We start from the raw sequence: 144,179 nt of genomic DNA, 5'->3' as shown, positions 1-144,179 counted from the left end.
CTTGTAAAACCCACAATGTCTATATAATCATTTTACAGTGATTATCAAAAAAATACTATGGAATTAAATAAGAGTGGATTGATATAGATTCTCCTCCCCAAACAATAAAATCCTAGCACCATACAATATATCATGATTTAAAACTGAGTGCTGGCTCTCCTTCTTTCTCTTTCTTTCATTTTAATAACCAAACAAATTCTTTTCCAGAGCATGACTGTTAATATGCAGATTGGTTTCCAGAGTAGTTTTCAATAATCTTTTATTTTTTCTCGCATTTTGCTTCAAGAAGCAAAGTATGAAGTAAAAAACAGAAAAAAGAAAAAGGTACAGGAAATAAAGTCCTCGGGTCCATTAACAGTGAGTCCCCACGGAGGCGAAAGTGGACATTTCGCGACGGATGGTACTGAAAGGGGAGAGCTCCAGTTCTGTGGTGTACTCGTTGTCATTGTCATCACTGGTCACCGTTGAAGACTTCTGGATGCATTCATCACAGCAGCAACAGCAACACTCCATAAAGGCCCGGCTGAAAGGTTTACAGAGACAGAAAAGGAGAACGGGGGTAACACAAGACTTAAAGAACAAAAGGAACTGGCTAATGAGATGGAGGAGGTCCATAGTCTGCCGAGAGACCCCTGTGGACATGTAGGCAGTCACAATGTTGCAAATGTTTTCAGGAATGATGCAAAACCCATATAAAATGGTCAAAGCCACCACTGTGCAGTTCATCTGACTTTCCAGCTGAATTTGTCGCTTGTTCCCCCTGGTGCAAGCCTTTTCGGCCCTTCGGATTTTCCTCGCTGTTACCAGGGAGCAGGTAATAGTGAAAAGGGTAGGCAAACAAAAATAGCAGCCAAAGTACCACCAGAGTCTTGCCCCGTCGTAAGTGAGAGCTAACACGTAGATGGTGTCAGGTAGGGCGGTGGATATCTTCACCACGCACCGCTCCCCTGGTGGGCTGCCGCTATATTCGGGGTCCTCCTTTGCCAGCTGGCGCAGCACAACCTCCGGCAGGGCCAGCAGCAGCGCGCCCACCCAGATGACGGCCAGCTTGGCGGTCGTCGAGGTGCAGTTTTCGATCATCTCGTAATACATCTGCACGTTGGTGGCGGCACGAAATCGGTCGATGCAGAGGGCACAGAGTGTGAATGTGGTGACTCCAAGAGAGGCTACCTGGGAAGGAGAAAAGGGAATGCCAGTTAACACAGGCACTGTCTGGGGGGAAAAAAAGAAAAGAGAGAAAAAAGAAAAAAAGAAAAAAAAAAAGACAGCTACACGTGTACAGTCCGTTATTCAGTGGAGAGCGAGAAAAATTCATCTCCTTCAAAAGTCCTCTGTCCCCTGTTGATGGCAATCTTCTTAGAGACGGAAGATGAAGGTAGGAACTCGCTCAGGCCAAAAAGGGAATTAAGTTTTTGTATATTGGATGAAGGCTTTTAGCATTGAGCTGTTCTCTGGAAGAGGTTTATACTCTTTCATAGTTGGACAGAGCTCAATTTGTACTCTGAAGCACCAGTCAAGACCAGCCTATTGACTGAGACAGGCAAAGGAACACCTAGTTTAGGGGTATCAGTGTAGGGGACAATTAAGCACCATGGTGCTGAGCACCATCAAAAGCATCATCACAGGCAGAACTTAGCTTCCAGTGTTTGCTGAACTACCACCCAGCACGCATCCCAAAAGAGTACTTCCTCCTGTTTTTCTGCCTACAAGTATTTGTTTCAGTTCGGTGTCACCCTCTTCTGGAGGCCCATGCAAGCACCTGTGCAACACTGAGTGGAAAAAAATTGGAGAACTAACCAACATGCAAAACTAAACCCCTTCCTTCCTCCCAGTTTTCTAAGGGGTGTTTTTCAGAAAGCTCAGTTCCGCCACAGGGGTTGGAATTTAAGTCAAAAGGGTGGAGATGAGATTCTTCCTTCAGCAGAAGTATGAATTTATGCCCACATCAGATGTTCATCAAACATGCAAGGGATCATAACATTGAAACTTTCCACATCTACAAAATTGATGATCTCTGTGGATTAGGCATCTGCTGAATGCAGTAGGGTCCGACAACTGTGTTTCTGGTCTTAGGCTTTTAAGTGAAATTTTGATGCAATGTAGACACAAAAAGTCATCCCGTACTGTGAGTTCAAAGAGACTGTGTCTGAAATCTTCAGACTTCCACAGCCAGTGCAAAACTGACCTTCACTGTAATAGTTAGGCTTTAATAATCTATCATCTTCAACATTTCACTTAGAAAAAATTCACAGGAAAAATCTAGGCTTAATTTCGTAGGAAACATCTTGTGGGAAAGTGTACTGCAGGCCAGGAGAAATGGCAGAAGTTTTGTTGTTTAATTGATTTAAAGATGGATTGGGCAGAGCTTTCAATTATATACTGTAAGGAGCAAGTACAGAGCAATGCATAAGTTCTCTAGCTATAATAACTATCATTGTATGCATGAATAGAAATCTTGTACTGTCATAAAACAGAATTTGCTATCATTTTATCCTGTTTATTATTAAATATCCTAAAAAGAAATTTGCAAGAAGACTATATACATTTTGGCCTAATCCTATTTCCAATAAATTTAAGTTCAGTTCAAATTTAAAGCAGAACTCCCATTAAACCTGTTGCATTCTAGTTTATTTATTTTCTTGGGTTTGCACGCTTGTGTTACGCTGAAAATGAGTTGATGCAAAAGAAAAGAAACTGTTAAATAATATTCCTAATAAATGTAAAGAATTCTTACTGTCATCATTAATAAACCACGTGTCTGTGCAACTAACTGAGAAATCTGCGGTAATATTAGGCAGTTCACTATAATTTTTCTTACCGAAATTGCATGTGCGATGATATATCTAAATTTCATATAGGCAGATTTAAAAAAATACCTTCTGATATTGACCATAATTTAGAAATATACCTGTTTACACATCTCTTACAGAACTTTTTACAAAAATAGATAGCACAATTATGCACAATTATATAAATGTATCATTAATTTTGGCCTTCAATATTTAATGGCCATATCAGATTGCTAAAATTGAATATCATTGAAAAATATTAGGCACTTGGGATTAGAACTGCCAGGCATTAGCTTAGTTGGGGAATTCCTTGAGGCAGCTTCCTAAAAGATGCGAGGAGTAAGAACTCTTACTAATTAACTTGCAGGAATATTTAATGATGACAATGCAGTACCGTAAACACTTTAAAAAGGCAAAGCTATTGATTTATGAAGTTAAACTGTCTGACAAGATTCAAAGAAAGCTTGTAAAATACAGTAAAAACAATTAAAGACAAATTACAGTTACAGGGAAATCTTAATGAACAATTATAAAACTAGCTAATGAAAGATAATTTCATGTATCACTGCTGAGAGTCAGATTTTTAAATTCAAGACTAGTGACTTTGTTTCCAAAACATTTAAATCTGTATGCAGTCTTCAAATTCCTTAGAGTGACAGCAAAACCTTTAGCCAGAACATCCAACATGAATAACAAAAGGATCAGGACTCAGCTCTCTATAATTATGGGAGACAGGGAAACAACTGAGACTTAAGAATGAATAGAGATTGAAATAAAAATCAGCAGAAGAGAAGAAAATCTGAGGTTTTGTACATTAACATTTTCCCTCTCAGTTCTTACGTGAGCTTCTCCCCCACCCCCACCACACAGGCTTTTTTTGCTTTAGCATTTCATTGCAAACAGGCTGTTATACAGTGGCTAAGACATTAAAACTCTGCAGCTGTTAAGGCTGGACTAATGGAAGACGACATGTCTACCATGAACAAACGTAACCTACGGGGTTCCTGTCACATTAATTGACCAACAACTTGGAGGTTTAAGACAGTGAAATAGAGCAAGAGGGAACAACTAAGAAGAGTGGAAGTCGGCTTTGAAAACTCTCCCACGGATTCGCTGATGAAACAAGCTAAACAAAGCTAGTGTTTCTTTGGAACAGGCGATGGTTTCCTATTTTCTGCAGGTCAATGGAGTTAGTGATGCCATGGAAAAGCTTGCAAAAAACAAACATTCCCAAGCAGATGAACAGGGATTCAGTCCAGCTGACTTGCTTAAAGGCACTATGGCAATTTAAGGGTCTGATTACTTACCCCACTTCATTTCCCCCACATTGCAGACTATGAGTAACAGCCAGCAAAATCAATGAGTGCTGCTCACAACCTACATGGGCAAGAACTGGGTCATGCATTGTGCATGTTCACAGTTTCACTTTAGGGGTGTTTCTTCATACCAGTCATACTAATAACTAGGGTTAAACTGAAAATGTGGAATAAACCAGAAAAGTTTCCTTTTTAATCTGTTATGTTGCTCTGAAATAACCACAGAACAAAGATAATTAATTTGACAGGGAGTAGGTAAAGGATGGTTAACAAATCCTAAAGCAGTGTGAAGCCACATGGAGCTTAATGGTGCTCTTCTTGTAACAGCTGAGTTTCTGATATACTGTTGCAGCCTTAATTTCAACAACCTGGCAGGAAATGAGGCAAAGCAAGGGCAAGTCAGGCTCAGTAGTTTTTGATCGTCACTTAGTTGTCTGATTTATTCCCATATGGTCCCTATCAAGATTATCCTCCAATCTCTAAACATTCGGGATCATACCAGTTTACATCTTTCTCTTACTAGATGATATCAGAAAAGTCCCCAAGTTTCTAGGACTTGGGGAGGTGGTGAAGTAACCCCGTCCCCACACTATCAGGGCAGAAAACTGCTGTTTAAGGGATTACCACCTACAGCATACACACACAAAAGTAGACATTGTTATAAGAGGGTCTTTTAATACTGTTGCTGCTTTAAATGTTAGTGGGCACCATGGTGCTCCTTCGAGACATTGCATAAACCTTTGGCCATTAGCTCACTAGCTGTTAGTCAACTGAGGCCACAGAGAACAACAGTAAACTCATGAAATGCTCAGCTTTAATTGCATCAGTTCTCCTCTCCATCCTTCCAACATACCCACTCCCCTTTCATGAACTCTAACAATTACCAAAATGTTCCCAGGCCTTCCCTGGCCTGTCCTACTTCTTCTCCTGGCTGCCGTTCCACAGCTCTTGGCCCTGGCCTCTAGGAGCAGAGTCTCCGTCCAACCAGGGAAGCAGTGCAGACGTAGTTGGGTATGCAATGCCAGTGGAAATAAGACTCGGAATTCTCTCTCATTAATACTTGTTTGACCAGATAAAAGTAATGAAAACAAAACCAGAAATGAGATCAGAAAAGGTGACTTGGGTGAAAAGGTCAATGAAGACCACGTTCTGTGGTTGGGTCACTCAGTCCAGTAAGATGAAGACCAAGAAGTGACATTGCTGCTATCTACAAATAAGCCTATCTTGAGACACAAAATTTACTTAAGTTGAAGGACGGTGAATGTAATAGAATGGGAATCAAGCAGCCATGAGCAACTCAAAGCTGGAAATGAGAAGGACCATTAATCATCTAAGGCATTGTGTTCTGGAGCATGCCTTCTGATGCAGAAGGGAGGGGAAACAACGTAGTCTGAGTTTATATGGAACAAGATAAAATAAAGAAGTTATAAGAAGTAACTGCTGGATTTTCTAAGACAGAATTTTATGTTGATAACACAATGTTTCTTAAACTACAAGGTACTCTTTCTTCCGTTGTTATAAGACAGGATGGGTATCCAAAACACTTGTAATTGTAATAGGAAAGCTGAACTATGGAAAAGGTTGATGACTACAAGCCAAGCCATCTCTGAGCTCTCAGTGGCACTCTGTAGACTCTTTATACCCTTTCCTGTTATACCATATAAACGATTGTTTTCCCCAGCCACTACAGTCTATCATTGTGGCTGTTCTACACCCACATCAAACTTTGCAGCTTTCAAGCATGTTAATGCAACATACTATAGTGGCTCTTGCAAACGTGTCAGTTTTGTCTAAGATAAATAAATAACGTTAGCATAGAATGCAGTATTTTTTTTTTGTGCTACTCCCCACTTACAGTACAGAGTCCAGTTAATAAGACTGGACCACTGCAAAATAAAAGGTCATCCTACTGCAAACAATTATTTAATTGTTTAAGATTATCTAGATTTATGGTTTCTGTTTTCAGTTAAAAAAAAAGAATGACAGCCATTACTACAAAAGAATAAAACCACATAAATATAATATCTCTATATTTCTTACATGAAGTTCTATTAAATATTAATGGTTTTATGCTTTAAAATAGTCTCAAACATTGACTCAAATAGTCAAAACATTATGGTGGTGTGGCAGAAGTAATTCAGTAGCTAAAGAGTATTAGGGCCAGGTTACCCCTCCAACATTAGCAATTAGCTTAAGCATACTGGATGAACATACATACCACCTTAATTATCTGAAAGACAAGATGGTAGTTCTGGAAACTACTATCATGGAGATGTCCTACACACGTGGAACAATAGGCACAATACAGTTGTTTCCTTTGTAGTACTATCAACATTCAGACCAGGGAGACATAAAAGCACATATGTTTTGTGTGTTTCTTATCCTTCTGTATATCTTAAGAGTAATAGTGTTCAGAATCACCACCACTTCCAAGAGCTGCTCTTGAATTCTGTTGTAAGCGAAAGCCAACCAGATCATCAGGGCACTGGAAATACTCATTTGTACACCACATGTTTATCCGAAGGGTTGGGAAAAAAAATAAAAATCACAAAACACAAAAGGATTTAGTTTTTGTTCATTTTCCTGTTTGCAATCTACCATGCTACCATATAAGTAAATTACATTTACTTTTTTTGTTTTACCTTTTTTTTTTTTTTTAAATAAAGAAATGAGTGCTGTTCTCCACTGAGGATCAAATTCTCATCATGCCACAAGGGACTCCTGCACTAATTCTTAATACTAAAAACATGGAACTGCTGCTAAAAATCTGCCCCTTCCTCCTTTGCAGGAAAAATCCTGTCATATGGAGAAATGACATCCCAGTGCTCAGAGTAGAGTCAATGGTTCCGGCGTAGCAGATGCTGCCTTTTTCTCTCCACACATATGTAACTTAAATATTAGTGACCCAGTTTTAAACCTAGTCTGACACGAATTCATTTCCATGCTGAAACGCCACATGCAAAGTTTAAGCCAAAAGCAAATTTTTATGGACAATTTATAAGCCCCTAAGGACAGGATTTGCAGAGGAAAGAAAGATTGACAGGACAGACAACATGGCAGTTACTATCATCATGCTGTTAATACCTAAAGAGCAGAGATATATTAACACTTCTGTTTTAAATAATTATTTATTGTGTGCTCAGTGCTGAAGATATTCTGCTCAGTAAAAGACACGTGTAGCCACTCTCAGTACTCTCAGTACGAGGCTCTGAAACTGCAAACAACTCTGAGGATCTTTGTCTACAACCCAGAGGACTTACAGGAGGTTCCAGAGCCTACCTCTGACTAGCCTCAAAGAAGAGACATGAAGAAGATGCCACACAACAAAAGACTCAGAAAAGACAAATAATACACAGCATTAACAAACTCCCATTAAAAAATTTATTTGCTTCCCTGACGTGAAACTTCAAATAAGGATCTCTTCTGACAGCCTTGGAACAGGCAGAGAACGGCCACTTTCTTTGTGCCTCTCACTTGCCTCTACCAAGCAAAAGAGAGGAAGGGGAAAAAGCCTCACCTCAAATTGCTCTGGAGGATCAGCTCCAGGGAAAGACAGTAATTTGTATTCCAGGCCAAATCAATCCTTACGCTTTCCACTAAGAACACTAATTGTGATAGCTTTCCTAAGCTGGAAGTTACCCACTAGAAACAGGAGTGATGCCACAAATCGATTGCCAAAGCACATGCAGAGACTGGGCGTCAGATTTCGGAGGCTTTCACTATCAGCCTGCTCCAGACTCAAGCCAGTCTCCTTTGCACGACGTGGTCCAAATGAGGACACCATGAACTTTGTCTTTCTCTTCTTTGTGGGAGGCCTGAGAAAGGCAGAGGGGCTCACGTTTACCAGCACTGAGTGCAGGGCTGAGTACCACCCCTGGCCTCAGCAACTTCTTGCTCGGCGCTGAACTGCACGAGACGGTAAATCAGCCTCTGCAAACCCTCGTTCTAGACCCCAGTTCTAAATCCTTACTCCACTATAAGCAGCTTGTCTCAGTCTGCCAGCATAGAAAGTGATGTTTACTTCCAGCAACCCGTCTCAAACTCATCAAGCTTCTAGGGTAACCTCCAAGAGCAGAATGCACACAACTCAAGCAAGCTTCCTTTTAGAGCCCAAAAGATAGTTTCTCGTCCTAGTTGACACAGTCCATTTGTCATCTTGAGCAAGCTGCTCTGGGCCTTAAGCAATTTACTTAACCTCTTCACTATTGGCTTCCAGCATTAAAATAAAAGCGAAAAATGCTGCTTCACAGGACTGTTATATTTAACAGCTATGAAACATTTAGAAGCACAGTAAAACTACTGATTTTGTCTACATCCACACTTCTTTCTATTAAGGCCTAGCATAAATCTGTAAGTAGCAGAACTGGAACTGTATTGTTCTGTATTCCTTTTTTTTTTTCTTAGTCTTCTTGCTGAAAAGACTGGGTGTGCTTGAACAAAAAAAAAAAAGGGTCCACATTGCCAGGGCTTGTGCAACAGGAATTAGCCAAAACCATTGTCTTTTATGTTGTCATTTTCCCCGTATCTTCTGATTCTGAGCACTACTGAGAAAAGTGTATGGAAGACACTTTAGGTAGGTAAACATTTTAGACATACATGTAAAGTGCAGGTAAACACTTTAGACACGCATGCCTAAAGGTAGACTTCTGAACCATCTGCAGAAAAGTGGCAAAATTTTAAAAACTGCTGAGCAGAGGATTAAAACTGCAAAGGAGAAGCACATCTCCACACAGAGTAGCTGCCCCAGTTGTTCTAATTCCCTCTCAGTGCATTCAAAACTGCTCCTCTGGGACAGTGCCATCATCAGGGTTAAGTGAAGTTCTTGGTGGAGATAATTTCATCCACTTCTGCTAACCATCTGTCTTTCTAGTTTTGTTCTCTAGCAGTTTTACTCTCACCACCTAAAGACCTTGTGAGAAGCACAGAAGAATTACTTTACTCGGTTTCTTCCTCAGTCATGTGCACAGCATTCCTTACACAAGCATAGCCATGACATAGTTTTAAAAGGTAGTTAGAAGTGACCAAACTGTGATACAATATATGGCTGAAATGATCGCTTTAATGTACTTGGTCAGAGCAGATCTTTATTAGGTATGAGAAAACTGCCCTTCAAATTAAATACTGTGGAGACTTTCTGCTGCTGGAAGCTCAACATTTACCTACACAAATGTGCTTCAAGACATCATAAAACATTTTCTCTAGACTGTGTACATGTGTGTTATCACTGGCAACAGATGCTTTGTTGAAATTCTGCACAATACCCATTAAACAGCACAAATAAAAATTTGCCACAAGAGGCTAAACTAAGAAAACTCAAGGTTCCTCACTGGGATCACTTGAAACCTTCAAACACAATACAAAGCATGCTTGCATTATGTTAAAATGCTGTGATCACTGTATCACTTGCTCTGGATAATCAGATATCCCCCGTTCCCTAGTTCTGAAAGTACCAGCTGGTATGACAGAGGCCTCAGCCCAATAAAGGTCATTGATGCTTGAAAGTGAGGTGTTTCTGGATCTACAACTCTGGGAGAGACACGTAGCGCTCTAAACAGCATATGAGGAGAACTGGCATGCAAAAAAGAGATGCAAAGCATGGAACAGAGAGACACTTAAAAGAACAAAATGCTGGGCTAACTTACAGAAAACACAGACAACAGTTTAAAATTCACGCATCTTCAGGAAGATGCTTCTATCTGCATTCCAAGAAGGTCTGGAACCTCTCCTGAAGATAGCCGTCTACAGTTTTCCTCTCAAGGAGCTAAGAAGAATTCATCCTTCTCCCATTGTGCGAGAAGGGGATAAGCCTGCCCAAATGAGTTACAACAAGGGAGAAGAGAGTGTTGTTCAGCTGTCAGATGAGTGCACTGTTGTGAGCAATCCTTGACAGAGCACGGAGCAGCACCTGCTCTCCGGGCAGATTTCATGACATGCTCCACATCTGCATTGCTCCTGGTGATATCAGTGTCCCTGTATAACGCCTGTGAGGTTACAACAACACTTGGAAAGTGGTGAACCATTGCTCTGACTGCCTTCTCCATCTCAGCAGGGTCAAATCCTGATTTGCAGGACAGTGTCCTTCTTGCCAAGCTTGAGGTGAGCTGCGGAGAGTCATAATCCACTAGTGGTGTTCAACATCTGCCACTCACGGCTACAGTGTACAGAGGAGGAAATCCAGCCTTTTAACTTACAGCTCCCAGGGTGATGAAGATACTTCACATACACGAGTATTATATTTAATGTCTACTGAATAAAAATATACAAATTTAGGAGCAACACAGAACCCCAATGCTATATTTTTTTAGATCTGTACCTTAGATATAAATTAATTAAATTTCCTCAGAGACAAGGAGAACATTTCACTTTTAGACCCCAGTAATAATCAAGCGTGAGACGGGCAGTATGCTGCTGGTCCATCACAACTGGATTGGTGCCAGTCCTTGAATAAAATCTTCAAATAGAAGTATCTATAGAACTTTAAAGTGAAAAAATAAGGTGTCATTAAAGTATAAAGAGGGGATAGCAGCAGATGAATGTTTTTCAGGGTTAAAATTTTGAATTTCAGCAACTGCATTTCAGCTAAACTACTTGCAGTTTGACAAACTCTTTAGTGCCCAAAGCTGCACAGTGTAAGCAACTAATTTTGAAGAACAGGGTGGCTGTGCAAATAATTTCAATTACTGATCTTTAATTGGAACCAGCATTACAAAGAATTATTCCTATTTCGTATGTGTATGCACAAAAAAAAGGTTAGGAAGCATGAAATGTCACTATAGGAAAGTCCTGAAAACACTTAAACTACACTAGCTACGTTCACTGAAATGGTTACACTTTAACTGAAACAGTACCTACTTACTTTTTTCGTTAACACAGTAGCCCCAGAAACTCAACTTGCAAATTTTAAAAGCTCCTAGTCCTGACAGTTTCTCAACGAATATGTATTTACTCCTCCATTTCTTCTTAAATGCAAATCGATTAAGTGTACTCTGAGTTTTTCAGATGTAGTGGTATACTACTGGCCTTGAATTCGTCTAGGCGTAGCACAGCTCCACCCCTTGTCCAATACCACCAGTAATAAAGTGTATCACATCCGAAAGAAGTAATGGCAATTTAGTGGCTGCACACATCAAACATCTTTCTAAACACTTTCTTAAAAAATATCGGTTGGCAGTTAATTATGTATTACTGTGTACCAACGTGCTGTTGAAACTGATATTCTGTGTACTAATAACAGGTTGGGTTTTGGTTGGGAGGAGGGGTGTTCCCCCCCCATACCTCATTCTTAGGACAAGAGAATCAACAGTTATTTCCTCAGCTTTCAGTTACAGAATAATTTTGGACATAAGGTTTTGGGAATACAGCAGAGCCTGCCAGAATTATGGCTACCACGCTACCAACAAGCCTCAGTATTCGGTTCCAGTAAATAAAGAAGGCGGACAACCTGAACGCTGCCGGCAGGACCGGCCAGCTGGCTGAGAGCTTCTTTGACAGAGCCTCTGAACAACTGCCAAGAAGCTGCGACTTAAATGGAACTGGGGTCATTGTCTTTTTTTAAGATAAGCTACATAAATGTGAGATTTGAACACTGAAGTGCAAATTAAGAGCACATACATCTCATCGATGGTCCTTTTTACAGTCACTTTCTTACAACCTGTCCCCAGTCACCCCCTCCAACCGCTTCCATCACTCCTCCAACCTCACTTCACTTTAGGAAAACAAAAACCAGAAAACACTCGAACTCTCGTTCTGAGAGGACCCTTCGCCTCTCAGGACCACAAGGAGCGAGGAAAGTTTGGCAGAACTCGCGCGAGTGGAAGGACAAGCCCTCAGCCTGAGGCTACCGAAATCCCCGATGCTGCTAGTCCCGATACGGCCACCAGCTCCTCCCGTCACTGCCGGGCCGGGGCCCCGCTCTGCCTCAGGGGCGCCCGGGTGCCTCACACAGCGCCGGCCCGCGCATCCCTACCCACAGCCATTACCTCGATGTACGGGACGATTTTGCAGGAGAAGTCTTCTAGGAGCCACTTCTTGGTGAGCTCCTGGAAAATGACCAGCGGCAGGCAGAAGAAGACAATGAGGAAGTCCCAGAAGGCCAGGTTGGCCAGCAGGGAGTTGGAGATGCTCCGCATGTAGTAGTTGTGGCAGACGATGCACATCACTGCCATGTTGCCCATGATGCCGATGCCGAAGATCACCACGGAGAGGCACATGACGGCGTAGGCGCCGTACGACTCCTCGGTCAGCGGGTAGAAGGGGTTGCGGAGGCGGGCGCGGCGCCCCGTGGCGTTGCCGCGGCCCCCGGCGCTGCCCTCCCCGCCGGCCGAGCCGTTCAGGGGCAGCCAGCGGGGGCCGCCCGCCGAGCCCCGTCCCGCCGCCGCGCCGGCTCCGCTCTCGCTGCTCCGCGGCCGCCGCCGCCCAGCCGCGGCCGCCCCGCGGGGCGCGCAGCTGCCGCCCAGCCCCGCCGCTCCGCCGGGCACGGCGTCAGCCCCGCCGGGGAGGGCTCCGCGCCCGGGGAGCACTGCGGCCGCTCGCCGGCCCAGGGCGAGGGGCGTCGATGCTGCCGGCGAGCGGGCGCGCTGCGGGGGCGCCGGCAGCCCGGCGGCCGCGGCGGGGGCCAGGGCGCAGGCAGCCCAGGCGCCCAGCACCTGGCAGAGCAGGGCGAGGGGGACGCGGAGGGGCTGCATGGCCGGGAGGCGGCGGGGCTCACCCGCTCCCCTTCAGAGACGGCGGCCGCCCCGCTCGACGGGGCTGGGAGCGAGAGACATGCCCGCCCGGATGCCGGGGACAGCCCACCTCGCCGGGCCAGGAGCAGCCGCGGCGCCGCTGCCGCCGGAGCGCGGCTCCCGCTGCCGCCGGTGTCCGCCGCGGGAAGCGGCCGGCGCGGCGAGCGGAGCAGAGGGGAAGGCTGTTCTTGCCGCCTCCCGGGGCCGACCCGGAAAGTTGTGTCGCTGTCTCCGACGCGCCGAGTTAATGTAGCAAGTGCAGCGCCGGGAGGACCCCCCTCCGGCGCTCCGCCCTTTCCCGGGACCGCTGCCTCCTCGCCAGCAGCCGCACCGGCCTCGTGCTGCCTGTTTACGTCCTCCCGCCGCTGCGGGCCGTCGGTAGCTTTATTGGGGAGGAAAGGTCCCTTGTGGAAAACACTTCCCCTCTCCAGATAACCGCAAGCACTAATTCCGCCTCCCCAGCAACCTCGGAGGAAACAGGTTGCTGCGCGCAGCTTAGGGTGTTTAAGAGCTTGCTTTGCAAAACTCTTCCCGGGAATTAATCACCGCGCCGCCTGAGCGCTCGCACCGCGGCGGAGGGGCGGCAGGGAACGGCGGGGACGGCAAAGTTGCCGGCGGCGCCGGACGGGCGCAGCCCCTAGGACCGACCCCGCGGGGCTGCTCCTGCCTCCCTGAGCCGCGCGGGCCGGCAGGGGCCGGGCGGGGAGCAGCGCGGCGGTCTGCGGCGGCCCCGCTCCTGCTCCGGCCCCGCTCCTGCGGCGGCCCCGGTCGGCGCGGCGCGGCTCGCTCCGCCGCGGCTCCCGGGGCCGCGCCGGGGAGGCGGGCGGGCAGCGCGGCGGCCCGCAGTGCGCAAGCGCCGCCCGGCGGCGCTGCGGGCCCGTCCGCCGCCCGTCCGGCCGAGGCGCCGCCCGCCGGGGAAGCCGGAGGGTGCGGAGCCGGGCCGGGCCGGCCCTGTGCCCTGCCCGCCGACCTCGGGCGTCCCCGCAGCTCCTCCGGGGTCGGCTGCCTTGCCCCGGGAGCCCGGGGGAGCCAGAGGGGAGCGAAGCGCCTTGCTGCGGTGCGGGGAATCTCGCACCCCGGCACGAATCCCGGGCGATGGGAACAGAGGGTGAGAGGTGGTGAGGGAAGCTGTCGGCGTCTGCGTGGGAGATGGAGAGAGGTTTTACGAGCCCGTGAGGGCACCTTGCTGGGGCGGGAGGAGAAGGAAAGGGGTTAGCGTATGAGAGCCCGACGTGCCGTGCGAGGGTGCGACTGAAGGAGATGGTCCTCAAAACATCACCCCCGCAACTGAACAGCATCACAAGCCTCTCCAGATATTTTCAGTGCCTGGAGAGGCAGGTCAACATTTCTTTCCCGTCTTGAACACTTGTGTGTAGTTTTGTATCTTAGCTTTGCACAGTCGGATAAACTTCACAGCTCATTCTCCTTGTTTCTCAGATTTTTAATAAATTCAGGTGACTTCTTAGCTTTACCAAAGATTGGTATGATAAATATTTCACTGTAAGTAACCTTAAGGATCCTCTGTCACCCTTGTTTCCATTTTAAGTGTTTTAGTGTAGCTTATTCCCAGCAGTTTTCAAAGTTTTAAACTTTTCCTATAAAGCAGTTTGAGAAGCATTCTTCCACGCTCCCCCCAACTTAACCCATTTGAAGTAAAGATCAGAAATTTAGTCAAAAGCTACCATAGCTACCCGTTTTAGGGACTGAAATCAGGACTGTGGATCTAAGAGACCTGTAAACTCTTTTCTTGTGGGCCAGTTTTTAAAGTCTTGAGATCCCAAGTATGTGGGATGTGCTTGCAGGCTGAGGCTCAGGGTTTTTTTGTATTAATGATCAACAAAGAAAAGCACATAAATCTACAGTAATAGAAAATATATACTGCGTCCATGCCAAAAAAAAAAAAAAAATCTATCAGGTGCAATAACAGAGACAAGATTACTAGCACTTTTTTTTGGTGTGGTTGAATCAAGCTGTAGTGTCGAAAGGATCCTTGTGTATGAATTGCTAATTATTGTTTATATGTAAAACCACAGCTGCACAAATTCACTAGCTGGTGGAAAGTTGGGCTTTACATGAAGGTACTCGCTAGGCTGACCTTGCCATCAACAGAGAGAGAAAAGTGCCTTCCTGAGGTCATTTATCTGATATTAACTTGTGTGGTATGAATTGCTGTCTGGAGGTGCCGCTCGCAAACACCTGCCCTAGAAATAATTTTGGCTGAAAAATGTGACCTTTAAATGGCTAAAACTAGTGAGTGTTGTCCCATTCAAATCTAGGTGTAGTGCTATTCGCCTGGCTGTGACGGTTATCCAGAAAACACACAAAGAGGACAGGAGGAAAGCTTTTCCTTTTCCTGAAACGGTCCTCTCGCACACATAGGTGAGGTGTGACTGTGGAAGTTTAAGGTGTTTCAAAGCTTACAACAACTGTAATAGGTTAGGCACTGCTGTGTTGAATGTCCCTTAATATGTCAAGCCACTTTATTCTTCTTCTTCCTTAGCAATCCAAGTGACATCTCATGGTGTTAAATGATCAAGATAATTTTAAGACTGCCTGATAAATAATAAGTTTTATCTAATAAAGGTATCTATGAATGAAAAAGACAACAAAACCTACTAGGAAAAGAAGAGAATGGTAAGTATATTTTAGCTTTTTTTCTCTTATATTTTTCACCCATTTGTTTCTTCTGAGCTCAGCTGGTGTATAAAAGGAGTTAATGATGATAATGAGCTTACATTTACTGCGCCTTTCTTGCTCAAGGGTCCCAAAGGGCATTACAAACAGATATGATAAATTCACTGCTGGTTCTTAAAGGATACTGAGGAATATTGCTTCTGGCTTTTATATGGAAGGAGCAGACAGCAGTTAGCAGACATATTGCCCTTCTGCATACTTCTGCAAGAAATATGGATCATGAAGAAGAAGGTTAAGCAGTGTTTGGTTTACGTCACTGATCCTTTCGTGGCGAGAGCTGTGCGTAGGTTTTCCAGTGTGAGCATTCCAGCTGCTCTATAATAGAGAAAATTGATTTCTAAACACAAAAATTCTCATAAATTATTATTCTCTGCTTATGTTTTGTCACATTTCTCTCTTACTTCATTATGTATTTGGCTTGTTACAAAGACCAGCACTTGAAAAAATTTTGGATTTTGTAGTTTGTAGCCATATAACCACCCTGTCTGGAATGGAGGAGCTTGTTGTATTTATATAGGCATGATGGAATTGTTCTTCTGGGCTTTTGTCTTGTTGAAACATTTACATCAAGGGGAATCAGAGGAATGATATTTCCTAGAGGTTTCTTGTCTCATTGAGACATAGTTTTGTGTAGAGTTAGGTCTATCTATACCTCACCATAATTACCTAATTCTGCCAGTCTAAAAAGGCCCTCTTTTGCTGGCTTTAAAAACAGTTAATCTGCCATTATGACAGTTCCCTGTTTACTATTGTTGCCCTGTCAGATGCTGAAAGTTAGTGTCTGAAGATTTGGTTTCCCCAGTTTCTTTGGTCTCAAATATTTAATTATTTTTTTTTTGCTGCATTCCATATAATTTCTGAGTTGTTTGGTTTTGTGTGGTGGTTTTTTGTTTGGTTGGTTTTTTTGGGGGGTTTTGTGTTTTTCTTAGGGTGTGGAGGGGGAGTGTTGCATATGTCCTGTGTCTTTCAAATTGGTTAGGTACTTCTTATGATAAGATCTTCCTTTAGGGTAAAGCTCCTACTCTGTCATATTCTGATACAGCCTCCAGTTCAGTCAGGCTTTCACAACTCATAGCGTGCTTCTCTTCTAAAGGAGCTGTACATGTTTTGACAGTCTTTCTACCAATTCATGCATCAGCCTAGAAATAGTCTCACCAACCACAAGCAGACATTTATAACACATTAAAAAAGCCCCAACAAACCAACACATTTTTTCTCTGTTAGATGAGGGAACTAAAATTCAGAGATGTTTTGGCAGCCAGAATCTATAAAAGGAAAACCAATAAACATGTTCCTACATGAGGAAAAAAAAAAAGAATTATGGAATTTGAAAGGTTTCCAAATACATTCATTCTTCTCTGTTGTTGTTCTATGACATTTCAACTACAATAAAAGAATCAATAGACTTTCAATGCCTGCACTGTTGTTTTTTTTGACATCTCAAATATTCATTATCTGATTAAGTGATACTCTTAGCCTGAACATGTTACTGTGTTGCAGCAAGAAGGGATTATTGCTGTCCTTTTTACCTCTCCTCAGGGTTCATTTTCAACAGTTCATCAATGAAGAAGAGAAAGAGTATATTTCCCAAAATAACTTTTCTTCTTTTTTGGTTTTAAATTATGGTATACTCAGTTACCTTATACTCCACTCCCTTCTTTAGGCAAAAAAAGGGCAACTTTTCTCCTACAGAAAAAAGATTGAGTTTTTTATGCTGTATTCTTACATCTCACTGGGTTTTGTTGTGTATTACCCTGTCATAAAAATCTGAACTCAGAGAGAACATAATTTCTGTGATCATTCTGGTATCATTGGGATTTTTATTTCAGACAGACCAAAATCTCCTAATGAACAGAAGGACTTTTGTTGTTGAATTCAGTTGCTTTTATGGGTGGGTCAGGCTCAGTAATAATATATAAATGTTGACAATTTTGAAATTGAAATTCAAAAAGGAATTCAAAGTTTAGTGGTAATATTAGGAATTTCTTGTAATTGCTATTTTGGTTCTGCTTTTATTGATGTCCATTATGAAAGCTTATGATGGCTCGTGAGTACAGATTGCTGTTCCTGTCTAGTTTCACATTTTAAATTACAAAACTTTCCCTTTTAACCTTTCTCTTTTTCTGAAGTCTTAAAGGGTAAACTTCAGTGCTCGTAGCACATAGTCCAAATAGATTGGTTGTTTAAGTTATCCTTGTTTTGAAAAATAAGTACCAGCAACCCTTCTATTACTATTAATAATAAAAAGACGTGTGATCTATATTACATGGAAAACTAAAATGTGATTGATACTTGCATTGCTGCTTTTCTGTCCTATTTTATCTAAAAGGCAGAATGATATATAGACTATCTAACAACACTGATCATTGGAGAGAAGAGTCATCAATACTTTTTTTAAGGTGAATTACTTGGGGAATAAGTTATATTTCTATGTGGGAAAGAGTAGTTGTTATTAGTGAGTATCCTTGATACACCATAGATTAAGACAACGAGGGTGAAGCCCTGTGAGTCATGTCCATCCACATCTAATAATTCTATTTCAGTCTCTCATGTTAGTGTAATCCCTTTTACCTGTGATCAGCTTAACAAGTGTTTGTGCAGAAAGTGCTCAGATAAAAGGTCTCAATAATCACAATCCTAGAGGTAAGATGCAAAGACTTTTTTTTTTCTCTTTGCCTGGCTATGAAATTCAGGTCGAGGAAAACACAGTAATAAAATCTTTCGTTTTTACAAGTTTATACAAGATTTTTGCTCTGTAATCAGTAAGAAATGTAGAAGGACAATAAAAGACACAGGTTAAACCTTTACAGACTTTCAAAATGGTAGCTGGTGTCAGCTTTCAACCTAACAGTGATTTTACTAAAGTGTTCACAATGATAGAATTCTTTTGATCATTGCATTTCAGAGAATTCTTAGATATTTTTGTTTGTTCTGTCATGTGGGGTTTTTTTTGCTAGCTGCATTATACAAAATATTTTTTCCTATATTTACCAGAGTTCTTTTACTTTCCCCATGCAGAAAAATGGCCATGGTCCTTCCCACCTTCTTGACGTCCAAGTTTGACTATTTCAACTCATTTGGATTGGAGCCATAAGCCCAAAAAAGCACAAACTAGTTTTAAGAGCTCAAGTCAGTCTGCCCTTGTGATACATATAATAACCAGGAACATTGCTCCAGTTAGTCACTACTTGCCCTAGTTTGGTATTTAATGCAAAACTGAAGTTTAAGGGAAATTAAGTCCTGAACTGTAGTGACTTCTAAGTTGTGTCCATGAACTAAGGAAGATTTGTGAGGCTGTAGCAAGGGTTTCACAGGGGTTGTAGAGAACCTGATGGAAGAATGAAAGCTCCACTATTGCCATTTGCAACTGTGCTGAGAAATTCCAAAGAGCTGGCAGTAGTTCATAGATCCAAAAAGTTTTGGAAGCACTGCTGTCCTCGGCATGGCCAAGATTGCCCACCGTAGCAGCACCTCCTCCAATGCCACCTGCAGTCCAGTCCAGGCTGGGCGATAACATAGATCTCAGAGTGGCAGAGGCAATCAAATGGCATCTCGGTTGCTGGTTTTAAGCAGCCAGTGCAGCTATAAAGGAAGAGAATGAGGCGAAGGGAGAGCTGAGAAAGACTCTGTGAAAGACAAAGAAGGAGAGGAGTCAAGAAGGCTGACAGAAAAAAAAAAAAGTCATGAGTGAGGAAGAAGGGATACTCTTGGGATTATATGAGGGAAAGATGAACAGCTTAAGGAATAAAATGGAAAGGCAGAGCCTATGGTGCAGAGGCTGCCTCATGTCTTGAAAGCATGGAGCAGACAACCTTAGGTTATTTGCCCCTAGCCCCTGTTGTTGTCTCCCAGTGTTGTGGTCTCCGTTTCTCCCTCCTGTGTGCATCTCAAGATTTTTCTCTAGTTTTGAATGCTAAAATGTATTTAACTGTAAACATTTAAAACCTTACTTTTCCTCCATGCACAGAGGGTTCTCTCCCTTCCCGTGCCACATTAAACTACTAAATATGCAGCTCAAACATGTGTTAGCTTTTGTGTCTGATGAAGCGGACTCCAAACCCTCATATATATGCTGCCCTTCATTCCGAAGGGTAAGTATAGGCCATTGCTTTGCCTATATAAGGTATTTGTTTTTCTGCTGTGGGCTGTCCCTTCTCCAATGCAGTAGCTTGCTGCTGTCATTTTACTTCTTTATTTTAAAGTTAGACCTTAGTTTGCTATTTTCTGCCACTTTAACGTCACTCCAACTGTAGTTTCATCTGCAGAGCACGCTGTTTACCTTTTCTTCCAGCTTATTAATGAAGTTATTAAAACAAGAAGCAACTTTATATCTTGCAGTAGACCCACTGCATACTTCCCCACAACTTAGTGCAACCCGCTGCCATTTCTCATCAGCCAGTGTTTGTGATCCTTCAACCTGTTTTCAATTTACATGACAGTGCTTACATCCAAAGCAATTTGAATTCATTTTGGGACATTTAGTGAGACACTGTATTAAATCCTTTATTAAAATCATGCCGTGTATCTTTCATCCAGGATTTCTGCAGTTCTATCAAAAAAGCAATCACGTTTCCTTGGCACGACATGTTCCTTATGAACCCATACTGCTTATTGCTTATCGTTCCATTATCCTTTGAATGTTTAGAGGAGTATTTTGGGGTTGTTTTTTTTCTGTTTATTTTATTCTTCCCCTCAGCAAATGTTCTGTTCTTTTGCATTACAGAATATGCTTGAAATTACACTCCTTGTTTAATAAACCACTCTTCTTCCCTTTATTGAAGTTTGAGGCTATACTTGCTATGCTATGTGACTTTTTAGAAATAATTTTTGAGGTTTTAGTATTTTCAGTGTGTACTCAGGGATGCCTTTAACCTGGATTATTTGGCTGCATACAACTGGTTTTTCTTATGTGCAAGTAAGCAATTTTTTATTTCTTGTTTTCTGTCAAACTTTCTGCTTTCAATAAGAACAAATAGTAAATACATGTATCTGGGAATCATGAGTTTTGCCCACCTCTCTCCTACTAAAGTAGCCCTACATTTGGACTATGTTTGCATTTATTTTATCTTTTACAATCACCTTCGGTACCATTAACTTGTTCTTGGCTTTATCCTGAAAGCCATTGACCACTTTGACCATGGTCTAATGAAATTGTAAGAATATATTTACTTTTCATCGCTAAAGTCATCATGCAGCTTTTTGGGGGGAATATTCATACATTCAGGTTGAGCACAAGATTTTATGCTTTGTTGTTGCTCATACAAATCGTCTTCTACGGTTCATCTTTTCCCTGAATACTAGCCCATTCTGTACATTTTGTTTGTTTTCTTCTTCATAAGTAAATACGTCATCCTGGGGAGAAGAGTTATTTAAAACTATATGATGTATTTCATACACCTTCTCCCTTTCATGTCATCTTTTTTCTCAGTTAAGCATCAATCCAGAGTGTGTTCAAGTTGGTGAGAATATTCCAATTCACTGCAATGAATTTGGATCTCACCCTTAGTTGTCAAATCTCGTATTTTGTTTTAGTTTGGGGACCTCTTTTCTGTTGTTCTGTTTTTTCTTTGTCTCTTATTTTTTTCCTCTCTCTCATTTTTGTATCCCATGATAAACTGATAGCTTCTGAAGGTTAACAATGAACAAGGAGATCTACTAACCTCATCTCAGCAGCTGGAGGGTTATTTTTTGTGCATTTTTATGTTACGCCCTTGTGAGGGATATATCTCCTACCTCTTTTAGATGTAGCTTGATTTTCCACATTAGCATAATTTTTTGTATTAAAGACTGAAATTCTTGCCTTCTATAACATTGTTCCAATTTGCCAGCATCTCGTGATGAGGACATAGTATAAAGTCACTGGTAATGTCAGCAGGTCATTGAGGAGAAGAGGCAGTCAGGGATGCCAGCTCTTCTGTCACTGGTCTTATGAGTCACCGGTGTCCCAGGCCACACAAGGCTTCTGAGGGAGTTGGTAAAAACTGCCCGTGGTCATGTTGTACTAGGCAGTGCTTTTTCTACCTAAATAGCATCAGCACTCATGTCTGTTTAGGTAGAAACCTCAGCTTGCTGCATGACCTAGTATATACTTCCCTTAAAATAATCAGTGAATACCCTAATTTAAGCAAACACCATTGTTAGCAGAATGTCTCTGTCAAATGAAATACCATGAGGAAGCACTTGTTATCCCATTAATAAATTCCAGAATGCTTTCTACAAGACTGAAGATATCTTGAGATTGCGAGTGTGGTCATTTCCTGTAGCAGAAATGTCTTCACTTGGGCGGTGGGTGAATGACTTGTACAGTGGGACAAATTTTTGGCTGTGGCTGTTCTTTGCTAATCAGGCCAGCAAAGATACAGGGACAGAGTTAAAGCAAATTGCCTTTTAGCTACTTTGATTCTAAAGCTCCCAAAAACTGCTCTGGGGTTCAGGGATGCTTGCAGGAATAGTGTTGTGTGAAAGAGGACTTTTACCTGCAGCCCTCTTTCCTCCTCAGGGGCGTCACAGAGTCATCCGAGATGGTGTCTGGCAATCACCAATTTTCTTAAATCAGGAAAATCTCACTTGCCTTGTTTTAGTTGCTTTTTGATATGTGTACTTCATAGCATAAAGGGACCAGAAAAAAAAGGTCAAGGATCCAGTTTGGTCTCTGTAAAGAGCTTTAGAAATGTGTTATTGACCTCTCAAAGAACTTAATTCCATGGGAGCCTGAACAACAGAGAAAACTATGTTTTCCAGAAGGAAAATACATTATTGGCTGAAAGAGGTGATTAAAATTGTTTTAAAAAATAATAATTCAAAATCCACCAAATAATCTAGAATCCCCTTTTAAATAACTATGGTTTGAAAGAAAGCTAATGGGATTTATTTTTCTCTCTAGTTTTACTTACAGGCTGTAAGTGAAGATTTATTATAGTCTAGTCATGAAATGAATGTTATCTGTTTTGATATGCTTATTTTTTTGCTCTTAGCAGCCACTGTCAAACTGTGTTTCATTTGGGTGCTGGCAAAATATTAGCTTACTGTAGAGTGAAACACATGCATTTCATGTGAAACACGCATGCAGCATGTAGCCTGCACCTGGCTGAACTGCACCTCACGGTGAGCTACGGCTTCTGTCACCTCCCCTCCAACATTACAAAGGTCAAGAGCAGCAGGAGTGATTGATGTGAAGAATTTTTAAAAGATATTTAATAAATATTTTGAATAGGAAAGGGCCGTGCTTTTGTGTTTGTGAAGATCCTCCCTTCTGCATTTGAGACCGAGCCTCTCTGAAAGGCACTCGTAGTTCAGCTCAAATCCCACTCGAGCACTGCTTAAAATGAGGGGCTGCTCCTTCTAACCTCTTGCAGGGATGGCTTTGGCTGGAGCCAGGAGACAGAGCACAACCCAAGCTGCCAGCTTGTTAGCGCGAGAATCCTGGCCTCATTGAAGCCTTTGGATTAATGACTTCAGACAGGCAGATGTGAGGCCATGTGTGGGGGAAGGGGTCCCTCGTCGGAGGGCTCCGGAGTGCTCTTGGTGGCGAGAGTAGCTTTATTCCCTGAAAAATACAGGGTGGTGGCTAAGCAACTGTGAAGGAAGGCTGGCAAAATGGAAGGAAAAATATAAATATTGCAGGTATGTTTATGCCGGGAAGTAATGCACAGCAGCTACTCCGAGTCCATCCAAGAAAACCCCGTGCTCTCTTTATGTTCGCTGTACAAATACAAAGCTAAAATGAGTTCCCAGCATCTGAATACAGTAACGCTACCAACGCATCGTTGCTAATGGAAGTGATCTGAGTTTCCCATGAGCCATCACTGCAGGAGAACTGATTTCTTTGGGGTGGAAGATTTTTTATAAAACACCAGATCTGTCATAGCAAATCCATCAAGATTATCCCCTGCACACTAGTTTTCCTGCTATTCTATCAAAAATAAATAATATCAAATAAAATCTCAACATCTTCAACAAACACTTATAAGTTAGGGGATACCCGCTGGGGCACAAGTATGTGCATTTTTACAATAAAATATTTACATATTCTGTGACATCTGTATAGTACAAGAAAGCATAATCTTGAATAGCATTTGGAGTGCAATTGTGCACATAGAAAAGCAAATAGAAATGTTACACAGTATTTCATAGGCTGCTTGTAAAAATACTATGTGAATATAAAAATGCATAACACTGATATCCTGAAATCCATGTAATAGATTTTTTTGTACAGATTTCATAGTCCAATTTAATATTAATTACATTTTTATAATGCCGTGTTTTAAATGTACATATGCACACGTACTGTTCCACACAAACACATGCTCTTTCATACACTTACTGAATTGTGTGTCACACTTTCTATTTTGTGTTGCATGTTAATGTTAAAACCAAGAAAGTAGAGGCATATTTTCAGTCTAAATTCATAACACTTGGAATGGATAAATGGCAACGGATGTGTTGCGGAAGGAATTTTATTCTGGAGGGGTGTCATAACAGAATTAAGCTATCCAGCTGACTTCATATTCAACAGCAGAAACTTTCAACAATGAGTGGTGTATGAGCACAGAGGCACACCAGTTTATTGCTCAGTGAGTAGTTCTTAAATATAGCCAAAGTAAATCCTGGTGAAAGATTTAGAAATAATAAGAAGCAGCAGCTGATGCAAAAAATTTGCTGGGTGGACATAATGTGTCACAATAGCCCATCACATTGAGATAATGTACAGCTGCAATGACGTCAACTGCCCTATCAAGAGTCCTGTGATGGGGTCTTGGAATAATGCAACTGAAGAAAAAATAATAAAAAAGACTCTGTTAGCATATGCAGTGTGGTGATAGGCTGGGGACTTTTGAGTACCCTCTTGAAACGTGTGATCTCTGCCAAGATGTTCTCAGGTTTGTGGATGGATAACTCCTGACGTATTCAGTTAACAGTATCTTTCAAAATTTCCCATGCAGCAGGTCTTGCAGCTACAAGGCCAGAAAAATACATCTTGCTTCATCAGCATAATGGTAATATTCTGTCCTGTGTTTAGTAATGATCTCACCAGAGGCTTTGTATTTACAGCATGGAAAATGGGAAAGGAAGAGGGCCTTGAAGGGTGCCACATTTCAAATTTCTTTATTCTGACACATAATTACCCAGCAGAGCCAGTTATCTCCCATTTTTTAGACCGCTGGAAAAGGAAGGATGCTCTTAGGGGTAAGACCTTGGGAGATACAAGCTCTGAGAAAGCTCTTTTAGTGTGCCCTTGATCAAGTGGTTCAACTGGCTGCTTTTTCGTACCCCTTATTTACAAGAGGATCACTACGTCTGGTCTTCTAATTGTTTGATATTTCTAAGCCCTTGGAGGTGTGACTGGGTTGTAGCAAAACCTATATAATAACAATAACCTATAAAATGTCAAACACATGGTGCTATCTGGACCTGTGTGCACTACCAAGCGGCAAATTATGAACAGTGAATAAAACTACAGCCAGTTTAGAAACACCAGCCATTTCTTCTGGTTGCTTAAATGAAATATTATTGGTTAGAAATAATATTTATTTAAAAATTCCAGGCAAATCAAAACAATACTAAACTTTTTTAGGGACGGCACAGGTAATGACACCTATAATTAATGCTGTCCTTAAATTTAATTCCAGACTTTTTCCACTTTCCTAGAAATTGGCAAAACTGAGTCAGATTATTAAGTTCAGGCTGAAGTTTTAGGCTATTTTCTTCTAAAGTTTCTGGGTAGAGTATTAAGGAAACAATCTATTCTTTTGATCAGCATGAAATCATAGAATCATAGAATAGTTTGGGCTGGAAGGGACCTTTAAAGGTCATCTAGTCCAATGCCCCATGCAGTGAGCAGAGGCTTCTGCAACTAGACCAGGTTGCTCAGAGCCCCATCCAACCTGACCTGGAATGTTTCCAGGGATGGGGCATCTACCACCTCTCCAGGCAACCTGTGTTTCACCACCCTCATTGTGAAAAATGTCTTCCTTACATCTAGTCTAAATCTAGACTCTTTTAGTTTGAAACCATTACCCCTTCATCCTGTTTCTTTTTGGATGCCTTCAAGCAGAAACTTGAAATGTATTACAGAAGGGCAGAGAAAGAGGAGATTCCCTTTCACTATTTCCCTGAAATGTTATTCCACTTGAGTGTTTTTTTCCCTCTGCAAGATGCCTGGTGTGCATCTTGTTTTCACTGCAGATGCTCCAGCACTCTGACCAACATGCCAGCACCAGTGTTTGGGCACTGAACGTTCACCATCCCAAGGGAATAGCACCAAATTGTAATTGCTCATCCCAATTGTGGGTGCTATGGAGATGCATCTGGCTGCAGAGAGAGCGAGCAAAAGGAAGAAAATTCCTTCTTCTACCATTCATGTTGTTACTGATCTCCCTGCTCTAACCAGAGATCAGAAAAGAATCAGGAAAGAAAAGAATCTCAGCATCAGAAAAGAAAGGAAGGAAAGCAGGAGTTTTGCAGGGGAGGCACCTAGGGGGTGGGGAACTGAGTGGAAAGGGACAGGGGTGAGGATGAGGTTGAGGTTGAGGGAGTGACAATTCATGAGTCTGGAGGAGGTGGAAATGGGGCGGGAGCCTGGGAGCTGACAGACAAAAGAGGAAATTGAGAAGGCTTGGGTGGGGTGGGAAGAGGACAAAAATCTCTAGAATCTGGAGCTGAGCTTAGGAATCTCAAATTTCAACAACCCTTTCCTCTCCAAAACATTGCTTTTTAACACCATCCCACCCCCTTCCCAATTGAAAATGGGAAAGCTTTACAGAGGATAATGGCCTTCTCTTACAGCCACCTACCCAAAGGCTGTAGAATAACCCAGAGAACTCTGCCAGGAGTGTAGTTATTTACCATCAAGGGTCTGTCAGGGGAATCCCTCATCCCTTCTCCAAGCATTTTAGCGTCTTAAAAATACTGTGGACAGTATTCAGGGAGTTTTAAATTGCATGCTCAGAAAATATTTGAATGAATGCTACTTCCCCACTCTTAACCACCTACTGCCTGTGCATTATTGGGCTGCTTAATATATTTACAGAACGGGGAGCAAAACTACCCTGGCTTATTTTGCCAGCAGCCTTACATGTTTCTCAAACTCTCTGACCTAGAGATTTGAAAAGATTCTTTCCAAATGGGATGTACATTTAAACATGCACTTCCAGAAAGAGCAAACTACCTAAATGATGACTCCCCACCCATGGGTCTACCTGGCCATATGTTCCAACAGTTCATTTCTTATGGTAGGTCACTTCTGGAGCTCAGAAGAACTTTTCTGGAAGACACCCACTTTGGATATGAGGCTAGTTTATATCACTTATGTAGTCTTGCTAAAACTTATAAGACCTTGCCTGGCAGCAGTCCCACATGTTCATATATTTCAAACTTTTTGAAGAAACATTGACATGAATTTGTTTTTTAAGGACGAGCAAGATGGAGCTGAGTTTAGCATACCAAGCTTCAGCCACATTTTGGTCAGGTGAGGGCAACATTTCTGATCACGAAGTAATGGGACAGGAAAGGCTTTCCAGACTGTCTCATGGAGTCAGACCATGCAGGTCTGAAATGCCCAGGGAGCTTGAGATAAAGCTCTGAGCAATGCAGGAGACAAGCTTGAACAAAAGCCACACCACAGTTAACAAGAAGAATTGTTACAACATACACACAGTACGGTGTAGCACAAATGCAAAGTGTAGCGGAGGGGCAAACACACCTATGCGGAATGGGAATATGTTCAGAAGGAAGGTATGGTGGTGGTGTTCATCATTTGCCCCTCACAGACAGGCAAATCACCAGAAGATGGCAAAGAAGTGGGGCCAGGACATCCCTTTCAGTCACCAAGACAGGAAAAGAGAGCTTGGACACCAGGCGTAGAGGAGAAGTAAGAAAAGAAAAGGAAAATCTGCTGCAGTCCCATGCAAAATTTATACCAAACCACAGGGGACAAATAGGAGCTCCTAAGCCTTAACTCATCCTGTGCCTCTGTGGTGACTCTGCACCTTCGATCTCTGAATTGCTCAAGAAAGGCACAAGTATTTATGTTAAAAATGTTCACACAGAAAATGCTCCACTTAGAAATGACTCAAGCCAAAAATACCGGTTGCAGCCCTCCAGAGATACAGAAGTATTCCAGAGACAAATCCCTTGTTTCAGCTTATTTCCCAGCAGTGGCAAGAGCCTGGTCTGGGGCTTCTACTGCACGAGAGGGAAGAGAGGAGCGAGAAGAGTTCTTGCCCCAAGAGCTTGTGGGCCGTGAGTAGCTGCTGGCAGGCAGGCAGCGACAGACCCCCAGGAGCCGCTGGCAGCCGTCTCAGAGCACCAGCCGTCCCTGGAGGGGACGGTGCTGCGGGCCTGCCGCCCGCGGGGCTGTGCACAGGCAGCCCGGGCTCTTCTCCCTCGCTGGTGTAGGGCAGGACCTTGCGGCACTGTCGGCTCATGGCAGGGCTGCTTTCGGAGTCCTCTCCTTGCGCGCACATGCAGACGCACCCAGGGACGCGTGCTGGTTTTGGGTACCCTGACGTAGCTTGGCAGGAAATTACTCTGTCTCTGCTGGTAACGACAGCGCAAGTGTCGGTCGCCCAAGACGGGGAGGAGGGCGCGCGGGTGAAATCAGAAGAGCCGGTGCCAGAGAGCACTGCAGCACAGGAAAGGTGCGGGCTGTTCCCTGCACCCCGCTGAAGCTGTGGAGGCTCGATGAGCGGCTTCCGCCAAAGGGCCGGCAGCCCCTCCAACCCCGCGTCCGCCGCACGCGGCGAATACGCTCTGAAACGGCTTGTGAGTCATGTGAAATACAAATTCCTGCCCCTTCTGAGCAAAGTGCCTCTCCGTCTCGGCCATATATGCTGCTAAAGATCTTTTTCTCAGCCTCTACGATCGGTATTCACAAAGTGAAAGAGAGGGGAGTGGTCTCGGCTGTCAGCGCCAAGGAGAAGCAGCAGGACCTTGGCTGCAGCAAGAGGTGTTAAAGGTCTGAATGCTGACACCTCCCGCAGCACTTCCCTGAAACAATACGCTGGATAAAATAATGCGACCCCTGCGAGTATTTTACAGACCGGCCTGTTAAATGAGTGACCACCCTATCAATCTAATATATCATTGTGTTTGAGTACCACTTTTTGATATATTGCTATCCACATGGTCTAGAGTGCCTTTTATATCAGAGTGACATGGGCTAATAGCTTGGTAGATTATCAGAGCAAGCAGACAACAATTGAGGAAATTATTGGTGCCTATTAGTATGAGAATACTAACTATTATGCTAATTGTGTATTCACAAAAGAGCCAGAAGGCAAATATTCGGTACTTTCACATAACAAAGTGTTTCATCTGATGTTATTACTGATTAAATTTGAATTCATACTTTTGAGAACACTTGTGCTTTTTTACTTTTGTGCTTGACAGCAAATTTCTAAAAATATATTTGTGACGCATTCTGGTACCAACTGTGCAGGGTCTGCAGTAATTTGTTATCCTAGAGAGTCGCTGTCAGGTTGGACAACCCAGCTCAGTGTGACAGGACTTTTAGGAATGGTAGTGTCATTTCATTAACATGTGCCCTAGTGCTTTATCTTTTAAGGACACTGCTGACCACCCATAAACACACACACAGAGTCATGAATACTGCATTGCCGCTCTGGAAATATGTCTATCATACTTCTTCAAACTGTGACATTTTGTGTCATTCATGGATGCTAGTACATGGCCAGAGGAGGGCCACAAAAATGATCAGAGGGATGGAGCACCTCTCCTGTGGCAACAGGCTGAGAGAGTTGGGGTTGTTCAGCCTGGAGAAGAGAAGGCTCTGGGGAGACCTTACTGCAGCATTCCAGTACTTAAAGGGGGCTTATAAGAAAGATGGGGACAGACTTTTTCGCAGGGCCTGTTGTGATAGGGCAAGGGTAATGGTTTTAAACAAGGGGGTAGATTTAGACTAGATCTAAGGAAGACATTTTTCACAATGATATTGGTGAAACACTGGCACAGGTTGCCCAGAGAGGTGGTGGATGCCCCATCCCTGGAAACATTCCAGGTCAGGTTGGATGGGGCTCTGAGCAACCTGATCTAGTTGCAGATGTCCCTGCTCATTGCAGGGGGGTTGGACTAGATGATCTTTAAAGGTCACTTCCAACCCAAAGATTCTATGATTCTATGGTTCTGTAAAATTGAGACACCAAGTTCCTATTTTTTCTTACTAGTTTCCCCTGCCACATATAATCACAAGAATTGTAGGAGCCGCTTTTTTTTCCTCCTGGTACCAGAATAGTGCTATTTCTGACATCTTAGCATCTAGATGCTGTAAGGGAAGGCTAGACAAAGCAGTCTTGTCCTAAGCTGCCACGGTGGGATACCAGTGTAGCATCCTCTTCTCCATAGCTAGGGATTGGAGAAAGACCTTCAAAAAAACTCATTCTCCAGCAATGAGGGAGTTAAATAATGACTGTCTCCAGCAGATATTTGTGTAGCACATTTCTAAAATTCTCCAGCAAAGATCTCCCAGCCTCTGTGGGAACAGCCTCAGAAAACACAAGATCTTTGCTTTACATTGAGATGTCAAAGAAACCTGTTCTGGATTGCTTAAAGGTGAGCACCAAGTAAGGAGACATAATACACCTGCAGAAAACTCTTTCCATCCTACATGTATTTTTTTCTGAGGCTATGGTAAGTTGAAAAGAGATGACCTCTCTCTTAACAAGCAATCAAGGATGTTCAAGGGCTACTGGAAGTTGCTCTTACTTGCTGATGATGCTGTTGAATTTTTTACCCGCCATGATTTGGCATGATTGAAAAAAGAAGTAAAGAAAAGAAGTCTGACATAAAATTGCTGTCAAAATGTGCAAGGGGGAGCATCACATTCTCCTCTTTCCCTGGGATCACAACAATTAATTCACAAGGGTTTTTTAAATCCCATAGCATCTTAGTCAGAATGAGAGTGAAAGTTTTTAGCCATTTCTGCTGAGAAGTGCTTTAAAAAGAGAAATCATGTTTCATGGGATACTTTGGCACTTCTAAAAAAATATACTCACCTCATTGCAAGACTGATGAAGTTTGAGTACCATTAGCAATAACCATCTTTGAATATCTGCTAAGGATGCTACCGTTATTACCACTGAAAACTCAGCAATCCTGCTGTAGCAGCATAAAAATTAAACTGATGAGCTGCAACTTAAGTATTTAACAATAAGATATCAAGCAAACTATTCAAATATGCTGCAGCTTAGCAATTCATAGCTGTAACTAAGGGAGAATGCAACAACAAGTATTAGAGAGATTAGTGAGAAGCATGCAGCCTGAGTGCTGGGGAGGGCATAATGGATGGCAGAAGAAATGAAGCAGCAAAGATAGATAATTACTGAAGGGACAAGAGATTTTAGTAGCTCTGAAGCTGACAGATAGTAAAGCATTAACTATCTGTTCCAAACTGATTGAAGTTGATGACACTGTAGTAGTAGCAGCCAATTTTTCTGTTATATTCTAATGGTTAAGGTGCTTGGGCAGAAAGATGACTGTTTTCAGACGAGTGCAGTTTTTTCTTCCTTTGTGTAGTCAGGAATGTAGGAGTCACAGGAACAAAAAGGAAGGAAGAAAGAGTGGCTCTAGAACTGAGGGTTAGATACCTTTGCATGACAGGTTAGTGACTAGTTCCTTCCATGGAGAAATAACAACCCACGTTCAGTTCCCTCCTTGGAGTCATTCAGACATTGATCTCCTGCCAGCCTTGCATCCTGGGGCTCAGACTTTCCTGGGAAGCAAGTGAACATGGCCCGTACCTCTGCTCCCCAGGGCATTTCTTCACATTACGTTACCTACTCACCGAGAAGTAACCCTGAGCAGCCAGGTGAAAACCTGTGTGTAGAAGCCTGCTGGTGACCGGGCAGTGGTTGAGCAGCTCGCTGCCTATCCATCCGCTATCAGGAGGAAGCGCCTCTTGAGCATTACCGGCAACAGAAATCTTAATGTGGATGGAAAAGAAAAATTATTTGAGATGGAGCGTATGAGATACTTTGTCAGCCGCACTCCAAAATGGGCAGCTGTACTCCTGGCAGTCCAGAAACCCTGGGAATGACAGAGCTCTGCGGAGCTCCTGGTGTTCTCCTGAGGACCTGAAGGCTCCATTCAAAGATTCAGGTATTTGTTTCTGGCTTGAACTCAGGCCAGTACGTCTCCACTCTAAATGGGCATTTCCCAAAGCCAGAAGAACACACAGAAACAAGAAAAGGATTTGACTGATCAGAAACGTGATCTGACACTTGTTTGTTGTTGATACTACTTTTCATGGCATTCAGGCTGTTTTTCCTGGTTTTACTCAGGCAAATAACGACGAGTGAAATCAGACTCAAGCTGATCAAGTTCAAATTTAGCCAAAAGGATGGGGTTTTGCAATCATATTTAGTTATTTATCCAGCTTGTGGAACCCCAAAACTGATGTATGCATATAATTAATTATCATATTACTGTTACTGCTTTGACTGACAGGAGAGAATAAATAGAACTTCATACCAAGACCAGATAAGAAAGGTCCAGACATATGTATTAGATGCTTTGAAGCTCCTGAAGCTCCTTTTTTTTTTGAGCCAGTAAAAGCTGCAACACAAACGTAAAATGCTGAGGAGTTTGTTACAGTAGATTTGTCATAAAACTGAGTGAATTACAGCAATACTTGCAGAAGAATACTGTACCAAGAATGGCACATAAATATCACTTTTAAAATGCAAATATTGATCATGAATCTGTCTTATAAGAATATAACACTTTTTCATTTTTTACTCAGTAAAGGCCTTAAAATGTAAGGCTATATCAAAATTATTTGTATATAAGTAATAAATAGTACTAGGTGGTGAACAACGTTAGGTTCCAAGGCAGAAGCAAGGGACGGCTATTTCTCTAGCCTGAAGAACCTCTCTGTGTAATAATGAGCACAATTCTCATGTTTTTGTTCAACATCAACGTGTTCAATATAGACACAAATTGAGCTTTAAAGAGTATTTTGCTGGGAATTTATACTGTTGTTTGTAACTGTTTGTGCAGGAGGAGAATTTGCACAGAAATAAAAAGTTTATTAACATCCGTAAGTACAATTGCCCAAGAAAGAAAAAGGATAGAGCAGGAGAGGACGTCATTCAAAATTCTGACAATCACTGTAAAAACTATTCTTTCTCTATGTTCTGTAACAACCATCAGTCAATATGAAAGTGAATCTGTTCTTTATTATAATTTTTTTCCTCCAATTTGTGTCCAAGTTGGCTTGCTGAGATAAACTGGTGGGCTTCTGGCACTCACACTTCCCCTTTGGAAGCTAAAGAGGAAAAAAAAAAGATTAATTTACAAAAAAAAAAAAATTTTAAAATTACTTAACATAACAGAGCAAAAATAAGAACAGAGAAAGTTACATTTCAGTCCTACCAGTTTCAACAGTGTCTCCCTAATCTGAAACTGCAGTTGTTCTATGAACTTGAGTCACGTTTAGCTTTTTGCTTGACCTTTTGTACAGAGGCAGGTGTGAGGGAAAATTCAGTCCCCTATGAAAATGTTGTACCAGTGAACACGATCTTAGGAAGGGAAGGCAGAGGTGGGGGGGATGCTATAAACCCTAAGAAGTTATTTTCCATTCCCTTGCCTCCTGTCTAGAGGGTGTTCAGTGCTTGTCAGAAAGTGTTTAGCTGATGATAAAATCTATCCTATAGTGATTTTCGGTTTGCAGTGCAAGTGATTGCCTGATGTTGCTAGTTAGTGCAGTGAGTATGCTTCTGTGTATGTTCCGTCTGTGTGGTTCAGGCTGTGTCGGCATCGCATCAACTTGCGGTGTTAACTGTTACACAGTGGAAACTTGAATTGGGAACTAAATGAGAGGAGGCAGAGATAATTCCACCTGCCACTATAGATATTTCCAGATTTATTTTTTTTTTATGCACACTTCTCCCAGTTTAAGTACCAGTCTGGGGTTACATATGGGTAAAACAGGAAACCATTTTTGACTCAGATTTTGCTCCCCCAGGTACCACGCAGGTGGACGCACTGATGTACACACACACACACAGCACAACGAGCATTGCCCACGTTCTGGCTTGCGCAGAAGGCACTTTGCTGTCTGGCTAGCAAGAAACACCTGTAATTGGCCCAAAGAGTTGTTTGCTACTGATACTACAGATAGAGACATTACCAATATACAGACTGCTTCTCCTTCGGCACTTCGACTTTCCAACTCATAGTTTAAGGGCCCTTTGTGCAGCCTCCCTGTTGGGACTGATCGACTGAGAGGGCACAAAGCTGAAATGGAAATCTTGTTTCGCCAGATGCCAACCAGGATTTGGTAGGAGTATTATATTAATTTTAACATTATATTTCATTTATACTGGCAAAAAAAGATTGTGGCATTAACACCATCAAATGTGTGCAGACACATTTACCTATAAACAGACCAGAAGGCTCAGCTAAATATTCTTCCCTCCCTCGATGAGCTGGGGATGTAGATGCAAAGCAAGCTGTTAGGCTGAAGAGCTGAGGGAACGAGCATTTCTCTGTTCTTATCACCTCTATTTATCTGTTTTAATCTTGGAGACAGAAAAAACCAGTATATGTTTCACAGGCATCCCTAGCCTATCCCGCATAGCTGCACTCGCTGCGTGTTTCTCTTTAGCACACTGAGTGATTTTACACATCCACATCCTCAAATACGCAGGGGATAGCTCCCTCCCCTGCAAAATAGAAGGCATTGCTGCAAGCCATTGAGGACCAGTCTTGTACCTATTCCTTAAGTGTTAAAGGGAATATCAGCCTGTTTAATTAGATTGCAGTGGCAAACTGCACTTGCTGATGCATTTGTACAGTATTCCCTATATTTAGAGCATGCAATTTGTGAATTATAGTCAGACGTCTAGGTTGTAAATTCGCTTACGAATATAATAAGACTTTTTAAGAAACACAATAGAAACAGCTCATTAAGGAAATAAAAAAACTTTGCATCTCTCAGACTTCTTTTCTCTGGCTGGAGGGCTTATATGTTCTTCCAATAAAAAGAAGATAAAAGAAGCATCTGTTTCATAATCAGCATGTAACCAGCATAATAGTGGAAGAATACAAATACTAGAACCGCATATGTTGGCTCAGTAAATCTATCATAATATCTCAAAAAGTATTTGATGTCCAATGCTTCAAGAACGGTATAAGACTAGCATATACAGAAAGCAATCTTTTCCTAAAAAAACCCCAAATCCCAAAACAACCCACTTTCCTGAAAGGCAGGGCTTGATGCTTTAGAGTTAATTTTTGTGAATTCTAACATATCATGTGTTTACAAGAAAATATTATGAAGTAGTTTAAAAGATTATTCACCCTCTGTAAGAGGTATGGCCTAAGAAGTAAATTAATGTGTTTACCAAAGATGAGAAATGTTTCAGATAATATTTTCTGCTTGCATTTGCTTAATTGGTGTTTGGAAATATCCATACTAATTGGGACCCCTGGGTGCAAAAGCAATACAAATAATAAATATAATGTGAGCATTGATCAAAGTCCCCCTCTTCCCCTAATGCTAAGATTAGAAATATGAAATTACAAGAAACACTAGAAAGCATTTCAGGAAAAAAAAAGAAAACCTACAATAATAAACTGCTATGTTGTTATCCAACAAATTTGTAAAGGTATTTTAACGCTCAGCAAAAGATGCCAAGGCAGATTCAGACCAGCAGCTGAGAGGAGGCTATTTTCAGGGTTTTGCCAGTCAGAATCTGGCAATTCTTCTTTCTGTCTGTACCTTAGGTCGCAACATATTTCCACATCTGTTTTTTAAGGTATATCTGACCTTGGACTTCTACTGATGTTGACAAACATAGCATTAAGAGTCCATTTCTCCTCCCACATGCACTGATTAGTAGGCCACAGCTAAATTCAGGTCCCTAACATATGGTCTGGGGTTGTCAAGAGTTTGTAAAGTACTAGCCAACCACTTTCCTAAAACTGTTCTAGTTTAGTTGTATCCTTGATCCAGGTTTAGTCCCTCATACCAGAGACCTTCTCAGAATTAGGAAATTAAATGAGAAGACTATAATCTTGAACGTACTCCACCGATAACTAGGGAAGTTTTGTTATTAGCTTCAGATAACACCAGGATTAAGATCCTAAACAGCCAGCGCCCTGGTGTAGATGGGCAGGTATGACTGTGTGCCATGAAGCCTGCTCACCCCAGAGGCAAAATGGTCCCCTTCTAGTGTAGAGTGGGTGGAAGGAGTGAGACCCTTGGATTCTGAAACTGAACAGAGAGGGTTTTATGTTGACTTTAGTTAGAAATTAATACGATATTATAAGTTTGCCAGATCCTATGTATTTTGCAGTAGTAGAACAGACTATTAAGCTTGCTATATAGCATCTACCGAAGAGTCCATTATTTTTACTCCCACTAACATGTTTCTTTTGATTCTGAAAGTATGATTGTAAAGAAGCATTTCTTTAACTTTAGAAATTTAAATGCTGGCTCTCAAAACACCCTCCTCAGAGTTCAACAAGTGGGAATTGAGTCTGCTTTATTGAAAACAGTTAATAAATGCCAATTTCAGACCCTTCTGCTTGATTTTCTAAAGAGAGTCTTCACAGTGTTTATACACATCATTCTCAACATATGCTTAATAACAAATAATGAGCAACCCACTAGTACTAAAAAAGTAGATCCAGACATATGCTATTTTAATAAGAAACCATTAAAACTGTCTGTCAAATAGGAATGTCAATCATTTTCCAACATCATTCCAACAGCAAAATGCCAAGGCATGTTTACAGCAAAAGCAAACCGCTTCTCGGTTTTGACCATGATATATGGCACAAGAGTCTTTGTGAAATCCTCACTCTTGCAATTGGTAAAACATACACATTTATGGAGAAGTTGGCAGAAGGAAATTGCCTATTTTAAGAACAATAAAAAGATGGTGATGAGCTAACAGGTTTCATCACTGTTCTCATTTCCATGAGAATTGGCCACTAGGCAGGGTTCAGGGTATAAAGCCCTTCAGGTCTCCACCTGTCACTGCTGAATATGTAACATTCTCTGACTTTTCTTTGCTTCCTGACGAATCTTCCCAGCGGACAAAGATGCAGTAGGAATTAAGCTCTGCTCAGAGTCATTACCAGATTATTACTGGGATAAGAGAAGTAAACCTGGCACCATTAGTAACATGGAGTTCTTGATGCACTTTTCTTTGTTGCCTTTTCTTTTTCATCCAGCAAATATTTTAAAACCCACAATTACTTTTTGGAGTTGTTGGTATTATTTTGGTGGGCTGCACATCGTATTTCTGGAGTCTAATTTTTCGGCTACAATAAAGGGCATAACCTTACTGAGATTGATTATGCCGTCCCAGTATCTTTCAAATGACACACTGGCCCATAGCTGAGGACAGTCTGTAAACATAAATATATATATATCGCTTCTAGTGCTGCATATCTCATCTTTCAAAGATATCCCTTTAACAAAGACAAAATGGTGAGAATAGTTACTGATGCAATAAGCCAATCCCATTTTATAATATCAAGGAAGGCTTTTTTAAGAAGACTGAATAGGTGGATGCCCATTTAGTTTATTAACTGCTGAATAAATACACTATAGTTCTGTAAAAAATAAAAGACAGTAATATCTCATTAATAATATTACCTTCTTTTGCATTATAAGACCCAATGGTAAACTATAATGGAACATGCTGAGACTTATGATGAGCGGCTGAGGTCACTTGGTTTGTTGAGCTTGGAGAAGACAAGGCTGAGGGGTGCCCTCATGGCAGTCTGCAGCTTCCTCAAGGGGGACAGCAGAGTGGGAGGTGCGGATCTCCTCTCTCTGGTGACCAGCGATAGGACACGAGGCAATGGAATAAAATGTGTCAGGGGAAGCTCAGATGGACATTAGGAAAAGGTTCTTCACTGAGGGGGTGGTCAGTCACTGCAACAGGCTCCCCAGGGAAGCGGTCACAGCACCAAGCCTGTCAGAGTTCAAGGAGCATCTGGATGATGCTCTTATTCACATGGTTTAGTTGAAGGCAGTCCTGTGAGGAGCAGGGAGTTGGACTCGATCCTTATGGGTCCCTTCCAACTAGAGGTATTCTACGATTCTATGGATTGTAAGAAATGTGAGCTACAGAAACAGTTGGTAAACTCATCACAAAGTTACAAGGGGGATTGTAAACTCTCAAACTCTTTCAGTTTTCCTCCAGATGTAATTGCAAGACAATTTCAAGTCAAATAACTGTAAAAATCTGATAAGATATAGCCCTGTCTCTCCCATCTGACAAAAGCTGAGGAAGAGTATAAGAAACAGCGCTGATGAATAACGTCCTTTGATATGCCTTCGTGGTTTAGGGATGTCCTGTGCCAGAGAGTTCATATTTCTAATTAGTCAGGAATAGCCTGGACGTAGGAACTGCTAAGCAATTACCTGTGGGCATAAATCCCATCAGGAGCTTGAACAGGCAAGCTTTTGGTGAAATCCAGCCCTTCTTGAAATTGAAAACAAAACACATCTATTGATTTCAGCAGCATCAGCAAAGTATTGACTGATAAATGACTGCATCATTTACCAGTTCATCTGCCATTTTGTCCTCGATCTGTTAGCTTTTCTCATTCTTAGTGTATCCAGTGTAAAAATCACTTCCCATTTCATGCTAGAAAGGTGGTGTGACCAGTGGCTTTTTCAATTCACAACAGAAAAATGTTGAGAGTTTCAACTGATGGCCTAAAACATTGGCTAAATTCATCTGGTGTCTCCTGCAGTGATGTGGCCTTGTTGCAGTGGGGCAACACACCAGCCTTAGCTGCGAAGCAATCTTTGTTGCTTGTGTCCTTTGGAACCAAAAAATGTTGAAACCAAAAGGAACAGGGGGAACTTAAGAACGACGTCGCCTCTGGTGTGTTGCCTGAGAAATCATTCCCTGTGACAGTGTGTATACTAAAGACCCTGTGCTGGGAATAAAAGGATTGGTGGGCTTGTGTCATGACTGCATTCAACTAAAAGTTGTTATCTTCTAATTGTTTTGTTGATGGCAATATCCAGAAAGTCCCTAAATGTTTAAATTAAAAGTGAAATGCGTTATATAGATTTTTCACACTCTTTACACTAGGAAGAGTTATGTGCAAAATTAAACTTAAAATGATTTTCAGTGTTTGAGCGCTAGACTGGACAGTGGGTCTAATTAGTATCTGCAGTTATTTAAATAACAGTATTGAATGCTTGGGTTGCAATGGTTTCCACCTTGGTTTAGAATTATGTTTTGTTATGGAAATTCTTTTTCTGCTTCTGAGAGATGAGCTTACTTGGGAACTTCAAACATTGAACAAAATTTGCTTTTGTTATTTAAGTTGTGGTAGTTTTGCCTGAGTACTCAGCTTAGAAACAAGCAAGGAAAACAGCAGCTGAGCCGCAGAGAAACCTGGCTACCAAAGAACACATCTCATGGGAAACATAAATCTATATTTATAAAGGGCTTAAATTTGCCATGATCCTTCGTTGATGAACTTGGTCTTTGGATGTCATTTCCACCACCTTTGTGCAAAGCAGGCAGAAAATCGACCTGAGTGGTACCTGTGGATCATCAGGAAATGCAAATCTACTATAGTCTAAATCACACCTTTCTCCAGCCTCTGTAAAGAACGTATTTTGGGACAGAAAAACTGCCAAGATGGGGCCTGGGAGGGCTGAGTGTCATTACCTTATGTTCACACAAGAAAACAGTCCCACAGGACCTGGCACGTGTTAAATGAACCAGTCGAATCAGAGAAGGAAGACACCCGTCTCACTCTCTGTTGCAGTCCTTAGCTGTGCTGAGTGCTAACTGGCCACTGTTTAAATTCAGAAGAAAATTGTACATGGCAATTACATGCTCATTTCCTTTCAGAGTGAGGAAACAAGACAGTTTTATAACTAAATATGTATGACAAGACTTCTCACCTAATCCTTCAGCTTCTGAGTACCCTCAGTTCCCATCGAGGGCACGTGAAGTACAGTACACCTTGCAAACGCAGGTAAGGAAGAGCACCCAGGGGTGGCAAGTTCAACAGAAGCAGTGACAGAGCTTCGGTACAGGGGTAACACCAGGGATGCCACACATTTTCCATACATTATGGTTACATTTACTTTCTGAATGAGTCATATTTAGGTTTTTTTTTGTCTTCTCTCCACAAATGATTATGGAATTATAATGATAAAAAAAGTGTAATTTCAACCCCTGTGCTTTGAGTGATCTTCCTCTAATTTGTAATCACTTAATTAAGGTCTGACATGGCTCAGCTATTCTTTAGACTCACAGTGGTTGGCCATCTGGACTTCACTAATAAATAAGTACTTTAATGGCTGAACTACTTAATAAACTTTCAGTGAGAGAAGAGGGAAATTAAGTCAATTCTTTCATTATGAAAATATGCTGTGCCATCTAATTGTTTAAAAGCAGATGTCACTCAAATTCAATTAAGCTGTTTAATGACCTGCATGCTTATTATTAACTTGACTGAGGGTTTGACACAATTAAAGTAGATACCAATGGATAGTAAGATTTTAGCTTCTCACATTTCTGCTTTTTGTTACTTCCCCAAAATATCCACTTCCATCTGTGTTATTTTGCTATGATACATGACAAACTTGCACTGTCTGGTCTGAAATCAGGGTTTTTGAAAATTGTAAACAAACATATTTTTCTTGTTTTCACTTACAAATGTGTAGTTTAGGTCTCAAAGAGTGTGTCAAATGATTCAAATGTGAGGCAATCATGAATATTGTTGGTTAGACAGACAGCAAAGCAAGCAAGATCTTTGTTTAGTGATTTAGCCTTTTTTTTGGTAGTGGCAGATTGGGAGAGATATTAAGGCTCCTTTTTCTCTGTAAACAATTTATTATAATATGCCAAGTTTTAGAACACGTTAATGGTTTTAGAACACGTTAATGAAATCTATATATAGGTTCCTCCTGGATTATTAACAAAAAGACATGCAATATTCATTGATTATTAAAATGTTATTCAGCACGTCAGTTTTTACAATGTGTTTTCCTCTTCCTTGTTTCCCTCATCCTCTTGACTTTTTAAATTAGCTAATTATTGCTTAGCACTTATTACTTACTCAAAATTCAGAATGGATTATCTACATTAAAAACTTAAATCCATGTTGGAGATGTCATGGCCACATATGCATTGTGAGGTGGCTCACCCAATCTTTCCTGACAGGAATATGAAGTTGTGTTGATTAGATGTTGGTCATCCAGGCTATGCAGGGGTATAGACTTAAAGAAGTTCTACAGATGTTGTGCTTCCCACAACAACGTGTACATGCTAACTGTTGCCGTGCTGCATAACCTAACCTCACCGTACTCACTAAGTCCTTTCCTTCACCTTGCCATGGGCAGCAAGGTCAGTTACAGCTGGTCAAAGCAAACATTTGCAGGAAAGTTCTAGGCATAGCTAGTCCTGCCTAGGGACTGGGAGTGGGAAAGTGGGAGAAGGACTAGAAGGTCTTCTAAAATCTGGTTTTACACTGGATCCTAAGTGAGTTCTGTTTATTATAGGCAAATTAAGATTTCAGATGTGCTGATAATTCCAAAAGAGTGACTTAAAAGAAAAAAGAAATGCTGACATAAAACCTAATGCAGATGCTGTGGATGGGTGGTTTCCCACTCAGGAGCAAGAAACCTATCCTTCTGACATTCATGTCAGGTCAAGGAGCTCTTGATTTCCAGACTCCGTGATGGGAAGCAGATAACCTGGGAGCGCTGGAGGCCCAGAGCCGTCCACATGGCGATCCAGCCCTTGAGCAATAGACCCTAAAAAACAAGGCTCTTCAGTATCTGTTGCTGCTGGGCAGCTGGCAAGTCTCCAGCTGAGCATTGTCTACGTTCCAGCAGAAGGGCTTGAATGGGATGCGTTTCTGCAAAATATTTGCATTTAGACTTAGTTGTCATTTTCCATTTTACAAAGCGATTTTTAGCCTGCTTTTGCCACATCACAGCCCACGTTTTTGCTGGGTAAACAACCCAGCGCAGCACTTCTGTCCATTTCTCTATCCTTGTGGCAACATGGGGCTACCTGGAAAGCACTGCTCCACCCTCTAACTCTTAAATGTGTCCATGTGTTTCAGAAAATAGCCAAAGGTACTCTTTGAGTAAGAGCTTTGCCACATGGATCTTGAGGCCACTGCAATTGTAGTTTTTTTAAACTGGCTGTAAACAGTTTGGACTGGAACTCACCTCATTCGTGCTTTCCTGTGTTCAGAAGTCATCCATCTGTGTTAGGAAGTAAGTACCTCTATCTCACTATCAATGTACTAAAAGCAAACTTGTAATTGTGAGGACTTTACAGTTCAGACACAGCTAAAACTTGTGTTGTGGAAAATATTTTAAGTTGCTCCAGAGGAAAATAGAGATTTTTTAATTCGGAAATATGAAAGAGCATAGCCAAACCGAACTCACTTGACAACCAAGTACCAGAGATTTGCTAGAAACCTTTCTGAACAACTAGAAAATGCAACAAAATCAAGAGCATCAAATCCAGTGTCTCCACCACTGTATAACATTTTCCTTCACCTTCTCACCTCTGTGGCTATGGTCATCGTCTGCAATTCACAAGCTTCTTTGGAAGGTGAATCACAAGCACGTAAAATACAATGTTATTCTCTTTCCCTCCATCTCTGTTTTTTCTGTTTTGTACTTCAGTGAGCTTCTCTGATGTTTAGCCAATCCTACTGGATTATTCTAGGACACAGATGTTCCTTAAGAAAGTTGTTTTTCATTCCTCAGTTACTTTCTCTGTATATGTACTCATCTGGGTGAGGTCTCACTCTGCCTACTTCAGGGTTCAATGTAACAAGGGTCTTTTCCTAGGCCAAGGCTACCTACATCTTAAAAAAGACGATGCCCTCTGCACCAAGTGCTGTAATTATTCAGCAGAGGAATCAGTCTTTTGCTTGGGGTATTTCATAGGAAAAGGTTAACATGTCCTTCCAGTGCTCAGAGCTGAATGAAATCCATGTTGGCATGGTTAGTACAGTTCTGAGCTTGGTCTGATCATTCACTGCACTAACATATTCCTGTGGCTTTTCACCAGCTCAGAGTAAGGCTGGTGTATAGCCTGTGAAGCACTGTAAAACACTTTTTTTTCAGTCTGAAGAGAAGGGCTGATATTATCTAAGAATATTATTTTTGAAAACCACTCTCAAATTAACAGAGAAAATTTTGAAACTTGAACAGGTCTCCAGACTTTCTCCAATACAACAGGAGTTAAAACAAAAAGTAAGTACAAATACTTTGCGGTACACTACCCAAGGACTGCCCTGTCTACTTGGTCTTTCTAGCCACGGTTACATGTCACCATATGCTCATCAGTAAATCCAGTTTAAGAAGTTACCTTCACCATTTCTGTTACTTATTCCCACTCCTTCTTAGCTCTGGTAACCCAACTTCTTGTGTGACTCTTTCCACAGCTGCACTTGTGGAATAACATAAAGTGATCACTTTCTAACATTTCTTTTTAAGGAAATTTTTTTTTAGGCCAAGACATTTAAAAATTGTTTGGAGAGCTGCCATGCTCAAATCCGGAGGAGTTGATATACTTTTGGAGAGGGGATGTAGGAGAACACAGCTGGGTACAAATATAAATCTGGAAGTGGATTTGCTGCCAATAAAATAGCTTGTGTGGAGAGAAAGCTGCTGCCCCTAAGTAGTAGTTCACTGTAATTTAAAAATTGAAAATTCTCAGTTAAACTCTTTTTATCAGGTTTTGATAGGGAAATTCTCAAAATTCAAAAAGGATTTGCAGAACAGTAGAGTAAGGAAGAGCTGCCAGGCTTTTAATGGCCTCTGGAAGCAAGAAATCCAGCAGGTTCTGCTGATGAATGAACCGCAAGATTCATTAAAAATGAAACCTCTTTCTCTGCATATTGTCAGGACAACCCTATCTAAGTAAGAGTAGGTAAGGAACGAAAAGTCACATTTTCTATTCAACAATGAAGGAAAGTGCACAGATCTTCTAAGTGCTATTTTGCCCTTCACTGCACAGAAAAGGAGAGAAGAGGAAGAGGTAGAAAGAAAGAAGATTCAATATGAAGAAAGTACAGGTCAGAGAATAAGGACTAGGCTCAATAAAGAAGTTCAGCCCCTCAAGATTAGCCCTGTATAAACACCTGCATTCCCAAAATCTCAACTCAAAATGACTCGTGGGGGGTGCAGCACTTGCAGCCAGCCAATGAGAACCAGGTTATATGTGACCTCCTGCTCTCCTAGTGCAGGACCAAGAGGGTCCTAATCTCTGCTCTCGGGACTGTTTCTGGTTTTTATGCAATAGTTGTTCAATATAGATGCATGCGTAATACTAAACTCCTTATTCAACTCAGCTGTACAATATTTGTGTTCCTGTCTGCAGGTCAACATCTGAATACAAACGTTTTCTCTGAGATTCTGTATCAAGATGTTGAGGGAGTCTCGAGCACAGCTTTGCTTTTGGCCTACAAGAGGACTCTCTTTTTGTATTGACCAAATTTTCTCTTTATATTGGTGATGATATTCAGAAGGCTGTTCTTAAGGTATATTGTCTGTATCTTAGACATCGTAGAAATTAATTCATCAATTTCAGTGCTGAATCTCTTGTGGATATCTGTCATCATCAGGAGAAACACCTTAGATGGTTACGATGTCATGAATGAGCAGCTGGGATGGCAGTAAAAGGTTTGCTGTAGGTTAAAACAATCTTTGATTTTGAAAAATGACCATAAAACTGGAATCTTGAAGCTGTGTGTGTGCTCGGAGAGGACTTTAAGAGCACAGATGGCTTTGCAGGTAGCTGCTAAAGCCAGAACATGGAGTTACTGTGAAACAGCAAAGACAGTGCAAACAGAGTATTTTCCTGCCCTTTATCCTCCAAAATTCACATTCTTCTCCCTAGCCTCAAAATTAGATAGGTAGATACATAGATAGACAGACAGACAGATTGATAATAAAGAAAATAAAATATCTAAACTTGGTAGTTGGGAAGCAAAACCAAAATGAATATAAAGCAGTACAGTAATTGCTCCCTCAGCCTCCAGGGAGAGAACCTGAAATAACAGTCCTGAGACATGTGAGCTGCACTCATCTTTGCTATGACAAGTTAATGACAGCAATTTATGGTCATCCCCTTAATGACTTTACTGTTGATGAAATTACACTAACAAGAGAAATCACGTTGCAAAGATTTGCACAGTCCACTGTGAATGGCAAATCTTTCTGGAAGCAAGAAGAGGCAAATCTGAGCTTTTGCAAGGAGCTCTGGAGAGCCAACTGTCTGTATTATTTCTCCTATAATGGCCCCTGGATGGACACAGTTTCATAGGTGTCTTAATTGCTTAAGACCTAAGACAGTCATGCCGCCAAAATGGATGATTGATCCCTGCACCTACATAGACAGTTTCTACATCTTTTCCCTCCTTTTCCCTCTCCCTGCAAAGATTAGTTTTGAGCTACATCAGGGAGCTGATGAGCCAGATCATGCAACCCTACTACTGCCAGCACGAAGGAGGGCTTAGGTACTTATGACCAGAGACAAATGCCGGACTCATCTTTTTGGTGGCATCAGGGATTTTTTGGGGTTAATGAATTTGCATCTTCAAAAAGAATTGTACCTATGCAAAGCCTGCTAACACACAGGGCCTTCCATGGAGATGTTAGAGAGGACAGTAATTGTTTTCAGGATCTAGACGTGATATTTCAGGCTATCAGTGGTGATGTCTGAGGGCAAAGCAGCAAGCTGAATTCACAGAACCCAGATCACATTCAGAGGACTTACCATCTAACATTAAGTATCAAATAAGCACTGTCAGTGTGGGATCCTTGAACCAACGTTGCCCTTCCCAGAATGGGAAGTGACTGCTACACTTCCATAAAATGAGTTTTCGGAGTAGGCCAGCATTTCAGAATGCAGTCAAGTAAACCAGACACAGAAGCAGCTCCACAGAGCTTGGTATCAAGCCAGGGCTGCCAGCTCCTCTTGCACTGAGGTACACCAGTTCCATCCAGGTTCTTTGTTACAGATGAAGCAGTTTTAAATTAATTCCTTCACAAGCGCTAAATCTATTACATATATACACACACAAGGTCCTTTTTCTCAAAAAGATAGAATGTAATGGATAGCTTATCTGTTAACAGGATAAATCTATTAGAGGAATTCTTTTCTGTGTACAAAATCAACACATAATAACCTAGAGGGTTTGATAGATAACAATTGCTTCCTATATTGGAAAGAACTGAGCTCTAGCCTTTGGCCAATGAAATAAGTTTTAAAGTTCTTTTGCCTGTACTGGTATAATAACTATACATACTTTCCCATGATGGTTTTTGTAACTGTGCCACTCTTACAAGACTAACAATCATAATCATGAAAGCTTTTCTGTGTGTTCACATAAAGTTTTGTTTTTAAGGCCAAATGTCTAATCAGCAATCAACTGGAGCAGTCTGAAGCCAACAGTAAATCTTTGCTATAAAGTGCAATATGTTTAGGTCTTCATTCCATTATCTAGAAAGAGCCATACATTGGGGAATGTGATGCACATAGTCCAACCTACCTGTAGTGTAAGTGCTTTGAAACTGCCATAATTACACAAGGGATGAATAAGGCTTATTGAGTTTAAAAAAACAACAAGAGGACTCATCTCCTCATTTCCAAAGATAAAATGTTATGATAGTGATGACTCAGCAGCATTCAAAGAAGGCCTATGTCAATCTCAACTCAAACTCTAGGAGTGCTGGCATAAAAAGGTGTTTAACTTGCTTGAAAATGAAAACCAGCGCTGGATACATTTGGCAAACTTTCAAAAATTGATCCCTGCCTCACTTGGATGTGCAAAAAGAACGATCATGAAGTTGTAAAGAACCAGTTCTTAGCTACTTTTCATACCCACACAGCATTATGCACAATATCAAGACTCTGGTGTATAATCACAGAAGGTAGGAGCTTTTTCTATTTCTTTTAGAAGTATTAAGTGATGAACTTTAATCAAACTTGGTTTACTCCATACAGAACAGTTTTCCTGCTATAGTTTTAACACAGAGGAAAGATCTATTTCATGCTTTGTGCATGATGCCCTATTGCGTTGAGTCTGTTTCCGCAGGAAAAGGAATAGTTCACTAGTGTTTCAGAGATCTGAGTGCAAGCCTCTAACAAAGTCATCACAAAAACCCTTGCCAGCTTATCAAAAAGCTGAACAGCTCTCAAAAAATGCTTTGGAAGACATAGTTACTTTCTCAAGTGGGAGATGAGCAGTATTTGAAACCTTGACCTGTAGCAAAGGAAGAAAAGGAAGTTTCCTAAGAAAGGAAATTAAATCTCTTGTATCCAGTGGACTTTAAATGGAATAGCACCCCTACCAGGATAATGGGCACGATGAGCTGGCCTGTTGCTGCTATGCAAGTTTGTAATTATCCTGTTACCCTGACATCCTTTCTTTCACATCCCCCCCATTCATCTGTTTCATTTATGTGTTGTATCTGATCATGAACGTGCACAATCTACAACAAGGATTGTCTCCATATGCCTGTCTGTGAGGGACATAACGCACATGATTCCCAACTCTGGCCGTGATCCCTGGCTTGACTGGCTTAAAAATGATGTGTATTACTCAGATGTTTTCTGTCCATGAAGATCAAATATCAAATACTTCAGATGCACGTCTAACAAGATAACATGATTGCTCAGGCTGAAGTCTTAATCTTTTAAGTTAAATTACAATGAAATACGGTTGCTATTGTGATTGTCTAAAGGCAATTTTTCTGACTCAGCCTTGTTCCCTTTCAGCTCGTTGTGTCAGAATTTATTTTTTCATTCCTGTTCTGTGTTTGAATCTCACTTGATAGTCTCAGCTATGTTTGAAGTATGACCACAGTGAATTAAAATGCTCCTCTATTACTATACTGATGCTGGTAAAAAAAAAGAGGCAAGTAAAAATCTTACTTCCCAAATAGTATTATATCTAACACATTTTTCATTCAGAGCTGTCATTGTTTTCTTCAGATATTAGCAATTACTTCAGATACTGGGGAATACTTTCACCTAACTGCTTGTTTCATTCATCTGTCATGAATATCTGAATTTACTGGTATACCTTGAAGATTATTCAGTTTCACAATGTTCTTTGTATCTCAAGTGTCTGCAAAAGATAATAGCTGAATAAATGGACTGAACTGTCCAGATGATAGCCAGTGCCTCAAGAAATACTGCAGAAGTTTTGACTTTGGATTTAGCCTAAGTGGGCACATGTCTAGTCCAATGAACGAGCCCATGGCAAAACTTATAAAAAAAAAAGTTATGGTCTTGTTGGACAGTACTGCAGAAGGACTCACAAAAGGTTTACTGGGATTGTACTCATGCTTGTCTCTTCTCTAGAGCCAACTTTCAGTCATCATCCTCAATTTGTGTATCTTTAAAGTGGGTTTCCCCTTGAAGCACCTTGATGCAACCAGAACAATAAGAGTAAACAAAGAAAGGCTTAAGCATCCTCCAGATATATGCCAAAGAGATTCCCATTACAGAATAAAGGGAAGAAAAAAAGCTTTTGTTTGTCATGAAGATCCTATTTACATGAAAAGCACTTATTATACAGTATCTGCAAAAGATAACCAATCCAGATTAAGAAAAATCTGTGGAGATTTTCCCAGTTCCTTCTTTTTCACATTTATAAATGAAGCAACATTTTCTTTCAGTGATTACATACACCTTTGGGGCCGCAGTAGTTCCAGTACCATTAAAAGAAGAGATATGATAATCGTTTGCTCAATTATTTGAAGCCCTTTCTGTCCACTTACATGTCGCTTAGTACTAGATGAGTTAATAGTGCCACTGCTTGAAGTACAGCTGGGAAGAAGTGGCAACAGATTGTCTCATTTCTAAGGGGCTGATTTAGCCTTAAAAACAGCACTCTGGTTCTGCACTGTACAAGACAGATGGGTTATTTGTACAATTAGGCCTTAAGTGTTAAGTTCTTCTCTTGATTAAAATGCCCAAGTCCTCTATTGCCAACTACAATTTAGCTTGTGTGCATCTAGTACAGGGAAGGATATATCCTTAAGTGTTTAATAATTTGCTTTTCAGATAGCTGGGGATAGAAGGGTAGAACACCACACATTTCTGTCCTGCATTATTTCTGCTCTTAATTTGGGAAACCGAGCCATTTATGGATCATAACAAAACGTATTTATGTTTAACCAAAACCTCACATCTCATCGAGAGCCTGGCTCTGCTCTGTCAGCGAACAGGCCAGACTTTTTGGATTAACAACTTTTCACATTATTTATTATGCTGTCAATTTTTATGCTGTTCTCTTTGACTAAAATCAGATCTCAGCCACCAACGGCAAGACATCAGTGTCTTAGTGTGCGTGAGCCTGCTCCTATTTTGTGTCCATGCCCAGGCACTGGCAGTGGTTCCCGCCAGCTCCAACGACACACCACAGGGCACGGCCGAGCCCCTCAGCCAAGATGGCGGCAACAACAATGAGGAGTGAGGAAGAAAGTGTGAGAAACAGCCCTGCAAGCACCAAGGTGAGAGGAGAGCAAGGGGAAGAAGGTGCTCCAGGTGCTGGAGCAGAGATTCCCCTGCAACCCATGGAGGAGACCACGGTGGAGCAGCGATCCACAGTGCAGCCTGCGGTGGACCCCATGCCGCAGCAGGTGGATACTTGCTGAAGGAAGTGTGGCCTGTGGAGAGCCCACGCTGGGGCAGGCTCCTGACAGGAACTGCAGCCCGGGAAGGACCCACACTGGAGCAGGTTTATCCCAAAGGACTGCAGCCACACTGGAGTGGGCGGAAAGTGAGAGGAGGAAGGAGCAGAAGAGATGAGCTATTACGGACAGACCACAACCCCCATTGTTGTGCCCCTTCGGAGAGGAGAAGGTTGAGAAGCCAGGAATGAAGAAGTGAAGTTGAGCCTGGGAAGCAGATGGTGGGGTGAAGCTGTTTTAGTTTTTCTCTTTGTTTCTCATCATCCAACTCTATTTTTAATTAGCAATAAATTCAATTAATTTTCCCCAGGTCATCTGTTTTGCCCATGATAAGTGATCTCCCTGTCTTTATCTTGACCCACAAGCTTTTCCATCTTTTTTTCTCTCCTGTCCTGCTGAGGAGAGGAGTGAGAGAGCAGCTGGGTGGGCCTCTTGCAGCCAGCCAAAGCCACCCACCACAGCCAGGCAGGGAAATGGGATCTCCCCTCCCGCCCCACTGTGACATCAGCACAGGTGTGAAGGCGTGGAAATTCATACAGCCGCAGATTTGGGTACTCTGTGTGCAACGGTGAGTAAGCCTCTTCCTTCCTAATGAGAAAAAGCCTCATGTCTTCAGCATCGGGAGGCTGGGCTCACTGTCTAAATCAAGTAAGTCTCTCTCTCATTTCCACCCACCTCTCCAGCCTCACTGAGCAATAGTCCCAGTCAGGCTGCTGCAGCTTTCAGGTGCCTTTGCTGTCAGTACTATGCCTCTATGCCTTACGCACATCCACCACTCCAACTACAAGAAGCTTGAGAAACTTTGATAATGTTTTTTGTTTGGTTATGGTTTGGGCTTGTTTGTTTGTTTGTTTTTTTAATTTTAACTGAAAAGTGTAACTATAATGTAGTGAGAGGCAGCAGGGAAGCATTTGTTCTTTCAGCCAGGACATTACTGTGGGACACAGGAAGCACTGGTCCATTCTTGGCTTGAAATACATTTGTTGAGAAAATAGGACTGAGAACATTGTCCACACGTGTTTTGCAACTGTGCAGACACTTATTGTAACCTGCGATTTAATCTGCTGCTGCTGTTTTGAACTTGGCAGTGTTCTCCTTTTGATCAAGACCAACTGTTGCATTTTTTAATATTCAACCTTTGTGAATGAATTTGAGGATAAACAGGGGAGTACTAGTATGTTCTATGAAAAGCGATGGTGTTTTGCATCGAGAAGATGCCTGTTCTTTTGGGATCTCAGTAAGAAAGGCACCGACACTCAAAGCTGGTTAGATGATCTATTAAGAATGGAAATTACAGAAAAGGTGACAGCAATCTTATGTCCCTCTTGAAGCTGGGAAGCGCAGCTGTTGCAGAATCAGAGTTGCTCTTCGTGGGTCATGGCATGCTGCACGGCATTCCGGTACATGGTGGGGTTTGCCAGCTCTGTCTTCACTCGCACTCTTAGGTACAGACTCATCAGTCACTGACAGCTGTCAAGTTTGGAATCTGGACTCAGCTTTGGCGAGTCCCTTGGACAGTGCAATCCAATAGTCCTGTCTCAATAAAGGTACCGTTCCTAAAGAGGCGCATATATTTTTTGAAGTGCACGAGATAAAGCACTATATAATTCAGACTGAGCAGATATTGAATACTTGCCAATAAAGTATTAATTAAAACCAATAAATCGGTTACTTATGCATTGGTTATGCATACTCTGATTAATTACGCTACTGTATAGAGCAGTTGCACAGTAGCCATGGTACAGAGGCATACACATGAGTAATCATGGATTACTCTGCTGGTAAGCACTCCCAGGCTATTCAGAGTGCACCTGTGTACACGAGAAGGCAGCAAGGATGCAGATCACTAACTCCTTGTGCAAGTCTTCAGCCACCTCACTACAGATAGGAAAGACTGCATGGAGGAGTTGTTAACTAATATTAGTGACATTTCTTATCACCTGATTTGTGCAGGATAGCCGCCTAGATCCCAAAGCAATGACAGTCTCCAAGCGTTGGTGTTTCTATGCTGACATAGATGGTTAGACTTCAGTTCCAGTAAAATAACCAGCTGACAGCCTTGCTGAATAGTCTAAGCTTGAAAACCCAAAGTTGGTCAGACTGGATTTGGAACCTAAGTATACAGACTATGAGGAGAAATGCCCAAAGAATGAAACACTCAACAAAGACAAGTTGATCTTCAGTAAGAAAAAAAAAGCACTTCTCAATACAGTGCCTCTTGTAAAGTCTTTGCTCTATTTGAGCAAGTGATTTCATTACACTTTTTCTCACATTAAGTATTTATTTATTATTTGGTTTAAGTTTCAGACCAGAATTCTTTACCAAAGCTGAATTACCAAAAGCAGAATATATCACTCTCACATTTTGACTTATGTCAGCTTCAGCTGGAATTTCCAATTCTGATCTGCTTTGCTGCACGTGCTCTCGACAGCAGTATTTGGGACAGCTCTATGCTTTCCTGACATGTATTAGCCAATGATCTCAATATTTAAAATGATGCTTGAGTACCTTTGTCACAGCCACTAAGAAATGAGTTAAGAATTCCCTGCCCCATCACGTAAGATCAGCCACCTCTTTACCCAGATTGAAAAGTAGGGCAAAGACATTCACATTTTTCCAGGCCTTGCAGAAGAGCTAAATGAGCTTCAAAAACTATTGCTATTGTTACAATGCCTTGGTAGGCTTGCTGTGATAAGGTATGCTTACAAGGTATCATTGTGTAATATTTTTCTTGTCAGAAAAAATAATCGGATGTGAGCAGGCCCTGGCAGTTGGTGAAGTGCAAGAATGCATCTAGCTAATGACAAATATTGAAGTTTTGCCAAGTTTTTTTTTTCCACACATTGTTTTTAAAGGAAAAACAAACTGACCTCTCTCAGTTTAGATAGAAACAACTTCCAGTAACTGGATCCAGAGGAATTAAACTTGTTTAAAAACATAATTGTGAATTAGTAGTCCAGTTAATCGCTTATGTGCAGGTTGGAATAATACTCAAATGGTTAATCATTATCAAATCATACAGATCACAGCAGTCAACAGATTTGCATCAAGACTTTCTAGTTACAATATTTGATTTTTAGAAGTGCACTGTTAGATATTTAAGAGGCAATCCCCATTCCTAACTGTCATTTCATGTGCAACTTCTGACCTTTCCCACTCTTCAAAGGAAGCTTTTCCAGCTTGCGTTTTCACTGTTTTTTTCCTGCAAGAAGGACCCAGGCAGCGGCACATTGCTAACAAATGCATTGACTGACCTGTAGGGGAAAAGCAACGCTTCACCTTTCTCCTTACTTTTAACGCTAGTTTGTTTACCCTCGACAAAACACAGTGGAATAGCGGAAGCGTAGTCATCTTTGTTTAAGACAACTGTAGTTGTATGAGCAGTGAGACCTTATGCGCATGACCGTATGTACCAGGGTACCTACACATGATGAGAAACCAGAGGGCAGCATGTCAAGATAACCTTTGACATCTCTTTTACTGTGGGTTTATGTAAAACTCACGGCAACCGCTTCATTTTTTAATGGGGTTTTGTACATTTAAATGGTGATAGGAAAAGAATATCCTTCAAGATGGAGTATTGTATTAATGCACGCCAGAATAACAGCATTAAACACTGCTGTCTGGTGCAAGCCCCTTACCCACCGCCCTGTTAAAAACAATAAAGCCCCTCTGGTAATACCTATCCCACCTGTGACTGATCATATTTGTTATTTGAAAAATTGCTTCAGAGGGGCTTGGAGTTGCTTAAGGGGTCATTTGTAGACAGAAGAAAAAAGAAATAAAGTCTGTACTTAAATCCGTCTGATCAGCAGATTTCATTGTTCAGTTTTGCTGGTTTTTAGTCAGAAAATTCAAGCAGCATTTCTAAACTGCCGCCATACAGAGAATTTCTTTCAGCAAATTAACACCTCCATAATTCAAAGCTACCTGAAGGCCAGTCTTCAAAATTACAGTTAAATACGGACTCAAATTATAAAGATGTAACTTGTACTTCAAAAACCTGTATTATTTTAACAGCAGTAGTCCACAGGCTGCACACACACAGGAGAAGGTACAAAACAAATTTATGCTCAAAGCTTTGCATGTAACACAACAGTTACGAGACAAAAAAAATCATTTATTCCTTTCTGGCACATATTTCTACATTGTTTATTTCATAGAATCACAGAATAGCTTGGGCTGGAAGGGACCTTTAGAGGTCATCTAGTCCCCTGCAGTGAGCAGGGACATCTTCAACTAGATCAGGTTGCTCAGAGCCCCGTCCAATCTGACCTGGAATGTTTCCAGGGATGGGGCATCTACCACCTCTCTGGGCAACCTGTGCCAGTGTTTCACCACCCTCAGTGTGAAAAATTTCTGCCTTAGATCTAGTCGAAATATACCCTCCTTCAGTTTAAAACCATTACCCCTTGTCCTATCGCAACAGGCCGTGCTAAAGTCTGTCCCCATTTCCTCCTAGTTTACGTGCAAAAATTCAAATTCAAACTAGTATCTGCTAAATGTATATTTATTCTTAGATTTTCAATTTGCTCAGTTTATGCAGACAAATGATAACATTGCAGCAGTTTTATGGAGGTACCTCTGTATGCATGTATTGGGAGTTGTAGCAGAAAACGAGAAGGAAAAACACATTGTAGCACTGTTCTGGCGTGAAGTACACCCACAGCTTTACCACAAATAGAAACTCTATTAGTTGTAGCAGAATTCTGCTCTACATTTTTCAAGCACTTTGGATCTGGTAATCCTTCATCAGCTGGATCTTTATACAAACCATAGCTCTTACTGGAAATTTCATCAAACTTTCTGATAAAGACTCTACTATCACTTCCTGCATTTGCTACTGTCCTCTGAAATGGTTCTCTCCTCCTCTCTCCATCTTCTGCTGAATTTTCTTGTTTCCAATTCTTAATATTCACTGTTCGGTACACTTGGAATAATGCTTTTTTGAAGTAAACTCTTAATTTGAATTTTTTTCTCTCCTCTACTGAAGAAATTTTTCTGCAGCGCTCCCATTCCATCTGAAGAACTTGAACATACATCTTTGTTTTATTTTTTTCCACAACTCCATTTCAGTATTTGGCCTTGTCCCTTACTGCAGTGCTCCAGTTCCTGCCAATTTCACATATTAATGCAATGGCTTTGGCCAGAAAGTGACCTAACGTGAATAAATTCTTGCGATGCAAAGAAGAGAGAAGCACTCATCCCTGTTAATGCAATAAACTCTCTTCCTCCTCTTGCAACGTCAGCTTGTTAGCCTTTGAGCTCCACTGTCATTTTTGCAGTCCTGCTTCCTGCTGCTCAGCAGCCAAAGGATTAGTATTAAGCAAAGCATTTCGAAGTCTCATCTGTAGATCTCTGGATCCTGTAACAGGAAAAGCTGATGAGAAAGCTCAATCACCACTGAACAGCAGGTCACCTACCAGGAACACCTCCTTGTTTCTGCAATGTGTTACTTATTTCATTCTGTCTGTCCAATTGGAGTTTCAAGAGGGTGTGAGGTATCCAAGAGCTTAAATTCAACTGACTTTGGAGAGACTTCCAATCTCAAGTTTTTAAACCCCCTAAAAACAAGGCCTTTGAGGAGCCCAATCATACAGGCACCCCTGAAAACACTATTCCACATTTATTTTGTTTTCTGTTCCCCCCCCCATATTTTTTTAATTACAATTTTACCACTTTTATGCACTTACTACTGTAATTGGTGTGTGTGGGTGTGTATGTGTGGATTCATGTTCCTTTATTGTTCTTTTCTAGTTTTATCATTTTCCCTCACAGCTCTTCCTTTACGATCAGATATTCTTTTCCCTTGCCTGTGGTGATCTTGCTGTGTGCTATACACTTCACATTCCATGCATATTTGCCATTTAGCCCACATTTCTAGTAAGAAGCTGATGTTTTGATGCAGTTACCTGTATGCTGGCATGTATGTGGGTGGAGGAAGATGATGAGACACCAGGAAGACATGCCTGGAGTTTTCTTTGGATCTGAGTGTACCAATGTTAACCTGCTCTACTATTGGTTCAACTTCTGAGTGTCTTTAAATACATTATGATCTATTTCAGTATTTTTTTTAAGTATTGAAGTATTAAAATAGACATTTCAAATGTCTATTTTAATATTATTTGATTTATAATAATAAACTTAAATCACACACCTGGTTAAGAAACTGACCAAGGGAAACATGACTTTTGTTTCTATTAAGGAGGTTGCTGGTAGTGGCTAAAAGTCATTGCTGCCTGAGACGCTCAGCTGTCCAAAACTGGAGTCTCTTGGTACTGTAAGTTCAGGTCACAGCAATCTCAAGATTTTCATCCACCAGTCAGCTATTCACAGGCCTCAGTATTGACCAGGATAAGTAACTAAAGGTCCGAGTCCCATCTCAGTGACTTCCGTTGCTCCATATAAAGGCTACCAATGAGACACAGACATTTTAAACTGTCTGTGCACTAAGTTGTTTCTATACAGTGATCTTTAGTATTGTCAAGTACATAATTTTTAATTACTAATTAAAATTATTTCTATGAATAATATTTAGAAAGACAATTAAAAGTGTACATTTCAATAAAACAAACTACGCAAACATTCATTTGGAGCATTTTGTTGGATGAAGGGTAGTGATGACAAAGTTTTTACAGTCTTATGAACTAGGAACTAAAAGTAAAGTGCAAGAAAAACTCAATATTTGGAAAAATCTTTATTAAACATTTTAATACAATATTCAACAGTAAAAAAAACCCAAAAACAAGTGATGCATATGCAGAGTTTTCTGGCTGGGTTCTTAGATAAGGGATGTGGTGAAATTGATTTAGTTTACACCAAAGTTCAGAACATATTCTTAATTAATTTACAAAGACTTATTTAGAAAAAATGTACAATATCAATATCAATTAGATTTGTTAACAAAAATCTAAAAGTAAAAACTTATAAAAACTCCTAACTTCTGAAATAATTTGGATATGGCCAGTGTCTAAAGTTTTATAATATCCATTTAATAACTTGTGATAACTACTTTTTGTTTATGCATTTGTTCACAGATTCAGGCAAGCCTTCATAAGCCAATACTGCTCTTTGGTATGCTGCTTGTTCAATTCCAAAGTTGGGGGTTTTTTTCATACTTTTTAAAGGAAATATCCACTAACCTCTGTTAATATTGGTTCTACCTGTACACCAATCAATAATAATGAATAATCTCCTGGCTTATGACACATAAACCCAGTATAATTTTTGAGAGTACCAGAAAATTATCAGAAGATATTTAGATGAAATTTTAAATGACAAATTTCATAATCTACTAAACAGCCATGAAAAATGAAAAACTAAAATGTCATCTACTATCAAAATAATAATCTACTTACAAATAATCCATCTTGCTTCCAAAAAACCCAGCTGTTTTAAATATTAAGTAATTTTGCTCCAATGGACAGCATTTGATTTGACAGGGATTTCTACATTAATTATCCTTGAAGAAACATGTCCTGAATTTGTCCTACAGACTTCTGAATGCAATGTAAAACCACCAAGTAATTTTTCTAGTCCAGCAGTATTTTCAAGCCATGGTATCACTAGATCAGTTCTGTATCCTTAAATTTAGTCATACAATCTGATTATGTAAGACAGAAAAGGCAGATCTGGGCAGTGTAATCTGACAGTAAATTTAGCCTGATACATGACAGCCTTTGAAAACACAGACCCAGCTAATAAGCCTGCCAGCAACTTTGGTACCCCATAGGGCCACCTTAAAAATCATTACAATCTAGCGAATATTAATTTCACAATTTTATACTACCTCACTTTCATGGTTTGACTTTAATTTTAGCGATTATCATCACATGGTCATATCCATAACTCCATCAAAATCTATAGTGACTGGTACACACAGCAGTTACTTTAGTATGATTAACAGGAAGAGTTTTGTCTAAATGTACGTATCAGTGCAAAATCAAAGAAGTCTTTAAAAACAGACAGACAACCTCCTTGCCAAACTTGCTGAGAACAGTAACATATGCTTGCACAAAGTAGTCTGAGAGAAAGTTTACTGAAGAGCTCCTTCTCCCTATCTCTGCTGACATCATTAATTTTAATACAGAAATTAACAAAGCAGCATCATTCTGACTATACTTTCTGAGTAAAACTCACCAGTTTAGAGTAACCTCATCACTGCCTTTTTGAAGGACAGATAGATACTAGATTGCTTCCATCAGGCTGAGCCAAGCAGCCTCCAGTGAAAAGCTTAGCACTTCCACTTGCACTCAGATCATAAGGCTGTATGCCAGGAGAGTAGTAAATACAGCAAAGAATAATTCCCATTCACATTAATATACAAACTAAAACTTTATACATACAGGTTGAATTCCTAAGAAAGGAACAAAGCTTTTTTTTTTAATACAGTTTCTGATCCCACTCCCCCCCAAAATCGGATTCTTACTGATTAGCAACATACTCACTACACAACATCTTCAGCAACTGTAGTGTCAAAAATTTGGTAATAAACTTGATGTTTCATTGCATCTCTGACATTATAGGACTTGATGAAGCATTCCAGCCATGGCAAGTCATCTACAAACAAAACCCAAATTATTGTTCAATATGCATTTCTAACTTTCATAGGAGAGAAGTGTAACTTAAGCAGAATCTTAATTAGGATATCTAAATGTATACTTATACAACAGCTAATAGGAAGAAAAACTAATTACTAATTTTGAAATTTCAATTTGTATCTTAAAATTTCCTGGACCATCTGAAATGGTGTTCAGAGGCAACCTTCCAAGCCTCACCCTCCTCACTCCAGCACCCCCCATAGCACATATAGGCTTTCCAATAATAAAAACTCATCTCCATGTGTCTCAATGAGACAATTTAATTGGTCTCAAAGGGGACATCCTTTACACCCTTTACAACAGGGCCACTTTTTATAAATATGGTAAAGACTCCAGCATGGTTGTGGTGGTCACTGACAGCCATGTACTTAAAAGGACCACACTCCTGAGGTCAGAGCTGCAGCAGACATTTGAACGTGTGTAGTTTAGGCAGAGCTACTTTCTGCCACAACAGAAATACTCCACAAAAACTTCTCTGACTGGATTTGCATTAAGTTTTTCCTCAATTTCCATGGATGTTTCCTGTAGCAAGGGTTGCTCTAAATCAGCATGTGCATTCAAAAGTAGAATCTCACCCAAAGCATGTGCCATACGCTGATTTCCCTTTCAGTTTTCCCTAACATGCTGTGACATTCAGTACAAGGGTGTTCTGGTTAACCTCCATATGAGTACAAATGACATGTCAGTGCCGGCATAGACACGACTGTATTCACACACCACTGCATGCTACATGAAAATTTACCACGAGTAATGAACCATTACTTTTCTTTCTCTAAAGGGAATTCTACTATTAAAGAAATGTATCAAAACAAATAAATTGGAACTCTCCCTACAGAGTCCTGCATTTCTCTGTTCTGAGTTTTGCCCATGCATAAGTTGAATTATGAGACTTTGCGTATGGAACAGCAGATCAGAAGACCCTTCCCCATCCCAACCCCCTTTTAAAATAATGGCAAGCTGACCTAATTTTCTTCCTGGAGGACAGAGCGTATTCATGGTCATCTGCATCTTTTGCTGAAGAAAATTATTAGTTAAGATTTCAGAGGCAGGAATTTGGAAAAACTTTTCCTGGAAGAGAACAGGAAAATGAGGTGTTGGAAGAGAGGTAAGAAATCATTAGCCAGAATGCTGACTGCATGTTATTTTTTCATTTAAGGAACTTAAAATTACCCAGATAGGTAGCACAACAGAAGAACAATATTATTTCTAAAAATGTTCAGATACAGAAAAAACCTAAACTGTCTGAAAAAACTAATAGTCTGTATTTCAGTACCCCCAAGTATTCAGGGACTACAGCCACCCAAAAAGCACACATGTAGGTCTGTATATATAACTTTCAAACATTCCTCATAAACCTCCATAACCAGACAATGTTATGGCTGGAGAGGATGGTCAGTCCTGGGGGCACTGCAAACTGGCTTCATGCAAGGGGAACTCCCTTAGTCTGAGTTTCATTTTCTGGTAGTTTTAGAAACTATGGAGAAAGGCTTATACTGTGGGATGCATTTCTGAACAGAGGAGTAAAACAAAAAATGGAACACTGAAACATTAAATAAACCTTTTCTGTGTATTTTTAAACCACATAGAGTAAGCATGACTAACAGAACTCCCATTTTTTCTTTCCAAGTTTGTTACCTGATTTTGTATCTCTAAAGGCTCATTATCTTATACCTTCTCAAAGTGAGCTAAGGTTTTTGATGGCAACTTCTCGTTTTTGTTAAAAGATACAAATACAGAATAATCTGCCCTTCTATAATTTTTGTATGATATGTTTAATGGAAGTGTTCAGAAGTTAGTGGATAATCCAGCAGCAAAACTGACACAGAGAACTACTTTTTCCTCTCACTCTTCCAATTCTTCTTCTGACTCTAAAACTTTTCAATTTTTTCCTTCAATGCCCTTTCCTGTAAAGAGGAGAGGAAAGAAAAGAACTGAGAGCATTCCTACAGAGGTGTGACTGGAAGCTAGTGTAAAGTTGCACTTTAAAGTAGTCCAGTTCCTTCCTAGGTGGTGCTGAAGGTCCTGAGTTTAGGCTTGGAAGGTATTGGCTTTTCTTTGAAGTACCACCAGCAGCAATGCTAGCAGCTGGCACTTGAGAAGAAATTGTGCTTTTTTTTCCTGCAGGTAACCTGTAGTACTGAGCAGTAGCTGATAAGAATCTGAGCTACCCTGAAGTAGAGATTTTTGGAATTCTGCATCAAGAGATGGTTTAAAATCTTTTCCCTACCTTCCTTTTGCAGTTTAGTTTCTCTATATAAAATGAAAAAAAGAGTAGAAGGAAAAGATGACTGGCTGAAACAGGGATTGCAGTCTTTGACCTCCTTTCCTGCTAATACTGTGTATTTTAAGAATAGCATTTTTACTTACTGTCTTAAACAAGGAAGAGTATTCCCTTCGAAGTTCCATTCAAAGTCATTTAGTACAATGGTGGAAAATACGCAGATATATACTCATTAAACAGCATTGCTGTGGGGAAAACCCCCCCACTAACTTGTTTCTCTGTCCCATTTTGGACAAAGTTATAACTCTGAAGGCCTCTTCTACCTCATGGTCACGTGAAACAAAACCGAAGAATTACTCAATGGATAGATTCTACTGAGAGTTAAAAAAAGAGGTAATGAGATTTTGAACTAACGCAGAAGTTACCTGCAAAAATCCTGAAACACTCCCATCATTCACACAGCGCTCAGGCTGCATAATTTAACATTGCCCATAAAAGAGAAATTCAGCCATAGAAATATGTAGGTCTATGGAAATACCAAATAATCTATCTACAAACTTCAGTTTTGTCTTTATGCTTTGATATTCTATACTCTCATATTTTATTGAAAAATTACTAAAAAGTACATTCTGTGCATCTTTATTGATGGACATTAATAACATTACAGCACTTGTAACTGTCCCCACAAAACATTGCAGGTAACATAGAATGAATATTTCTGTACATACATTTGTTATTTTAAAAACAAATAAAATCCAAACCCACATAATCTGTAGAGTTTATCTTTACCTAGAATTACGTACATAATCTAAAAGGTATGCATTTAGTGCTCCTGTTCCATCAACCAGTGTAAACTTCATTATAAACACATACTGGAGCGGCTCAATACCTAAAACTGAAGGAAGAAAAAAAAAAAAAAAAAGATCTGTTTCTTAAAGTGAATACGTGACAGAAACCATACCAACTCAACCTGACAATATCCCTCCTTTAATAGTAACTGACTTTGAATACTGTCATTAAAAGTATAAATTTTCAGGTCAAAAAATAGAGGCTCTGAATAGCAAAATGTGGTTTGTATTTTAAGAGTGCATTGCAATTTGTCTAGGAACACTTTAGTAGATGAGTCTATAAAAATGCATAAAGATTTTTAAGTATTTATTCCTATCCCAGTGAAAGAAATGCTAATATTTGCTTAGATCTTAGATCCTACCTTCCTCTCTTATCTATGGAAGATGGAGACTTGCTCTTAATTCAGGGATAATAAGATTGCAGTCCACCCAAAAACACAAACTTTCTGAGGAAAACAGTTTGTTTCATACGACGACTACGTCATAAAAGCTACCAGGAAAACTTTGCTGTCAGTTCTGAAAATATTCCAGCGTAAGTAAATGACTATAGTCATTCTCTTACTGGCAGCAGTAATTGTTAAGTGCCAACATAAAATATCTTAAACATACAAAGTTACTGCAACTCTGCATCAGTCTTTTCTGGGTACATCTACTTAAATTGGCTAGTCATTGTTAACTGATCTGATATACTTGCAGGTTATCATTTAGACTGAAAATACAGATGATGAAAGAATAATATACGTAAAATAGCTTAAATGCCAGAAAGCATTTAATGAATATTGTTTCAATTTTGAGAATGAAATGTCAATTCCAGGTGCTGTAACACTGCCAGTGATATATTAATTTACATTTATTTAATAGAATATAATTATGACAATTTATTTAAGAGAACCACTGTATTGCTCAAATAGTTTTTTTCTTTTATAAAGTCTTTATCAAGCTTAGGTACTCCTAGATATTCCAACTTAATATGTTAGAACATGAATTGATAAACATGAAAATATTCTTTTTCCTTCATGTGTTGTGAAGTTTTAAGCTCCATTTTACCTGCAGCATTTGAATGTGTTGACTACATAAAGTAACACAAGGAACACACACAGCATTGGACACACACACATTATGGTAGCGTTCCTTTGAATATTATTTCTTGCAGACTCTCTGGAATATGCTTAGCATTGATAAGGCTTACAGAAGATAAAAGTCTAACTTGTACTAGTCATTAAGGAAGACTGTCTTTAGTTCAGGTCAAAAAACCTGTATCTTCAAATGGAAATGCAATACTAACTTCTAGGATTGCAAGCATGTACACAGTTTAAAAGTGACATCTGCAACCAAAAATTCATCACATCTGTACTATGATAGGTGTTACTAGTGACACCTATGGTAGAAGAAACTATTCAACATATAAAATCCTTTAATTCATACTGTAATAGTTTCAAAAGTAAATATATTATTTCAACTGGTAAAAGGTGAATAAATTTTATAGCCTTGTATTCAAGCATAACCATAAATTACATGCTTTCTGTAAAAAACTGCAACCCAGAAATGAAACTATTTCATGTAACCACTTTCAGAATCAAGGCACAAAAGTATTTCAGGACAATATCACATCAGCTGACCTTGTGCAATTTCAGTTGGCTCCCATGATGGTTGTTGTTCTGCTGCAATGGAACTTAGACTCTTGATAGGCTTTGGAGTGGAACACTTCTTGCATCTATCATTTAAAATAAGATACTGAGATTAACCAAACACTAATTTATTTATACTAAAAGCCTTCTGCACAGAAAAAAAAAAAATTCTGATTTCCTTACTCAGTGCGAGTGCAAAAGAGTTTCTATTGCTGTTTAAAATAACTATTTTACTAGACACACAAGCTTTAGACCACATCAAAACCCTTAATGCTGCTTTGAATTATCCCCGAGAAGAAGTAATTTTGTTCTGGAAAACCAAATGAAAGACCATCTCAATGAATAGAAAGGATAAAAACTGTACATCAAGGCTAAGAGAGTTGGGGTTGTTCAGTCTGGAGAACAGAAGGATCCAGGGAGACCTTATTGCAGCCTTTCAGTACTTAAGGGGGCTTCTAAGAAAGACCGAGAGAGAGAGCTTTTACCAAAGCCCATAGTGACAGGACAAGGGGCAATGGTTTGAAACTGAAAGAGGGTTAGGTTTAGACTAGACATAAGTAAGAAATTCTTTATGATGAGGGTGGTGAAACATTGGAACACATTGCCCAGAGAAGTTATGGATGCCCAGTCACTGGAAGTCTTCAAGGTCAGGTAAGATGGGGCTTTGCTTTGAGAAACCTGATCTAGTGAAAGATGTTCCTGCCCACAGTAAGGAGGCTGGAATAGATGATCTTTAAAGGTCCCTTACGACCCAAACTATTCTATGATGATATAATACAGTAAAGATATTATTCATCAAGACCATCTAAACCATATACCAATACTCATATATTATCTTTGATTAAAAAAGCTGTGGACAGCCAGTTCCGGAAAGGTCAAAACAATATATGACAAAGAGAAATAATTATCTGTATTCATTTTATGAGGCTCCTATGAGAAACTTTAGGGTTCATGTGAAAAATGCAGTATTTCTGCAGAGTAATTTTTTTGTTGCCTATGGGATCTAAGTAGTACAACACAGTACTCTCCTTTAATTTATTAGGACTGCTGAGAGGGAGGGCTCAATAGCTTCCATGAAGCAGACTGGTATTTCTGAGCTCAATAACTGCATGCTGCTGCGCAGTACTGGGAGAACATACTGCTGCTAGTTCTCACTGAGCAGGAACATGGTATTGCATGACATATCACAGAATACCAGACCTAGATGTATGTGTGTACCATATTCCACAGCCTTGGAACTGTGGAATTCAGAAAGCTGTTGAAGTTGTCTCTACAGTGACTGACATCCACAAATAGGTAAGGCACTTTGCAGTGTTGTGGATCTCAATAAATGGCAAATGGTGAGGAAAGGCTGTCCAAAATCCCTTATTTCTTCCAAAACCCAAGCTTTTCCAACATTAGGAATGAGAGACATAATGAGACATGGATTGACAGCCTGAAATTATTTTCTGAGTCTCTATTTAAATATTATCTGTGTACAAACCAAACAGCATACAATTTTAAAGCAACCTATGTTTTGACTTTAGTCTAACGAGTAAGACCAGAAAACGGTATTTTTCTGGCCAGAAAATGGAATATCTAAAAGAGGAAGATTCAGGCATTTTGCAGCCTAAAGAGACTTATATGTGTATTTCTGTCTCTGTAATATACTTCCCTACCCACACACAACAGGCAGGACTGAACCTGGCGTGCTGTGTAATTAAGGGCATAAGATTTATAGTGCAAGATAAAGCCCAACTACAGTTGAGTCTTTTGAGGTAGTACTATGGCATTTCAGCCCAATCTCAGTGCTGCTGATCATGTTATGTATTTTGCATTGAAGAATCTTTGAGTAAGTTATCCCTTGAGCACTGCAGTTTGAATTACTGAAGAAAATGATAACTATCTATCTATTACGGCAACTACTAAAATGTCAACAAATACTTTTAACCTACCCATAATATTTTATGTTCCCTTGTAAAAGAAAAGGAGCTGAAAGATCTAATAATTCAAGATCATTTTCTGCAGATCTCACAGGAATAACACATTTAAATCTTTTTGTAAGCTTCCAGACTTCTTTTAGTGTTCCACCTATTAAAAACAGAAAAAAAGTTTTTTTTTTAAATTGTAACCAAGAATAAATTGAACAGCTTGCATTTCTTGGCTGATTAGATGATGATTTCAGGATCTTCAATAAAAATTGAGACCCACTATGGAAAATGGAAAAAATGGTCCATAACCGTATCACTTTTACTCAACAACAGACTCAAAGAATCAAAGATGGACATTTATTAGAGCAGATGCCTTAATATCTTCCATATAGTTGTATTTAGTCAGCATCACTTTCATATAATTTCTCCTATGATTTTACTAGCAATTTTACTGGGGGGAAAAAAATAAACTGACTTTTTGCAATTGCTCCTCCTAAGTAACTGTTTTTTCAGCTTTTAAGTGGCAAAAATCTATTAATTTTTAACCAGCAGTTTGTGCAAAAGTAGTTATTCAACCACGTCATAATTGACATGAGGTGAGAAATGCAAAACCACCAAACTTCAGACTAATTTGAGTGCTATTAAACTGGAGCCATGCTAGGAACACAGCAGAAATTTAATATATTACAGCTGGAACCCTGAGATTTTCTAATTCCAGTGACAGGAAAAAAATCTTTCAAATTTATTATAAACTACGGGATAACCTGCCTTCAGTGTCTGTAGTATGGACTGCAGAACTGATTATGGAATCTTTCTGACATTTCACCAATTCAGTGGAAATGTGGTAGATCTATTAATTTAACACACAGAGAACAGTTATTTGGAAATAGTTCAATAAAAATACATCATTCAATCAGCTGGTGAACAACGATTAAAAAAAGTGAGCAAACTGTTTAAAAATAAATATATTCTACAACTGTGTTGTTTACCACTAACTATAACTAAGACATTTCAAAGACTTTATGACATATAAGTATGAAACTGAATTGTAAAATATTTATTACATATATTCGTTACTGGTATTGCAGATGTAACTAGAGAAGAAAATAAAATAAATTGCATTATTACTGCTGATGAAAAAATGTACAACAACATGAAACCTCACCAATAAGCTTAACTTCTAGTAAAAAAAAGATAAAGAAAACAGAGGCACGGATATTTGAAATGGCTTCCCAAAAGGTTAGAAAACAAAGGTCGTCCAAGTACAGTAACACAGATACAGCCTCTCGTATACATTTGAACTCTCATTAAAGAGATTAACACACAAAATTCAGTGTAGTTTTAACAGACATTGCTAAAAGGTCTCCAGATTTTCAACTTTCAACTTGAGGGCTGTCTGTATCTGGAAAAGTGCTGGGAAGATTTCTAGGGAGACTTCAAAATCTCCACCTCCAAAAACTTAAAAATTAAAATAGCATGTAGCTTTGGCAAGGTTCATGATGAATGTTCTGGGAAAAAAGTGCTAGAACACTGATTATGCCTTTTCCTTGCACTCCAATATGAAGCGCATATATCCATATACACACATTCTTAGCTGCTGGGACTTTAATATCTGAAAAACCATTTACCAAGTTATATTGTTCAGTTGATCTAGGAAAAAAGAGTAGAAACAGATTCTTATTTCTTTTGTTTTCACAAAGATAAGGTTAGATTGTGTAAAAAAAAAAAAAAAAATCCAGTTTGGAACATGTCAGAAATAAAGCAGCTATCAGAACTAGTTGAATATAAAACAAAGAAGAAAACAGATGAGGTTTTGTCATTGACCCTTACACAAGGACCACCTGACTTATATTTGTTTATTCACAGCACTACTTGAGCACAACTGAAGACTTTGTTTTAAACTCAGAATGGTACTATATGAAATTATTTATTACTTTTATTCTATTCAAAACATTCCTTATTAGTATTCTTGCTAAATTGTTTTGTTTAAAGTTCAGTGGCTATTTCTCTTCCCTGAGGAAATGTGATAAAAAAAAAAAACAAAAAAACCTCACATTGTGAGAAGCTCTATTAATCTGAAACAACACTGACATCCAGAGGCTGACAGAGTTAATTGTAGGCTTGTATTATTAGAAGCCTTCCAAAACTTGTCCACATCAGGACTACAAACAGGTTTTTTTTAGAAGACTCAGTGAGTTTTCAAATCAGAACTGAAAAATCACTAAGCACAGGTAGAAAAAAGCATATTCAGATGTTAATTTTAGCAGAATCAACAATAAACTTATTGGTATAGTTTTAAAATAGACAGAAGCACCTTACAAGACCTTCACAGATGACTTTTTCCTGTTTGCATAACAGTAACAAAGTTCCAGCTGAGTTTTTCTTTTCTTTGAAGATGCCTGTATGATCATCACTACCTACACTGAATGCAACTTCAATATATTTTGACTTTGCAGATACTCAAAGTGGATACTGTGCCATAAGAAATGGCATATTTGCAATTTATCTTACCTTCTATCATAAGCAAAGTATCTTCAGGCTGTTGAAGCATTTCATCATGCTTTACAAAATGGATAGCTATTTTCCTTTGTTTCTGGTCTTGTGTAGTCCACATTACAGAATCATACCAGGATGTATTGTGTAATTCTGGGTTTGGGGCAGTAACAGCAGAGCCTTGTAAAATAAAGTCAAAGTCATCTCCATCTGGAACTTCTCGCCTAAAACCATTTCCAAAATGAGCAAGTAAATTCTAACAGCTTCACCTTCGGCAATCTAGCAACAAGGATGACAGTACTCCAAATAAATATTAAAATAATAGTGATAACAGTTAAAGTATACACATGAAAAATAACTTTGTTGTTTTATCAGTTTAACATCTAGAGCTGTATAGCAAATTATGACAAGATATTTCATTTCCATGTTAGTAAATATGCTAAGTAATCTATAATCTTACCTAGGAGCAGAGGCAGCCTAGTGGCTTCATCCACACATATGTAAATCCATGGAAAAACATATCAGCTTTATGTGATTTCAGTTGGGCCTTAGAAGGGCCACATAACTGCATACCACTTCAGTAGAGTAAAAGGACCATGTAAGCTCCTATAATTTTGAAGTTTTATGTTCTAGCTATTTTACCTCGCTATTTTGAGGCAGGGAAAAGAAAAATGGGCAGGAGCAGAATAGCTTCATATATGTACTGTACAGGGAAAATCTGCAACTCTGCACCACACAGTTTCTTTCCTATCCTGCTAGAGTGCACCACTGATGCATTTCCAGTTGTTATTCACAGAGAATTAATGCAGGCCATTCAAGTTTTACCAATATTACCAATTACAGGCAACGTGCCAGTGATTGGCACACAAATTAAACATGCATTAGAATGTTTTCTTCTAAGCAAGACAGACCTGATGGCTTCAGGTGCAATATGAACCATGGCAAAAAGGACAATGAATAAAAAGACAAAAGCTTGGGCTATTTTATAAAAAGCTGAAAAAAAGTAGGTGCCAAGCTTCAGAGTGGAGTTAAAGAAAAAATATCATCAACGCCTGCAGATTATTCTATTTCACTTTCAAACCCAAGACTGCCTGCAGATTACCCAGAGAGGCAGGAATGGAATGAATTGTTTTTGAACAATTCAACCCTACACACAAGGGTTGAAACTTCTGTAATGTGGATACATGAATAAAACTACAACCATATATCGATATCTTGCTATTCACAGAGAAGCTTCCAGCTGAAGTCTAAAAAACAAAAATACATCTCTCACAAGGATTTTATACCCCAAGCGTTATATGCATCTTACTGCATAAAGTGTTAAAGGATCAAACTTGCATTGAACTTTGTTCAGTCAGGCTCTTCACCATAGGATAAAACATGAAACAATTTCTGCCACAGCAGAACCTGTAGGAGAGAAGGGTGCCCCTAAGTCATCTTTCCTTCCTAGGCCTCTTAACTCATCCAATCCAGACTGAGGTACAGCACCACTATATTTCACTGATTCCTTCCACCTGATGCATACAGCTGAGAAAAGAGAAGCCAAATTTCTGGGAAAGCATTGCAAGTAGTCCCATCATTGCAGCATGATGGTAGTAGTAGCAGTAGGAAGTATGCTAACTAAAGCCTCACAATTCTATCTGGTTAAAAGTCTGCCCTAATTCTGTAGCAACGAGAAGGCAGCAACATGTGAAACAGGAGGAGGCTCAAATGAACAGAAATGAAGACATTAATTAAGTCAAGAATATATAAAAAGGCTAGACTAGCCATGGAAAATTGTGGGATAAAGTTCATAAGGAACAAACAAAATTCTATCAACTGTATCTGCTTATTACTACAGGGAGTTTGCAAATATGTCAAAAAAGTGTCAAAAGTGGAGAGATGGTTGCTGATTATCTCCTTTTTATATTTGGTAATAAAGACCACATATTTGTATGTTGTGAAGATGATGAAGCACTTCCTCTTACATTAGCAACCAAGAGAATGTTATAACAACATCTGATAAGGACCACTATTGTTAAAGCTGCAAGTGTGCTACTTTGCATCCAAAAGCTGTAAGAGAAGGATAGTAGAGGCATTTTCTTGTCTCAGTGATGTTTGTATCTAACAAGTCTTGACTGTGTGAAAAATTTCAAAAGGCTAGGAGAATGCTAACATGCCATCATTTAAAGAAAGCAATAGTTTACACTAGTAACAGTAAAGCTGTTTGCTTGGGACTGATGCTAGGCTAAGTCAGGCAAAAAAAGGTGATACAGGATTCAGATGAATAGCATTGTAATTCATGTCACTCAGTAGTTTAATCAAAAATAGGCCATTTCAAACAAACTCTGTTTCATTTTTAAATGAATGTACACCAGAAATGGTGTACGATTATTTGACTGAGCATTGTTTGATATAATGACAAATATCGTTAAAGGGGGAAATAAGGTAAAATGGTCAGTGAACATACTCAGGTCACAAAAAATGACAAAAATACCAAGGTTAATGGTGTTTCCTTGGTAGTTTTGGATCCAGAAAAGATGCCTTCTCTGGAAGACACACTTTAGTCAATGATATTTTATTCATTCACTTGGACACCAAACTGCAATACAGAAAAGGGTACTTAAATGCAACTTCAGTATGGGAAAACCCACACTGCTAAATTTGAAAATAAAAAAAGTTATTGTTCTGAAAGCACTCAAAGGATTCTGTAAATGGAAATCATCTGATGATTTAAAACTTTCCTACCTATTATCAGTGAGTTTCAAATCTTTGCTCAAAATGAAATACATTTAACTTCATCTCATTTTACACAGAAAAAGAGAATGAAAAGACACTCAAAATCTAGGCATCCCAACACATATAGAAAAAATCCTAATTACTTTTATTGTGTGAAACACTTACAAAGAGTTGCATTTGGAACAATGGAGTTTAATTGATTGATAGAGCTTCTGGGGTTTATAAGTTCTCAGCTTTGCTCTTATGCGATACTGTTGAGGAGCTGCACTGTTCAGAATGGTTTTCAGTTCCGTGTTATTCAAATCCTGATGATCTGTTAATACTGCAAAGTAACAACAGACATGCAAAAAAAGCCATGCATACCTATTAAATATTATAATATTTGGAATACGGGAAATGGCCATTGCAGGTATGCATTTACCCTTAATTCCCAGCTTCTCTTCCCTTCCCAGTTGCAGCCTCAGTTTTATCAATACAACATGTTACTACAGTCTTTAAGATAAATCACAACAGGCTGTGGGAGTACTGTGTACTTCAGGGTACAGAAATTCAACATGTAGAAACAACCAAATGGAAGTAGAATATATAAACATGCTCTAATCCTTTAAAAATGGAATAAAACCAACGTAACATTCATAAACTTATACTTCTAAAATAGCTCCTCCTATAATACGTAAAAGATATTATTTCAACTTTTGAGCTGATGTCTCAAAAATATTTTTGTTCTTTAGTAAAAATAAAATTCACCTTGAGGTGAAAATGTTTCCTACCTGTAACAGATAACTGCTGACATCTCTGTAAGTGTGATTCAAGATCTAAAATTAAGAAGAATTTCCTAATTATTTTCCTTCCTTCTTTTCTTGTTTGCAATTATGTGGACACACAAAACCAGACAGATATGCAGATAGATACACACACAAACAAAAACCTGAACAAAGGAAAAAGGAAATGCTAATAATGTCTGAAAACAATAAAGCAAAAGGAAAAAGCAAAGTAAGCAGGAGACAAACATTAGATATCAAGAGTTAATATACTTAAGGACAAATTAGTGTATACATTAAATAGCAACACTTATTAAAATGAGCATTTTTCAAATGTATACTGTGAATGATACTGCTGACATAAACTGTATTCACACCCCTGTAATCTTTCTGGACAAGAGCATAAACATATTTTTCTAAAAACAATAGGACTGCCTGGTCCCTCCTCTCAACAATCTCTATTAGAGATACACAGTGCAGTAAATATGTGCAAAATTATTTCTAGATTTCCAGTGTTACAGTCTAGACATGAAGTATTTATTCATTTTTGACTTTTGCACCCTTACAGAAATATCCTGTCACAGCACACATTAATAATGGTTAAGTAACACAGGATTTTAAAAGCTAGAAGCAAAGATACAGACTATGTCCAACCAGCTTTAGTTTAATTCACTTTTAGGTATTCTTATTCTGGGCTAAAAATACCATTCAAAGAATAATATGGGATCTGTAGAACTGTCTATAAGATACTACTTTTCTGTGGCGCTGCACTTTTCAACTCTGCCACTGACACAACTTTCCATCCAACAGCAAGCAGCTGTTTAGTAGGTTTTTCAGTGCCTGCCTCTGAGGAATCCCCCTTTAGAGGGAGGGAGTTATGCCACTCTGCTTTGTGATCTAATATAGTATGACTAAGAACACCATCTGTGTTTAGTAATTTATGCACTACCTCCTATGAAAGTATTTTTCCATGTATATGAAAGGCTTCTGCTGCCAGACAGAAGGATAGGGTAATGTCAATTTCCAGCCTAATAATCCAAAAGAATCCTCTAAGGCTTTGTATATGAAAGTAAGGTTATACAGTTAGAGAAGCAGTAACTGTGACCTTAGCTTGACTGTGTATGTTAGAAGAAAGAGCAAATCAGCTTTCAACCTCTCTTACCTGTAACATTGTTAAAAGTGCTGTCTAGTTCTGCTGAAGACATGCTTTCCATATTCTGACTGTCTGCGAGATCCACCGATTCCAAGAACCTAAAAATAAGTGATGAAGTATTTTATAACCCAGAGAAGTCCTTCATATATATACATATACACACACACATATATGGGACTATACATACACTTATATGAAACCTAATGTTTATCAATACACAGGTATAATGTTAAGACATAAATTTTCCAGCAGAGACATTAAAGTCAATTGAGCCAGAAGCCGCAGGAATGTATATTAATGACGCAGATGAGACACTCCTTTCAAATCACTTCTAGAACTTTAAACACAATATAGTATGAAAAGAAATCGGTACTACTGGAAACAAAATTCCTGAGAAAGGAACGTGGACTTCGGTTACTTAACCTTTCCTAAGGGAAAAGAAAGAGCGTGGCCTTTGGAAGAAGGAAGAGGACACTCAGGAAGACTACAAGGATGTTGTGAGGTTATGCAAGGAGAAAATTAAAAAGGCTAAAGCACAACTAGAACATAACCTGGCTACTATTGCAAAACACAAATAAAAAATGTTTCTATAAATACATTAACAACAAAAGGAGGGGTAAGGAGAATCTCCATCCTTTATTGGATGCAGGTGGAAACATAGTGACAAAGGATGAGGAAAAGGCTGAAGTACTTAATGCCACCTTTGCCTCAGTCTTTAATAGTTCTGACCAGTTGCTCTCCGGTTACCCAGCCCCCCTGAGCTGGAAGACAGGGACGGGGAGCGGAACAGAGCCACCATAATCCAAGGGGAAATGGTCAGTGACCTACTACACCACGTAGACACACACAAATCTATGGGGCTGGATGGGATCCACCCAAGGGTACTGGGGGAGCTGGTGGAAGTGCTCACCAAGCTACTTTCAATCATCTATCAGCAGTCCTGGCTAGCTGGGAAGGTCCCTGTTGACTGGAGGTGAGCAGATGTGACACCCATCTACAAGAAAGGTGGGAAGGAGGATTGGGGGAACTACAGGCCTATCAGCCTGACCTTGGAGACAGAGAAAGTTATAAAGCAGACCATCTTGAGTGCCATCACATGGTATGTACAGGACACCCGGGTGATCAGGCCCAGTGAGCATGGGTTTATGAAAGGCAGGTCCTGCTTGATCAACCTGATCTCGTTTTATGACCAGGTGACTTGCTTAGAGGGTGAGGGAAAGGTTGTGAAGGTTGTTCACCTGAACTTTAGTAGACACCGTTTCCCACAGCATACTTTTGGAGAAACTGGCTGCTCATGGCTTGGACGGGTGTACTCCTTGCTGGATAAAGAACTGGCTGGATGGCCAGGCCCAAAGAGTTGTGGTGAATGGAATTAAATCCAGTTGGTGGCCAGTCACAATCAGTGTTCCCCAGGGCTCAGTGTTCGGGCCAGTTCTGTTTAGTATCTTTATCAATGACCTGGAACGAGGGGATCGAGTGCTCCCTCAGTAAGTTTGCAGGTGACACCAAGATGGGTGTGAGCATGGATCTGCTGGAAGGCAGGAAGGCTCTGCAGAGGGATCTGGACAGGCTGGATCGATGGGCCGAGGTCAACTGTATGAGGTTTAATAAGACCAAGTGCCAGGTCCTGCACTTGAGTCCCAACAACCCCATGCAACGTTACAGGCTTGGGGAACAGTGGCTGGAAAGCTGCCTGGCAGAAAAGGACCTGGGGGTGTTGGTCGACAGCCGGCTGAACATGAGCCAACAGTGTGCCCAGGTGGCCAAGGCAGCCAACAGCATCCTGGCTTGTATCAGCAATAGTGTGGCCAGCAGGAGTAGGGAAGTGATTGTGCCCTTGTACTGGGCTCTGGTGAGGCCGCACCTCGAATCCTGTGTTCAGTTTTGGGCCCCTCACTGTAGGGGGGCCCCTCACAAGAAGGATCTTGAGGTGTTGGAGCTTGTCCAAAGGAGGGCAATGAAAGGAGGGTGTAGTGGGGTGGCTGTCGGTCTCTTCTCCCAGGTAACAAGAGATAGGACAATAGGAGACAGCATCCAGTTGCTCCAGGGGAGATTTAGACTGGATATTAGAAAACATTTCTTCAACCGAAAGGGTTGTCAGTCATTGGAACAGGCTGCCCGAAGAAGTGGTTGAGTTGCCATCCCTGGAAATATTTAAAAAACATGTAGGTGTGGTGCTTAGGGACATGGTTTAGTGGTAGACTTGGCAGTGCTAGGTTAGTGGCTAGACTTGATGATCGCAGAATTCTTTTCCAACCTAAATGATTCTATGATTCCTTAGGTATATAAGACAGTTCAGTAAAGCATTTATATTGTATGCTTCATTTTGAACATCTTTAAGTCTCACCATTTTCAAGTAACACATATGAACATGCTTAAAACATGCTCTTACTTGCTGAACCATAGCTTTTATCTTTATATGTCACTATAAAACAGAATAAGTATGTTAATGTGGTCAGGCCTTATTATTACAGCACTCTAAAACAGAAATCTTAATCCCTACTGTACTTTAAATTTCAAAAATTAGCCTTTATTTACCTATCCCTCCAAACACTTACTCTTCTTCTTAGTGGTGCTAAAGACATATTCTGTTCCACAGTTTCTGGTTCTTACATACGTTTACAATTCTAAACTGCACAGCCATCACATTAGCCTAGTATTTTCCAGTATCATCTAGAAACAAGAACTACATATAGAACTTACACTTTTAGTTCCTTAACATCCGGGTTACTTTCTGGTAAGACTCCGATTCCTCGACCATAACAGGTGCCACCGTGAAGATGAAATTCTATATGTGAGACAGCTTCATCATCAGCACTTGCTTGTTTTGCATGCATACTGTAAATTCTCAGAAAACTTCCAATCTTAAAGAAAAAAAAAAGAATTTGATAACACAAAGTTAGCTATTTACTTGGAAAATTCTAGGCCTCATAAAGCCCTGTTTTCACTGAATCACAGAATAGCTGAAGATGTCAGGCACCTGTGGAGATTGCCTAGTCCAACCCCTGTGCCCAAAGCAGAGTCAACCGGAGCAGGTTTCTTATGGCTGTCTCCAGCTGGGTTTTGACTACTTTCAAAGATGGAGACTCCAAAACCTCTCTGGGTGACCTGTTTGTTGTGGTTTATCAACAACAACATTGCTGGCAGCAAAGGCAGATTCAGCATTCTTACTAAATCTGATTCTCAAGCAGACTTCAGAAGACAGATCGAACAAGACAACATATTCCTTTTGTGAGGGCACAATTTGTCTTCTATATTCACAACACAGCCCTCCAGAGACTGACAAGCTGTGATTTGTCCATGTATGATCGCACTCCGCAATTGAACTCATGTCCATCATCATGCATGGCATATTATCTGTTTATGTATACCTGGAAACACGTCTGCTTACCCTGATTTCTTTATCATATCTTACTCTTACATTACAGATGCCTTTTTTTCAGCACCAGGACAAAAGACAACACATGTTAGAAATTCAAAGATTTTTGCAGTGTTCCTAACTCTGTTAGATTTTCTCCTCAGGTACAGGGAGAACATGCTTCTTGTTTTGCTTAGAAATATTTTGTGTTCTCTGAAACAGTTTTGTCAAGTTACACAAATGGACTTAGGCTAACTTAGACAAGCACCTATTAAGAAATACGTTATGGGGTGCTGAACATCAAACACATCTTTATAACTTTGCTTTTATTTCAAAATACCACATCCATTATCTCCCTCCCAGCCAAGCCCCCCAAAAACCCAAACAAAACCCAAGGTTCTAAAGGTAGATAATCTGGAGACTTAATTATGTACTTAACTTCCCTTTGATGTGTTTTAAAGGCCTTTGAACCAAATCAACTAGCATCCAAATATTTTTTTTTTTAAGTATAACCTAAGATCCATCTGATAGTTGGCAAGCTACACACATTCAATAACATGGATTTATGTTGACCCTAGGTATGTTTTAAATAGCCCTATATAAATGATAAATTATTTTAAATTTACTTCACTTAACGTTAATATTACAGCAACCAGTCTGTTAAGTCTTATTTCAGCTTCAGCTCCCGCTTTAACCAGTAGAAGCTGAAAAAGCATTCATATTAGACTGGATTGGCCAGGTCTTAGTACAACACTTATAAATGTATTTATATATGCATAAAAGCAGATAAAGCAGCATCGAGATTCTGGAATCCTCCTCTGCATCAAGGAAGAGACTGACTATATAATGCTGGTATCAAACTGCTCTTTTAAACAATAATCACACATGAAAAAGGCAGCATATTTTCAAATTCAGGCACCATGACATAAAAAGTGCACTTCATCCTGCACCTATTTTACTTATGCCATGGAACTTTTACCAGAGTTTTAATTGATCTGCACCATTAGAGGACTGCTCATTTTGTTCATTCAAAGCTTATCAACAGGACAGCTTGTGCATTTAGATGGCAGTTAAGAGACTTATCAGGAGGCTTTTTTTTTTCTTTCCAGATGCTAAATTTCACTTAATTATGCTGAATATCCAAAAATGCAAGGGACAGTTGTATTAAAACTAATCTAATGACTATGAAAAATGCTTTTGGAGAAAGTTTATCTAAAAGTTCCTGGCTTGTCAAATAACCTTATGTCTATATAATAATGCCATGCTACTTTTTCTTCCCCTAAGACTAATTTGTATATAAGCAGGAAAAAGTAGATTATAATTGAAGAATTTTTCTTTCAAAACCGATGTATGAAAAAGCTAAATATATACTATATGTACAAGCATAAGACATTAATCATGGGAGAAGAGAGCCCAGAAGCCAAGAATACAAAATGCTGGTTTTGCCTTCTAACCTTGTGTGCTGAAATTCATGAAAAAGTCAAACAACTTACATATTTTAGTGCCACACTCAACTTCCCGAGATTCACGATGACTATAAAAATATATTTTCCTATATATGCATGTTATCAGATACATTTTCCATCCTATGCCAAATACTGAAAAAGTCTGGAAGGTTATGAATGTCAGCACAGACCACTAGAAACGACTGTGCAAGATTGAGTGCAATTTCCGTGAATTCCTTTCGGAGGCAGCATTGCTTACCATTAAAACAGCAGTAAACAAATGTGGGTGTTATGGCTAAAAATGTTTCTGTATTTCTGTTGTTTACAGAATGCCTGCAGACTGAGCACACATTATATACTTGACTTAGAAGAACTTATAATCTACATTAAATTAAACACCATGATTTACAGAGACATCACTAAGACCTAGTAAAAAAACAACTCCTTACTTGACTTTACAGCACTTCTGTTTATGAACTACCTACCTCATTTAGAGCAAGTTCATTTAAAATTAAATTAAAGCAGTAAGAACACGTTTCTTGCAGTAATATAAAATATACTAATACCCTATTCGCAGTCTAGTTCAAATATGACTATTTAAAAAATACATATTAAGGCTAAAAGGAATTAAAATGGAGAAGTTACATATGCAGTTCCCTGTTTTCAGTGTAGCAAATTCTCATAATTATTTCAAAGCATATAGGGTTGTGTTCACACTTAAGACACTGACAAATTCAGAACGGTCATTTATCATGGCAGTTAAATGTTCGTGTTTGGCCAGAAAGACACTCATGACAAGAGGCTGTCTTTATTTACAGGAATCACTTAACAAAATCATCTGTACTAATTTTATACCTCTTTTATGCCTGATGATATTCAATGAGAACTCTTTGTCATCATTTTATCATATCAACAGTCTAATTTTACTGAGTAAATTGTGCAGAACTTTTTGCAAATGACAGGAAGCATATACACAGCATTTGGCTGTTGTCCTTTGCAATAAAAAAAATACCAACTTAAATGCATTAAAGGCTTTGGAGGACTTAGGGTGGGATGGGGGTGTGTTGTGGTTTGGTTTTTTTCCTCCTTTTAATGAGTACAAAGACAGAAGAGGGGAAGATACCATTGACAGGTCAAAGGAATGCTACCCAGGCCTGAAAAATATGAAGCTAGATATTATAGCCATGTAACTCATTTAAGTTGCAGGCTGGAAATGTGACTCAGACACTAGAAAAGCAAGCAAGACTTCTTAGTCCAAACTATTAACAAAAAAGTCATGACATTGTATACAGCAGAAGGAGCATCTGAAAATACTAAAATTCTGCATCTGAAGATACATAACATGAAGTAAATACTGTAAAACTATGGACTAGGTCTTCTATGCATGCTCAAGGCTGTTTTAATTGTACTATCCAGAAAATGCATTTCAAGACAAAAGTGATGGTATCAAGCCATAAGAGGAATGCACAATACCACATTTTCAATGAATGACAGTACATAAGGAAATCTCCACCCAGTTGTGGACAACTGGACTCCTACTGTGCACTTGACTGACCACTGATGTTCACTCACCTTGATGCTTACCATCTAGCAAGCTGTCCCAGATGGAGAAACCCATGTCACAGACCTATTCCCAAGCTGTATGGCAAGGTCTGAGTGAATTCTGAGAACCTCTGGAAAAACCTGAATAAGAAAGGCTGAAGAATAACAAACTACACTCTAAGGGGAGCAACTGTCCTGTGGACAGTTAGTTGCAGGCTGGGGTTCCTAGAATAATGAGAAAGCCTCATGCACTCCAGGTAGCCAGAAGAAGAGGGAAATTTGGGAAAATGCAGTGAACACCATTGTCTTTGCTTAGTTGTAGCTCTTCTTGTGTCTTTATACCCCAGGAAATAATATACTTCAGAGATGAGATTTCGGGAAAATTCTGTTTGTGTTTTGATAAGGCAGCAAATGCTGAAAAGCCACAGTCTTACCCAGCAGGAAAGGAAGGCCTGTAAATGTAGGGGACAAAAAGCCTACTTACGTTATCAGCTGTAGCATAGCTTCAATATCACTGAAGTTATCTCCATGGAAAGTTGTAAATATTATTTGATTGCTTCAGAAAATGGGATAAAATGCTCGTATGTTCAGTGTTCTTTGGACAGACAATCCAAACAAGGAGATTTTAACAAACTTCTTGGAGCAGGAATATCCCCAACACTGTGCTCCAATATTTGCTAGAATTCACTGTAATACATTACCTACTTTCTCTAGACTGTAGTGCTTACTCACAGCTTCCTTGTCTGAACATGTGCTTACAGACACAATTTTAAAATAAGAACAGATATTTCAGGGTTTTTTTTCAGCCTGCCCTTCTTGGTATCAAGGCTGCATAAAACAGATTGTTCCTACATAAAGCATCATTTCAGAGCTGCAACTGTCACTGCAAATGGTACATGACAACATGGGAGAGCGTAACCTAACAATTCCATAACAATTTACATTAAAAAAAGGCAATTCTAAGCTACTGTCAAATGCAGAAAATATGGTTGTAAAATGGTGCACTTCTATTGTTTCTGAAACCATAAACTGGCAAAACATATAGTACATTTTCTGTCCACACTGTTCTTGTGTTCACACTCCGGAAGGTGCACATGCATACACTAAACGCTCTCCAGTTTTACACTGCTACATAAACGATTTAAAAAAAAACCCAACTTTGAATAATAAGACCCTGAACTAAATAAAATATTAGAGAGACTAATATAGAGTATTTCAATGATACTTTCTTATGATATGACACGATTTCCACTAGTATTTAAAAACAAACCTTTTATTAAATCTTCCATTGTAAGAAGAGTCCCCCAAATGTTTATTATCTTTATATTACTCTGTGAAATAAAATTATTTGCATGTATTGCAATCTGAACTTAATAAATCTTCCTGAAGTTTAATTGTTATGATATCAGCACTTCTTCTTCAATAACTCCACTAAGAAAATCCACTAAAAAGCAGTGTTCAAAAATTATCTAATTTAAAACTTCTACAGCTTGCATGAGTGAAACTACTGCAACTTTGGACATAGCCAGAAGAAGAAAAAGAGCCTGTGTTGCTCAGTAAGTCACACTGTGTTTCCTAACAGTTGCCTTTAACATTAGAGCTTCTGCTACACAGTGCAGTATCCAGCAAAGGCACAAATGCTTTAGAAGTCAGAAAGGGCTTATAGGAAAGAAAAAAATTGAGGGAGCCGATGAAGACATCCCATATACCAGATATTCAATAGGAATTCCTCAATATAAATGAGAGAGAGTAATAAAGGGAATGTCATCAGCTACTCAAGAAAATATGTTTTATTAATATTAAAAGATTTTTCCCTTCATTTTCAAAACATATTGCTTCACTGGTACAGCAGCAGTTATTTATATCAATAGTTAGCAAGAAAAAAATTCTGGAAGAGAACCTGTAAGTAATGAAATACTTCTGCCAGTAGGTTTTGTTATGAGTTCTTACACAGAGGCAAGTTATTTTGCTATCTGTCATTTACTTACACACTGGCATTAAGATGTCAAATTGATTTCATGTCTGCTGATAGCCTCAGCCTAACAAATGGCTATCACTTATCTTTATTTTGTGGTAAACACTTTCTTAAAAATGAGGCAAGGCATAAAATGAAAGATTTGCTGATTTACTGTATTCAGAAGCAAGATGGCAGTATCGCTGAAGATCAAATGTTTAATTATGTTGTTGTTTTCTCTATCTAAGCATAATCAACATTACTGACCCACTAAATTAAGATTGCACTGCAAATTGCAGAAGTCTATAGAACAGAAAATCTTTTACTGACTTTAGAATTATGGGCCTTTAATAGGACTACAGGTTTAACCCCATTTTATATAATTTAAAAGATAATTCTAAAGCATAGAATACATTTTCTGAGTACATTATTTTCACAGGATTATGTATGATATTACAGTGTCTGGAAAAGAACTACTTAACTGGAAGAAGTTTTTGATGGCAATTTTAGGGTAATGTGGCTGTTTTAAACATGTTGAAGGAGTTCTGCATTCAAATAAAAGGTATGGAAAATACAGTGAAAAATAAAGAGGAACATTTGAAACTAATTAACAGCAGAACTGAACTGATAGATTCTCTGAAGCGAGTTCTAAGCAGAAAATAGGCCACAAAACAAGAGTTAGAAATACCAAACTGTGCATTACCTTAAGTGATTTTGCCAGCTGTACATGGTTATCATAGACTAGAATGTCCACTGTTAGCTTTCGCAGCTGATGAAGAAGAACTTTTTCTCCTTCCAGGTCTCTGGCTTCCACAGGCACCTTCCATGTTGGGTAGGGACATTTTGTGCCATCCCATACCTGCAATGCAAATGAACTGTTTCAATATGCTCAAAATACTTTAGATTGAGATTTTAAGTAACTTCTGTTTTCTTAAAAAAATTGTTGTTTGATTAAAAATTGGTTACAATAAGCAATCTTAATTGGAGTCTCAGTCTTAAAAGTCCTTAAATTACTTAAATTAGATTTTATGGGCTTTTTTTTAAATTATTATTCTTTACAGGGTATAAAATAACCTCTATAGAGAATACGATCAATTGTTAAGACCTGGGATTTGTCAATATATTTAAAAAAAGAAAATCAGCACTAGCAAAACCTCAACTGTTTATCCAGCAGTTAAAACTATTAGAACTCACCGTATGCAGAAGTGTCTGTACTTAATATTTTAATCCTGCTACAGGGTTTTTTTTAACCACTCCAGCTACAGTATGTGAAGAGCACACAGCATATACTCCTTTAATTACTGATCATCTCCTGCATCAGTATACACTGCTAGTTATCCAGTACGTATTAGAAAAACACCAGTATTTAACATGAGCTTAATAACAAGGATTCTAAAAATTGTTTGCCTAAAGCTAAGTTCTTGATACCCTTCAGTATTGAAATATCAATACAGTTATTTTTGAGCTATCAAAGGTATTGTGAAAAAAGTAAGATTACCACAGACTCAGCACTTTGGAACCAAAATCTTACTACTTAAATCAAACATTAACATTTCAGTAACAGCTGCTTACGATTATTCTGTAAGCTATGGTTTCTCGAGTTCCTGAAGATGTACTCAAACACAACAGGGATAATGGTCTGAAATACTGGCATATAGAAAGAAAAATCTAGAGGCATTTGGACTATAAGACTGAAATGCTGCATTTCATAGTATTTCATTGCATATAGGTTCAACAGAAGCTAATTTTCAGACATCTTGTGATATCAAGGTATTTTGTTCCATGAGTTAGGCACTGCAGAGGGGGAGAAAAAAAAGACACCTGAGCTTAATTTTTAAACAGTTTCCACCCCTTATGCTTAACTGCTGTGGATCAAAGGACCCACAGGAAAAGACCTAACAATCAGCAAAGCCATGTGTAAATACACTGAGAATAACTCATGGTTGAAATACTCATCTCAAATGAAGAGATAAAAGGGAAAACTGTTCACAGTGGAAATGACACATAACATCAAATTAATGTTCCCAAGTAAGAGTGTATTCTGAAGGACCCAGATAATGAGGTGGTACATGCTGCCACAGATTTAAAAAAAGCCTATTATCTTCTGATCCTGTACCATGAAATACCTAAAACCACCTTTGAAAGAGAGGCTGCCCATTGCTTGAATTATCCAACCTTTTCCAGAACTGAGCTTGAGAAACACAGATTTAGTGCATATATATGTTATGAATTTTGTCACTTTGACAAAATAAAGAAGTTTAAGTTTGTCAAGTTTCCCATTATTTTTCAACTGTGTTTATCTGGGACACTTTGGCAGTTCTACACTTAAGAGACAGAACTGTGAATGTGGCACTTCAGGACATGGTTTAGTGGGAATGGTGGTGTTGGGTTAATGGTTGGACTTGATCTTAAAGGTCTTTTCCAACCTTAACAATTCTGTGATTCTGTCAATCCACCCTGTCAGGTATAAGGATGACTACTTAGCTTTAAGATGTCCTTCGCCAGAGGAACTAAGGGGGCTAGCATCAGGGCACCTTTTGGGGGAGTCTGTAAGCCAGTAAGCTTTCTTTACAAGAAAAAGAAAATCCTTAAAAAAAGTAGTTGGGTTTGTTTTTCACTTGCACAAATATGAAAGCAGATCAAGAGCTCTACCTTGGGAGCTTGCCAGCTTCACTTTACTCAAATTATGGATGAAAACACAGAAGCCCTGGTTTCAAAAACCAACACTGGTATAAAAACCAACACTGATTAAACTAATTCTGGATAAGAAACAGCAAATAGTTCCATTACTAGCCATGAACAGACTGGAGCTCAGGAATGGTTAGTGACAACCTTTGATCACCACGGTTGGCAAAACACTGAAATGGGAGAGACACAATGAAACCTGTTTCTTCAGCAGAGTATGCTAATTGCATGACACAGCTTAACATAGACAATTTAACTGACAGAAGAGAAGAATAAGAGTAAAACTCTTATGAAAAGCATAAATGACAGAGTAATTTATAGTGTGAGTTTTTTAGTTTCCATCAGTCTGAATAAAAAAGCTATCAGGAAAAGGTAAGCATTAACCAGTTACAGATGCAGTCTTTATGCCATACCAGCCTCAGGTGATGTGTACATTCCTATTAATTTATCAAGTGGAATATTAAAAGTTATGCTATGGGTGATGCACAAAATCACTGAAATTCATTTTAGTTGTCTTTGAAGCAATTCTCACTAGTTACATGAGCTCAATTAAAATAATCATATTTTATAGTATTATCAGACATTAATATAACTGATATACTTGGACTGACATGAAAAATGAAATAATTATTATAAAACGTATAACCAAAACAAAATAACAACAACAACAACAATAATAAATGAATACTCCATTTGAGCTGGTATCGAATTTGTTGGGGTTTTTTTGGTTTAGTGAGTCATAGAATCATCCAGGTTGTAAAAGACTTTTAAGAGCATCAAGTCCAACTGTTGAACTAGCACTGCCAAGTCCACCATTAAACAGGTCCCTAAGCACCACATCTACATGTTTTTTAAATATGTCCAGGGATGGCAACTCAACCACTTCCCCAGGCAGCCTTTTCCAATGACTGACAACCGTTTCCATGAAAAAATGTTTCCTAATATCCAGTCCAAATCTCCCCTGGAGCAACTGGATGCTGTCTCCTACTGTCCTATCTCTTGTTACCTGGGAGAAGAGACCGACAGCCACCCCACTACACCCTCCTTTCAGGTAGTTGTAGAGAGCAATAAGGTTTCCCCTCAGCCTCCTCTTCTCCAGACTGAACGACCCCAGTTCCCACAGCTGATCCTGATAAGATTTGTGCTCTCAACCCTTCACCTGCTGCATTGCCCTCCTTTGGACAAGCTCCAACACCTCAACATCCTTCTTGTGAGGGGCCCCCTACAGTGAGGGGCCCAAAACTGAACACAGGATTCGAGGTGCGGCCTCACCAGAGCCCAGTACAAGGGCACAATCACTTCCCTACTCCTGCTGGCCACACTATTGCTGATACAAGCCAGGATGCTGTTGGCCGCCTTGGCCACCTGGGCACACTGTTGGCTCATGTTCAGCCGGCTGTCGACCAACACCCCCAGGTCCTTTTCTGCCAGGCAGCTTTCCAGCCACTGTTCCCCAAGCCTGTAACGTTGCATGGGGTTGTTGGGACTCAAGTGCAGGACCTGGCACTTGGTCTTATTAAACCTCATACAGTTGACCTTGGCCCATCGATCCAGCCTGTCCAGATCCCTCTGCAGAGCCTTCCTGCCTTCCAGCAGATCCACGCTCACACCCATCTTGGTGTCACCTGCAAACTTACTGAGGGAGCACTCGATCCCCTCGTTCCAGGTCATTGATAAAGATACTAAACAGAACTGGCCCGAACACTGAGCCCTGGGGAACACTGATTGTGACTGGCCACCAACTGGATTTAATTCCATTCACCACAACTCTTTGGGCCTGGCCATCCAGCCAGTTCTTTATCCAGCAAGGAGTACACCCGTCCAAGCCATGAGCAGCCAGTTTCTCCAAAAGTATGCTGTGGGAAACGGTGTCTACTAAAGTTCAGGTGAACAACCTTCACAACCTTTCCCTCACCCTCTAAGCAAGTCACCTGGTCATAAAACGAGATCAGGTTGATCAAGCAGGACCTGCCTTTCATAAACCCATGCTCACTGGGCCTGATCACCCGGGTGTCCTGTACATACCATGTGATGGCACTCAAGATGGTCTGCTTTATAACTTTCTCTGTCTCCAAGGTCAGGCTGATAGGCCTGTAGTTCCCCCAATCCTCCTTCCCACCTTTCTTGTAGATGGGTGTCACATCTGCTCACCTCCAGTCAACAGGGACCTTCCCAGCTAGCCAGGACTGCTGATAGATGATTGAAAGTAGCTTGGTGAGCACTTCCACCAGCTCCCCCAGTACCCTTGGGTGGATCCCATCCAGCCCCATAGATTTGTGTGTGTCTACGTGGTGTAGCAGGTCACTGACCATTTCCCCTTGGATTATGGCGGCTCTGTTCCGCTCCCCGTCCCTGTCTTCCAGCTCAGTGGGGCTGGGTACCATCCCTCAAACACTGGCATGCCACGCTCCGGATTATCTCTGTCAAGCCTGGTTTTATCCCCTTCCCCTTCAAATCTAGTTTAAAGCGCTTTCAATAAGCCCTGCTAACTCCTGTGCAAAGGTCCTTTCCCCCCTTTGAGACAGCTGTACCCCATCAGTTGCCAGCAGGCCTGCTGTCATAGAAACTGACCCATGATCAAAAAAACCCCCGAATTCTGCTCGTGACACCAGGCTCAGAGTCAGGTATTATCTGCTGGTTCTTCCTGTTTCTTCCCTCATCATTCCCTGTAACTGGAGGGTTAGAGGAGAACACTGCCTGTACTCCTGATTCCTTAACCAGTCATCGCACTGCCCTGAAGTCTTCTCTTGATTGTCCTCAGACTTCTTGTTGCAACCTCATTGCTGCCTACTTGAAAAATCAACACAATAATCATAGATCTGTCTACAGTTTTCTGAAAGGGCTTCTATTGTATGACAACCAACATTTGATACAAGAAAGGGATTGTGCCCTGCTTGAAAAATGGAGGAAATTAGCAACAGCATACTAATGTTAATCTACCATTTTTAAGCTTGTCTGATGTATTTTAATAAGGATTTAAGTATTTCATATTTTATACTACTAAAAAAAAATTGTCAAAGTAATTATTTATCAGAAAAATTGATCTACTGTTATTTGATTTCAAACTTTAACCTTCCTAAGTCTATCTGAAGTTTTCCCCCCCAAGTCATTACCTTTACTACGCAAAACTGACAAAATCAACTTCAGATCTTACAACACAGAAAAAAGTGTAAAGAAATTTTAATAATTTAAGAAAGCACTTGCCTCTGTCCTTGCAAAGGGTCCTTCTATGCTGAACATACACTCGTTAATAAACAATTTAATTACAGTCTACAAAGTTCTGAAATTTTACTGGGTCTCATCTGACATCTATTTCACAAGGGATAATTAAATAGAAATACTTGTAACTGCTGCAAAGCATATTATAGGACGACACTTAAGGTTTGTTTCTGTGTAGTGCATTCATTGTTCTGCACGAGAAAAATCTTTGCTGTTTTAATGAAGGACTAATGCAGTGTGCTGTTTATAAAAATGTTGCAACAATACAGCTTAATACAGTAGAACCAATAAATAATTTTATGAAGTCATAAAATGGAAAATAGGCTGTTCATCACTCACATTTTAACACTCCACTTACAAAAGAAAGAAAAAGAAATACAGAGGAGTTTCAGAATAACACCTGACACATCTGGAGCTAAAACCAGGAAAATTATGCAGACCTGCTTTTTATTTAGGTGATGTTAAGGATCATCCTTGCAAAGTACTCTCCTGTTGTGCGGCACTTTGCATTTTGCACTTTCAATGAACACTGATCCCCAAAGAACTTACGTATAACTAAAGGAAGCTACCTAAAATCCATCAAGATGGATAACATAGTCCATTCATTCATTTTCTAGATAGTGCGACTTACTGCATTAATTATATCCAGCAGAGCTAGAAAAATGAGCAGAAATTACTAACTAAAAAACAAGGTTAAAATTTAAAACTAACACTGTTTTTCAACTTTAAGAAATATTGCAATATTTATCTACAAATATTTGTGAAACAATGATCCATGCCAGTGCCATCTTATAAAACCTCTCTAAGGAAATTAATCAGATGAACAACTTCAAAGAGAACTGGGATTTCTGGTTTGTTTTTTTATTTTAGAAATAAAATGGCCAAGGATCATAAATATGTTTAACCTATAGATAAATAGAAATATTTATCTACATAACACTACCTAAAATCAATGAATATGTCTGCTTTATCGAAACCTGAATCACGATGTCTTAATAAATCTAACAAATTATTTTCAATTATTTAAATTATTTAAAAATCTACCTTTAGAAGAAATGAAGATCCATCCACTTTTGCTTTTCCTACCAGCTGGCAAGTGAGATCAAAGAACAGCATTGGCTGAACACCAGACAATTTTGCTGCTGGTCCAGAGATGGAAAGATTGCTGGCTGCCCAAACACGTAATTCTTCTATTGTTTTCTGTTCTTCATTCATGAAAGTGTACACTTTGCTAGAGGTTCGAGGAACTACTGGTGCTCCTACAGTTCCATCAAATGTCAGGGATGCAAATCCCACACTGGTAATTCCCTGCATCTGTCCATTGTATTCCCTGATCTGCAATAAAATATGAAGAGGAAAAAAAAATGGTTGCATTGCATCAAAACGTACATACATTTCTGTTTTACCATGTGCACAAAGACCATTGATAGCTTTTGCCCCTGGTTCTATTAGGAGAACGGAGTCAAAATACAAACAAAACAAAAAGAAGGAAATTAACATTATCAAGTGTCATGGTTTAGCCCCAGCCAGCAACTCGGTCCCACGCAGTTGCTTGCTCACTCCCCCACGGTGGGACGGGGGAGAGAATTGGAAGAGTAACAGTGAGGAAACTCATGGTTTAAGATAAAGACAGTTTAATAGGTAAAGCAAAAGCCGCGCACACAAGCAAAGCAGAACAAGGAATTCATTCACCGCTCCCCATGGGCAGGCAGGTGTTCAGCCATCTCCAGGGAAGCAGGGCTCCATCACACATAATGGTTTCTTGGGAAGACAGACGCCATAACTCTAAAGATCCCCCCTCCCCTTCCTTCTTTGTCATCCCAGCTTTATATACTGAGCATGACATCATATGGTATGGAATACCATTTTGGCCAGCCTGGGTCAGCTGTCCCAGCTGTGTCCCCTCCCAGCTCCCCGTGCACCCCCAGCCTTCTTGCTCGCAGCCCAGCACGAGAAGCTGGACTGTCCTTGACTGTTTAGCAACAACTCAGAACATCAGCACATTATCAACAGTTTCTCATCCCAAATACAAAACACAGCCTCACACTAGCTTCTATGAAGAAAATTAACTCTACCCTGGCTGAAACCAGGACATCAAGAAAGTAAAGTGAAAAAGCAGAAAATATAAGCTAACAATTTTTTTTTTGAAGACACAAATACCTACCTGTAAATATACAGCATCAGTGCAGAGTACTTTATTCACAAATCTCAAAATGTTTGTGTGGGGAATAGATCAGGACTGCTTTTACAGAGGGGGAAACTGAGGCACAAATAAATTAATTTTTAGGGGTACACAATGGTAGAGAAAAGTTATTATGGATTCCTGTTTTCTGCCTCTCACAATAGCCTTGTTTCCTGATATTATGGAACTGAAAAAGAAAGTATCAGTTCTAGGAGCTTTTTTTTCTTTTTTTTTTTTCTATAAAGCAAACAGTCACCAGCTTTCATCCCTTGAATTATGAATACAGCTTTCACAATTACTCTTATGTCTACTGCCCTGCACATGGCAGGTCCCATGTATCCTGCTGATTTAGCTGTCTATCTGCTACCATATAGAAAATAGTGTTCAAAGTCTGAAGCATTCCTTCAAGGATCTAGTTGAGCCTTATTTGTTCCTTGTACTTTTTTTTATATATATTAAAAAATATATATACATTTTTTTATATATAATGACTCATTAACCAGAAATCTCAAACCAGCTGTTTCGATCCATCCCTTTTTAATTAAAATTTGCTTACAAAAAAAGCAGTAAAAGTTCTGAATATAGCATTTGTGAGAATCTAGTTTAGGATTCCTAGAGCTTAATTTTCAAATGATTGAAAATCCTACTGATTTAAAAGTGCAGAATCTGAAAGATGTGACACAAGTTCTAAACAAGCAACATCTTTTACCAAAACACTGCCAGTGATTTAGACCTATATTTTATAAACACACTGAAATTTAAAAAGCACACAAATCAAGTATTCCTTGGAAATTCATAAACAAGGCAGTTCAATCTTGGTGACAGGAACGCCTTTAATCCCTGCTACTTTGACATAATGCATAAATGCATTAAGCATCATCTCTAGGATAAACTTTCATTTACTTAAGCATTCTCCAGACCTGACCAATGGAGCACATCAATTCATGACATAGTTTTTCTTCACTGTGACACTGAAGAACTTTAGTCTTTTAACCTTCAGGTGTAAATATTGAAAATACAAGAAAAAACAATGGACAAATCAGGAAAATACATAGTTACATAATCAATTTGTACCCATTACCCCTGATCTGGAAAAAAAAGTTCAACTATAACACAAAGATGTTATCTAATATAAATATGCAGATTTATTTTAATTGTTGCCACTGGCATTGTATTCCACATCTTCTCAAAACAGGTAACATCTAGAGAGGAGGAAAACTCTCTTTCATGATTTTTACTCATTCATCTGCTATCAAAAGATACTTCAAGCATATTTTTAAGTATCTCGTCAGACATGTCAAACGTTTCTCAAAGCGTTTTAATTTCCAATTTACCTACTTATTGGTAAACACCGGCACAGGTTGCCCAGAGAGTTGGTAGGGGCCTCATCCCTGGAAACATTCTAGGTCAGGTTGGACGGGGCTCTATGATCAAAATATCTTGACTTCTTTCTTACTAAAAACTCTGTCCTAGACCTCTAGCCTATTTATGAGGGCTCTAAACCTTTCAGGAAACCAGGTCAAGAAAGTAGTTTGTCTCCCTGGGCTTCCACTGATGTTTCACCATAGACTATTTTCTCAGTTTCACAAATCTTTTATGCCATGTTTCAAGCATTCATGGCTTGAACATACTATATTTCTGACACCACCTAGTAACCTCATCTAGTGGACTTGACATCAGCCTTAATGTAGGGAAAGGCAGTTATAAAATAACAAAAGAAATAAAATATGTCAGAAAGTAAGCCTAAAGTGTCATGATGAGAAAATTACCAATGATCTTGAAGCAAAAGCAAGTGTCCTTAGGCATAGGTATGTGGAGAAGCCACTGAGTGGTCTCAAAGGTAAACTGCATTCAACAACATTATTTAGTGAACAACAGAAGAAACAGGAAAAGTAAATGTAGAATGGATTACATAACAAAATATTTCATAGCTGGAAAAATACTTATGTCAGACCCATAGAACAGATGATAGTCAACAGAACTTCTCCGGGCTTGTGTCATTACATCACTCTATGTAGATCTCAAATCAAGTTAAGCAGTGATACTGTAAACCAGTTATATTTTCCACACATAAACAGTTTTGAAATATAATTAAATTTAGGGAAAAGAACTAATCTAAGACTTTTGTATAGGATGACAATTTCCCTTCAGTAGATTTTGTGTCCTTTCTAGAGGCCTTGGGGATTTTTAAAAAAAATTGGGGGCGGGGGAGAACAGGGAAGGGAGATAGATGGCTATCACTTTAAAAAGTCCCTGAGAATTTTAAATAAATTCAGTAAAAAACAGTTGCTAAACAAAAATGTCTTCTGGGACAAAACCAAAGCAGATAGCATGTATTTGGCTTGTTCTAAGCAGGCAAGTAAATTCCAATACATATTGCAGGACTCCTTGGCACAGTTTTAATAAACTAAAGAACAAAAGGTGAAATGTCACCCCAACAAACTGCGTGGACAATAAACTCTAGAGATTTCTATGGGGTACAACTCTATCCTGAATATGTTCATTGAAAAGAAGCTAACCTTGAAATATTTACAAATAGATTTACAGCAACCAAAACCACCTGAATTTTTTTTTTACTGCAGCTGGTGTTATTCATCTCACTCAATGGAAAAGTGTGAAATGAAGCAGTGTATAAAGCTGGAATAATAGCATCTCCAAGGTAGTTTTCCATCAAAACTGATTGTTAAATTGCAGAAGCAAAGGAATATTATTAAACCACTGCTGTCAAAGATCATCTTAGAATATAAAAAAAAAAAGCTTTGTAAAACAACTTATACTAAGTTAATGTACACATTATTAGACTAAGAAGGCAGATTTCCTATAATAAATTTAACTATTGATTTGTGGAAGGATCAGTAATTCAAGATAATATTTTGAAACACAACTACATTAAGCTTAAAACTTGATTATTATTTATACATATAAAATTATTTCAAGACATCAAGTTGTGGTTTTTTTTTTCACTTGAATTATTACATCGTCTGAAATGCACTGTCCAAACTTCTATTCCAATTTGAGTATGCATTTAGCTGAAGACCTTATTGTAAGGTATCTTCTACCCAAGCAGAAGTCAAAAACTCATGATCCCTGTGATTCATGGTTGACAATAAAATAATAGAAGATTAATGTTCACATGCTGCTACCCAGTCTTTCATTAACTGCAAAAATGTAGTATATGTGAGATGCTAGCGAAAAGGAAAGAAAGAGTGCAAAATTGTCTACAGGCAATGTATCTGCAAGAATTATAGTTGCTGTGGCAATCAATGTATTCCCCTCAGTTAAACACATGTATATAATAAGCACATGCCATTCTGTGTGACACAAACAGGGTTCAGTTGACACAGAAGCAAGATACCTTACGCAAGTAAGTAGTGACAAAAAAAAAAATCCTCCTTCTCAAACACAGAATCTGATCCAATTTTTATTTACCAGCTCACCTGAACATATGAAAACAATTCTGTGGAAAAAAATTTGTATGCAAAAAGTATAAATACTTAAAACCAGCTGAAAAAAATTCTCGTTTTGATAATAATTTAAACAAACAGCAGGCATTGTGATACTGCTTTAGAAATATACCTCAGAGAAAGTGGCATAGTATATTTGAGAAAATTCTAGTAAAGTAAAAAATTGCTATTTTTGGAATATTTCCTACTTACTTAAGACATTATCAGGTAACTTGACCAAAAGTACTCAGATGAAAATTTCAGAAAACATATGTGCAAAATTGTAAGACTTTGAATTAGGGAGAAACTCTATCATCGCCTACAGTCAATGTTTCCTGACATTATTTACTATAGGACAAATACTTGTTTTTAATTTAAATTCCATCAAAACTTCAAAGTGAGTTGCATGCCTGACATAATTTTTGAAGGGAAGCCAAAAGCAATAGTAATACTGACACTTCTGAGAAAAACGTTGGTTTCTCTGTGTTAAAAAGAATCTCATAATTGTTTACTAAGAAAAAAATTTAGTTGCTTCCATTCTTCAGAGCAAGAATTTGAAAATAGAGTTGAAGTGCTGCAGATAGCACGTTGTTTGACATCCTTTTTAACAAAATGTCTCAAACTTAACTTTGTCCAAGTTTATATATTTGGACCACATTTACTGAGAGGACACTAAGAATCTGGCAGCTGAATTCTACCATAGTTTAATGTTAGTATCTTCTGTATCTAAGTGCCAGACGTTCCGCTCTCATCAACCTGACAGCTATGGCCAGAGCTCCCTAGGAATAAGAAGTGAGCAGATATTTCTCCAGTGTCTCTCTCTCAGTGCCTTCCTTATTGCATCAACTTTCATGGGATAAATTGGATTAAACAAAAGGAGGGAATACACAGAGACAAGGTAACCACTAACAAAGTACAGAAGTAAGACTGTTCCTAGAAATAACAGCAGACTGATTCAAAGATCCGAGTAGATAACTTAGTGGAACAAATGCTATGTTAAGGAGCATTAGTAGATTATTACTAGGTTAAGGAGAGTGATGCACAAGAAGAGAGACAGGACAGAACTAGTAATAAATAAAAATAAATAAATAAAAAAAGAGAGTGATTGATCCTTCTATGTTTTTCATGCTCCAGATGCTTGATACTCAGATTCCCACTCCTCAGGGGACAAACAAACAGCTTAGAAACTCACCAGCAAAACGTACATCTTATACATGACAACTGACTGACCTATGGAGGGAATAACTGTCTATATCATGGCTATAAAGTACTTTTGCTCAAAGCAGCAATGCGTTTATATTGTAAATCTAAATAATTTGAACCAGATGAATATGCAATTAATAGCATGTAAGGAATTTAGTTTTTTTGCTGTTTTTCTCCTTTTTGTTATTCTAAAGATCTAGGATGCCACATTTAACCACAAAGCTAAAACACTACAATTATAAACCATAATTATTCCAAAGTTCCGTGAAACTGTGTTCCAATGACGACACAGTTACAGTTGTCTGTGCAAACACAGTTCAGCTCATGGTGTATTTATAGTACAATACTCCATTTCATTACCCTGCTTTTCTACAGGACATTTTCCTATGCAGTGCATGACTTGAGAAGGGCAGTGGTGACGAATTAGTGCTGTGTAACAAGGAAGCTGTCATCTTTAAGACTCCTACTTCATTTGTTACAGCAACTGGAGCCTATGTATGGAAGAAGTTAAGGCACGAAAGTAAGAGAGGAGAGTAGCATCAAGATTACTATGACAAAAAGCTAGAGAATTAAGACTTTGTAATTGTTACAGGGATTGCATTATGCTGAGGAAGTCATATAAGTAAAGTTTTTAATGAGAGGTCACTCCTTTGGTCTTCATTCTCCACGTACTCCACATGAGTCACACAGCTCTATAATGCTGTGTATTCTGGAAAAAGACCCACCAAAGCACATTGTAGACAGTGATTGTATCAGACAACTATAATACGCTGAACAAGATGAACAACTAAGTAAGAACATGCTTCACTTTTCTTCAATTCTCAAACATTAAAATGGAAATCAAATACCAATTCACTTCACTGGGAGTGAGGAAATAAATTCTTGTTTGTGAATCACTCAGAGGTAATAAGGAATGCTAGAGAAAAGCCAATGAGGAAATTAACAATTCTATCATCATGACAGGGTTTGAGTAATACAAGAAAGGCAGAACACATGCCAAAACTCCAAAGTCAAGTAAGGATAAAATATTGCAGATTTAGTCAGTACCAGCAGGTTGCCTCTTCCCTCTCTTTAACAGCTTAAACATTAGGCATTAAGTCTAAGGTATTAAGAGCATCAGTAAACCAGAAAAAAAACTTCCCAAAAAACTCCACTTCAGGTAACTCCTTCTTCACCATGAAGACAGAGGGAGGCTAGACAATTAGATCACAGACTTAGCTTTTATACTGGGATCGCCCCCACTGTCATCTCCGCAGAGCACTGACTGTGGTGGAAGGCCCAAATACGGTGCTGCAAATCACTAAGTACTATAATTCATGAGAAACCATCGTAAGAACTCATAAAAATGCACTTCAAGAAATATTAACCCAAATGTAATTAAAACTGGATAATCTTTCAGTTGTTACTAAGACACTTACAATTTTCATTCTCTGCAACAAATGTTCTTACATGTGCTGTATCAATAAGTTTCCCTAATAAGTTTATAAAATATGTATTTTGATTTCAGAAGCAATACACATGTTTCTACCTCCACTGATTTTCAGAAACAAGTAGATCTGTGTAACACTCATCCTGCTGGATTCAGAGAGAATTTAAAATTCAGCATAAGACTTTCCCATCTTCATCCCACAAATCAATGAACTTCCAAGACTAACAACACATTTCAGGTACTGATTAGCAACACAAGCTTCAAAACCTAAATATAGTTTCATTCCACTCTTACACATAAAGATGACCTTAAGGAAGCTTTATACTAACCCAGAAGAGGTTAGCTAATTCCTCTCTCAACTGTAAATATTTATAATGTACATGAATAAATGAAGACTGTTTCTGAATCTTAACAAGTTCCTTCTTAATAATCTTAAGGGTTCAAATCTCAATTACTGGATAAATCTTACCACTTTTTACGTTTATTGTCATGGGCTTTTTCTTTGTTCTCCTGCTACAGCATATCAAAATGTACACACTTAGTGCTACTGATCTTTATCCCTTTCATCATCCTTTTGTACAATCCCAAGCTTCCTAGACCTCTCAAGAGTGTTCAAATATGCAAATTAGTTTAAATGGCCTCTTTCAAGACATTTATGCTCTTTTCTACTATAATTATTTTAAGCAAAAATAAAATATATAATTAGGTATGGTTCTCTTGCATCTTAATATGCAACATGGTAAAATCATTTATTTAGTACTATTCTGCACCTCTTTAAGTATTGTCCAGCATTACAAAATTTCCATTCAGCCTCTGTAGTGTGGCTCCTATTCCCTATACAGTTGCAGCAAGCGTAAGAAAAACATCCAACAGAAGCAGTACCAAAGCTATAAACACCGTTTCCTTCATGGCCTTTGATAAAGATAAATATGGGATAAGGCAGGAAAACATCAAAGAGGCAGCTAAAGCATACTGCACACTAACAACCCCAGATAGATTACATTTACTTGAATAACTCTCCAGCTGATCTAAACTGCTCCACAACAGAAGCTCTAAAGTAATCCTTCAATTTTATTAGTTTGAAGAAGAATAAATTGTGCAAATTTATGTCCGTTAATTTTGTTCAAAATTTTTTCACTTCACCAAATTTTGTTCATCTAGTATTACCATGCGATTTTTGCCAACTAGTTTAACAAATATTCAACAAAAATAACGCTGTTCTAAAGTTGTTATAACCACATCTAACACTTTTTTAGGAAGAGATATCAGCTGAGTGCTCTGTTGTTTTAAAAATGTGATAGCTTACTTCCAGTTTCAGTCCATACCATAACCATAGCTGTTTTACAATCAACTGCTTTATCCAATGCCTCCATATGTTAATTTCAGTACATGAAGAATTAAATTGGTCCTACAGTCCTCTCACTGCAAAGAAACAAGCACATAAACTCCCCACACCCTAGTACATACCTTTATTCTATGAAATCGAACAATATCTCCAACTTTGTAGATTTTTGGTAGAGAATCTAGATTTCCATTAAAAAGGGTGCACGTTAACTTCACATTTGATGGGTCCACAAGTGTTACAACTGAGCAATAATCTGTAAAATATAAAAGTGCTTGAATGAATAATAGGCATTATGGAGTTACTAATACACAAATATTAAACTTGGGATGAACAACCATACGGCCAATTTTTTTCTGCTATGATCTGTGTAACTCTTCCAAAATCAATTTAGTTACAGTAGCATAACAACTGAAGTGTGGCCCATCTTGCCAATAATTAGCCCAAAAAACTGAAAATGAAATGGGTGATTAAGCACAGCTCTGTGAGCCAGGAACACACACCACTTTTCCTGCTGTCTGCAACAGGCATGCTATTTTTTCATGTTTCAGTTATCCTACCCATTTTATAGAGGAAGTATGTACAGTCTTGTACAATCCTTTTCTAAGATTTGTTGTGGCACTGTCTTCTGAAGAGGTAATGAATTCTACAAGTTCTAAAAGCAAATTAAATCATAAATTACTTGTCCTTCACAAAAATATGGAAGATATATACTGCAACGATACAGTCACACAGTGGTAGTTAGAAAGTATAGTAAGAATCTGAAGTGTGCCCTTGTGAAGTTAAACTTCAGTAATAGAATTTCACTTCTATTAATGACCTAAAAAGTAAACTCAAAACAAGACACAATGATGAGAGCAAAACAGCCCAGAAAAGAGCAGTATTTGCAGATGACATAAATGAAACATGTATTTTCCATTTTAGCTTACAAAAGAATGTGTGCTCAGGTATCTTACAAACATCAAACGGAGTGAGAGTACACTTGCTCTTTCACAGCATGGTAGCTCATTAACCTGGCTGAGAACTTTTCAAATACCCAATATCAACTTGTTGTACGTTTAGAACCTCAAGCATTCGCATATCTTGTCCTAGTTGCTTTTAATCAAGAAGGCAGAGCGCTTTTATTTTGGATACTTATTATGCCAGCATTTACTGAAACTTAAGAGTTTAGCACTGAATTACAACTTTTAGTGCTGAATTACAACTTTTTCAGCAGATCAGTAGAGCAATGACATCATAACCTATTATTTTTCTTTGATGACAACCTTGATACATTTATGTACACAAAATTTTGGCTTTTATAAAGAGAACATTTTTTAGGCATTAACAGTACTCAATGATTTACAATTTAAAATTTCTGAAGTTTGAACACTTGCAATGGTGAACTGAAGTTGGTTTTCCATTTGAGCATACCATTCTTAAAAGTCAGAATGAGAAAGCAGAAAACCAGTATTAGTAAGGGTGGCGAAAAATTTTAAATCTAATAATTTTGTATTTTTCCACAGTGGAATAACACTATTTGCTATTTGTCTTAGCATTTTCTGTACTCTGAAAAGAGTAGATGTATCTAAATTGTTTGCAGTGCACACAGTGCTTTCAGACTGCAATCATGAATGAAATGATTCTTCTGTTATTCATTCTGACTAAAAAAGCATAAATTGCTATAACTGAATTACCCAAAATGCCTGGACAACTCTCCAATTTTCTAACACCATCTACTTTGACTCACATTTTTACTTGAACAATCCTATTTTAAGAATGCAAGTTTTCATTGTAAATGTTAGTTTATTCATATTGATGACCCGCATATAAAATGCAGACATACAGTCCAGAAGCAGGAACAGTTCCTCTATGTATAGAATCCATTTACTCCTGCTATAATCTTGCTATTGTGGACTCTCATTTAAACTAAAAGTTCTTTGCCAGTTTTTATGTTGCATTTCGGTAACAGACAACAGAATCTCAGCCACCGTAAAAAGAAAGTAGTTGTAACTCTTAGAAACAGACTTGCATGAAGACTTGCACCCACTGTCTTGAGGTATTAAGAATGGGAACACTGTTCAAGACATAAAACTCTCTAAACGAAGTAACACACAAAGACATGATCATTAATTCAGCAGGCATCAAGTCAATAGTAAAGAAGCAAATTTAAGAAACAACAGATAAACCTGTTCATGAATTCTATCGCTGATATCTGAACAAACTATAGAAACTGATCACATAAAACTGAAATTTGGAACAACAGCTCCTTGTTTGACAGTGTGAGCTTCCTCAGCTTCTATAATGGTGAAATTAAACACTGGAAGAATATAAATGAAGTTCAAGGCTGAAGGGACTGTGGACTGTGGGTAAGGAGACCCACACCAGAGCAGGTATGCCCACAAAAGGACTGAGGCCCATGGAGGAACCCACATTGGAGCAGAGGATGCCACTAAGGAGGAAGGTACGGAGCCAGGGGAAGAGTCAGGAACAAGTAGCAGCAGAAAGAAACTGCCAATGTCCTGCACCACTGTTGGCTCTCGTGAGACACTGTGTAACCTGCAGCAATAACACAGGGAGTGGAGACTATGAAGGGGGAAGGAGAGGTGTCTGGACTGAAGCTGAGCCTGGGAAAGGTGGAGGACAGGTGTTTTCCCTAAGCGTTTAAATGTTTCTCTTCTTTGTTTCTCAATATCTGAATCAGTTATTAAACGCTTATGTTAACTGGCAATGAATTAAATTCCCCAAGTCAAATCTGTTTTGGCTGTGACAGACACCAAATAAATTGTTGCTAGACAGCTTTGAAAGAGAATACTATCAGTCTACAAAAACTGACAGATTTGTCTTAAATAAAAACTATAGGAAGGTAGGCAAAAGAAGACAATTCTGATATGTAAGCTCAATGAACAGATTCCCCAAATATGAAGACATAAGACTGGATTGAAATACATGCTTGTATGTGCACTGCCCATGCCTTCAAAAGGCATTCCAAATTTGCTATTTCCAGCAAATATACCCTTGAATTTTACTATCAAACTTAAAAGTTTAAATTAACAATTTGTGTGCCTGAAGTGTTGAAAGCACAAATTCAGTGAAGGCTTGCTAAGAAAAATAAAACTACTTTTCCTAAAGATAGAAAAACCTATAGTATTTCCATAAAATTAGTACTCTTCCTCTCAAAAGATTTTTACGCAGACTCAGTAGTGATAAATTCTAATCTACTGCACTCAGAAGTTGCTAAGCATCATCATTTTGCACACTCCCACCAAAGGCACAAGGTCAAGTGTCATTATAGCACCTATTCTGACATGCTATGCTAGGATAAACAGACTTGAATAAAGTCCAGTCAGTGGCTGACTGCAAGTATTTACTACCGTAATCCAAAGTGGGATTGTTGCATTTCTTTGGGCATGAATTCTAGAGGTTAACTTAACAGGTCAGCTGCAAAGCAATATGAGCAAAATAAGCAATTAAGAAGAGACAAGCATAAGGTTCATAGATTTACAATCCTTTGAGGATATAGAGTAACATGTTACAGTGCATTGATATAATCCAACATAGGAATCGAGCATGAAATAACAAAAGCATTTCATATTAAAACTATGGTTAACTGTTTGACCTGGTGATAATATAACTTAGTCAGCTTTATACATGTGCAGCTGCCTATTTAAGGGGGAAAAAGTTAACATACTCCCTCCATTTTCTGTGCGATTAGCATACTCAAAAGACTAATAATCATCCTACTTGAAGTAGTGTAAAATATTGTACTTGCCTTATGTAGTCAGGGAACACCTATATAATACAGGTTCTCTGTCTCTGTGATTTTAGACTTCCATTTTTAACTATGACCTTGAAACATCACTTTACAATAAACCTAATTAAAACAGAGCTCTTAAAGAACAAAGCATAAAGACTCATTTTCTTTTAAAGAAATCCTCATCCTGCAAACCTTTTTTGAAGGTTAAAAAGTCACCTGTCTTTCCTTCTCCATCTGGAATGTGAAAATTGCTTTCTGCTTTCCACAGCAGCATTACAGTTCACTGATTGAATTCACTTTTCTGCACAAATAATGAAGTCAAACTCTAAACAGAGTTGTTGAATTTAAATAATGTCCCAGTGTTATAGGAAATTACATAATAAATGTCATTGCTCAAATTTTTGATTTTTCACAATATACTTTCCAATGAAGCAGAATCCCTCAGTTACCAAGCTAAAAAAACATAATAATAATAATAATAATAATAATAATAATAATAATAAAAGTTTACATATGGGGGTCAATTTTCCTTTACTAGATAAATTTACTCCACTGATTAACTTCTCTTAAAGAAGGGAAATTTTACACCTGGTAATTTTTACATGTAATAATCTGGCTTAAAAATATCATACAATTGATGCACATTTCAACAAATTTATACACTATAAAAGAAAGTTTCTACTTTCATACTAGACTGACTCAGTAAAAGCCTTGGTTTTCGGCTGATACTACACAGAACTCCAAACTGCACCAACTTTTTTTTAATATACTTAATTATTATGAAGAGTTACTCCCACTCAGGATTAACATCACTTGAGGGACCACCAGCAATAAACAGCTATCTGTAAGGATGCTTGTAACACCTCAGAACTGGTGTTTATGAAAATGACAAGGACAGAGAAGAGATGTTTGGTTTAAATGGAAGTAGAGAGTGATGCATCTGCCTTACATGCTCCTTATATCATTTCAGACTAGTCCTTACTGTTCTTTAACAATACCATTACTTTAACTTGTTACTTAGGTTTTTTATTTCATCTCATAAAAAATCCACAACTATTTGGTGAAGCAGCTTTTTACAAAATAAATTCATGCAACAAAAGGAATTAATTATTATTGCAAGGACTACCTTAAAACCAGTAAAATTCCAAGTCAGGATCAGTAGAAGGTTACATTAACTACATAGAGAACGGTGATCTCCAAGCTTCTAGGTCCTGACTTCAAATAATTTATTATATGAATATTTGTAGCCCTGTAAGAGCCATTAAAAAACTAAACTTTCTTGCACTGTGATGATGGTTTAGGTTCATTCTTCAGATTATAGCTTTCTTTTGATAAATGCCATAGCATTCCGTTCTTTTATGGATTGTAACATCAGTCATTAGCATGCTCAGAAACTCAGGATCTCTCCACAGTGTACAGATATATAAAAGAACCCCAACAAAAACCTCAAAACCCACAGCTTCACTTACAAATGTATTTTTCAGTCATTGTAAGAAAACCAGAATTGCTACAAAAGCTTTCCAGATTAGTAGTTACTGATGTTGTAAGAAGGCATTTAGTACTTACTGATTAAACATTTATTTCAGTTTTATCGAGGAATTCAGCAGTTCCTAACAAATATGCTTGTATAAATTTTTAAGGTAGAAAGCACCTATCTAATTATGAATCCCCTTTTGGACAATCACGTATGTATTCCTGACTAACATTTAAATGGAAAATCCACTATCCTGCACCAATAACTTCCCCCTGCAAAAAGATAAAAAGGTTTTTGGTAATATTGTTGGCAATGAGGGACTCTAATTAGAGACTGCCTTCTGTTTCTCATATTTCAATACGCAAAGAGATTATTGTAGCAAATTATTTTCTCTTCACAACTACACCAAACATTTATACTGTTTTCAAGAATTACTGAGGCCATTGAATACACAAGTGTCTTTGTACTAAACCCAAGCAGTTGAACCAGCTAACTTACCAAATATGCTCAACAAAACACAGAAAGAAAAATAATGTGAATGTACACACACTACTCTGTGTGTGTGTATATACACATACATACACACACACAGACAGTTATTGCAGAAGCCCAAAACAAAAGCTCTAAAGAATCAAACTGAAGATGTTTTACTACAACTTCTTATTTCTAACATGGTGATACACTTAAGAGATACATTCAGTAACTACCAGAAGCATCTGGCTAAACAGATGCTTTAATGCCATCATTTGTAAACTGCAAATCAAAGTAACTGTCTCGAGATTTCCTTCTATTAACTATTTATTCAACTGTTTAATTTTTCATTTCCTTTTTATTTTTTTAAACTTTTATTTATCGTCATTATTAGATGATAGGAAACAGTGATTATTTAAAAAAGAAACACATACAAACAACTGAACAGCAGGGAAAAGGCCATTACTCTCACCTTTAGGATCCAGAAATGAAATCACTATCTTTACCTCTGCACAGTTTTTATTCTGTTCTGCAAAACTTAAATACATCCTCAATAAGTTGGAAAAAACAAAATGGAGCACAATACTTTAAAGAATAAAACTACTGCAGATTTACCTCTGGGTCTGCTTCCTAACAAACAGACCATCAGCTACCACCACAGTCTTGCGATTGGTTTGTTTTGCACTCTGAAGTTGGTTTCCTATTACTTACCAAAAATTGGCTATTTTAATTGAAGTTGCCCACATGCTATAGTGTAAAGTAATGTTTTTTCAGCTAATAGTTTTAAACAAATTCTGGGCTGAGAATGTTGATGAACTTGTGTCCTGGTTTCAGCCTGGATAGAGCTGGTTTTCTTCACAGAAGCTAGTGTGAGACTGTGTTTTGGATTTGGGATGAGAAACTGTTGATAATGTGCTGATGTTTTGGGTTGTTGCTGAGCAGTCAAGGACAGTCCAGCTTCTTGTGCTGGGCTGCCAGCGAGCAGGCTGGGGGTGCCCGGGGAGCTGGGAGGGGACACAGACAGGACAGCTGATCCAGACTGGCCAAAGAGATATTCCCTACCATATGACGTCATGCCCAGTACATAAACTGGAGTTAGCCGGGGGGCAGAAATCGCTGCTCGGGGACGGGCTGTCGATCACTGGGTGGTGAGCAATTGCTGTATTGGGCATCATTTGTTCTTGTACATTCCTTTGTTGGTATTATCATTGTTGTTTCCTTGTTTCTTTCCGTCCTGTTAAACCGTGTTTACCTCAACCCACGAGGTTTTTTCCTAATTCTCTCCCCCATCCCACTGTGGGAGGGGGAGTGAGCGAGCGGCTGTGTGGTGCTTAGTTGCCGGCCGGGGCTAAACCACGACAATTTGTCTCAAGATCAAATAAAAAATGAAAATAAAAATAAAATTTCGTGCTTCAAAATACCTTTAAGAATGTGATTTATGGTTCTTAAGCTGTATTTTGGGCCTGTGGAACTGTTGACCTGGAACTGTTTAAGGTTTTTAGAAGGGTACTTTCTGAAAATGCTACCCTTTATTAACTTTGATACTAAGAAATACTCTGTAAAAATAAAACAGGTACTGTCCACATAGGCTAAAATGAGATTTGAATTTAACATATGACATATGAATATACTGCATATATCTAAGAGAACAAGCTAGGTGCACGCTTCCCCAGGAAAATAGGGCATTACTCTTATGATTTATTGTTAATCAGTAGCAAGAATTCTTCTTGCCATAATTCTTCCCTGCATTATGGAAAACACTGACTAATGCCTGCAGGGAAAAAAGAGAAGGACTTGGAAAAGCAGTGGTGTCACATTGTAATGTCCCAGCAGTCTCCTGGTCAAGCACATAATCTCTGTAATCAGACACTACAAAGACAGAGGTTCTTTTTCTTTTATATTCACTGTTTTTACTCAGGCTAAATACTTGAAATGTCCTTGTGCTTAAGGGAGAGGAAAGAGCAGAAAATCACCTTTGTTAAAAAATTTAAAATATCTAAGACTCTTAAACTGTTCGGGAAGGAAAGCCAGAATATAATTTTGAACAGTTCCAACAGACCTTCCATCAGACAGAAACCCATCTGTCTGTGGTACCAAGGAGGTACAACAGTACTTCCTTGGCCAGTTTTCAGAACACATAGAATTCTCATGTATAGACATTCCAAAATACAGGCCCTGAGCTGAAGCATGGTCAGTTAAAACAACTTTCTCTGGAATAAATAATAATTTATGATCATATTGAAAATGCATTTCATTCATCAGTGTTGCAACATTTGTCTATTGCCATAAGGGTAACCAAAATGATGAACATTTAATTATAGATTATATAAACTCACAAGGCTAGATTAGGTACCACTTGCTTTCAGCAGGAACACAGTGCAAAGCTTCAGCCTTAGCTTTAATATATGTAAGAAGGAGCAATATCTCATACCTAGGGGCATATTTATGGTGAATAAAGACCCACATGGATTAAGTACAATGGCTCCACTGCCCATGCTTCCAGCAGGTACCAGCCTAAAGCTATGTGCCTCTAGTAACACAATATCAGAAAGAGAACGTGTTAGTGCAGGACTGTCTCAGATCTAATGCGACTACAAAATTTTCTGACAATAGGCATTTCATGCCCTGGCAATTGAGAGCAACCATTGAGCATTTTGCACCTTCTCAAGCAGATATAACTCTGGATTTTGTAAAAAAACCCCAAAACCAACATTGAAATATTTAACTGAGTAGTGAAAATTTTTACACTAAAACCCAAATAAATTAAAACTGTTTTAGAGATTTTCATGATAAAGTAGCAAGTGAATCACAACTATCTTCATACATAAGAAGCTTTTCAAATTGTGTCCCTGATTTCTACCGACATTGTTGTGTTGTTTTTTGTTTTTTTTTTTTTTAATATTACCCGCTGAAAATATACAGGGAACATCTGTCATTAATATGTCATTAAAATGGTCATTAATAACTTCATCTAGGCAAGGACTAGGTGTTAAGTAAATCATTATTTTCCCTATTAAGGTTCTACTAATTATGAAACTGAAGTGATTAACTTGTCAAATAACTCAGTTGCAAAAATCTGTACTAGTTGTTTCAGAGACCTATTACCCTGAATATCAGTGCATTTAACTTTTACTGTTTTTACATATCTGGAAAGAATGTCTGTCAATAATTTCCAGCAATCAAGGCTTGTTTGTTTTAAGCCTGAGTTATTTTTAAGAGGAAGGTACCTCCATTCACCACTGGCAATACCCTGAATTATTACAGATAAAGCTAATCTTTTCAGTTCCTTAAAAACACAGCTAAGAAACCTATATCAGTGAGAGCCCAACTTTTCAAATAAATACATATATGTATTCTATAGATATATATTCTATGCAGGCATTGTAAGACTGATAGCATTTGAACAGGTCTAGCATAAGCAAGCAATCACCAGACACCACCACAAAATGAAGATTTTGAGAAGCTCACTACAGTGACAGACAAATGTTGTTCGGAGGCCTGTGCAGAAAAGACCAAATAGAGTAAATCGATATTTAAATTATTTATCAATCTTTTACATTAAAAACAAAATACTGTTCTCTGCTCTGTACAGGTCTAGATTATACTTGCACCTTTAGAGTGAAGTCTTTTACAGATTTTAATGGCATGTCAAGCAGGAAAGAATATCAGTGATAATATTCTGTGATTCTATGATAATTAGATGCCAGAACACTCTTCTGTTTCCAGTCTAAATGTACTGAGTTCCTGCAGATACTTTCGCTTACCATTATTCCTCATTTACATCTAGGAATATCTGTTGTAACATTCATAATGTAAAACAATTGGAATTTGTACTTCTCCACTTTTACTGGGCTACAGTATTATCAAAAAACAAGTGTTTTCTGAAAAAACAGTGACATTCAACTTTTCCACAGCTTTCTCTAACAACTACCATGTCTTCTCTTATATAAAACAATCAAAGCAATATTTCATCTTAACAGTTTACAATTTATTGTTTAGCAAAATAACTTTAGTGTATCGATGACTATGCAGAGTATGATAATTTTCACTTTGTTTCAAAAGGGAAAAAAACCAAACATGCACTATATTTGCTATAAAAACAGATGGCCCGTTACTGGCTCAGTTCCCAACTTAATGACTACATGTATTTTTAAATGTTAACGTTTAAATTAGATTATCCCATATTCTTCAGACTTGTTTTTTGTTTATGTTTCAAAGTTATTTTAGGGAACAGTACTGCTTTCTCAACAATGAGTAAGAATGTAGAGCAGAAAGTTTTTCTAGGAGCAAGTCTTGACACCTGGTATAATAAACACCAATGGGAATATATTTCAATAACTAACTGTATGGGAAGCACAGAACTGCTCTCCTGCAGACACCAGGGCACTGAGCCCTAGTGCTGTGGATACGTTGCTTCTTCTGTTGACATGGACAACAGCATGTAAAAATCATGTTGAATTCCCAAAAGCTATTAGTTAGCTTGTGGACCCAGGTAATCTAATATATTCTTGAAAAATCCTATGTTGCTCTGCATAACTTGACTACTGCCTGAGACAGTGGTTGCCTTGAGTGCAGCTGACACTTAGTGTACAATAGCCCAGAGAGCAGCACACGCATGTCTTGTCTTTTCTGTGGGCAAGTGTTAGACCACACTTTAGCTACAAGTACAGTGAAGTCACTCTACAAATGAGAGCAAAAATTTTCTGTCAATAGGGTCTTTTATACCAGTATATCTGTTTATCTAGAATATTACATGCACCAAATGGAAGTAATCAAGCATGCTCACAATATAGATCATGTCAGTATAGTTTAGTTGAACATACTGAAAGTAGCATACAAACATTTGCACAGACCTCCCAGGTGTTTCTCCCACTCATACACTCTAAACTGGTTCAAAGGCCGAAGATTGCTTAGTCTTCAAAAAGTGAAGCCATTAGTTGAACCTTAGTTGGACTTGGAACGTTTTTTGGGTGTGTTGCCATATCTGCACAGCTTTCAGCTATTTCACTTGCGTTTCAAACTACCTAACTGTAAAAGCAACCTCATTCTGGAAGCCATGGTACTGCACATATAGCACTGTGCTCTCACAAAGGCATTTACTACCTTATCTTGAGTGTATCACCTGCTGCTGGCAGTTTCTGAGCAAGTAAGATCACACAGACCTGTTTGCAAAAGGGTTTGCAGACAAGCCACTAACTCTTTGTTCCAATTTAATGCTCACTTCTTAAATTTCTGTATTTAGAAGGAAATTCATGGCCATTGACATTATAGAAAAAACTTGCATGCATAATTAAGACCATAAAAATCAACAGTCACCATCATAATCTATACTTTTTTGTTCTATTAAGAACACATTTAGAAGGGAATAAAATCCCCAACTTTAAAACGCACATTAAATTTATAATAAGCAGAAAATACTTTGATTAATTCTGTTATCAAATAAGAAATTCTACTGCTTAATCAAATTCAGCAGGCATATCACCTAGCTGTGTGCTTACTGAGCACCTAGTGAAATGGTACAACCTTCTAGCAAAACTAGCACAATCAGTAAGCGTTCACCTTAGAGAGAGAAAAAATTATTCAGTTGTTGCACAGCTTCTACAAGTAATGAATACACTGGCACTGCATCTATAGCTTATCATAATACTTATTGTCAAAATCTCAAGGAAGAATTGCAAATAGTTACACAACAATCCTTTCCCACAAGGACAAGTGCAGGGCATTTGTACTTTTTTTGTACAGGGCACTTGTACTTTTCCCTGTTTTGTCCTGATAGTATTAGCTTGATAAATACTTCCCTTCAATTTGCTATCTCTACCAGTCTGCCTAAACTGACTCTGATATCCCTTACCTATTTGTTGTTCTCTTTCCTCGATGTTAGCCAAGAACCATGGTGAAAGGATCACCTGAATTTGTTCTGGTTGATTTTTAACAAACATAGTAAGAACAATTCTGTTTGGAGGAGGTTTAAATCTCTGAATACAGTACATACCAGTTCCTTTGCTTACATATGGAGGTTTGAAGAATTTCACAACGCCATACAAATTCACTATGGTTCCATCTTTAAGATGATTCAGAGAAGTATACACATATTTTGGTGCAACAGACTGGAAAGGCATAATAGAATTAGAAAACAGAAGAAAAAATTATTCAAACATTGACCCAGAATTCTGTCTTTTAACACCATCCACCCTCAGATATGCTTTATTTCATTAAAAAAATTGCATCTTCCTTACAATAAACTAACCAGTCAGTTCAAGTAAGTTTCAATACATGAAACAGGTACATAAAAGTCATTATATTTAATGATGGAAATTAATTTATTACTGATTGATTTTAACATATCCATCCAAAGGGCTTTTTAAAGCACATACATAAATAATTTTCTAATTCTTATTGGCAGTGTCATTGCATTGAATCACTCTCTTGGGGGTGGGTTTACCTCTCACAGCCTTTGTGTAAGTCTTCCTATTAAAATAGCACACTTGTTGGAAAGGTTACATTATATGCCGATTAGTCTCTTTTGAAGAATGAAAGTTCTGACAAACTGACTGAAAACTGTGGTTTTCAACTGCTATATCGGGGGAAAAAAATTAAACTTCATAAAATTAACATGAAGACAAGCTGTATCATCTTTGGTACTGAATCTTTAACCTTACGATTAAGAGCAATAAAATTTCATACACAGCTTTCTATGACTTTAATGTACTATTTCCTGTAGAACTTTTAGACACATAAAGTTTTGTTCCAAACAGTAATCATAAGAAATGTTAAGAACAGTACATGAAGTCTCGTTTTAAATCAAAGGAAGATTTATATTTCCATTTTTTTAAAGCAGAAGCATACAATCTTCTATAGAATGATAGTTACCTTTCTAGTTCGTATTTCCTAAACTGACATGCAGCCTATTTTAAGATCGAGATGGGAACTATACTGCAAGTATTGGAAAAGTACCATTTTTTCGTATTTTATTCTGTTTTCCAGGCATATTATTTGCAAAACTAAAAGCTAAAGAAATGACTGCTCAGATAAGAGCATGGAAGCAAAATAAACAGGAAAGAAAAAGAATTCCACATATTCTTATTTACATGCAGTTAGTCTCACATTGTTTAGAAACATCCTAAATATAACTCACCACAGATGCAGTTTCTGAAGTAGCAGTTGTTCTTGGTTTAGTATAAATCTGAGGGGAAAAAAAAAAGCAAGCTGATTACAAAATTGAAGGCATTGCAAATACAACAACATTTGATAACTCTAAAGCAAATGTAATGCTATAAGCAAATACAAAACAGCACTACATACACTTTTACGTGAATCACCTCTGAAACTAGTAAAATTTTATCCTACAGAAAAAAAAATAATATTTACTCCAATAACACTCAGACAAAAGCTACATTAAATAACACATACATTTTCTAACACAGAAATGCACTTAGCTGAATATAAATCAGGTCACATTAGCAGAGTCAGCATTTGAAAGTCAGAGGCAGCAAATTTAAAAATTTAATTGCTTAATAGAGAACTTAAACGGGTTTAGGTTTTTTTACATATCAATGTTTATAGCAGATCTACTTTCAGTGACTTGTTACTCTCCTTTGGGGGAAAAAAAAAATTACAGTAAAAGGTCAAGGCAAATTCACCACAATGGGCTACATTCTATTTAAACGTAGTTCCTAAGCTTTTAGAGCCAGACTTACCTTCAGGACAAGGTCTTTTAAAGAACTAATCGTGGTGATTTGACCTAATGACAACACATACCCACCTCATAATGAGAAACACACGGCTCAGCTTCCACTCTGACGCAACACCACAGCCTGCTGGCCACAGGGTCCCATGTCACAGCTGCGCATTGCCTCACCAGTGCAGAGTCCCGCTAGGGATCTGGTTTTGCTCTACACCCTCCACTGCATTCCTGAAGCTACTTTTACTTCCATTTGTTTATTTTAAATAGTCGAGTGAACAATTATAATTAGGAAAGTGAAGCACACAAAAAATTCAGATCATTTGTATTAATTCTAAGCATTCAATGAGCATGTCAGTAAAGTGCCACAAGCTCCATTCTGTGGTCAGTGATGAGACAGACCTCATCAGCACAACCTAGATGCTCAGTCAGCTGCACGTCTTCCTTGGGATTAAGTTGTATGTCGTGAGGTCCTACCAATATTCAAACACGTGCCCCATGTAGTGCCTAAAATTTATGTCTGTTTAGTTTAGATGCATTTTCTCAGACTCAGGGCACAGTTTTGCTGACTATTATCTTCAGTGAAACATACTTTTTCTACCTATATATCATCATTATCAACAGATAATGTCATGCAACAGTCTGCACTGTAATTTTCATTAATTTTGCTTCTCATTGAGCTGCAAGCCAAGTTCTAATTATCTACAGAGGACAAGTCTGGGGGAAAAAAAAGTCTTTTTGAAATAAAAAATATATTTTCTTAAATTTAAAATTGTCAGACAACAATTATGAAGACAAAAGTTCAAACCTTGACATTGGCACAGAGTTCATTTTAGTAAGTCTCTTTTATATGTGATTTTGCATTTAAGTTTTCATAATTATTTCTAAGCTTGTTTCAAAATCAGATGGATAGGCTCAAAGGAATCACCATATAGTATAACGCTATATTGCTCTCCAATGAAGGCGCCTACTACATTTCACTAACTACAGAACTACTTGCAGCATTGCCACTGAGAGTTTAGTTCAGTGCTATCATCCTTCTTTTTACCAGTAGCAGACAATTACAGTGATAAAAATGTGCAACCCTTTCTGACCAGATGCCCATAACTGTTGAGGTAACTTCCATAAGAAATATTCCACCAAAGTGTCCAACAAAGTTTCTGAAACTTTAGTTTCATTGCACATGGGTGTGCCGCCATGAGCACATGTGAGTCCCTCTTCCCCCAGAATTACAGGTTTCCCAATGTAGCATAATATCCTAAATCCTTTGGTATTTAAACTTCTGTAAGTTTTTTAAGTCCCGTACTTAGAAAAAATTAGTATTTTAAAATATTAATGCCTAGACTTAAAAAGGGTAGCAAATGTTTCTTGAAGCAAAGACACAGTGGCCACAACAAACATGCACTGCTGATGTATTACCACAGACAAATCGAAGCAGCAAGAGAACAGGGTATCTCCACTCCTGTATCTCAATGGATAGAAGCATTTAAGATGAACAATATTGATGTGCAAATAATACAAAAGAACAAATACTTCACTCAGAAAAAAGGGGTGTAATTCTCTTTTAAGAATTAAGAATCTAGGAATCCATGCACTTCAAAGCCAAAGTGGAATGATGTGAGTTAAAGCAGTACAAACTCATTGGCCAGAGAAAACTGAAAATGATAAAGCTAAGATCACTCGTGCACCCTCTACCTTGCCTGCATTATTGCATTTTGTTATGGTTTAAACAGCTCTAGGGATCTATTTAAAGCCAACTAAGATCAGATTTCTGCACTCAATAAGGAGAAACTGGGAGGCCCGAGTTAATTTAGGTCTTGCGCGGGTAGGGTTATTATGAAATTGTATGCGCGCACACACACACAGAGATGTGTCCTGATTGTTTCCTGATGAACATGCTAAAATAATCTGTAGCACTTCAGATTCTAACAGATTTCATTGTTTTCTACTGTAAAGCAAAATTCTAATGCTGGTATTTGGAGGAAAAAAAATAAAGATAAAAAAGTTGGGTACCCACGTACATAAATGGCTGATCCAGCTTCTTCAGACACCTCCAGGTGGCAATCGTGTCTACCATCCTCTCTTGCTGTAGGAGATTTTGCCAACTTAAATCCTGCAACTACAATGGTGTCCTATGGGGACAGGGTGATAAACATGATTACACAGACTGTATCACGTACTCTATTTTAAGAGTATGTGATGTGAAATTTCATCCTAAAGTCTCAAGACATTCAAGAAACAAAAATCCTGAACAAATTCTAAACACTGCCTTTAAGTTTCTCTATTTAGTTCTTGTATCCATGGAATTCATATTTCCAAACAATGCCAGCAAGCATTTTTGTTTTCAAATTCCGCTAAAATTGTCACACTCTTGATGCTACTGTGGCTGAGTTTTAATTTTGACAAGGGCTAGAAGGGAAGAGTCACACAGAATAAAGCAAAAGAATCATTACCCTTCAAATATACTGAACACCAACTCCTTTCTGGGTAAGCTTAACTAAGCTAGAGAAGGAATCGCACATCAGATCAGCAGTGACAAAACACTCTTTTCTCAGAGCTTATTTCTTATTGAGTTACAGTTGCACTTTGAAGAGACTCTCCTTGCATATATGTGTTCTGTTTTGGTTGGATCAACATCTTCCAGTTTCTTCCTTAAGGGTCAAATAGGTAAGTCAATCAAGAGGTAGGTGTCTGGTAGCAAGAGAGACATTACAAACTTCTCTGGCATCACTCCTGAGAGTGCTTCTGGCACAGGAAGAAATTGCATTTGCAACTGCACTTTCACTTCAGTAGAAAGTTCCTCAGACACCACAAAGTGAACAAGAAAAGGATGATTTAAGGGGTAAATGGTTGCTGCAGCAGCTCACCTTTTTAGTAGCAATGTTACCAAAAAAAAGGAGAAGACAGAAAATTTAAGAGATAGAGATGATAAGAAAGGTATCTAACCAAACAAAGATAATGCTGGGAACTCTGACACGATGTAAAGCTCCTTTACAGTCAGCTCCTTTGGTATCAAAACTGTATAGCAGGGCGGTACCAGTGTGATCCATTCCAATAAACATTTTAGACTTGGAACCAACCCTATTTCTATTCGACCTTCTACCAAAAGCACTTCCATAAGCTTTTACTGAATGACTTTTGTTCATGTGTTTATTTGATTACAATACATAAAAGAATTTTCTGATTAAAGTTGACTGTTTTAGCCAAATATTACATTATGATGGCTCTTTTTTCCTATTTCAGCAATCCGACAATGCTACTCTAAATGATTTAAGATCCAAAACCTTAATGTTTCGTGAAAGAAAAAGAAAGGCTGCTAGCTTAAGTGTCAGTGATATATTTAGTTATTAAAGAATTTGCAAAAAAAAATTACTGCAGAAAACATAGGTTTGATCAGACAGTTTAATACACAACAAAACTACTGAGGGCATGGTGATTTTCAGGTAGTGTCATGAGTGGGAATACAATGTATATTTTGACTAAAAGGTAATATGTAAGTCACCTACGTGTGAGGCATACTCAGAGCTAAGTAAGTTAAAATGAGTCAAAACAACTAGACAATTTGATATTCCTTGCTCCTGGAACACACTGCCTTGCTAACATACATTAAAGTTCTTTCATTCTTTCCAGATACAAACACACACAAACACAAGCTTCAGTAAACCCAGATATTTTGCAGAAACCAGGTGTTAGCATGTGCTTTCCTTTCACTATGGTTGATGCTACTTATGGTTTTCCTTCAACAGTGGAATCAACCTTCAGCTAAAAATCTATGCCCTGCTATATGTTACTCCCATTTCAGCATTTTATTAGATTGCAGGCTGCAGAAGATGCTGGGACTCAGTTGCTGAGTCAGGATTAGAGCTCTGTACAATTGACTTGACTTGTTCTCCTGTGTCAGAATGAACTTTAGAATCACACAGATTCAAGTCCTTACACAGGCTGATAATAATTGGAAATATTTTTTGTGAATAATACTAGATCACTGGTGATCACTCTCATGTAATATGTAACGTGTAACACGACATTCAAAAAACACCCGTGAAAGGACTGTGCAATTCCAATGAGGAAAAAAGACAGCACTAACCTCAAAATGCAGTTTTACAGGTAGAAAGAACGGGTATATTCTCCGATTTATTACAAATTCAGAGTCAGTTCTGACAGGTTGTGAATTGCAGTTTCTAAATATGCAAAAAATTTACATAAAGTTTGCACAGTGCTTTGAAATTTAATGTTATATTAGTTATCAAAATAAATTAGTTTCCATCTCACCTTTAGCTAAGAGTAATTATTAGAGTTTCTATTATAATTGGTTTTGAAATCAAAGCCATTTACATAAACTGGTGGATTTTCTTGTCAACAGAAGAGTATTATATTGCATTTATATAAAAATTGTAAGATTCGACCAACATTTTTAAATAGCAAAAAGAAATCCTACTCCCCTAATTCAAAAGAAGTGAGAAATAAAGAAAATATAGTATTTCCCCTGATGGTTACTCTATTACAGAACCAGAAGATTCTCAGGAGACAAGAACAACATGTGAGTTTGCAGATGACACCAAACTGGGCAGGACTGTTGATCTGCTGGAGGGTAGGGGGGCTCTGCAGAGGGATCTGGACAGGCTGGATCGATGGGCTGAGGTCAACTGTATGAGGTTTAATAAGGCCAAGTGCCGGGTCCTGCACTTGAGTCCCAACAACCCCATGCAACGTTACAGGCTTGGGGAACAGTGGCTGGAAAGCTGCCTGGCAGAAAAGGACCTGGGGGTGCTGGTTGACAGCTGGCTGAACACGAGCCAACAGTGTGCCCAGGTGGCCAAGAAGGCCAACAGCATCCTGGCCTGTATCAGAAATAGTGTGGCCAGCAGGAGTAGGGAAGTGATTGTGCCCCTGTACTTGGCACTGGTGAGGCCGCACCTTGAATCCTGTGTTCAGTTTTGGGCCCCTCACTACAAGGAGGACATTGAGGTGCTGGAGCGTGTCCAGAGAAGAGCAATGAAGCTGGTGAGGGGTCTGGAGAACAAGTCTTATGAGGAGTGGCTGAGGGATCTCGGACTGTTCAGTCTGGAGAAGAGGAGGCTGAGGGGAGACCTTATCGCTCTCTACAACTACTTGAAAAGGGGTTGTGGCAACGTGGGTGTTGGTCTCCTCTCCCAAGTAACTAGCAATAGGATGAGAGGAAACAGCCTTAAGTTGTGCCAGGGGAGGTTTAGATTGGGTATTAGGAAAAATTTTCTTTACTGAGAGAGGTGTCAGGCATTGGAACAGGCTGCCCAGGGAAGTGGTGGAGTCACCATTGCTGGAGATGTTTAAAAACCATGTAGATGTGGCACTTTGGGACATGGTTTAGTGGGCATGGTGGTGTTGGGTTGATGGTTGGACTTGATCTCAGAGGTCCTTTCCAACCTTAATGATTCCATGATTTCTATGGTTATGCACTTTTTTGGGAATAGCCTGCTTCTCCCCTCCCAGTTAAGCTAATTAGCTAAAGCTGTTACAATATGGGAATTACAGTATGGAAATCTACAAAACTGTGAAGTTTGAAATTCTAAGCAGCAAACAAAAAGTACTGGACTTTACTGGAGTAATTCTTTAATGGCTAAAACTTTGTCCTTAAAAAAATTAAGTCTACTTCATAACTGCTGAATTGCAACTCTGCTAGTTTCAGAAATCAGTCTGTTCCCTCAAATTCATATTCTTCCAAAATGAAAATCTCATTTGAGACAGGTAGAAAGTACCATGAAGGTTCAGTTCACTGGGGAAGACTGAACGCTGGTTTTAGTGCACTCTGGCTGCCTAAGGGTAGTTGCCTGTGGGTTGTGGTTTCCTACTCAGCAGTTTAGTACTGATCTTTCTATCTTGTAATTGCTGCTCAGGACCTTGTTCAAGGTTTGTATTTTTATCGGGACAGTAAAACTGATTTGTTATTTAAATTTAAAATGATTCTGCATCTTGTATATTTAGCAAATTAGTTCAGGAGCTGCCCATCCCACACTCACTGACAAAAATCTGGGGAATCGGGAAATTTGTATAAAGACTGTCATTTCTTATTTTATACATATCTGATGGTTTTAAAAGATTTTTGTGCCCTAAACAAACTTAAATGATTTTACTGATCTTCAAGGAATGTTTCTCTCTCTAGCAGAGCATATGACAAACATTAAAAGAAGGCTTTGATTCACAGCAGAATGCAATGTAAAACTGAAATCCTCTTTGACCTGCACACCTTACCACCCAGCCCAAAACCCCTCTGGGTTGTTCCCTCAAGCTCACACATATCAAAGGGCTGAAAAGGGCCATGCACCAATTTAAAGGTCAAATTAATAGCACAATCTCTAAACGGGTTCTACTAGAAGGATCTAGGTATTTTTGATTCCTTATGTCTAAATTCACGTGAAAGAATTTTATCTGTGAAATCCTTCATTCACAATCACTAGGTGTTATTGACTTTTCCTTCACAGAACCTATGCTGGTTGGAGGAGAGATACTAGATGGAATAGAGGAAGATGTCCTATACAATTTTTTTTTGCTCTCATCCAGAATTTTATTTAATAGACTACACACTACAGATAAAGTATACTTCCCAAGACCTATCACCATGCTATCTGTAAGAGCCATGTTTCTTAGACTCAGTGATTTCTTAAAAACAAAGTTTTAACCCATGCAGTTCATGACACCAGCTCAACTATCTGCTGATGGAAGCCACATGGTAAATGATGCCAGAAAAATTCCTCAAAGTACAAGGAATTGTATTGCTAAGCAAGACTTCTGAAGTATTTTACAAATTCATTAAAAATACAATAAGCATTTAAAATATTATTTAAATGTTAATGTTATTAGTATTAGTTATCATTGTTAATGATAATTAATACTTATTAAAATAAATTATGTGACTGGAAGTAAGGCAAGGCAAGAGTGAGAAAGAGAGAGAAAGGTCTACAAAGATACATGCCAGCATCTTTTATTTCCATGGGAAGTTTTCACCTCTACATGATCCTGCAATTTTATTCTTTTTTAAATGCTGCACTAGGTCACAACTGTAACTTCAAATAATTTTCTTCAACTATTCAAAAAACATTTCTAAAACTGTTTTTTTTAAGCCTTTCTTTTTACACAGATAAATTTCACTGTCAGTCTGTCCTACGTATTCTGTAACTTCTAAACCTCTTTACTGACTTCAATTAAATTTGAGAAGTGATAAAAATCTCAACACACCTACAACTCTGTTGAAAAAAGAGAAATACTAAACTTTTTCTTGGGCAAGATACTTCTTTTTACGCGTCTGAAGAAGCAACCAGCATATGACACCTGCTGTTTGAAGACTGTCTACATGACAAAAGCAATAATTAAACATTCAATTCCTTCTCTCTAATCCATACATAGTCATCAAATCTGTATTAATTTAGTCAGATTAACAACGTTGAAAACAGGGATTCAAAAGTTTTCAGTGTCTGAATATTTAAAAGCACATAATTACATAAAACCTATAATGTAGGTCACTATACATTATATAAATGCCTCAGCTCTAATTATAGGTGTAATTCTTGAAATTAGCAGCTTCAGTCCCATGTGTCTCATGACTGATGCATGCACCTTTGAAGCTGATACAATTCAGAGTGTAAGCGACTTCCCAGAAACAGCAAGATCATGCTCAAGAAATATAAATAGGTATTTCCCTCTCAAAGGAAAAAAGGAAAAAAAAAAAAAAGGAGCTGGGAACTAAGCAAAAGTCATTATTTAACCTTAGGCAGAATTACAAAAAAAGAATACACATGTCTCTGAACTGAAATTAAAATGTTCCGTAAATTCAAAGCAACTTGGACCTTAAGTGATATTTTGATGTCATGCCCTGAAGTCTGCTATAGTTTTTACCCTGTTTCAACATACAAATCAACAGAGTTCAGGTGTACTAGTCCATTTGAGCTGAAAAACCCTGACAGAATTCTAACTCAGCCATTGCTACTTCCATATTTGAGAAAACCCTAACTTCTGTGTGTAACAAATATTTCTAAGAATGTGAAAGCAAAGCCCTATTTTCTTCACTAAATAACTTTCCATCTTTTTAATGGAGAAACACTTTCTACCAAGGCTTGTGGTGACTAGACAAAGAGCAATGGTTTTAAACTGAAAGAGGGTAGGTTTAGACTGGACACAAGGAAGAAATGCTTTGTGTTGAGGGTGGTGAGACACTGGAACAAGTTGCCCAGAGAAGTTGTGGATGCCCCATCATTGGAAGTGTTCAAAGTCAGGTTGGACCTGGCTTTGGAGCAACCTTATGTAGTGAAAGATGTCCCTGCCCATGGCAAGGGGGTTGGAATTGGATGATCTTTAAAAGGTCCCTTCCAGCCCAAACCATTCTATGATTTAGTTACGATTTAGTGTGAATTTATATCACAAATGAAAAAGCACTAACATGAGCTCATAATGTATTACACACTAATTTTAATTTGATATCTGGCTAGTATTGAAATGTCAGCAACTGACAGGCAATCTAATAAAAAATATTAAGTTGAGGTAATCGTTTTCAGCTTGTTTTCCTACTTCAGTTGCAACACTGTCTCACAAACTTACAGGCTGACTTGCCAATGTCCTTTACCCTGGAGCTAATCAAATCAAGCTTGTATCTCTGACAAAACAAGATGCCACCTCCCAGACAATAAAGAAAACTATGTATGTAGTTTTGAATTTTTTTTTTTTTAAAAGCTCTTAGTGTAACCGTCTTTTAAATCAATTTAATTCTAAAGTCTATCTTAGCAAATGGCAATTCAAATTATGAACATAAATGGACAAGATCTCTATCATCCATATTCATGATCCTTTACTTGCTAGGTAAACAGCACTGACAAAAAGAATTGCTTTATTTCAGTATTATTGTTAGAAAGAATTTACATAAGCAAATACTTTTTTTTTTCCTAGTTCATATTTACATATATGAACTAGAACTATATATTCTTATATATATGAACTGAATAGACTATTTCTCATTTTGCTGATAGCTATACAAAGACAAGATAAGAAGTCAACATACAACTGCAGAAAACAATTGCTAAAATAAGAAAATACATATATATATTTTACCCCATGGCGTATAACTTTTGCGCAATCCTCTGCCATTTTTCCATATATTAAAATATTGATGCTGTTGACCCGTGAACATAAGTTATCCAAATCTAGAGAAAAGAAAAAAAAGCAGAAGTGATTCAAATCATCCTTTCTCCAAACAAAACAGCAACAGGAAGAGATTTCCAAAATAAGTTAATTTACTGAGCCTAACACTTTTCATTCCAATTAATCTACAAACAGAAAATCCCTTCAAATACACAACTGCTTTTGTGTGCTAACTATAGGTATATCAAGTAGAATATTCTTCATAAAAGGACCATATAAAATGTGCACGTTGTACATCAATGTACATTAAACAGAAATTTCCACTTGGACAATTCAGTGTATAGTGTTAGAGAGTGTCCTGGTTTCAGCCAGGATAGAGCTGGTTTTCTTCACAGAAGCTAGTGTGAGACTGTGTTTTGGATTTGGGATGAGAAACTGTTGATAATGTGCTGATGTTTTGGGTTGTTGCTGAGCAGTCAAGGACAGTCCAGCTTCTTGTGCTGGGCTGCCAGCGAGCAGGCTGGGGGTGCCCGGGGAGCTGGGAGGGGACACAGCCAGGACAGCTGACCCAGACTGGCCAAAGAGATATTCCCTATCATACGACGTCATGCCCAGTACATAAACTGGAGTTAGCCGGGGGGCAGAAATCGCTGCTCGGGGACGGGCTGTCGATCACTGGGTGGTGAGCAATTGCTGTATTGGGCATCACTTGATCTTGTACATTCCTTTGTTGGTATTATCATTGTTGCTTCTTTCTTTCTTTCTGTCCTGTTAAACCGTGTTTACCTCAACCCACGAGGTTTTTTTCCTAATTCTCTCCCCCGTCCCACTGTGGGAGGGGGAGTGAGTGAGCGGCTGCATGGTGCTTAGTTGCCAGCTGGGGCTAAACCACGACAGAGAGGAAATACTATCCAGTAACATTTGAATTTTTACATTAACACACATCATATAAACTAGAGATATTCCAGGATGTACACATATCAGTAAATAGTCTTCCAGAAGGACTGAGGCAGAAATTACATCGTTAGGTTAGAAGAGCTTTCTACTTGCTGCTGTTTCAGAAACAATGCTAATGATTTATATACACAAACTCATTTTTTGAGTCTGTGGAGAATGTGCAGAAACTCTCAGCCCTCCTGAACAGCCATGTGAAATTAGAAAGACTCAAGGAAGTTTTGTGTCCTTCTTTGGGAACCCTGAAGCCAGCAAGGAAACTGATTCACATCCCATCAACTTCATTCACCTCTGCTAACACCAGTCACAAGCAGTATCACCAGGTAGGATCTGCACACCCCAGCCTGCTCTTTGGTCACTGTCACAGAATTTGTAGAATCAGGAAGGCTCAGAGGGAGGAAGTGATGATTCTCTAACCAGTGTAAAGAAGGAGCTGAGAAGGAAATGGGAAGAAATTGAAAGTTCCTCGAATAGAAAGTTCCTTCCAACACAGACTCCTGGCTCATGACATCCTCCTCCTTCCTGGCTGGAGAGTGTGATGAGCTTTGAACTTAAAAGGGACATATTATTTCTTAGTATCATTTATTACATGTGTTAATGTGTCTACTAATATGCAAATACCCAAGTAATCAGGTGAAATTCCGTTTTTTAACTGCTTAGATTAAAACAGAATGAAATACAAATATTTTGCTGCTAATCAACGTACTGAAATATAAAGACTATATTGTTTCCATTAGCTTACCTGACATGTTTAAAATTATTTATATTTGTAGAGATTGAAGATGTTCAGAAAGTATTTTAAATATAACTTTTTACTGAACACTAAAAACGCAGGTACTAGAAATGTAATAGTATGATGTTAAAAAGAGTGTCAAGAAGTTCAACAAAATAAATTTAAAATGTATACTTAAATGTAGTACCTTGAAGAACAACCTTGAAAAAGTCTGTCCCATCTCCGAGTTTTGTTAGTGGGTAGGAAAGAATAACTATTCCCTAAAAGGTGAAAAAAAAAAAAATAACGTGAACTAAGACAATACACCTAAGTTACTCAAACAATGATAATGGGTGAAACATCTGTAAGCTAAAAAAAATGGTAGAATCAAAGCGATAAGTACAGATTACCATCTGAATTCTTAAAAAAAATTAATACAAACTGATAAAGACAGCATTGAAGAGCAACATTCTTGGGATATAAGGAAAATGTAAAGGAAATATTACATGTCAATACTACTTAGGTGCTACTGACTAGATGATAAGCTTAGACTAAACAATGAAATGGTAGCTATGGAAGTACCTCTTACTAGTTACAATAATAGCAGAAAGGCTACAGTTTTAGCACAAAACCTGAAAGGTGGTTAAAAAGGTAGGGCGATGAAAATCTTAAAAGATACAGCAATTTCTCCAAAAATATTGCCAAAGGATTACAACGTAAATATCATAACAAAATCATGGTCAACAGATAAAAGACATATATGAAGATAAATAATCTAAGAAATACAAAAATAATGTACAGCTGGGAGAACAGTATTACAAAGTTTTGAAACTGTAGTGACCTATTTGTCAATAATACAAAGGCTCTAAAAGATGCAAAAGTTCTATTAATTATGTAAAAATACTCTCCTCATCGTGCTACAATGAAGCAAAAATCACAGGCCAGCTACTTCAGTTATGTTAACATCCCTTTGGAACAAATGTATTTTGTTAGGAATATATCTCAAAGAAGGTTCTCCTTTAACAGTAGCAAAAATGTCAAAGTAATTCTTCCACAGCATGGCAGGTAAAGCATTATTTCCTTCTCAAGGATAAAAACACAGAAATTGTTTCAATAAAGAAAAATACAAAAATTTCAAAACAGACTCTATAAAGTGTTTAAGAGAACAGCACAGAAAATAAAACTAAAGGTTCCTTGTAAAGAGACAGCAGGGACAGTCTATAAATGCACAAAAGCAACACTAAGAGAATAGTCAGGTAAATCATAATGATTTCACAGGACACATATTCAGCGGGAAGCTTGACCTAAATGTTAGTAAACACTTCTTAAATCAAATTAGGATAAAATGTGCAGCAGTGAATTGTTACTGTGGAGGACTTTCAAAGTAAAATTAATCCTACAACATGTTAACTGAGGAGGAATCCAAATCAGGTTCAACCATTTATTTTACCATCTGTTTTATAAAGAAATACTAAGACTCCACAAATCATCCTTTTCCAACCCAAAGTATATTTTAAATTTTTTTACATTAAACAAATAGTCATGTTGAATTAGATTTAACATGTACCATATTGCTTTACTGCTTTCGAGACAGTAGTAATGCTTCATTTAAGACCAAAATTAAGGTCAAAAATCTACGATCACATGTTTTTAACAGGTAAGTTCCTACTTTTCACAGGGAAGACTAATGAGTTTTCTAAAGAAACTTAAGTATCAAATACTTATTTTAACAATTAGCATCTGCAGAATAATGTTACGAGATTTGTCTATGAATACTTACAGAAAGGTTTGCCACTTCTTTTCAAAATTACAACTTTATCTTGAACCATACTCACAGGTCAACCAAACACTACAGAATTTTTCCTGTAATAAAGTCTTTGCAATGAAACCAAGTCACCTCAGGAACACTGTATTTACAGGTTTTTTTTTCTTACTAAAGAAATTTCAATCCACACAAGGATGCTATTTAAAAACAGAATACACTGATGAGACAAAGACTATTCTTTCTGGCCATTTTTACTATTTATTTTTCCTTTTACATCCTGGTATCTTCCAATGAGTTTTTACATTCTGGGACCACATTCTTCACTATAATAGTCTGGCCCCACCACTTTCCTTTGTATCCCACACACCTACACTTCTAGTTCTCTTCCTCAGCAGAAATACTACCCACTGCTTTCTCAACATGCCTGGAGCTCTTGGGTTCCCAACTTCAACAAAACCTACCTTAGCAAAACCTGCTCAAATTCACTCTTCCCCCACAAATCCTGCACTGCTTATTGAGCCCACAGACAAACTTCTTCCAAACACCCTCCCCATTCAATAGGCCACTAGACTCACTCTCAAACTGACTACGTGCAGTTCCTCTAGTGAATCTGTCTCCTTCCTTGCCGCAGCCTCGTTCCCCATCCTGATCTGGCAGCTGATTTTCATGTTTGGTTCAGCTTTGCCACAGTAAAATCCAGAGGACGATGAATTAATGGGAGGAGGCATCAGGTTCAACTAGAGGATATCATGACTGAGGAGGTATGGACATGTGCTGTCTTCCCACAAATCTAAATTAAAATTTGTATTGTTCAGAGGGATGCCAGAAAGCAAAAAAGTTTTGGAAGAATGAAAGTACTGAGGCACACAAGCCAAACAGAAGCATCCTGGGTGTTTTTTGTTGCTTTTTTTGCAGAACACACTTCATAAAAATCCTCCTCTCCCCTTCCTCCCTTCTCAAAGCAAGACATGATCCCTATTTTGGCAGGTCTAAAGTGACAGAGTGTTCTGCCACCACTAAGATAACCTAACATCAATGCATTCTAAGGTTCACTTCAAGCTCAGCCTGCAGAACTGGATTTTCCTACATATTTAATGGTGCATTAGCACCAGCTTTATCAGCTCTCCAGTTTCACTGTTTTTATGCCAAGCTGTTTTAGTCACCAACTAATCCATGTCAGCAGCAGCATGAAGTTCTCTTAACATAAGGCAGAAGTCTGAGAAAGAGATTCTATACACTTTCTTTTTCAGCAATCAGCTATAACACTGCATGTATGCTTTAAATCATAGTTAGGAAAGCAGAACACTTATTACCAAACAGAAACATTTATTTTGGCAGAAACATTTTCTAATTTTTAATCTGTTTTTGTCTTCTTCAACATTTCCTTTGTGAACAAGAATCCCTGTTCTTCAGTGTCAGGGGTGCTTGCATACATGGCTTTTAAAAGCAGGAAAGCCTATATGGTGAATGGGGACAGAAAACTACACCCTGAGGAATAAAAACCTTGTTTCCTAGCAGCATTAGTTATTGATGTTTCCATTTGTTCCTTTACAAGACCTAAGGGAGGCTGGATCATTCTCAATCAAACCACCTCCTTTGCTTTACCTAATTGCAGTACTCCTGGCATCTCTTTGATACCGTAATAAACTAGTCCAGAGAGTGAGAGCAGCAGCAAACTACCCTCTCTCCATTAATATGGATAGTCTTCTGCCAGTTTATTTCTCATGAATGGACTCACCACAGGGCGTAGAGCCACTAGAACTGGGAATATACAGCCGGGGAAGCAAAAATGTTTTTTGGGTACAGAAAATCATTAGGCCAGTTCAGCTCATATTTTTGAAATATTTGTGCCATTTTTTAAGAATTCAAGCCACCTAGGGTTTTCCTACAGTTAGCTACTTTTTTTTTTTTTTTTTTTTTTTTAAACAGGCTGACAGCAAGCCTGGGATGATGTTGATTTCCTGCCACTTAAGCATCAGGAATAATTATTTTTGAATGGTTCTGAAAATTTCTTCTAAAGTTAAACAGCTTAAAAAAGAAAACCTTCAAGAACTGACACTGCATTTTACAGAGTATACTTGTTTTAGGGATGAAAAAAACATTTCTGCATTTCACTAGTACACTAGGATTGTATTTCCAATCTGAAAAATATTTGGGACTCCTGTAAAGTACAAATGCACACTTGATAAAAAAAAATAATTCTATCTTGATGCAGGTAGTTGCTACAGAGTCTTCTTTTCATAAAGCTGGACATTGCATTGCTTCATACAAGAAAGGAAAACTCCTTTAGAAGTCACTGCTCTAAAATCTGATCTTTATCAGGATGGTGGTGCTTATTACTATTTTTTTAAAAACAAAATACCACTTAACCTCCCCCAATCCTTCCATTTTCAGCACAGCATTCTGCATACTAATGTGTATTTAAATGGGTCCACAGTTTAGAAACTAAGAAAACACCTTGTAAAATTTAAGTCTGATAATGTAAGAGAAAGGGGCAGAACTGTGAATCAATGAAGTCAATAGCAACAATGCAACAAAGTTCAACAGGGTCATAATTTTGTGTTGCTTAAAGATATGCAACAGATGCACACAAAGACACAGATGCAGCAAGTCACCAACTGAGCTGGAATATGGAGGTCCTTCATAAATACATCAGGAGCTATTTTAAAGTACGCCAAAATTCTTTTATTTTTAAGTTACCTGAAGGTATTTGTTGGTATGATCAATGTCTTCTTGCAGATGTTTCAAATTCTCCTTCTGCAAATGGCTTGGTAGTGGAGTCTCAGATTTTCCTTTAATGATCTTCAGCAATTGAACAGGCATAGCTGCTTTATCTAAACAAAAAAGGTAAACAGACTCCTGAGGCTACTCATCTGGTTCAAATTAAGAGTTACTATAAGTTGCAATTTACTCAGATGGGGAGTATTTATCTACTTCATAATAAGAAAATTTAATTATGTAAGACTAAAAATCTTCAGAAAGATTGGCTTCATCTCTTAGTACTACGGATAGCAGGAAGACAGAAAGTAACATTTCCTTGGCAATAGACAGTTATCCAAATTACTTTTTTTCGCAAACATTCCAAAACAGTACAAACAGCAACAAATATTACTTTATAGATGAATGCAAAGAGTAATGTAAAGACTGTGAATATTTTATGTACCAAAATGCACATTAAAAACCAAGCAGAGACTTGGAATGACTCCTTTCCCAGCACAGGTCATGGATGAACAGTCTCTATATTCAGTTGTTTCCCTGTAAAACAATTTGACCGCATCAAAGTAAAACATCTGTCATTGTAACTTAAAATGAACAAAAAATGCTTATGTACAGATTAAAAAATTTTGATCAATGTATCAAGTAAAGGCAAATAATAAAGAAAATAAGATGGGCATCTACAAATGCTAAACACTGAATGCATTGGTAAAAAGCTAAGAAAAGTATGACTGTTGTCTATTGTTTGTTCTCACTGTGCTAAAAGTCAATGAAATGAATTCTTGGTGATATCACTGTTAAAATAACGAGAATGGGGGAGAGGAAGAGTAGTCTATTACAGTGAAGTTACACATATGAGAAATATGTGATCTAGCAATAAGTAGTTATTGCTATATTTTCTCATTACATGGTCATCTCATTCTTGGGATATCTTTGGGTTTTTGCTGCACAATTTTTACAATTTTTATTTAAAGTGGGTATCTACAGAAAAGTCAGAGAATTATCAATCTTCTGTCTTCTGTAAGTTTTAATAAACTACACCAAAAATGCTTTCTATTTTCTGAAAACCCAGCTGGCAGTATTATAGCTACAGTTCTAATTTCAGACAGAGTTTTAGCAATCCTTATATGACAGTAAAGAACAAAAAAAAGTATTTCCTATGCGTTAGGATGGAAACACACAAAAACTTGGTATTCTACTAAATAAAACTTAAAGTATGTTTTCATCTCAGTTCAGAAGTGCTTTATCAGTGCTAGACAGAAGGAAGTAGAGGGAGAAAGAGGGAAAGCCTTGGTGCTGCACAAGCACTGCTCAGCCACAGCTGAGATACTGGTGTCTGATCAACACTGCTTTAGTCACAAATCCAAAACACAGCACCACGCATGCTGCTACGAAGACAGTTAACTCCATCCCAGACAGACCCAGTATACATATCTAAAACATATCCAACAGGATACAGTGACATGTCATGGAATGGACACATACTGGAGCAGTTCGTGAAGAACTGCAGCCCAGGGGAAGAACCAACACTGGAGAAGTTTGTGAAGGACTGTCTCTCATGGGTGGGACCCCACACTAGAGCAGGGGAAGACAGTGAGGAGGAAGGAGTAGCAGAGATAAAATGTTATGAACTGACCACAGCCCCCATTCTCCATCCCCCTGTGCCGCTGGGTGGGGAGGAGGTAGAGAAGTCAGGAATGAAGCTGAGCTCAGGAAAATGGGAGAGGTGGGAAAAGGGGTTTTACGTTTGTTCCTATTTCTCATTATCCTACTCTGATTTGACCTGTAGTAAATTAAATTTTTTTTAGTTTCCCCAAGTTTGAGTCTCTTTTGCCCGTGACGGTAACTGATGAATGATCTCCCTGTCCTTATCTTGACCCACAAGCTTTTTGTTGTATTTTATCCTCCTGTTCTGTTAAGGACGGGTAGTGACAGAGAGGCTTGTGGGCACCTGGGGGCCAGCCAAGATCACCCCACCACTGCACAGAGCTGGGAGGTACAACAGGAAGACAGGTTTTGATTTCTACTTGAGCTGAAGGAGAGGCAAAAGCCTGGTACAGAGATGCAGATGCTGTTCCATCTCTGTTGACTGCTTTAACTAGTAAAGCAACAAGAGTTAGAATTTCTATAAAATATCACTAACTGATGCTAAAAATGATGCCTTTATCTCTAAGTTTTCAAACATGAACCACGACAGCATTGTCATTAGCTTACTAGGATTTCAAGCCTCAGCAACTAGAAGTCTTACAAAGCTTTTCAGCTGAAAGTATCTACTTCATATATTCTAGCAGGCTGAGAAGCTGACGTATTCCACCTAGAAACAGCCAACTTCAAAGTTAATCGGCAATATTGATCTTCATCCAGCAACAGTATAATGAGCTAGGGAGATGCAGAACATAATGGATTAACACTTTTTTTATATTTCTCCCTGCTATAGTACTTGAGCAATTAAATAGACTTTCCTGGGTTTTTTTCCCCCACAAAAACGTCTAACAGTAAGATGCATCTTACAAAACAAACACCATTGCTAAAAACAAAACAAAGAAAGGAACTGAGGTTTAAAAACTCATCTCTTTCTAATGACTACCCTGAAATTCTCCAGCTCCCTTGCTTTAATTTAAAAAGAACTTTTGCCATTTGTTTCAATGGAACAAGTATTCCACATGTGCCTTCAAAGTTACAAAGGAAAATGTCTAAACAGGAGCCATATATAAGCTGATGCAGTGGGACCTGCCCGTATTATTTACTTACTTTATACTCCTTTACTTGAATGTCCTAAATTGTAGAACATTCAAGTAGAAAACAAGATATTTTTTTCCCTGGATATTAAACTTCTGTACATATAGAATATAAGGTCATGTATTTTAACTGCTAACCTCTTGTCCTGGTTTCAGCCAGGATAGAGCTGGTTTTCTTCACAGAAGCTAGTGTGAGACTGTGTTTTGGATTTGGGATGAGAAACTGTTGATAATGTGCTGACGTTTTGGGTTGTTGCTGAGCAGTCAAGGACAGTCCAGCTTCTTGTGCTGGCCTGCCAGCGAGCAGGCTGGGGGTGCCCGGGGAGCTGGGAGGGGACACAGCCAGGACAGCTGACCCAGGCTGGCCAAAGAGATATTCCCTATCATACGACGTCATGCCCAGTACATAAACTGGAGTTAGCCGGGGGGCAGAAATCGCTGCTCGGGGACGGGCTGTCGATCACTGGGTGGTGAGCAATTGCTGTATTGGGCATCACTTGTTCTTGTACATTCCTTTGTTGGTATTATCATAGTTTCCTTCTCTCTTTCTGTCCTATTAAACTGTGTTTATCTCAACCAATGAGTTTTTTTTTCCTAATTCTCTCCCCTGTCCCACTGTGGGAGGGGGAGTGAGTGAGCGGCTGCGTGGTGCTTAGTTGCCGGCTGGGGCTAAACCACAACACCTCTGAAGCTCCCTGATTCTTGTTCTCTGCAATTAAAAAACAGAGACGTGAGCTCTAAGAGTTATAAAAGCAAATTTTCAAAAACAAACTGATACAGCACCAGCTTCCCAAATCTACATGAAGATATCTTTAGTGACATCCTTGGTGTTCACAGCTCTCCTGAAAAGCAACTAAGTGAAAATAAGTCTATCAAGTATCTTTGTTGTTCTCAGAAGGCTGACTTCATAACACTGACAAGAATCATTCCAATTTGAGTCTGCTGCTAAAGGAGTCTGCAAGTGGCGTAAACAGAGATATATCATGGGTGGTTAAAAAAAAAAAAGAGGCTGTAAGAAAGGTTGAAGGTTGACAGCATCATGGGATACTCCTGGAACATGAGGGACACACACCACACACAGAGTAGAAGGAAGAAGGCAGTGAACTACGTAACACCTTTTGCCTTCCAATAGTTGAAAGTGACAAAACCAGAAAGAGCAAGGGACAAAAAAACTTAATAATTTTAACAAGCAAAGAATTATACGAAAGGATATACACTGTATGAAAACCCAGAAGAAACACCCTGGAAGAGAAAGCAATATATATCACTTGGTTAAGCAAGTAAAATATAACACTGAGAATGGCCATGGGCTGAACTTTTATATGCTGCTCTGCCCTATCCTTGATTTTCTACCTACTAATTTTCTGGACCTTAAATTTCTGACAGTGGAACAATCTACTACAACCCACTAGTTCTGTCTTAATTGCCTATGGAATATTAACATTTATTCCAAAAGCATCAATCTTTAGCATTTCCTTTCAGGTGCAGCACATCCCAGATACAAGCTCTGAAAGCTGGTAACTTCAGTGTTTAAGACAAAGTATATACCCAAAGGCTTATGCACTTATAGAATCAGACAATGGGTCTACAAGAGGTTTAAAGACTGTAATTCTTGAGCTTTGCACTGCAAAATAGGGTGGTAGAAAGAACGTGACCATTTAAGTCTTTTTGTGAAAGTCTTACATCTTTTTTTCTCTAGGCTTTTTGAACTTTCATTATAATTAAATTAAAAAAAATCTTAAATGGAAAAACACCAGAATTTAAACTCTCAGATAAGTTATATCACCCTTCAGTGCACACTGAAAATCATTAAGAAACCACAAGCTGCAGCTGCAAGTGAAGTTAACAGCACACAGCCACAAACAATACAAAACCGTTGGCATGAACACCAGTGCAACATGACTGAAAGAAAGGAATAAAAGAAAAATAAGCCACACCGGAAAGGCAAATTTGTTCTTATCATCAAGACAATTCATCACTGTTTCTCCCCTTCCTCCATGCTTCCCTAAGCAATATGAAATAGCTGTATTTTGTATGGCAATTAAAATAGTAAAGCAGTACAAAGTTTCTAAAAGATTTCAGTACAAAAAGCTGTAGGGAGCAAGCTCAGTATACAAAAATGTTCTCATACACTGTCAGTGTTAAACTAAAGGTACCAACATGCCTTATAATAGTCTAAACCCCCAGGGAACTTCTAGCAGTGCAAAATATCCTATTAGCTCTGAAAGACTGACCAAGTTGACCTCCTGTTAGAACTGTGAATCACTCCATGTATGTTCTGAATCTACAAGTTACTGAATTCTTTTGAGCAAGAAGAATCTCTGGGATTCAGTGAAGATCAATAGAACTTTCAAAAATGGTAACAAATCAGAAGAAAACTCATCTTACTAGTAATGTAATTATGTCCCATAGTCCTCCTATGAGGAACAAGTAAAATGAGGAAAACGGGGTAATGACAGTCACAGTTAATGTCTTGGTTTCTTCCTCCCAGATCAACAGAAAAAAGCATTTTCTGGAAGAGGACAAAGAGATCACAGAGCAGGAATTTGCCTTTACTGGCCCATTGCCTTTATTTGATAACTAAGTCCATCATATTTGTCTTCCATATCTAGTTCTCTAAAATACAACAATTCTATTTCCTTCAGTAAAAAAAAAAAAAAAAAAATCAAAACATATTTAAAAGAAGAAAAAAAAATTTAAAAATCTGAGCCCCTAACAGCACCCTAAATTTTAAACAAGATGCAAGACAAGCTTTGCCACTTTTAGTTCATACTGCCAAAAACTCAGAATGTAAATTAAATATTATAGACAATACAACTCCATTGGAAAAACCGCAACCCCAAAAGACTGAAATATAAGCATACTATTATTCTCCATCTTGAATCCAGAATTAACTTCATGGAGGAGGAAGTCAAAGTCAGATCTGTTCTTCTTTTATGCCTTATAATCATAATACATCAATCCAGTGCACAGGAGAGCAAGTATTTAACACCTCTTTGCCTGGTTTGCTCAAATCCACCCAGTATTTAAACCTTTGCTCAACCCAAAGATACACACTACTGCGTCCTGACTCTGGCTGTCACTACAACAAATGGACTATTCCTCTGCAGCCTCCTCTAGAACACAACTTTTTTTAAAGAACTAATGAGACTACTTAGCTTTGGGGCAGAAAAGCAAAGACAACACAAGAAGTGAGAGGTAAATTGAAAAGATTACACCCTTCTCTGCAAGCAAGAAATACTTCAGTGACACACAAAAACGACATATGGGATTAATGTCATTTTGCAAAAAGGAAGCTGTAGCAGAGGCATGAGGAGATTCTTTATCTATCAAAGCAGATGCTACTTGCAGAGAGACACGTAAACTCATTCTCCAAATCAAAGAATAAAACACATGAATGTGTGGACCTCTGGAGGAAATCTCACCAGTTTCATGAAGAATGAAGGAATAGCCAAGAGCATAAGCATCTTATTGATGTGGTCATTCAAAATGGTAGATTTCTGAATGTCCTATAAACACAAACACTACTCAGTGCAATATGTAGGCTAGTTGTGGAAAAGTTAAATCAATTCTGATATAGGTAATGCCTCGCTTACATATGCACACATACGTAGACACAGCCATACACTCTTTATGTAATTTGTGTGAAATTTCCTCATAAAAACAACAATTACACCATTGAACAAAGCAGACCATATAAAGCTGCCACAAACTCAACATGCAATCAGTCACAAGAGAAATCTTTTGTCATACAGCGGTCTTAATGAAATAGAGAGGACCACTCATGAAGAACAAAGTATCTAGTCTGGAAATTTTGGAACAGTCTAATCTTGTAACTTGTGATTTCCTTGAGAATTCTCAGGAGGAGAAAACAACACATAGCTAACTAAAACAGAAGGAAACACCAAGTGAGCAATGTGATACATTTTATTCCCTTAGTTGCAAGGCTTCAGCGTGCTGCTGCAACAGACCTTCAGGCTCTTACCTTTTGGAAACAAGTCCTAGGTCATCCTTACTCTTAATAACACAGCTGGTACCTACACTTTTACTAGGATACAACTAGAATTCTCAAAAAAACCCACACCACAAAGCCAACCCAAACCCTCCTTTATTAATTTCAGATTATAATTTACTAATCTGATATTGTGCAAAAGAGGCCACAATCAAATGTATCAAAAAAATGGATTCTTACACTGCAATTCATCTCAACGATATTTCAGCTCTAGAAAGCAGCCACCCGCTGCAAAACAGACCTCAGGAAAACAGAGCTAGACAGCAGATCCTTTCAGAATGTGAACTGTAATCACTTCAGAAAGTCAATCCAGCAATTGCAAGAAGCGGAGACCTTTAAAACCAAGCTCTTAGATGTGTTAGTATAGGTGTATTAACAGCAATAACTTTTTTTCATTACACTCAGTGCCTACACAAAGAGAAGAGCTGAGTTTCTAACCCGCAAAGCACTGTGTTTGCCAACCCGGGGACCCAGCTCCTGTAGCAGAGGCGGCGTGCAGGGCAGCTCAGAGAGGGAAGGTCGGTGTAAGGTAACTGTCGCTCCCACAGCGGAAAGCAAAGCCTAGCAAGGCGCCAGGGCGGCACAAGGCAACGACGTGGGCTCTGCCCCGCCGGGGCGGCGGCCCAGAAGCCAGGTCGAGGCCACGAGGTCTCCGGGGTACGAGAGACCCCTCTTCCACAGCCGGGCCGCTCGCTCCCCTCAGCCCTACGGAGGGGGCAGAGCATCCCGCCACGCACTTGCTCCCGCACAGCAGCCGCGGTGGCACAGGGCACCCCGCAGGCCCGTCGGTACCTGTCTCTCGGCGGAGGCCCGCCACTGCATCCGCCAACCCCACTTCCGCCCGCACCGCGCGCCTTGCCGCCCACCGGGCATGCCCGGACTAACCGCGCATGCGCACCGGCAGCGCCGACCACCTCTCCTGGCCTCTCACGGCCGTTGGCCCCGCCAGAGGGCGGTACGAGCATGCGCTGTGCGGAGACTGGAAGGCGCTGCCCTCACCGGTGCGCGGGCGGAGGCCGGGCAGTGCCCGGAGGGAGGCGGGAGCCGGGAGCGGGCGGCGCGGGCAGGGTTAGCGGAGGGGAAGGCGAGGGAAGCAAAGTGTCTCCTCGGCCGCCTGTGCCCGCTTGCAGGAGCTGTGCCGGCCCGGAGGCCGGCCTCCTCCCGCACTTACCCGGCCTTCCTCCACCTCCGCTCGGGCTGCCGGCGGGTTGGGGAAGGCCCAAGGCAGCGCCGTCTCCCAGCCCTCAGGGAAGGGGGTGCCCGGTGCTGACTGGGACCGGTCCGACGTTGGATGGCCGGTAAAACGTGGATGCCACGACCCAGTTCAGACGCACTTAAAAGCTGGCACCTGCAGAAGGTTAAAAACTACGGAGAAAAAGCCCTGCGTGCTGGTGGTGGTGGTTAAATGGCAGGAGGCATCAGGCCAGGCTTTGAAATGCAGTATTGTTATTGTCAGACACAGGGTGCTTCAGGCTTGCTGGTGTTTGGATGCCGCAAGTGGACACATGCCAAGATCCCATTTGCATTGCTTGCCAATTCAAAATTACAGCCTACATGGCTCAACACGGCAAGAGCGAGGCTTCTCCCTTTATAGAGATTTCAGCTTGCTTTCTCCAGTACCTCCGCAAGCCTGCGTTCTCTTGCTCTCCCCTTTCTCATCTCTGCAGTCCTCGGTATCTGTGACAGGTTTCCTTTTCTCATTTTTCATCACTTAGTGACTGTCCCACTGGAAATAATTTCCTCTCTTCTTTACCTTTAAACTTTTTCCATCACAACCCTCCCATTTTGGAACTGCTTTAGTTAAGTCTCTGAAGTGTTTTAGTTACACTTCGAATTCAAATTCAATTCAAAAATTGGAATTTAAATCCATCCATGTTCAGGAAGCCTCTGGACGGAGATTCACTGACATTTTATGTTTTGTACTAATTTTCATTGCTGACAACCTTTTCTGGAACAGGTTCCTTTTCTTTGATCACTGTTCTCAATAAATTTTAATCCTGTACATTCCATTGGGCATTAATGCTTGGTTATTAGCAAAAAATGTTGCTAAGACCTTGTTATGCAGGCATGATAAAAATAGCCCACAGTCAGAACTAAAATGGAGCTGGGAATTTAAGCACACCTGGTTACCTGGAGGACTAATGATCTGGCCACTTGAAGAGCCAACTACAGCAGAATATATAGGCTGAGAAGATTAGTGTCACTTGCCCACATCCTTTGTTTCCATCAAAAGGTTTGGAGAAATTAACCTTATTTTCAGACTATTAAGTTTAGTCAAGCGAGCATTTCTGGTGGAATAGTCTGTCTTCTCTTGTGACCTCTATTTTTAAATCTACATTTTGAAAACAACAGTTTTGATCACAATTAAAAATTTCTCAGCAAAAAAAGTTGATAAAGTAGTGAAGGATACAATCAAGAATGAAACATTTTTAGAGCCCCTTATCAGTGAGTCAAACTGGAAAATTTTAAAGAGTACAAAGTGAGGGAATTCTGCTTTAACCTGCTGATGTGCTTCTCCTATTTTCTTCATGTCTGTCAAAGATCTGCTTAGCAATTATAATTATGGTGAAGTGAAATCATGGAAAGCTTATACATTATAGATGAATTAAATGAAAATCATTTTGAAACAGCAAATTGCACTCCTGAGTAATTTAAATGGTTACTTGATCTTCTCATCTTACTTCTCTCATCTTTTGCTGCTTCTGTTCCCAGCTACCTTTTCTAAATTTACTGTTAAATTCTTTTATAACGTCATCTCAAACCTAGAGGAATTTGAGTTTTGTATGTGCTGTCCTGTACACTATCAAAAGAGAAAAATGAAGGAGAAGCTGTATATAACCAGAATTTTGATAAAAGAAGATAACTCCCAGCTTTATGTATCAACATTTGTTAGGTCTGTCATAAATTTAGCCTGAAACCTGGTTTTCTTTAATTTCTAATACTGTTTTTTAAACGATAGTCATCTTCCTCTTCAGTTAGTCGTTTTTCTTCAGGAAATTACCCAGTTTCTGCCAGTAGAATATTACAGTCAATATGAGAAGTTAGATGAACAATATATAAAATTACATTACATCAGAAGGTGATTTTTAACATTCCAGTAAGTAGGTACTGTATGTTCTCATGCTACTTGCAGTAATCTTGAAATGTGCTCTAATTTATACATATCATAGTAGAAAATAATACCTCTGCAGAGGAAGAAAAAAACAAACCAAAAAACGCAAAACACAGAATTCTGATCTTAACATTGATTTGCTGTGTGACTTTCAATAAATTATGTTTAAATCTTTCACTACTAAATGAAAGTTCATAAATAAATAACACATAATAGCCTTATTTCTTCTGTTTTGAATTGGGCGGTTGTAAAGAGGCTCCACAGGTAACAGTTGCCCCTGCTCCTAACCAGTTTAGGAAATCTTGAAAGCCCCAAATACAACTGAAATTCTGATCCCACTGAAAATAATAAAAAATTTCAATTCACTTCAGCAAGACCAACATTTCCCCCTGTGCATCGAAAATATATATAACAAGACATTGAATCCCAGCTTCCAGAAATATAACCCTTATACTTTAAAACAATACCTAGTCACAACAGCTCTTAATGAGGCAGGAAACTGAATAGGGGTTTGGGAAACTAGCCTCAAGCCCGTGCTTTTTTGAAATTTTTTGAGACATTTGAAAATACTGGGTAAAATTTTCAATGTGTTTTGAAAAACACGTGTTGCAATGGCAGTCAAGTCATAGTATCATAGAATCATAGAATCATTAAGGTTGGAAAAGACCTTTAAGATCATCAAGTCCAATGGTCAACCCAACACCACCATGCCAACTAAACCATGTCCTGAAGTGCCATGTCTACATGTTTTTTGAACGTCTCCAGTGATGGTGACTCCACCACTTCCTTGTTCCAATGCCTGAGAACTCCTTCAGTAAAGAAATTTTTCCTAATATCCAATCTAAACCTCCCCTGGTGCAACTTGAGGCCATTTCCTCTCTTTCTATTGCTAGTTACTTGGGAGAAGAGACCAACACCCACTTCACTACAACCTCCTTTCAGGTAGTTGTAGGGAGCGATAAGGTCTCCGCTCAGCCTCATCTTCTCCAGACTGAACAACCCCAGTTCCTTCAGCCGGTCCTCATAAGACTTAGTGTGGCCAGCAGGAGTAGGGAAGTGATTGTGCCCCTGTACTCAGCGCTGGTGAGGCCGCACCTTGAATACTGTGTTCAGTTTTGGGCCCCTCACTATGAGAAGGACATTGAGGTGCTGGAGCATGTCCAGAGAAGGGCAACGAAGCTGATGAAGGGTCTAGAGCACAAGTCTTATGAGGAGAACCTTCCTGCCCTCAAGCAGATCAACACTCCCACCTAATTTGGCATCTGCAAACTTACCAAGGGAGCACTCGATCCCCTCATCCAGATCATTGATAAAGATATTAAACAAGACTGTCCCCAAAACTGAGCACTGGAGAACACCGCTTGTGATTGGCTGCCAACTGGATTTAACTCTGTTCACCACATCTCTCTGGGCTTGGCCGTCTAGCAAGTTTTTTACCCAGCGAAGAGTTCAACCTTATTTTCCTCTAATATCTTAGTTAAATAAGAGCAAGATAATTGTCCCATAGGAACACAGGCTATTTCCATTAGCAGCTGTCTTAGTATAATATTTTCCCAATTCAGCATGAGATATTTCACAGGCTGCTGATACAATGTTAAATGTGAAGTATATACTCAGATTTGAAATAAGGTTGCTCTCAAAAAGGATCAGCTTTCATTTAATTTGAGAGCTATTGTAAAACTAGTTCCAAATACCTCCGCAGCTCTGAAGATCATCTGGTTCCAATCCCCCTACCATGGCCAGGGACACCTTCCACTAGACCCGGTTGCTCAAAGCCCCATCCACCCTGGCCTTGAACACTTTCAGGGATGGGGCATCCACCACCTCTCTGTGCAACCTGTTCCAGTGCCTCACCACCCTTATAGTGAAGAATTTCTTCCTTAGATCTAATCTAAATCTACCCTCTTTCAGTTTAAAGCCATTACCTCTTGTCCTGTCACTACATCTGCTTGTAAAAAAACCCTCTCCAGCTTTCCTGTAAGCCCCCTCCAGGTACTGGAAAGCTGCAATAAGGTCTCCCTGGAGCCTTCTCTTCTCCAGGCTGAACAACCCCAACTCTCCCAGCCTGTCCCCATAGGACAGGTGCTCCAGCCCTCATTTGCAGTATAAATGTTTAATAATTGCTAGATTATTTCAAGGACTGCGTTTGAGTAATTGCATCTTTATAAACATAGTTCATGTGCAATGAATCGGTAAGAAATCATAAGATTATAGCATGCTTCTCGCTACGAAGTGCTGTGCTTAAATGGTTTTCCTGCTGTAAAGGACAGTCAGATCCATGAGGTTTCGTTATCACTGCTGGCAAACCTGAAATGCAGAGGCCAGAATTGGTCTTTTGAAATAAGTATATCTGAAGTACTAAAATGAGTAACTCTTCATTATTTATATTATAGTAGTGTTCTATGTAATTGAAGCTCACTTAAATGGATATAGCTTATGTGGATGTAAAGATAAATAGAACATACATTTAATAGGTATTTAATGGGTACATTATGATAGTTTAAGAAGCAAGATTTGCAGAGGAGGATAAACTTTTTATTGGACCAAATTGTGTCGGTTATAGATTGTGCAAGTTGTATGACAGCAGTGGAACACTTTCACAGACCATTGCTGGTATTTCAGTAGCTCACTCGCAGGGCAGATTCATGACTGTCTCCCTGACCAGAAGAAACCATCTTTAAATAACTCATTAATGGAATAGTGGGTAAAGAAAGACTAATCTTGGGCAGAAGACAATTTTCTCCTATATTTAGGGGATAAGGAAAAAAAATGGGGGAGTGTCCAGAGAAAAGCAAGAGACTGAATGTAGGCAAGGGTGTGAAGATCTCTGCCATTGTGATTCTGAAGGTATCTCTCCTTGTGGCTATTCTGTGGTTCAGCAATTATAAAATATGTTTGAAAATCTCCAAGTTTTCTTGTAATAGAAGGTGGTATATGATATGTGGAGTTTCTCTCAAAGAAATAGTTCTTGTGCCTGCTGACTACTTCAAAACTTACTGGGGTTTTGAGCATTAATAAGACAGATGTTAATAGAATATAAAGAGTTATTACAGTCAGTGTAAATTTTGGAACCTGACCCAAAGCTGTTTGAAGTCAATGTTAGTCTTTCCATTGGTTTCAAGGGTTTCCTATTCATCAAATCATCACAGATACTGCAGATTAGATTTTTGTTTGCCAGTACTAAGTCTACTTCTTTGTTTAAAATGAGACATATTTCTTTTCCAAATTTAATACACTCATTAAGTATGCTTGCTCTGCGATTGTGTTCTTAGCTAATTTGCTTAGCAATAGGATTTTATTTTCTGATGAGGCAGCTACCCAAAAGACTTCTGTAGAAATGAACAATAATGGACATTTGTTACCTCTTTGCATAGTAGTTTTTCTATATGTTAAATTAGATACTCCCTAGCTCTAAGAATGTTGAAATACTGTTCTTTATTCTAAAACCTCAGCTGTCTGACTAGCTATAGAAGTTTGTGCTTCGTTCACTGATGCTTAAAAACTTATGCTGGCTAAGAAGGCTACTGCAAAAATAATATAATTTATGTAACTTCCCAAGGAGTCGATGTGTTAGTGGGGCACATATTCTAAAAGCAAGATAATGGGCAGAAAACCCAACACTTCAGAAGCACCGGATCTTTCCTTTTGTTGTAAACACAGGAATAAAACCAGGAATATCTTAAGATATTTCTGCAAGAAAAGTACAACATTCATGGGTACAAGGTAATTAAAAGCAAAATGGCATCACTAAGATGTTTAATCTTTTAAGTGCTTGTACTTAATATTGGAGCATTTGTTTGTATGTCCATTCATTGCACGTGGATTTTGGTAAGTGTGCTTCAGTTGTAGACAACAGTGGACAGAAACCTAGGCAGATATTTTCCAGGAAGTCATTCAAAGAGCTTATTCAGGAGTGCAATTGTGTGACCACAGATGAATAGAACGATTTCTATAACAGCTATTTAAGTATTACTAGTAGTCTTTCTTGCTCTGTTATTTTCATTAACTGAAGCGATTGCTTTTCTATGATATATACTAAAACCTGAGAATTTTTTTCCTGATTTTTTAAATAGAATTCTTTATGAACCAGTTTATTTGGAAAATTCAAATTCTTCAGCTTTAGGAAAGTCTAACTATGGTTATTATCACAGGCATCATTGTCCTCTCTGTGGAAATCTGTAGATGCCATCATGAAGTGGAATCCTTTTGTATTTAACAATGTGATGGCAAACAAAAAAGCCAGTCTCCACCCCACTAGGTCTGCAGTCAAAATACACTCAGACAACTAGAACTGGAGTTTATTTATAAGATAGTGAGATACATACTTTGAAACTAAGAAAATAGAACAGGAAGCGAGAGGAAACTTGGGAAGAGGTGTTACTGGGAAGCCTATTCTTATTAAGTTACTTAGTTTTCACTAGTGTGATAATGGTGCCAGTTTTCTAGACATCATTGCGTTTTCCAGCCTGGAGAAAACTTCAATACATAAAATGAATTATAAAATACATAAAATGAATTATAATTTAAGAAAAAGCAGACTTTTTTGTATATATCAAATACCCCAAAAGCACAAAAAACATTTGTTCTTTTTCTTGAAAAATCTTTCACTGTTAGGGTTCAATTCTGGGCTGTAGTGGGATTATTCAATATATATGTCTCTCTTTAATTTTTTTCCTGCTTTTTTACATTTAATTCTCACTTTGGCTTTGCATCAATTTTTTTTTTTAATTATATATTTCTTTTGGCTTTCAGTGAGATGAAAGTAAAATTAAATGAAAATCAAAACTAAGTAAATAAAGGAGGGGAAAGACCGGTGGCTTAAATAGAATGACTAGTCACTAGTCATGTTCACTTCCTAGCCTGAGATATCCTGAATGTTTTCTAAGAGGTTCTTAATTCAGGTTTTAACTTAAAGGGCCATTAAGTGATTTTGTCTACCCTGAAGCTAAAGCATTGGGCATCCAGTGCACTTAACCTCTTTAGCTTCAGTGTTCTGTGAAAAACTGAACAGAAGTTGTTCTACCATGAATGACAGACCACCTTATTTTAAAGCTTTTATAACTTTGAAGATCTTTGTCTTTAATCTTCCAAACTTTTCCATCTATTTATTTTCTTAGGCTAGATGATTATTTTTTGAAGCTTCTGTATTACAGAAAACCAGAAACAACATGTTCCAAAAAACATAGTAAACAAACTTTTTTTTTACATTTGGAAACAGCCAAAATATTCAAACTGGGGCAAACTATGCCATTTGGTTTTTGACCATGAATGAAGAAGTGTCCGTTCATTTGACCAAATGAAAAAGTGTCCCTCAGCAACTGAATAAGGGGGAGCACAGGAAAAACTTTTGACTTCTGTAATAGTATCGGATATAACACTTTAGTGATTATTTTGCACTCGTCTTTACTTGCAGAGTTTGCTTAACTCAAGAGTGCTTGTGTTTTCATCCACTACCTGCCATATTTTTTTGAGTGTACTGGTGTGATTACATGCTTCTGGACTTCAATGGGACTTAAAGCCACATGGAATTTTGTGGAAATAAGGATTCTTCAGCTGTGTTAAGACCTTATTTAACAGACTTCTGAGCTCTTGAGAGGTGCTGCATGAGCTCAATTTCCATAAAAGTGTCAGAACAGATATTCAGGACCTCCAGAATTATGAGAATATGCTGATGTGTTCTTACAACCTTGGCAATGGAGTTATTGCCATGGTCTCTGACATATAGCACACCTGGGAAGGATGGTAATCCGAAGAAAGACTCTTTAATAATAGCAGATGCTCAGAATATTGGTTCTTTGTTGTACTACAAAAGCATTTTGTCAAATTGAAGAAAATGGTTTTTAAAAATAAGATGCAGTCGACAGGGACAAGCAAAAGATACTGCACTTAAGCAAAAAATAGTCAACTGCATAAATACATGAGGGTAAACTACGGACTAAGTGGCAGTTCTCTAGAGAAAAAACGAATGAATCACAAGCTGATTGTGAGTCAGCCATGTCATTCTGTTCTGAAAAAGAACAAATGACATAAATAACCTGTACGATACATAAAATAACCTTTTGGTTCAAGAGCTCTGATAAGCTGAAGTAATGCGTTCAATTTCTGTCACAAAACTTCAAGAAAAACAGAGGTCAGTTGGAGAGGTTCTGAAGGACATCAGCAGGAATGATGAAAGGCTTAGGAAACATGATGTCCAAAGATGGATGGAAAGACCTGGGGTTATTTAGCCTAAAGTCAAGAGTATGTTTTTCTCATGTGGAGTCATGTGGTATATGAAATATAGAAACAAAGAAGAAAGAATTGTTTCTGTGTGTCCGTGGTACATATGAAAAGAAGTAATAAGCTTAAATTCCGAAATGAATTATTCATATTAGACAACAGGACAGATTTTCTTACGTAAAAAAAAAAGAAAATTGAGGCATGGAATAATTCTCCTGAAATCTGCACTATGGAATGGACTGTTTGGACCGGGTTAATAAAATATTTAGTTTAACTAGATGATCTGTCTCAGAGTAGATGAATGTATAAGATACATTATGAAGGTCATTTCAACTTTATTTTTCTATGGTTCTATAAGATTTGGTATGAAACTTTTACTTACTTTAAATTTATTCGCTTCTTAAAGCTGTATTTTTCTCAGTTAGGCAATATTATTCTAAGCTCTTTATGTGAACCCAAAGCAATCGCTAGCCAAGGTTGGAAGTTTGTTCATATGGAGACTATGAAATAAATATTTACAAATTGTTGTTTTTCATGGCTTAGTATGTGTTCATTGTATTTGATTGGATGTGGTTAATACGTGCTTAAAAGCTGTCATTTAGTTTTATTTTACACAATCTTGCATGATTGTTCATTGCCACATTTTCATGCCGCATTAGTTCTTTGTTCTTTTTTTGTATACTGACAGTGTCATTCAGTTTTGTGGTTTGTGTGTTTTAATGTTATTGGTTTGTTGTCTTTTAGATACTCATAAAAATCTAAGAAGAATTGCTAAGTGGTTCAAAAATAATTTTAAAAATTTATTTGATAATTTGATTAATATCAAAAAGGAATAAACATTGTAAACAGTGTTTTCTGATGTATCATAATTACACGTGTGTTCAACTGAATTGACTAAAACTAGGTGCTCAACCAACCATCTAACTATTTTGAAAAATTGCAGTTGGATGCTGCACTTGTACTGAATATAGACAAGCATTCCTGATCCTGATTTCTGCATCTTTAAGAAAGCACTCAAGCATAACAGCACCAGATTTGGAGCTTGCAACTCTTGCTAATACAAATAGTCTTTTCTTAGAGGAGAAGGTCAGTTTATTTGCATCTGGTTATTAATGTTGATATAATTTATAGCTGTAGAGAGGATGGCCAAGATGGCATTTCCTAAGAAAGCAGGACATTTTTCCAAGAAGACACATTAGGAAGAGTCATTTAGGTCACATTTGTCTCAACCTTGGTGAACGTGAGTATTTCTTTGCTGGTTTAGCGTGAACCTTTTGTGTGATTCTGTTGACAGGACAACATTACAAATGATCAAACACTATGTATCTGAATACGTCTTCTCAAATGTGAAGCTGTCTCTCAAGTATTTACAACAGTGAGGATTGCAGGAGTTTTTGCTTCTCTGGGGCTTAGACAGGTGGATTCTTCTAAACAAGGTTCATTTCTTTTTAAGAGTAGGGACTACTGAAGAGGTCAGCAATATTACCAAAAAGATAATTACCAAAAAAGTCCGTGGTGGGTTGGCCCCAGCTGGCAGCCAAGCACCCACCCAGCTGCTCGCTTACTCTCCCCACCCTCAGCGTGACAGGGGAGAAAGTGGAACAGAAGCGAGACAGCTCGTGGGTCAAGAGAAAGACAAGGAGGTCACATACCAATTACTGTGGCAGGCAGAATGGACTTGACTTGGGGAAATTCTTTTACTGCAAATTAATATAAATATTTAATTACTCTTTCAGGTATTAAGAAACAAAAAACAAAACAAGAAAAAAGCATTAAAACATTTAGGGAAAATCCCTTTCCCAGGCTCAACTTCACATCAGACACCTCTCCTCCCACCTTGTTACAGCCGCGGGTTATACTCAGTACCTTCAGTGAAGCAAGGAGCAGCAATGGCAGAGGGGGCTGGTGATTGCAGTTGGGACATAGTGGTTTCTGTTTGTTGCTCCTTCTTTGCTCTTTTCCTCTCTCTGTCTTGGGTCTTCCACAGGCTCTGTCCCTTCAGGAATATCTGCTCTGCCATGGAGCACCTCCTGCCCCTCTGACCTCGGTGTTCTTCTGCTGTTTCCTTCTGATTCCCTCCTCCTATCTCTGTTCCTTGATTCTTTCCATGTTCCCTCCTCCTCTCTCTGGAGTTTTCTGTCCTTTCTTAAGTACATTTTCACAGAGGCAACACCGACTTCACTGATGGGCTCAGCTTTGGCTTGCAGTGGGTCCAGAGCCATCTGGAACTGAGTGTGTCCAGCACAGGACAGTCCCTGAGCTTCTTCCACAGAGGCCACCCCTGCAACTCCCCACCACCGAAACCTTGCACACCAACACAGAAACCTTTATCCACATTGCTTTTTCACATAGAAAATCTATATCCCATCATCACTCTTTAAGAACTGAATCGAATCATCAGAAATTTGAAGTTCTGCATGTGCTCGTCAGCTTTAATCATTCCTTTATTCTCAGCCTGCCTCACAGCTTTTAATTTAAACAAATAATATATAAAATTTATCTTTTATAGCTATTAGTCTGATTTATGTGATATTCAACAGATATTGCTATCCATTGACAAAGATGATTTCTCATTTGTACTAATATCCAGCTCTAAATTTCTCTCAGGGTGGGCAAAATTTTTTCTTATTTATTAAGTTATTATTGTAGCAAGTAGGAGCTTTATCAGGAATTAACGCCATATTGTCCAGAAGAGAGCAACAGCTACTGACAGTGCTTTCAACCAGTAGAGGACAAGAGAAGGCCATCGAGGTAATAAGGTCAGCCTGATGAGAGGTAGTTTTAGCACAGCAGCAAATTAAGCATTGCCAAGGTCAGCAGTCCAATTTCTTAGTGAGTCATCTGTCTATTTTCCTGTTGGTCTGACAGAAGCCAGTCTCCACATGTGAGAAAAAGTCAAGAGGGAAAAAAAGCTGGAAGGCATGAACTGTGGTGGACAAGATTTTGAAAAAAGGATCATGTAGGTAGGTCATTACCTTAATTGGAGAAATATCCAATAAACATTCCAGATGATTCAAATATCCCACAGCTAGTGTATTTGACTAAATGACAGTAGAAGTCACAAACAGAGATAATTTTTTAAAAAGGGGCAAAAAAGGACCACAGTAGAGATTAAAGAGAATTACTTTGTATCTCTCTCAAACTCTGAAAATGCCATCACCACCTATTAACTACATTTTTTCTCATCTACCCTTCTTCATAGTAGTTTCATACAACTCTTGGGATCAGAAGAAGAAAACAAGGAGATGAGGATTTCTGTATTCATGTGGGTCAGCCCTATGGAGAGGGCTTTCTACAGAGGTTTCTTAGAATGGTGGTACTGCAGTTTGGCACATCTCACAAATGGGAAGATGCGGAGATGACAGTCATGAAGTTCATAGGCAAGATGATGGTAAGGTGTTGATTAATTGGTAGTCTGTTTACTACCATCATCTCACTCTAAACTTAACGATCACTGAAATACAGAGTGATTTGCCACATGATGTGCTTGTAAAACAAAGTATCACACACTGTTCAGAATATTAAAAATCTTCCTTTCTTATAGAGATGTCAGGAATCAGATTGTTCTGGAAATGTTTATCAGGTGGTACTGGTAAAATGGAAATTTACTGCCTCAAATGTAGGAGAGAGCATAGCTTCCACTGATATCAACAGGTGTTGCATGTAACCATCTATATAGAGTGACATTTCAGAAATTAATGGATATTTATGGAAAGTCATGAACAATCCTTGTATGAATTATTTAACTGTCAGAGGCGTATCTACATAGAAAACCAGAGAAAGGTGATATGAAAAACTGAAATGAAAAACAAGATAGAAAAGGAACAGGACAAGAAAAAAGAAGGCTATAAAAACAATGAAAGATACATGTATCATTTTACTATCTGTCCAGACATCTATAACTTAAAATAAATCTATACCATCTCCCTTAGGGCATAAACTAGGATGATAAAGAACTCCAAGAAAGGGGAGACTAACAACCAGGTTTTAGTTTTATTGATAACTAAGGAGATGTATCCCTATAGTAGACTTAAAAATTTTATAAGGCTCTTCTAATAGCCGAAGGATGTCAGCTATTGATGAGTCTTGTGAAATATTAGAACTCATCAGGTGGGGCTATAAGTCTGACATAATGCTTTAC

The 144,179-nt window shown here is 38.8% G+C and overlaps 2 protein-coding genes across 2 annotated transcripts; both read right to left on the bottom strand.

Moving 5' to 3' along the window:
• Window positions 1–308: 308 nt before the first annotated feature.
• GPR37 (G protein-coupled receptor 37) lies at window positions 309–13,260 on the bottom strand. The gene is made up of 2 exons (XM_082012740.1): window positions 12,085–13,260; window positions 309–1,170 (listed from the first exon to the last, which is right to left on the bottom strand). Exons 1-2 carry the CDS (start codon window positions 12,787–12,789, stop codon window positions 352–354), a joined length of 1,524 nt encoding a protein of 507 aa, XP_081868866.1. The 5' UTR covers window positions 12,790–13,260; the 3' UTR covers window positions 309–351.
• A 44,393-nt stretch (window positions 13,261–57,653) lies between these two features.
• POT1 (protection of telomeres 1) lies at window positions 57,654–124,065 on the bottom strand (the record flags this gene model as incomplete). Its single annotated transcript, XM_082013988.1, is given in 22 exon segments — window positions 57,654–57,766; window positions 58,770–58,875; window positions 60,832–60,923; window positions 62,496–62,590; window positions 64,439–64,574; window positions 66,926–67,131; window positions 69,791–69,947; window positions 70,396–70,440; window positions 71,549–71,637; window positions 74,243–74,403; window positions 80,542–80,697; window positions 81,487–81,558; window positions 81,560–81,578; window positions 81,580–81,632; window positions 86,787–87,077; window positions 95,467–95,597; window positions 107,015–107,129; window positions 108,158–108,205; window positions 110,725–110,835; window positions 117,782–117,873; window positions 119,686–119,758; window positions 123,943–124,065. Coding segments are annotated over 22 exon segments (2,484 nt in total).
• Between the last annotated feature and the right edge of the window lie 20,114 nt (window positions 124,066–144,179).

Source organism: Phaethon aethereus, assembly GCF_964289735.1.
Source record: "Phaethon aethereus genome assembly, chromosome: 1".
Lineage (NCBI taxonomy): Eukaryota > Metazoa > Chordata > Aves > Phaethontiformes > Phaethontidae > Phaethon > Phaethon aethereus.
This window is presented reverse-complemented; position numbering and strand designations above follow the sequence as displayed.

What these genes read in the sequence shown, in the direction of transcription:
- GPR37 (XM_082012740.1), bottom strand. Translation starts at nt 12,789, where the DNA reads ATGCAGCCCCTCCGCGTCCCCCTCGCCCTGCTCTGCCAGGTGCTGGGC. An exon ending in AAATCGTCCCGTACATCGAG is followed by an intron (nt 1,171 to 12,084) that starts GTAATGGCTGTG and finishes TCTCCTTCCCAG; the next exon opens with GTAGCCTCTCTTGGAGTCAC.